This window comes from Cololabis saira, chromosome 5 (assembly GCF_033807715.1).
Source record: "Cololabis saira isolate AMF1-May2022 chromosome 5, fColSai1.1, whole genome shotgun sequence".
NCBI classification, from domain to species: Eukaryota; Metazoa; Chordata; class Actinopteri; order Beloniformes; family Belonidae; genus Cololabis; species Cololabis saira.
Genome location: NC_084591.1, coordinates 17,972,224 through 18,116,402, shown reverse-complemented (window position 1 = coordinate 18,116,402; position 144,179 = coordinate 17,972,224). Strand labels below are relative to the sequence as shown.

Below are 144,179 nucleotides of genomic sequence, written 5' to 3'. Positions count from 1 at the left end.
CTTAAGCTTTGTTGGCCTTAATTAGCCCCGCCCCTTCTTCTGATTGGTTGTTCCGATTTTCTGCTATAACTTTGGAATGGTTTGACATAGAGAGTCGTGGGTGGTGTCATCAGATTCTGTATGGAGTCCTTGACCTTCATTGGCCTGAATTAGCCCCGCCCCTTCTTCTAATTGGTTGTTCCTTTTTTCTGCTATAACTTTTGAATGGTTTGACATAGGAAGTCGTGGGTGGTATCGTTTCTCATATGCTTATGGGGGGTGGTGGCCGTGAGTGCGAGGGCCCGTTCATCGCTGCTTGCAGCTTTAATTATTATTATTATTTTTCTTCTGACAAAGTGATGGCCTTTTTGGCCCCCTTAACATGCCCAAAAAGTCACCAAATTTTGCACCCAAGTCAGGCCTGGCGAAAAATTTGATATTTCATGGTTTGCATTAATGGGCGTGGCAAAATGGCTCAACAGCGCCCCCTTGAAAACTTTGTGCCTCAAGCCCCACAATACGGTTTGACGTACATGCACGAAAATCGCTACACACCTGTATCATGGGACAACTTAAAGAAAAGTCTCTTGCCGTCATGCCCGAAACCGAACAGGAAGTCGGCCATTTTGAATTAATCGTGTCATTTTGGCGAAATTTATGCCATTCCTTCGGCAGTTAATTCAGCCCGAACCGTAACGTGCACCCAGGTGTATTATACATCAAAATGTGCGTCTCCCTCCTGCGACCACACGCATTACTTTTCTCTTTCGAAAGTGTTACCATGGCGACGCTAGACGCCAACAAGCGCACCCCCCCTTCATCTGATTGGTCCATATTTGATAGTTCCCCAAAAGGCACCAAATTTGGCATGCAAGCCAGGCCTGGCGATAAATTTGATATTTCATGGTTTGCATTAATGGGCGTGGCAAAATGGCTCAACAGCGCCCCCCGGAAAACTTTGTGCCTCAAGCCCCACAATACGGTTTGACGTACATGCACGAAAATCGCTACACACCTGTATCATGGCACAACTTAAAGAAAAGTCTCTTGGAGCCATGGCCGAAACCGAACAGGATGTCGGCCATTTTGAATAAATTGTGTCATTTTGGCGAAATTTATGCCATTACTTCGGCAGTTAATTCAGCCCGAACCGTAACGTGCACCCAGGTGTGTTATACATCAAAATGTGCGTCTACATCCTGCGACACCACGCATTACTTTTCTCTTTCAAAAGTGTTACCGTGGCGACGCTAGACGCCAAAAGGCGCGCCCCCCCTTCATGTGATTGGTCCATATTTGATAGTTCTCCAAAAGTCACCAAATTTTGCATGCAAGCCAGACTTGGCGATAAATTTGATATTTCATGGTTTGCATTAATGGGCGTGGCCTAACGGCTCAACAGCGCCCCCTAGAATACTTTTATCTGCCATAACTTTTGAATGGTTTGACATAGGAAGTCGTGGGTGGTGTCATGGAACATTGTACTGAGTTCTTAAGCTTCGTTGGCCTTAATTAGCCCCGCCCCTTCTTCTGATTGGTTGTCCCAATTTTCTGCTATAACTTTGGAATGGTTTGACATAGGGAGTCGTGGGTGCGGTCATCAGATTCTTTATGGAGTCGTTGACCTTCGTTGGCCTGAATTAGCCCCGCCCCTTCTTCTGATTGGTTGTCCCTTTTTTCTGCTATAACTTTTGAATGGTTTGACATAGGAAGTCGTGGGTGGTGTCATGGGACTCTGTAATGAGTCCTTAAGCTTCGTTGGCCTTAATTAGCCCCGCCCCTTCTTCTGATTGGTTATCCCGATTTTCTGCTATAACTTTGGAATGGTCTGACATAGAGAGTCGTGGGTGGTGTCATCACATTCTGTATGGAGTCCTTGACCTTCATTGGCCTGAATTAGCCCCGCCCCTTCTTCTGATTGGTTGTCCCTTTTTTCTGCTATAACTTTTGAATGGTTTGACATAGGAAGTCGTGGGTGGTGTCTTTTCTAATATGCTTATGGGGGGCGGTGGCCGTGAGTGCGAGGGCCCGTTCATCGCTGCTTGCAGCTTTAATTCAAAATTACTATTTCCATGTAGACTCGAAGGAAAATTGTTTAATTCGGAATAATTTAATTCGAAATAATTAATTGTGAATTAAAAAACATCATGTAACCGTGGCCAATGTGCTAGAATGCTTCCTGTACCTCTGTAGGAATTCTGAATTTGTTTGAACGCCTCACAAGTAGGCTACAAGGTTAGTTAGTTGTTAGTTAGATCCGAGTTGTTATCTACATTATTAAATACAGGGAAGCCGATGTTGAATTATTAAAAAGAAAATCTGAATAAAAATTTGAACCTTATTTTAGTATATCACCAAGCATGAATGTGCCTTGAAGCAAAGAAAGGTAACTTGTATGTTACTGCAGATATTACATTATCTGTTTAGGACATTAAGAAAGACAATTGATGAAAAATTATTAGGACCTTTCTCTGGATACTTGAGCACATTCCCATAATCCAAAAACATGCAAATTGGATTGATTAATGATTCTTATCACCAACCCCCCCACCCCCAACAAAAAAATTTCATATACATTTTCTTCTCTTCAGCTCCTTTTCATTTGTCAGCATACATCAGTTTTAGCATTTTAGGCCCGTAACAAAAGTAATTAACTAAAGGTTTTCCAAAATAAGCCAGTGCTCCTGTGGTTATATCAGCATTAATGACAGATCTTGAGTGCCACCTGGTGATCAAATATCAGCTGTGTCTCGCTGAGGTTTGCAGCCTTGCTCTTTACGCACTGAAATCCCTGCAAATTAGATGAGTCATTTAATTATGTTATGAAGCGTCGGAATAGTTTAAAGCAAGCGGAGGAATAGACTAAAGCAAATCTCTTCAAAACTTCCTTTGAGAAATATTGTTTTTAAACATTTCAATGATTTTTTCCTTAATTTATTGAAAGTAAATAAATGATCTGCCCATCTTTGATTTTTTTCATTCACTTCATTAATAGCACTTAATAAAACTGGTACCAACTGTTTTTTAATAAATCTCTGTCAATGAGAAAAAAACACGAATATATATGATATGAATATATATGAATAGTCAAAGTAAATGAGCATCGCATGAAACAGATTGAAGACGTATCAAACTCCATTAATAATGAGCAGAGGTGGACAGAGTACTCGACCCCAGTACTTGAGTAAGAGTACAAATACTACTGGTCAAAATTTACTCCGTTACAAGTAAAAGTAGCTCAGTCAAAATATTACTCGAGTAAGAGTAGAAAAGTACTTGCTTTTAAAGGTACTTAAGTATCCAAAAGTAAATGCTTTTAAATTTACTTTAAGTAAAAGTAAGAGTAAGAGTAAGAGTAAATTTCTTATTTTCCACATCAGTAAATTACTATATTTTAACTCTTGTTTCTGAGAATTAACTAGAGTTGTTGAAAGCAGAGAGGTAGTTCTGCTTCGGCAAACACAATAAACATTTGAAAATAAATGTCTGTGGTTTGTCTGTGCCCTCGTTTTTTACTCGGACGAACTCAAACATTGAGTTAAGATACGGCCAAGGATTTTGTGAAAGTCCCTGCTCCGAGTCCAGCTCATTATCAGATTCAGACGGCTCAGCGGATTGTCTTTCTTCTCCTAACGCGGCTCTGTCTGTTGACTTGTTGCGGCTCTGTCTTGACAAACGCAGGCTACTTTGGCGGTATCGTTTTGAGGAGGCTTGACGTATTTCCTCTTTACGTACATCCCAGTGGAGAGCGTGCACTGTGATAGGTCTCCTCCTTTGACAAAAACAGCTTGTGTCCAATAGGATTTTAGGGAAGAAGAAAAAAGAGCAGACCTGAAAGTAACGAGTACTTTTCAGCCTTCTTAGAAATTTACTCGAGTAAAAGTAAAAATATTTGTCTTGGAAATGTATTCAAGTAAGAGTAATAAGTACCAAAGAAATCTAATACTCAAGTAAAGTACAAATCCTCTGGATATGTACTTAAGTACAGTACTCAAGTAAATTTACTCCGTTACTGTCCACCACTGATAATGAGTAAGTACTGTATTTCGTCCTTTCAAATATTCTGTTGCTTGAATTCAGATCTAAAGTTCTTGAATAAGGGAGAAATGAGTTCCTGGGAGTGGGATTCAGTCATTGCTGTCCTTTGTCCACAACCTTTATAGAGAGAAATTGTAGGCACAGCCAAGGAGCAGAAGGGGGCCGGTTTGGTGTGCTCAGCATTAGTTAGCTGCTTTTTGATGATTATGTCGTCCTGTTGGCGTAATCAAGTTGCCATCTTCCACTTGCACTGCAGCAGTTCAAAGCTGAGTGTGAAGCACCCACGCTGAGAATCGCCACCGCAGACTCAGACACCGTGGCTCTCCGTTGAAATAGGGTAAAATTAACTCTCCAGGTTTGGGATGAGGTACTGATTCAAGTGGAGGAGTTTAAGTATCTTGAGTCATGTTTATGAGTGTAGGGATGAATGTAGTGGTGCGCCGTCAGCAGTAATGTGGACAAAGAAGGCTCTCCGTTTAGTAGTTGATCTACGTGCCAACCTTCATCCACGGTCATGAACTGCAGGAAGTCACTAAAAGAGTTTGGAGAGGCAAATAACTGAAATGGGTTCATTTCACTGGGTGGCTGGACTCTCCCCTGGGGATGGGGTGGGAAGTTCCACCATTGTAAGGACTCAGGGTAGTAGTTGAGGTAGTTTGGGCATCTAGGTAGGATCTATCCAGACTTTTTGGACATATCTAACCTGGTTGAAGACCCAGGGCAAACCTGTTACACACCCCCAGCTCGCTAGGGAAAAAAGGGGTTGCGAACATTCGACCCACAAACAAATCCTTAGTTAAAGTATTTATTTATAGGTACTATATGGACAACAAGGCAGTAAAATAGTGATAACTGAAAACAGGTTTGAACAAAACCAAAACCTCATAACACACATTTTCCTGTAAGACAACAAAACAACAAACTCCACATTCAGAACAAACAGGTTTACACAAACATTCTCTACACAGGCTCACACACAAAATCCAGAAAGAGGCAAGCTGAGTATGAGACACACACAGCAGACCTGAGTGTCCATCAGCCTGCTCCTTAAATAGGGCTGATGAGCCAGGCTGAGCTGAGGAGGAAGAGGAAGCGGCCAATCCCGGATCGGGGAGGGCACAGCCAACCGCAGGCAAGGAACAGCATAGCCGGGAAAAGGGGTGGAGCCATCTAGCCAGTCAGCTAATCATCCAGGAGAGATCACCCAGCTGAATTTCCATGTCCAGAGGCCGCGGGCCGTAACGAAACCCAAGACACACTGGAGAGGTTAAGCCTCTTGGGAAGACCTCGGTGTTCCTCCACAGGACCTGAAAGAGGTTTCTTATCTACCTGGGGACGCACCTGTCCGCCCCCCAAGTGGTATCCCAGATACTGTACCTCCCTCTGTCCAACCACACACTTCTTTGGGTTGGCCTTGAGCCCTGCCTGCCTCAGTGAACTGAGCACCGCACCCACTTGCCGCACATGCTCCGCCCAGCTGTCACTGTAGATGATGACGTCATCCAAGTAGGCGGCCGCATATGCAGCATGTGGGCGCAGCACTCTGTCCATGAGACGCTGAAACGTGGCAGGTGCCCCGAACAAGCCAAATGGAATTGTGCGAAATTGGTACAAACCTTACGGAGTGGAGAAAGCCGTAATCTCTTTAGACTCTGGAGACATGGGAATATGCCACTAGCCCTTGGTCAAATCCAGTGTTGTGAAAAAGGGAGCCGTGCCCAGACGATCCAGGAGCTCGTCGACCCGAGGCATCGGATATGCATTAAAAACGTGACACCTCATTCACCTTGTGATAGTCCACACAGAAGCATATAGACCCATCCTTCTTGCGCACAAGAACGATGGGACTGTACCAGCCACTGTGGGACTCTTTTATTACCCCCATTGCTAGCATGGGGTCCAATTCTTCCTTCACCACCTTACGTTTGTGTTCAGGCAGACGATAGGGACGTGAGCGCACAGTCACCCCCGGGCGTGTCACAATCTTATGCTCTATGACAGGGGTGTCCAAAGTCGGTCCTCAAGGGCCGGTGTCCTGCATGTTTTAGATGTGTCCCTTTTTTTTATCAAACCGTGATACAAGGAGCTTGGTCATCAACAGAACTATCCAGACTTTGATGACAAGGTGGTGACGACCATTAATTTGAATCAGGTGTGTTGATGCAGGGAAACAACTAAAACATGCAGGACTGCGGCCCTCGAGGAACGACTTTGGACACCCCTGCTCTATGAGGTTCGTGCGTCCTGTTAAGGGAGAAAACACATCAGCAAAACGCTGTTGCAACGTGGCCAGGTCTGCCCTCTGGGATGCGGAGAGCTAGTCTCCACAGGTGAGTGAGGCTGGATTCGCCGATTTTGGTACCTCAGGCTCCAACTCATCTCTCTCTCTTACCTGCGTCACCAGAGCAACCGGCACCGCCTCCCTCCATGCTTCAAGGAGATTGACGTGATATATCTGTGTCATCCCACCCCTGTCAGGACGCACAACCTCATAGTCAACGTCCTCCACTCGCCGTGTGACCACAGAGGGCCCTTGCCACTTGGCGAGAAATTTGGTGCTAGAAGTTGGCAGCAATACAAGCACTTTATCTCCCGGAGTGAAATTTCTCAGCCTGGCTCCTCTGTTGTACAGCCGTTGTTGCCGCTCCTGGGATGAGAGCAAATTCTCCCGTGACAACCTCCCCAGTGTATGGAGTTTTGCTCTCAGCTCCAAGTCGTGCTGAACCTCATTTTTACTGGGGCTTGGACCATCCTCCCAGTTTTCTTTAACCAGGTCCAAAACCCCATGTGATGTTCTGCCAAACAGCAGCTCAAAGGGGGAAAACCCTGTCGTGGCCTGGAGAACCTGGAGAACAGCAGTGGATCGAGCCATCTATCCCAATTTCGAGCGTCCTCGTGAATTAACTTACGGATCATGGCCTTAAGCGTCTGGTTAAAACGCTCACATAAACCATCCGTCCGGGGATGATAAACGGAGGTCCTAACCAACGTAATGCCCAGCAATCCATAAAGTTCCCTCAGTGTGCGTGACATAAACTGAGTGCCCTAGTCCGTCAGCATCTCTTTCAGGATCCCGATGCGGGACATGACCTGAAGCAGCGCCAGCACCACACTCGTTGCCGAGATGGTGCGCAGCGGCACTGCCTCTGGATAACGTGTTGCATAATTTGTCAGGACTAGTACAAAACGATATCCCTGTGCGCTCCGCTGAAATGGACCGATGAGGTCCATGGCTACCCGCTCAAATGGCACCTCCATTAATGGCAACGGCTTCAAAGGTGCTTTTGGCACAGCCGGAGGATTAACTAGCTTGCATTCGGGACAGGATGCGCACCAGCGGCGCACCTCCCCACAAATGCCCGAATAAAGTCGGTCCATTATGCGAGCCAGTGTCTTGTCGCACACCATGTGACCAGCCAGTGGATTGTAATGAGCCGCCTGGAAAACCATTTCCCTGCGGTTCTTTGGTACCAACAACTGGGTAATAATCCAGCCAGATTTAGTGTCATGGCTCACTCGATACAACCTGTCCCTATTCAATGTGAAATGGGGATATGTGAGCGCTGCATCAGGGCGCACCTTGTGACCATCAATTTGTATCACTTGGTTGAAAGCTGAGTATCGTCACAAGACTGCTTGAGTGGAAAATCTTTCATAGAGTGCAGCGGGACCCGCCGAGCCTCCACCGGAGCCTCCGCGGTGCCCTCTTCCTCTCTGTCTGCAGCGTCGGCCAACCTCGCGTCACCACTGAGCACAGCGCACATATCCTATGTCCCTGGCTGCCGTCATTGCATCCCCACACACTGACTCATCAAATTTCCAAACCTCGGCCAATCGTGTCCCAAGATCAGGCTTTGGTTAATTACCGACTGCATACAACCGGTATCCACCAAGGCCGAGTGTATACCCCTATATCCTCCGGCCCCAGCTTGAGCGCCCGGAAATGGCAGCGGTAGTCCTCCGGGGACCACCCCAGATGATCCATCACCCCTCGCCGCAGGTGGCGCATGCTGCCGCTGGGAGGGCGAGAGCTGCCAGCTGGGCCTCCCCTGATAGGAGTGGCAGGAAGCGCACCGCCCATTCGGCCGCTGGCTAGTCGCATGCCTCTGCCGCCGCCTCGAAGGTGTCCAGAAACGCGAGGGGTTGTCTGCCTCCGTCATCTTCTCGAGCGCCACCCTCGCAAAAGGAGCAGGCGGGCAACCCCCCCGGCCTGCCTGCTGCTTTGCCAGCGCCTCCAGCGTTCCGGTCTGCCGCTCAGCCTGGCTCTGGAGCAGGGTCGCCATGTCCGACACCGTTTGCGCCAGGGACGCCATCATCCCCTCCGCCGAGTCCCCACGTTCCGCTGTCATTTTTGCCCCCACGTTGGGCGCCACTGTAGCCAACTCGTGCTACCGGGGTAACCAGACAGGGAAAAGAGGACATGGGTTTTTGTGGGAAAATTGTGGAACTTTATTTTCACCAAGATGTGAATCAGCAGTCAGCTCTGTGTAATTCCTCTCTTGTCTCCAGGGCCCGCACACTACTGAATTACACAGAGCATAATTAGGCACACCTGTGCACCATCAGCTGTTCCAGCCGCGTCACCTGTGCGTCACTCCCCCCTGCAGACCACGCCCCAATCCTGCAACCTGCCACAGTGCATAATTCTTCCTTTCTCAGTGTGTCATTGGGATCAAAATGACGTAAATACAAGTGTGCACTACTTCTCATGTGAAAAGCCTGAATGTCCAACTCAGTGCATGCCAGTCAGCAGTCCTGACCACGATTAGCTGTTTGGACCAAACCTGTGGCTACTAAACATCTTAGAGTCGCGAACAAGAAGACACACACACACACACACACACACACACACACACACACACACACACACACACACACACACACACACACACACACACACACACACACACACTCCCACTCCCATACCCACACACGTACACATAGCTATACATACACACACACACACACACACACACCTAGCCACACATACATATACACGTGTACACGCACACATACAGCCACTTATGTTATATACGTACACACACACACAAATACACACACACATAGCCACACAGACATGTACATACACACGCACGTATACATATACACACACACACACACACACATAGTCATATACATACACGCATACACACACATATTAATATACACTGGGTTGTTCACCTGTACGCTTGCTCTAGTTTTTCTACACTTGCGCTAGTTTTTGAAGTTAGTTAGTGGTAGCTTAGCTCAGACCGTATTCGGATCTCGAGATTTGGGTTGATCGCTGCTCGTGTTTTGGTCGGCTCCGTGTCGGTTTTGTGTTTTGTTTGTCGTTTTTGTTGCAGATTTCCAGTGCTTGAAGTGTGCCTCTGTGTGTTCCTGCTTCCTGGATTGGCAGTGGATGCCATCCCCCCCTCCACCATCCCCAACACCCCCCCAAAAAAAAAATCAAAAAAAAATCACTGGGTTTGTATGTGTATATGCATGGATGTGTATGTGTATGTATGCATATATATATGTATATATACTAAATACAGTAATAATGCACATATGTACGCCTCTGGTAAAAAAAAAAAAAAGACTTTCACAGTGTTGTGCTAGTTCATTCTTCTCATGAACTAGTTCTAGTTTTCACTTTGAACTAGTTCAAATTCAGTTCATTTCAATATTTTTAGGTGAGAAGTACGAATGAAACGCCCCCGTATCTTAAAACTGTTCACTGTATACCAGTGGTCTCTTTTTATTGAAGAACATGCGAAGAAAAATGAGGAAATAAAAAATTCTAACGTAGTGTCTTTAACCACTTTTTGCATTCATTGAAGTTAGCGGAGCAGCATTAGGGACATGGCAAAATTAAGTATGGTATAAAATGGTGGAAATCTATGTCAAGAGACTTCAAACTTATGTGTGTAAATGTTTAGTCATTTATACCACAACGTCAGAATTTTGTTGAATAGGGGGACTTTGATGGGAACACCAAAGGTACTTTAAGGTGATATTGACCATAAGGCCATAAGGCCTGACCAACCATTTTTATATTTACGGTGTTGGTGTCTTTCATAACTTTTGCATTTTTATAATTTTACAGTTTTGGGAGTGCATGAAGAGTCTTTTTTTTTGTTTTTTTTATCTGTATTCAAAAGATTGACAACTAGCCTTTGGATATGCAGGATTTGACCATACCTTTAATGATAGGATCACATCATTTGTGAATTTAATGCGGAGTTGGAAAGTTAGTCTTTTCTTTTCTTATTCCGTATATTAACATAGGGATATAAATTCTAGTAAACTCAATGAAAATCAGCCCACAAAACATAAATGCTTCATTCAAATTAAGGTAATTTTATTTCGTCATAAAAATGTTTTGATTATGAAAGTTATTTAAATCTAAAAGTGCCCAGCAATTAGTGATCATACATTCATCCCAACATTTATAGAAATAGCGATTCATTTAAAAAAAGAAAAAAATTAAACCCTTTAACCAACTCTCTCTGTCCATATAATCAAAGTCGCACAACAGTGTCTTTCAGGACTTTGCAGTGTAATTTCAATTAAATTAGTGCATTAGATGAAAGCCAAACTGAAGTATATTCAAATACTGTCAATATCAAAATACTGAACAAACAACCCCCCCCAAAAAAGATAAAAAATAAAAGAATAAACAAGTAACCCTTCCATGCAGCTTTGCAAAGTTCAATACAATGGGTGACAAATCAATAATCGCAACGATATTCATAAGAAATACAAACAACGGCTTATCTGAGTTCAGTTGTGGTCTTTCAGCTAAAAGAAAAATTCAAACCAATTCTTCCACTGAAGAATTGGTTATTAGTATTCATAGATAGACTTTTTTCTTCTCTTTTAGAAAATATAACACCCTAAGACAGCAACTCTTCGCAGTACAGTAAAAACAGAGCCATTACCATTATACAACTCAAAATATTGTATAGGCATATACAGATAATCAACAAAGTAACCAAAATGTCATCTCAGACTAAAGGAACATTAGAAATTTCCACATTCGATGAAAATGCTTACTTAGAAAGCAAACACGAGCAAATGTAAATGATTTGCCAATGATCACCTACAGCGGTCACATTTTCAGATATACATATCACTGCCAGTGCTATATGACATGTAAACGAGGTTGTTTCAAAAGTCTTGTTGAAGGCACCTTTCAAAGGTTCCAGCAACAAGTAGGCAGGTGAGTAGGCTCTGGAGTGTCATCATCTGGAGCAGTTTCACTCCCTTATCAGGTGAGGTATAACAGATAATTGGTCAAAGCTGAAGAGTGAACTTTGAGACCCTAACAAGACTCCAACCCTCAAGTCTTTAGCAATGAGATTCCTTTTCCTCAACAGGGAAGTAGCCATCCTTAGTGGGAGGAGATTTCTGTTGAAGGTGGTCCCCGTCGGCTGCAAAGATGGCCAGCAGTGTCTCTTGTTCTCGTTTCATCTTAGGCAGGTCAGTGGAAGGAGTGGTTAAGATAGTAAGGCGCTGCGAAAGGAAAATTAGTTTTTAAGTGAAATGATGTTTGACCAAATTTGACAAAAGGGTTCCAATGAGTAAGAGACTAAATGAATAAGAATAATGTATGTAGTATAACTGGCATCAAATAAATTGGAGTTCGGCAGTGTTCTACTGTACACCTGGACCAATATTTCTTTCAATATGCATCCATTAGGTTATATTATGAGGCAACAACACCTACAACCTATTGCTATGGAGATGATGCTACTTAGCAATGAAACTTGGTAAAACCTAGGTTAGTCAAACAAGTCTTGACATAAGGTGCTATGGTGCAATCTTTTGGATTCCTTAGCTCACCAACTTTTCACAAATGAGCAATTAATATATGTTATTATACTGAATTAAATTGTACTGGATTTGGATCAGTTTGAAATGAAGCAGATTGTTATAAACTGGAACAAATGGTATTTTCTCTAATTGGACTGAATTATTCTGTATTTAATCTAATTTTTATGAAATTTTTTCAACTTAAAGTGCAATTGAACTGAATGTTTCCCTGCTGAAATCTAAATAGCGTGTAATTACTTAGTAAATATCTTCACCATTAGACCACAAGAATCTCATAATTGCTCTCTGAACAGGTTAAAATGAGAGTAATGTACAGAAGTGGCCACTTTAAGTTGTGATTGTGCTATTTTTTTCTCTTTTTTTTAATCTAAAAACAATACAATTAACTGTAAGTACAATGGTAATATTAATGTCTGAGAAGAATATTATAGGTTATAATAGAGCAAACCGTTTGTATTTGATATGAAGTAAAAAGCTACTGCACATGTAAAATCAATAAGATGCTAAAACCTTTTGAAGTATTTATTTATTTGTTTGGTTATTTATTTCATGGTTTTTCTAACGCTAACAGACTTTTTCACATGTAGCTGATAAAGCAATCTGTCATTGGTAGAATTTAAAAAGACAGGTTTAATCATTAATCTGCCCTTCATTTGCTTTTTTTTTTACTTTGAGCATGAAAATTCAGAAAGGTCAAGTTTAAAGAAATATTGACGTCCACGTCAAAATTGATTCATATACTGTAGGACTCTATGTGTCAAATAGATCAGACAGGAAATGAGATAAGAGAGGAAGCTAAATCCAAAGTGACAGATGAGATGAAACAAACAATTTAAGCGTTATATTTTCAGGATTCATATATTCACATTTCCTGTTTATCAAGTTTATTCACAGTGCCACTCAAGCATTAACACTTTTAAGAGAGTGAGTATGGGCTTTGCTGCCTTTTTCTCTCCATAAAAGCAAATCAACTGATGTCTTTCTAAAAACAAAAATATAATGAATCCTTCAGCATTCATAAATTGGAACACTAAAAATGACATTTTTTATATCTTTCAACTCCATTAATCAATACATTTTTTGTTGCCGCTTGACAACAATGGCGCAAGGCGTGAGACTTACTTCTCTCAGTGTTCCTGGGGTGCTGCAGAGTTTCACGACCATCAGCAGAGGGATACAGAGCATGGAGGACAGAGCCAGAACCCAGCCAATGCCATCCCCCCACCATGGGTACACATACACCTTGTTGTACTTCAGCGGTGAGTACTTGATCAATGCAAAGACAAAGGTTCCCTAAGAGACAAAGGAGGATATATTTAGGCTCTGTATTACTGTAGTGTAGCTATTGTGATTGTGAGCCCAACTTTAAGAGGATGTAAAACATTGAGAAAAAAGTGTTTTTATGTGTTGAGTCGTTTCGAGAGTGAATTGCATTTTTTATGCTGAACAGCAGGGGTTGCTCTTTCTACAGATGAATGGTGTGAAACTCACAAAGCATGTTGCAGGGGTGAAGAACAGCCAGCAGTACTTCAGGAGAGACCTGGGACGATAGCCAATCATATCCTCGATGTTGTCATAGAAACGATCAGCCCCTGTGACCGAAGGAGAGGATGCACAAACAGTGAAGACCCGCAAGTACATACTAGCAAATGTTTACGTCACGATTTGCTGAGTTTAAACAGAAGTGATCAATAGAATAATTCACAGTTTTCATGAATAAAACATATTACTGCCGAATGAGTTTACAGTATTGAGTCAGGCTATAAAATAACATACTCTCTCGCTGGGTTGGAGGTAAAATTAGACTTTATACCTGGATCTAGTAGTCTCACTCACCATAAACCCAAGCGATGCCAATCGATTCAAAAAAGGCCACAAAAATCAAACACATCCCACTGCATGCATAGAAGTCGAAGAGCTGGAAAACGTACATGCCTCCCTGCAGGAACAAACAGGTGTGAGTTCACAAAAATGAAGGCAAAAAGGAACACACAAAGACTTTGAAGAGAAAAATGTTTTATTGGTTTCTCTTTCTGAGTGACTCTTGTGTTAACGGACTAGATATGTAACGATGAGATACTGCTGCTAATGAGTACACAAATCTACTCTTAGTAATATTCTCAGGGAACTTTCACTTCAAATGTTTGTCACTTTACCAAAAAGCTTATCAGCAGATTGCCTAAAGTATAAAAGATGATCAAAGTTTAGCTCAAGAATTAACTTAGACGTCCTATTTCACAGTTGTTACTACTTCAACCAGCCCCCCCCCCCCCCCCCCCCCCCCCCCCCCCCAAAATGTCAAAATGTCAAAATGTCATAATTTACTGCCTCCTGATTCAATATGCACTTTAGGAGTGTACGTTCTGCTTCTTTTGGATGTTTAGACAAACCTCCGTCAGCAGGATGAGCCCGATGAGGAAGGACACCACAGTCAATGCCAGGAGGAAAAGCTCCCTGCCGTTTTTACGGCGGAAGACAGAAGGATTCAAGTCCACCATGGCGGTCACCATGCTCTCCATGCCCACAAACTGACCAGGAAAGAGGCAATATGTGTAACATGTGTGTACACATTTGTGTCCGTTTAGACCAGGGGTCACCAATCCTGGTCCTCGAGGGCCGGTGTCCTGCATGTTTTAGAGTTTTCTCTGCTTTAACACACCTGATTCTAATTAATCATCGCCATCAGCTTGTCATTGAGGTCTGCACAATTCTCGTGAACAGGCAAGGCAGGCAACTGCTTGGGGCCCTGAGTTGTTGGGGGGCCCATGAGGCCCAAAAAAAAAAAAATGTATAATTACTTTTATTACAAAAGTGTTTCCTATCAGGAGTTTAGAGGACTAAAAAAGTATTGAAGGCTGTTTTTACTGTACAGATCTCAAAATGTGGTAACCGTAATGACCACATCTCCCTCCTTGGGATAAGGCAATTATCAATGACATCTCAGTAGCCAGTAAGAAACCTCCCTTAAGGGGCCCCATGTTGTCATTCCCATGATCACGGCCATCCACCTGTACGCAGTGTCAAAATAAAAAACTACACACAGTGTCGTGTGCACAGAATTTAACGTTCATTCTGGAAGTTTTAAATGGAGCCGATTCGGCTCAGCCGAAGGTGAAGAAAAATGAAGAGAAGTAGTTATCCATCCGACAGTGAAAAGAGGAAGAAAAAAAAGGAGGACAAAGACAGAAGAAAGCAAGACAGTGTTAAGTGGAGCAGATAACTACCGTTAAACAGCAAAACTAGCGTCAGACCAGTGTTAAGTTTATTCACGTTTTTGGTTAGTAGAGCAGAGTAGAGTAGAGCTGTTCTGTGTAGTGGAAACGCACCTTTAATGTTAAGCTATGAAAGCTATGACGACTGCGTTTACATGCAGTCAATAAATCTTTTAAAACCCGAATATTCAGTCATGTAAACGCCAAACGGAATATCCCCATCAAACGGAACATTCAATTGTTTTCTATTTTACAGGATATAGTGAGTATATAGCGGTCTTGTTTGGTTTATTTGTTTTATTTGTTTGTTTTGAGTTTTTCTCTTTTCATTAGTATTATTATATTAGATGATTTAATGTAAAGCTATAGACAACTAGATCCTGTCCTACATACTCCGGTTCAGTAGATGGCGGTATGCAATCCGCCAAAAAACGCAAAAAAGAAGACTTTGTTTTCTGCGCGTGCTCTGTTCGCAAGGAATCCTGGTCAAAATGTCATAAAGTTTTCGTTGGTGTCAGTTTATTATAACATAACGGCGATGAACGCTGGTTTGAGGGGCCCCCTAGAAATTTTTGCCTAGGGCCCCAACAGACCCTAGAATCGCCTCTGCTCTTAATGACACAGTCACTTTTATCACGGTGCAATGAAGCAGCGAACCATGTAAAACATACAGGACACCGGCCCTCGAGGACCAGGATTGGTGACCCCTGGTTTAGACCTTATCAATAAAGTTCAGAAAAAGGACAAAAAAAAGGACAAACTGTACTTATATGATCAGCATTAGTAACAAAAGGTTGTTTTATATCAGTATGACTGCTATTCTAATACTCCATTTGTGTATTCTCACCTGACTGGCTAGTCCCAGAAAGATAATCATGATGAAGAAGCAGCAGGCCCATAAAGGGGAAAAAGGCATCATGGAAACTGCACAAGGATATGCTATGAAGGCCAAACCAGGACCTGAGTCACACATAAATCACATCTGGAGTTAGGATTTGTAGTTCAAACTTAGTCATACATTTAAAGTATTAAACCACAGCAGCTCCTTAAAACTGAATATACTGTAATTCTTACATTTAGCCGAGATCTGTCTTTTCAAAAGTATGATTGAATACATTTCTTGAGTGTTGTGATCACAACAGTAAAATTTGTGCTGCTGATGTGCTTTTATCTTACTGAGCTCAAACAAACAAGTGGATAATACAGGAATGAATTGGGGGGAGACACAGACCGGATTGAGCCACCTCTGATATGGGCACGTTTTGCTCGTAGGACATGAAACCCAGGATGGAAAAGATGGCGAAGCCTGCAATAACACTGGTGGCACTGTTCAGAAAACACAGCCACAAACAATCCCTGGAAACAACACAGACAAGAGACATGATGATAATTCACGATTAAATTAAATTCAATTGTATTTATATAGTGTTTATTACAACAGAATTGTCTCTAGGTGCTTTCCAGAGACCCAGAACATGAGCCCTGGGCAATTATTACATAAACAAAGCATAAACACTGGGAGGTAAAAAGTTCCCTAGTATAGTGGGAGAAAAACCTTAAGCCAAACAGTGGCAAGGAAAAACTACCCTTTAGGAGGGAAGACACCTTGAACAGGACCTGGATCATAAGGGGGGACACTCGTGGCGAAAGTCAGCTGGGCAGAGCAGGTAAAGAGAGAACAGACAGAGAGAATGAAGAACTGAGAGAGGAGAGACACAAACACACTAGTCAACTGGTGCACTACAGGTATGACTGTATAAGCAGATGTAGACAGCCGACACTGAGGTGATCGGGGGGCAGGACTGCAGGGCAGCATGTCAACAGGTATCTACCAGACATCCACACAAGACAGGTGGAGGCAGGCAGTGGGATGATCAGAGGGGGGGACTGCAGGGCAGCATGCTGCTTCTGAGGCTCTGGCCTGCAAACATGCACAGAAGAGAAAAGGAGGGGCCGGACCAGCATAAAAAACTACAGGAACAATGGAGAACAATTATGCTGATGGGATACTTATAATTAAAAACTGAGAAAGCAAAGAGAAGGAGGGGTGACGGCACCGCTTAGTGGATGATGTTGGTGTCCCCCTTCAGTGTAGGTCTAGAGCAGCATATCTAGGATGAAGCTCTGTTTAAGACCAGCTACTCTCGTCTTGTTGTGTAGCTGCAGCTATGACTACTGGCCCTAACAGTCGTCTTAATCTGAATAACACACTAGAGTTTACACTAACTAGACTTTACTAAACACAAACGTTTCTTACATTTTGGCTGCATGTATTATAACTCAGCCTATATGTCTGACCCCACTTTATTGAATAATTATAGACCCAAGCTCTGGATTTTAGCAAAAGTTCTTGAAAGGCTAAAGACCGGGTTAAGGTCTACCTGAGCTTGAACAATATTTTATCTCCTTTTCAGTCAAGTTTTAGGAAGCAGCATGGTACAGCAACTGCTGCCATGAAGGTGATAAATGATATTGTGGAAGCCATGGATGCCAAGAAATACTGAGCTGTGCTTTTTATTCATCTTTCAAAGGTATTTGATACAGTCGATCAGAGTATTTTATGTCAGCGACTGTCTACCATTGGAATGTCAGACCATGCTGTTGACTGGTTCTCTAACTACATTCCCATAAAAATGCGTGAATTAGTTTTTCCCCATCACTGTGGGAGAGGATGTTCCTCACCTGTAGCAGTTGTTGTTGTATTTGTTGTAGCTTCCAAGAGCGGTGAGGCTACCCAAACAGATGGCATAAGAGAAGAAGATCTGAGATCCAGCTTCCACCCATACCTTACAAATAGGGGAAAATAAAAATAATGAAAATCTAAGTGTCAAGGTTGACATTCCCCCAGCCTCCAGTTTGCCTTCAGTTTCTGTCTTGCCCCGCCTGTGTCCCATCTGCCCTGATTGTGTCTGCACCTGTGTCTCGTCATGTCTCGTTATCCCCTCAGTATATCTTGTCTTGTCATTCCTTTGTGCTCTGTCGGTCCGTACTGTTCTCTCCTCCATGTCTCCTTGTAGTTTTTGTCTTGATCCTGGTTTTTGTGTTTTTTTATCCTGCTCTGCAGCGCCTTGTTTTTGCCTTTTTATGGATTAAATCCTTTTTGTTTTTGAGAACTCCTGACTCCAGCCTCCCTCTGTCTCCTGCACTTGGGTCCTAAAACAACCTAACCCTGACAGAACGGACCGACCAGGCGGACCCAGCGGGAGAGTACCTCACCATGTTGGACTTCCTCTGCCGTGAAGCGGCTAAAAACGTGCGTGAGTGTTGGGACCCCTTTTGGGGAACACGCCTGGCTCTGGGTGGGCCCAGGAGCCTGCAGATGCAACGGCGACGGCGCCAGCGCCAGCCCCAGCCTGTTCCGGCTCCAGCTCCTGCACCTGTCCCAATTCCTGTGGTGGTCTCGGATGCACCTCCCCACGTTCCTGTGGTGGTCCCGGACGCACCAGCCCCTCCTCCGGTGATGGTTTCGGACCCCCCTCAGCCGGCTCCGAGGACTCGTGTCCCCCCCCAGCCGGCTCCGAGGACTCGTGTCCCCCCCCAGCCGGCTCCGAGGACTTGTGTCCCCCCCCAGCCGGCTCCGAGGACTCGTGTCCCCCCCCAGCCAGCTCCGAGGACCCGTGTCCCCCCCCAGCCCGCCCTGGATGTGGACTCTGGGGACATCTGGGATCTGTCCCTTGAGGGGGGGCCGGCGCCCCTCGAGAGGAGGCCAGCGCCCCTCGAGGGGGGGCCAGCGCCACGGACCCGGGTACCCCCGCAGCCGGCGCCCAGGACCCGGGTACCCCCGCAGCCGGCGCCCAGGACCCGGGTACCCCCGCAGCCGGCGCCCAGGACCCGGGCTCCCCCGCAGCCAGCGCCTCGGACCCGGGCACCCCCGCAGCCATGTCACGTTCCTGAGCCATGTCCCGTTCCTGAGCCATGTCCCGTTCCTGAGCCATGTCACGTTCCTGAGCCATGTCACGTTCCTGAGCCATGTCACGTTCCTGAGCCATGTCACGTTCCCGTCACGCCAAGCCCCACACCAAGCCCCACGCCAAGACCGCCTAGCCCCACGCCAAGCCCCACGCCAAGCCCCACGCCAAGCCCCACGCCAAGCCCCACGCCGAGCCCCACGCCGAGCCCCACGCCGAGCCCCACGCAGCCCCACGCCGAGCCCCACGCAGCCCCACGCCGAGACCGCCAAGCCCCACGCCAAGACCGCCCAGCCCCACGCCAAGACCCACGCCGAGCCCCACGCCAAGACCGCCAAGCCCCACGCTGAGCCCCACGCTGAGCCCCACGCCAAGACCGCCAAGCCCCACGCCGAGACCCGCGCCAAGCCCCACGCCGAGACCCGCGTCAAGACCCAGGCCTAGGCCTCGTGGGCGGCCCCCGGAGCGTTCTCGCCGGTCTGGTCGGCCTCGTGGACGTCCCCCCGAGCGTTCTCGCCGGTCTGCCCGGCTTCGTGGGCGACCCCCGGAGCTGTCTCGCAGGTCTGCACAGTCCCCAGGACGGCCCCCGGAACGTTGGCCGTGTGTTGGCCTGGTGCGTTAGGTACCTTGTTGTTCATCATTCTCTTTAGATTTGACATAATTGCTGAGAATTAAGAACACATTGACTCTTATTTTAAACACAATTTGGCTTGTTTTGTTGTAAATTGAATTAGCAGACTGCACAACAGGCTTGGCGTTGGCCTCGAAGGCTCAGAGGGGAGAAAACCACGCCAACAGCCCAGTCAACATTCTGTCAGATGCAACTACCGAGGGACGTGTCAGATGCCCCAGGCCCTGGTCAGTGCTTTGATGGCCATTTCAGGCTATCACGGTAGAATCCAGGTCGTGCCTGTACTCGGACTGCTGCTGCTGTCAGCTTTTCTGTTTGAGCCATCTATGTGGACCAAAGCAGGGATGGAGGGCTGCGGTAGCTTGGGTGGAGCTCAACGAAAGCTAAATTGAACTACGTGTCTTATGACGAGGCAATATACCGCGACCATTAGGCGCATATAAACGTCTTATTTTTGTTTTCAAAATGTGCTGCATGCCGAATTACGCAGTGCACCGGATGTGTGTCAGGGCTCTCACCGCGGCTCCCTCGCGGGAGCGCTTTGAGAAACACAGTGGGTCCGGAAGAACAGCCGCCCGAGCGGCAGCCCACGCATCCCCGTGGGTGGGGGAGGGCGGTCTGCCCGGCGGTGGGCTCCATAGCGGGACACCTGGGGAGGATGGGGCAACTCGGCCTCGCTACAGAGAAGGAGATGCGGCTCCCGGGGGAGCTACGTCGCAGAGGCAGGCCCGAAGGCTGGAGGAAGCGCCCGACTGAGTGGCAGCCGACGCGTCCCCGCGGGCAGGGAGGTTGGCCTGCCCGGCGGCTGGCTCCGTCGTTTACTGTTGATGGATTGTAGATGCGTGGGCTAACGTGTCTGCTGGACTGGACTGTTGGGCTGGACTGTTGTTTGAGCTTTCACAAAAGCCGGCATCATTTCCGAGGGGCCGTACGGCACGGAAAGTGACTCTGACAGTGAAGAAAGTGGAACAGTTGTCAGGACTCAGCCCGTCGGGCTTCATCCGCAGCCCGATCGCGCTGATCGGGCCAGAGTAGCCAGAGAGCTGCGTGTCTGGCTCATGCTGACGCGCTGAGCAGTTCTCCCGGTCTCAGCGGGTCAGGCTCCGGATGAAGCCCGACGGCTGAGTCCTGACAACTGTTGCATACTTGATTTAGCGCAGCTGTTTAATTCAGAAACGGAGGATAAGGACTTTGATGGGTTCTCTACGGTTAGCATCACAGCTGTTTACATCCCCCCCAGTGCCAATACTAAGGAGTCACTGCAGACTCTATACCGTTCCATCAGTGACTTGCAAAGTAACCACCCGGAGGGTGTTGTTATTGTTGCTGGAGACTTCAACCAGGCCAACATGAGAACTGTCCTCCCTCATTTCCATCAATATGTGGACTTTGCTAAACGGGGAGAAAACACACTAGACCTAGCCTACAGCAACATCAAGCAGGCTTTCAAAGCAGCACCTCGGCTCCTCAGACCATGTCTCTGTAATGTTTGTTCCAGCATACAAGCCCCTGTTGATCAGAGGGGAGCCCACTGTTACCCCTTTTACACCAAGCTGGTTCCAGGGCTGGTTCTGGGCTAGAGCCAGACTGGCTCTCAAAACTGGTGCTACAGGAGAACCAAGTCTTTGCTGGGCCAGGGTAAGAACCACTTTACTTTGGGGGCTACGTGCTTACGTCAAGGGCTGGGGGCGGGGCTGGGGGCGGTGTTACTGAGCAACCAAAGCAGGAGTAAACACGGAAGAGCGCCATTTTTAAACAACGGAGCTTTGAAGACGGCCGTTAACTTAACATACTGTTAAAATCTAACGTTAACATGGATATAAAGCAGAAGCAGCAATGGTCACCTTGCTGGATCGCAAACTTTTGCTGTCCAAGAAAGGCTTGAGAAGCCAGCAGCATCACTTGGGGTGCGTCCCAATACTCCCCCTCGCCCTAGGCTCTGCGTTGATGTACGCGGCGACGCGTGCCGTACGCCGTAATTTCTTAACAGGCGTAGCTACAACTGATAGATTTCATCTATTACAGTTTTTCACAATTGTTTAAACACATTTATTGGAACATCAGACACAATGTGCACAACCTGAAACTCATGTTTCAGGTGGCTGAACCAATCCTGCTGAACTCCAAGCACATTTACTGCTCTAGACTCAAATTCCCATTCCATACCACACATTTCTCACAACACTACACACAATTCCCAATATCCTGCACACTCTTCCTGAATTTCCTCTCTTGCTGTTCACACAGAACACACAGTCAATCACATTTCTAAACTCCAAAGGCTGTTGTGCAATATGCAATCTGCCATTGAATTCATATTCATTGATGAAGCGGGGTTCAACCTTGTAAAAAGAAGGCGCCATGGGAGGAATATCATCGGCCAGCGTGCCATCACAGAGGTCCCTGGCCAACGTGGAGGGAACATAACAATGTGTGCTGCCATCAATCACCACAGCGTCCTCCATCACCATGCTACCCTTGGCCCCTACAACACTGCACTTCTTCTAGCATTCCTGGACCAGCTTTACAATATCATTGTCCAGCCAGACCAGATGGAGGACACAGAGGTGGTCAGGTTCCTTGTTATCGGGGACAATGTCAGTTTCCACCGGGCTGCTCTGGTCCATGAGTGGTTCAGGGTCCATCCAGAAGTTGATGTCCTATATCTCCCTCCATACTCTCCCTTCCTCAACCCAATTGAGGAGTTTTTCTCTGCCTGGAGATGGAAGGTATACGAGAGAAACCCTCAGACACGGATCCCACTGCTGCAGGCCACGGAGGACGCATGTGGCGATGTCACTGCTGAGGCCTGTCAAGGTGTAGGAGATTATTCCCCCACTGCTGGGCGAGGGAGAACATCGCCTGCGATGTGGATGAGGTCCTGTGGCCAGCCAGGGATGAAAGGCAGGATGCAGCCTAATACTTTTGTTCTGTTTCTATTTTCTGTCAAGTTTTCATCCACAGCTTGCTGTGATGTCCAGTGGACTGCACATTTTGAGTCCAAATACTGTAAAATATTATTTGTTGTTACAGTAAAGAATTGTGTGTTTTCTATTTGAATAGCCTATACATAAGAATACTATATGGTGATATACAACAGCTGAAGGTGTAACACTGAACATACAAATGCATGATTCTACTGAGGCATTCATATAGTGTTTTCCATTCATACTATAGTGTCTTCCATTCTGCACATCAGTGTTCAGTAGGTGCTCAGAAATGTCTACTCAAATGATGTATGTGTTTGGCATTTGAGAAGGAAATACCATTTAGTGAAGAGTTAACACTGTTTTGAGGGTAGAGTGTGCTTTTGCAAGAGAAGTGTAGGATTTTGCATTTTGTGTGTGAGTTTTGTAATTTGTGTTTAGAGTTTTGCGAAAGAGAGGTAGTCTATCAGGAAATGTGTTTAAACAATTGTGAAAAACTGTAAACCAACATTTATCTTCCTAAATGATTTTTTTCATCCAGCGTAATTCTCAACAGAGCTGTAGGTTTCTCCCCCGGGAAGACGGCGCAGGTTGAGCCAGCTGTGAGGAGCTGCTGTGCCCCGGGGCTGCCGGCTCTCGAGTCAAATTTCTTAACAGGCGTTATTTGGAAAAACTGTGCCCAGGTTGGGGATCTTAAAGGTTACTTTTACGCCTGAAAAAAATATTAAAACTTAATAAAGTGCCATATTAACAGCGCTACAGCAGGAATTAAAACAGCTTTTAACTGTCGGCTTCCTCATATGGTGTGACGATCGACGCAGAGCCTACGGCGTAGATTACGCGGCGACGGACGCCGTACGCCGTACCCTACGCCGTACCCTACGCCGTAGGCTCTGCGTCGATTTAACGCGGAACCATAAATCAGCTCCGGAGCCGGCAGTCAGACAGAAATTCCGAAATTTTCAGAGCAAATTTCTTAACAGGCGTTATTTGGATAAACTGAGCACAGGTTGGGGATCTTAACGGTTACTTTTACGCCTGAAAAAATATTAAAACTTAATAAAGTGCCATATTAACAGCGCTACAACTGAAACTAAAACAGCTTTTGGCTCTCAGCTTCCTGATCAGGGTAGGGATGAAAACGAGGGGGAATGGTGGTGACGTATACAGTAACGTGATGACGTGGCTCTCTGGCCAGCTGCTGGCCAGCACCAACTTGTGTAAAAGCAAACGGTTCTCAACCGGTTCTTACTTAGAACCAACCGCGAACCGGCTCTAGCACCAGCACTAGCACCAGCCCTGGAACCAGCTTGGTGTAAAAGGGGTATGTGAAGCAGGTTAGATTCTGGCCGGAGGGTCTGGCCAGAGTCTGGCCACTACAAGACTGTTTTCAATGCACAGACTGGGACATTTTTAAGACAGCAGCCACTTACAACCAAAACATAAATGTGGTTGAGTATGCCATGTTTGTATCAGGGTACATACAGAGGCTGCATAGAGGACGTCACCATCACCAGGAACATCACCACCAGGGCAAATCAAAAACCTTGGATCACTGCTGAGGTGCGGGCCACGCTGAAAGCACGGAATGCTGCTTTTAAATCTGGCGACCAGGTTTGAGGAACTGAACACAATAACAACAAGGAAATCTGAGCCCCAGCCAGGAGAACAGCCACTGTCCTTCCAAACTGCTAATGTCCGCAGAGCCCTGAAAAAGATCAACACACGGAAAGCAGCCGGGCCGGATGAGATACCTGGGGCCTACTCAGGGAATGCGCCGACTAGCTGGCCCGGGTTCTGACGGACATCTACAACACCTCCCTAAATCAGGCCACAGTCCCATCATGTCTCAAGACTGCCACCATCACACCAGTGCCCAAAAAATCCACAATAACCTGTATAAATGACTATCGCCCCATAGCTCACTCCGATCATGATGAAGTGTTTTGAGAAGCTCATAAAGCAACACATGGTCTCAAAACTACCCCCTTGCTTCGACCCACTACAGTTCGCCTATCGCCCGAACCGCTCCACAGAGGACGCCATCTCCTCTGCACTCCATCCAACACCTGGAATAGAGGAACACCTCTGTATGGATGCTGTTTGTTGATTACAGTTCAGCTTTTAACACAATAATCCCCCAGCATCTAGCAGATAAACTGGCAGCCCTTGATTTCAGCACCACACTATGCAACTGGATACTGGACTTTCTTTCTGAAAGGCCCCAGTTTGTTTGGGTGGGGAAGAACACCTCCTCAGTCATCACCCTGAGCACCGGCTCATCTCAGAGCTGCATCCTGACCCCACTGCTCTTCACTCTCATGACCCATGACTGTGTCCCCAGATCCACCACCAACCACATCATAAAATATGCGGATGACACGACCGTGTTGTGCCTCCTCCGCAACGACAACGTGCGGGCCTATAGAGAGGAAGTGGAGCGGCGTGTGAACTGGTGCAGCAGCAATAACCTTCTCCTGAATGTCGACAAAACCAAAGAACTCATTATTGACTTCAGAAAGAAGCAGCCCAAACACACTCCGCTGCATATGAACAACTCAGCAGTGGAGGTGGTGGAGAGCACAAAGTTCCTGGGAGTGCACATCACCAACTCCCTAACAGAAAACACAGGATCTCTGGTGAAGAGAGCACAGCAGCACATGCACTTCCTACGCAGGATGAAGAGATCCCGTCTCCCCCCTCCTATCCTCACCACCTTCTACAGGAGCATAATCGAGTCCATCATGACGAACTGTATCTCTGTGTGGTGCGGCAGCTGCACAGCAGCGGACTGGAAATGCCTCCGGAGAGTGGTAAGGACGGCAGAGAAGATCATCGGGACATCTCTGCCCTCCATCCAGGACATCGGAAACATGCGCTGTCTGACGAGAGCCAACGGCATCATCAGAGACTCCACACATCCACACCATGGACTGTTCACACTGCTCAACTCTGGCAGGAGATTCTGCAGTGCGAGATGCAGAACAGCCAGGTTTTGCAACCCCCAGGCCATAAGACTGTTGAACTCAAAATGAAAGGATTATAATAACCAATTATAATGACCAAACTGTTTTTTTTAAATGTAAGGCTGCATATTCTATTTATTTTCATATTTTTAAGCACTCAAGCACCTTTTTAAGTTAAGTAAAAATTTAGTTAGGACGTTTTTAAACTATCATTTAGTTTATCATTTGCTTTTCTGAGCAAGAGGCAACGAAATTTCGTTTCCCAGTGCAGTGTGTTACATGTGTCTTGAAAATGACAAATAAAAACTTGTATCGTATCGTATTAATGACGCTTGTTTTGATTTTTGATTATTCATTGGTGATTTAAAAAATGTTAGTACTTTGTAATAAAGACTTAAATAAAGCACAATCAAACTCAGTTTTGCTCTCGCTCTATTTTTAAATACGCACACTTGTATGCTTGTGTGTGTGTTGTTGTAAGGCGGCGCACCATTTGTGTGTGTAGACGGCGCCTTTTCATTCGGTGCGCCATGTGTGTGTGTTAAATACAGTAATGGCACACATAACTGAGCCTGTGCCTTTCCACACACACCGTATGGTCGCAAAAATACGGTATCAAAAACAGCCCTTCTAGTAATAAGCCTAAAATACCATAAATGTAGTCAACATCATCTTGTTTTAAGCAAAAATATCCTTTCCAACAGGATATGAAAAATATTCTTCACTAGAATTCTTAAAAATAGCAACATTCGGGCCGCTCAGTGGTGCAGTGGGTTAAGCAAGTGGCTCATATACTGAGGCTACAGTCCTCCTGCAGTGGTCGCAGGTTCGGATCCCGCCTTTTTTTGACACCTCCTGTGGACTACAAACCCTCCTTTGTTTCCTTTGTTTCAGTGAATAAAACTCGAGGCTGGTCGCAGACTGAGGCCTCAGAACTGGGCTTTAAAGTTGAAATTCACATAATCACATAGTCACAACCACATAGGACAGGGCCGAACATCGCCCATCAACATTTATAACTCTAGATGGACCTACTTATATTATATTCATTAAATGTTGGTGCTCAATTTGTGAGTGAAATTTTTTTTGATTCATTATCCATATAAATGAGCCAGATCATAAAAATCCCATCAGTGTGGATACATGCCCACATTATTCTGGATGTGTATGATCTATCTGCCTGGTGAGATGTCCTGAGGCAGTCCTGTAACATTGTGTGATCATTTTGCATTTTGTTAATCATTAATAGGTTGAAAACATGCAAAGTCATGGATTTACAGTTTGTCAATGTTATGGTATGTTGCCCAAATAAGATACCATACTTGTGGGTCAGACAGCCTTCCCACATCTGGGTAAAGGTAGAAGCGGATTCCCCCGGAGGCTCCTGGCAGGGTGATCGCTCTGATCAGCAGGACAACCATCATCACATACGGGAAGGTTGCTGTGAAGTAAACCACCTGTGTGGAAAGACATCGCATCTTCATCAGATACTCAGTTTTATAACAATTCCTTCTTCCGTGTTTTGTTCCAATGGGACTTATGTATTGCTAGACACTGTTTGTGATAATTAAAACTCCAGATTTTTCTACTCTGGTTTGATATAAAATCTATATTAAATACCAAACTTTGCTAATTAAGTTTATACAAATTATGTCAATCTTTATGATTTATTTCCAAATAAATTACTACATGGCTTCTGTATTGGAAGAAAATTACTCATTACTCTTGCTGCAGGAGGGATGGTTTCACCTTTCCAGTGGATTTGACTCCTTTCCAGATGCAGAAGTAGCAGAGGACCCATGCAATTGCCACACAAATAACAAGATCCCAGTTCAGAGAGCCAATCTGGTGGATACCTGAAGAAATTCTCAGCACTTTGCGCCTAGAGTACACACACATGCATACACACACACACACACACACACACACACACACACACACACACACACACACACACACACACAGAGACACACACACAGACACACACACACACACACACACACACACACACACACACACACACACACACACTGGTCTGGTCTCTGAAATCATTAAATGTCACATTCATTGGACTGGCTTTCAAAAACATCCTGGAATTGAAATTCAAATCACTTGGATATTTGGTGAGGTGCTGTTTTTTACATATAGAACATAAACCAAAGAAAAAGGCACTTACTCCCAGAACTCAATAACAGAAGAGGTGACGTTCTCATGGTGATTGATGGAGCTATTTCCCCTCTGAAATTCCATACAGGAATCTTGAATGAAGAACAGACAAAAGGACATTCAACCTCTTGAAGAAATCCAAGGTTTCCCTGAGGTTTCCAAGTTACACTTGGGAAAAGAGAAGCAATGCAACCTCTAAAACAGAAAAGTTAGGCAGTGCAAAAACACTGACATAGAACAGTGAATGAATAAACGAAGATGGGAAAAGTGAAAATTAGCACGCAGCAATTGTTGTGATATTCAGATTCAATAGCGACCCTAAAACAGTACACATTAGCCACAGGGCTGTTTAGTGGTTTCACCACATTCAGTACACCAGGTGATGTTCTGTTTTGATATCAACTACTGTACTTTAGCATTCTGAGGTTTGGCTATACTTACATTTGTGAGCAACAAGGTCCTAAGATCCTCATTCTCTGACGTAATTATAATTACTTTTCATAGCATTTAATAGTTTCTGACATATAGTTAACTGATATGCTTATCTGTGTTAGGGTAACAGTCTTTATTCAGGCATGAATGTATTTGTAAATGTGACAACCTGGCTTAAAGGTAGCTTGAAAGGCCTGTACAGTATACACAAGAGCCACGTCCATGTGAAAGTGTTTGTGCTGCCCCAAATTCAGTCTTAGGCATTAAATTACTAAATGCCATCATTAAAAGAAGACAAATAAGTCCTTGTCTACATGTCACAGGGTTCTTGAAACAACATTAAAGGAGCATGAGGCTCCTTTTAAGAAATGAGACTCTCTAGCGCCACCCTTCGACGGCCGTCGGGGGTACTGCAGCCAACAGCGAAGCCGGCACGGGACAACGGGGTGAACGTGCATGCAGCGTCATGTGACGTCACATCCGCAGGACAGCGCGGGAAATTCGGACTCCGAATTGCAGCACATTTTGCAGCACACAGCCTGTTCAAGGCAACGGAGAGATACGGTAGAGGGCTCATTCTTTTTGGTTTGGAACGCTTCATCTGACATTATTACTAGAAAACTTAAAACGTATAGGCCTACAAATTTTTTTCATAAATCCTGCCTCAATCCTGCCTCAAGCTCCTTTAAAAAGCCAATCTGGGATTTTGTGCTGAGAATCATGTCACTGCGACGGTTGAAATGCATTAAAAATGTGCAGATTTTGCAAAATGCTTGGAACAACAAACCTGTGTCTAATGTTATTGAACTGAAAATTTTTACTTGTGTTCCACGTGTTGTTGCAGGATGCCCAGGGCAGATCCATGGTGAAGGAATTGGACAGATAGAAGAGAGCCCACGCTAACACCACGATGTAGTAAATGTTCAACAGACCAATAATCACTTGGGTGGCATAACCCAATCCTGGCCCATAAAAGAAAAGAAAAAACAAATTATAATACTGTCAGTACGCCTGTGGAAATTAGTTATTTTGTTGGTTGGGCTTTGTGTGTGGTGTGTGTGATGGGGTCACCTTAACGTCTCTCTCCCTGACCTAACACTCACCTGGAAATCAGTAACAGTGGCAAGCTGGCCTTTTATTAGTTACTATTCAGCAGCTTCCTAAAAACTAACAAATAAGACAAACTTTGTTGATATTTTAGCTTCAGATGTAACTGATAAAAACTGCTGAATGTGATGAAAATTGTATCTGAAACTGTATCAACACCTGATTCCACCTTGGCAATAATAATGATAATCAGCAGCATTTAAATTTCTTTGCAGCGCCACTAAGACAAGTTAGTGTCATGATTTTAACCTAAAATATTTATTGGCTGGGCTACTTAATGTATTTATCTATCCATTCATCAATTTAAAATGTACATGTTCTTCTCCCCACCCCATCGGGCGCCCCGGCTGTCCAGAGGGGGCAGTGTATAGCAGCAAAGATGGGCTGCAACATAAATCAGGTGTAAAGCCGTATGGTTTAAAAGGTGTTTCACTTTTGTTTGTTCAGAACTGCATGAGGACCAGAATGTAATTAGATCATTTGGAGACCATCATGCTGTGGGCAAAGGAGAAGAGCTCTTCCACAACGTGTCCTCTAAAGTGTTATGCAAAACTGCAGTGAAAAACAAACCTTTTTTTGTACTTGTTTTTAACCCTCCGGGACACCTAGGCGCATTTTACGCGCTTTTCACTTTTCATTTTTTGATAATTTTGGCTGAGTTCATCCATATGGCATGAATTTTGGTGAGATTGTGTATTTTTATATGATCTATATATTTCCAGCTCAGCTCCTACAGTAAGTCTAAAATACACTCTGTAAAATACAATTGTTACACTCTGACCCCTTAGCGCAAAAAACGCGCCATTGAAACCCATTCAAACTTCAATTTTTGATCTCGCTTCCATTAAAGCATAATAAATGCATTTTATTATATTTAGGTGTCAATCTGGTCTTTTGCCTTGGAATTGATCATATTTACTACTCTGAACCAGATTACCTCATTTTTACCATATTTGGCATATGGAGAAAAAACATGCTATTTCCACTGGATGGCACCGTCACAATTCACCCCTCCCCCTCCCTTCATGTGTGTGTGTGTGTGTGTGTATGTGTGCATGTACAGTTAGTATATGTGTGTGTGTGTATGTGTATGTGTTTGTGTGTGTGTGTGTGTTTGTGTGTGTGTGGTGTGTGTGTGTGTGTGTGACCTTATGACATTATGAGCAAAGGCTGTCAAGTGCCACTGTTTTCATTCATTCACATGGTTTTTGTGCAGAAGTTTAAAGCCCCTCTAAGATTATTTTGTATAAATGCACACCACACACACCTACACAAGAGGTCCATAAACACAAATAAATCCAAACATGGGGCATTTTGAATCACATGAAAGGTGCAGCCATAGACAAACTCCTGCTTTTTGTTGAGTCGTTTACACAGCTGCGACTGCAGCCAAAGTTTATAAAAATGCAACCTGTGGAACTAGTAATTTCTTATTTGGCAAGATGGAGAGAGCCTATTGAGTGCACAAAGCTTTGGACATAGTGATGGAGTCTGATTCTGATCGCGGGCAAGAGGAATCTGACACAGAGAACACAGATACTACAGACGAGGAACCGGTGTCTGAATCGTCTTCTGAGAGCTTGGATGTGTCCTCTGACAGTGAGGAAGATGAGACTTCCAGAAGTGGGGAAATTCAGTAGCAGTGAAATTTGCTTTCATCCTTTGGACCACCGTGGATCCCTCATGGCAACGGGGGAAAGGTTAGCAGAGGAGGCTGTTCATTGAGGAGCTGGGGAAGACTCTTGTGGCTCCACAAATGGCAAGGAGACGCCACCTCCCCGCACACCAGCTGCTGCGGCCTTGGTGTTGGTGCTGAACTCAAAGGAGACCCAGGTCTAAGCTCAAGTGCAAGCCCATCCCCACACACCACCCAGAGGAGGAGGCAGTGTGTTTTGAGCACCAGCAACAAACAAGTCTGCTCCACCTGCAGAAAGTGTGACAGTCCCATCTGCATGGAGCACCACCAAATTGTTTGCAGCTCCTGCCTCACCTAAACTGACTCACACACACGCGCACACACACACCGACGCACATACACACACCGACGCACATACACAGACGCACACACACACACACGCACACACATACATACACACACACGCGTGCACACACACACACACACACACGCACACACACACACACGCACACACATACACACAGAGTCTCTTTCTTTCTCTCTGACACAATTTTGTTGCTGTTATTGAATGTTATTGAATGTTATTTAGTCAGTTTTGATGTTCCTGGCTCACTGTTCCTGGTTCATTGTTCATTGTTTCACTTCTGGGTAAAAAAGTATGTGTTATTTGAAATGCATGAAAAATAATAGTGCATGAAGATCAATGTTGCTGCTCTGTGTTTCCTGTGTTGTTCATCTAAAAACATGGCATCATGGCAAAAACCTGGCATTTAAAGGGTTAAATCTTTAAAAAATCATGAATATTTGATATCAATTATTAGGTCAGATGTAGGTGAAAGAAATTAGCTCAATTAAAGTAGAATATAATATAAATGTATAATATGTTTTATAGCTACCTTATGAAAAGCGCGGTTTTTGCGCGAAGGGGTCTAAGTGTGAGTATTTGACACTGCACAAAAAATAATAATGCATGAAAATCAATGTTGCTACTCATCATTGACATATCCCAGGCTGTAATAACCCAAAACAAAAAAATCTACTTTGCATGTAGTATATTGAAAATAATTCAATTTTTCTGTTTTTTTCATCTAAAAACATGGTGGCATCGTGACAAAAACCTGGCATTTAAAGGGTTAAATCTTTAAAAAATCATGAATATTTGATATCAATACTTAGGTCAGATATTGGTGAAAGAAATTAGCTCAATTAAAGTAGAATATAATATTAATGTATAATATGTTTTATAGCTACCTTATGAAAAGCGCGTTTTTTGCGCAAAGGGGTCTAAGTGTAACTATTTGACACTGCACAAAAAATAATAATGCATGAAAATCAATGTTGCTACTCATCATTGACATATCCCAGGCTGTAATAACCCAAAACAAAAAAATCTACTTTGCATGTAGTATATTGAAAATAATTCAATTTTTCTGTTTTTTTCATCTAAAAACATGGTGGCATCGTGACAAAAACCTGGCATTTAAAGGGTTAAATCTTTAAAAAATCATGAATATTTGATATCAATACTTAGGTCAGATATTGGTGAAAGAAATTAGCTCAATTAAAGTAGAATATAATATAAATGTATAATATGTTTTATAGCTACCTTATGAAAAGCGCGGTTTTTGCGCGAAGGGGTCTAAGTGTGAGTATTTGACACTGCACAAAAAATAATAATGCATGAAAATCAATGTTGCTACTCATCATTGACATATCCCAGGCTGTAATAACCCAAAACAAAAAAATCTACTTTGCATGTAGTATATTGAAAATAATTCAATTTTTCTGTTTTTTTCATCTAAAAACATGGTGGCATCGTGACAAAAACCTGGCATTTAAAGGGTTAAATCTTTAAAAAATCATGAATATTTGATATCAATACTTAGGTCAGATATTGGTGAAAGAAATTAGCTCAATTAAAGTAGAATATAATATTAATGTATAATATGTTTTATAGCTACCTTATGAAAAGCGCGTTTTTTGCGCGAAGGGGTCTAAGTGTAACTATTTGACACTGCACAAAAAATAATAATGCATGAAAATCAATGTTGCTACTCATCATTGACATATCCCAGGCTGTAATAACCCAAAACAAAAAAATCTACTTTGCATGTAGTATATTGAAAATAATTCAATTTTTCTGTTTTTTTCATCTAAAAACATGGTGGCATCGTGACAAAAACCTGGCATTTAAAGGGTTAAATCTTTAAAAAATCATGAATATTTGATATCAATACTTAGGTCAGATATTGGTGAAAGAAATTAGCTCAATTAAAGTAGAATATAATATTAATGTATAATATGTTTTATAGCTACCTTATGAAAAGCGCGTTTTCTGCGCGAAGGGGTCAAAGTGTAACTATTTGACACTGCACAAAAAATAATAATGCATGAAAATCAATGTTGCTACTCATCATTGACATATCCCAGGCTGTAATAACCCAAAACAAAAAAATCTACTTTGCATGTAGTATATTGAAAATAATTCAATTTTTCAGTTTTTTTCATCTAAAAACATGGTGGCATCGTGACAAAAACCTGGCATTTAAAGGGTTAAATCTTTAAAAAATCATGAATATTTGATATCAATACTTAGGTCAGATATTGGTGAAAGAAATTAGCTCAATTAAAGTAGAATATAATATTAATGTATAATATGTTTTATAGCTACCTTATGAAAAGCGCGTTTTCTGCGCGAAGGGGTCAAAGTGTAACTATTTGACACTGCACAAAAAATAATAATGCATGAAAATCAATGTTGCTACTCATCATTGACATATCCCAGGCTGTAATAACCCAAAACAAAAAAATCTACTTTGCATGTAGTATATTGAAAATAATTCAATTTTTCAGTTTTTTTCATCTAAAAACATGGTGGCATCGTGACAAAAACCTGGCATTTAAAGGGTTAAATCTTTAAAAAATCATGAATATTTGATATCAATACTTAGGTCAGATATTGGTGAAAGAAATTAGCTCAATTAAAGTAGAATATAATATTAATGTATAATATGTTTTATAGCTACCTTATGAAAAGCGCGTTTTCTGCGCGAAGGGGTCAGAGTGTAACAATTATTAAAGGTGTCCCGGAGGGTTAAGTATATACCATGCCAGTGTATGTTTTAAAACTGTGGTGTTGTAGTGTCACATTCTAGTTAGTCTGAAGCATTTCATCTTGGTGGGATTTTATTAGGTTTGGAGACAGGACCAGTCTGTTGCAAACGCCTAGGCTGCTATTTGATCCTGAACTTTCACCTTATGTCTAAGTTTACATGTTTAAGTTTACAGATGCTTTTATGAAAGAAAAATACTAAACCAACATTATACCCAAATATCCCTTCACGAGTTCTGCAATACAACATACCCCATATGACTTTTACACCATTGCATTTATATTGTAACATTTTTCACGCAATTATGTAAAACTTATGGAAACAATTTCATCTTTGTAACTTTTTCAAATCATTCGATGATCCTTCTTTGGAAGGCGAGATTACCTTCAAACAACGGACAGACTTTCCTCCAGCAGGTGATACTTCCCTCGCTGGTGTACTGACCCAAAGCAGTCTCCAGAAAGAAGAGGGGGATCCCACAAGTAAACAAGAAGATGAGGTATGGAATAAAAAAGGCCCCTGTGCAGATTATAGGAATAGTTTACGAAGATGCTCAACATCCTGATACTCTGCTCACTTTATAACTCAGGCATGCAAAAAAGCACTCACCTCCTCCGTTCTTATAACAGAGGTAAGGGAAACGCCAGACGTTTCCCAGGCCAATAATATTTCCAGCCATTGACAATATAAATTCAAGCTTGTTGCCCCACTGATCCCTGTCTGTGATTTTCTCCTCTGTACTGGGCAAAACGTCCAGAGGCCGGGTGTCCCCGTTGGAGGGCTCCACCTTGGACACGTTCTCCATATCTCCCACGTGACCTAAGAGTGACAAGAAAAAGAGAACAAGAAAAACAGCTGCTTCTTGCTGTGAGACGGCTGCACTACCAGCTGCACTAGCTGCGCCACCGTGCCCCCTGTGGATGACACACTTTGAAATGAAACAGGTTGCAAGTCTGTCATAAAAAAAAAAAGACAAAACCTGTCTATAGATTCAAACCAAATGTAAAGTATTCGTTAGACCCTAAGGGCCTTGTTCTTATGGCGCTGAACAAGTTCAGTGAAATTGGCATTGCAGCTCTCATGTGCAAAGAAAAGGAAGAAAAAAACAACAGCAACAATACAATAAAATACAATTAAATACTTTAAAATACAATAAAATATTATATTCTGAAATGGAATGAAAATGTGCATGCGAGTGCTCTTGTGTGGCTTATTTTTCTGTTATTGTCTCCAGAACATTTCTCTGCTTTGGATGGGGTCGTAATTGCTTGAGTTTACGTGATCACGTTTGTAGTCGGTCAAACCGTCAACAAGACCCCGTTTTTGGGGCCAGTATTTCTGAAAGAATTTTCCTCTGTGGAGGAAACAGACAGCTCACTGACTGCGCTCACTCCTGTCAGGTTGCATTAACAGGCTTTCCCCCTGCCCCAAACGCATTGTGGTCATTGCTGCTCAAGTACAAATGATTGCCCACCAGTCTGCGAGAAATGTATGAATACTAACTGTCTTATATTAGTGCACCCAGTCCTTCTTCCTTTTTTCAATGTTTCCATACATCCGCATCAATAAACAAGTTAAATGTTGTGCAGGCTGGTCTTTTAGGATCGGAGTATCTGCAGGTTATCTGTGGCTCAAGAAACAGCACATGGGATGGAAATCCCATTTCGTCCTATGTCTTGTGTGAAGCTACCTTTAGGAATGCTGTTGACAGAGTGGAGACGTCAGGCACAAGTGTGACTTTTTATGTGCGTTGGAAATCGGACCCGTTCTAGTGGCCAAAATCTCCAGCACTGGAACCAAATTGTGACTGAAGTAAAAATAGAGCTCTGTTTTTCGGATGGCACTTGGTGGGAATGAAGCCCCTCTCCTTTGTTCTTGCAAATGACAGTCCCCACAGTTTTAAAATAGTCAATTAATTTATAAACCTATTTTCAAGTTTTTTTCAATTCATTTGTTTTGTACTGCTAAACAAGTGTCACATTTTAAATAAGAATTAAAAAATGCAGATTATCAGTTTTAAAATCAACATCTGTGTTTTCTAAAGAGATCATTTCGGAGAGCCAACTGATTAAACACAAACTACACCTCATATCCATGCTTGTCTTTCATCACCTAGGATGACAAGACAGTTGAGAATCAACTTACAAAGTGTTTGCTCTGCTTTTTGATTACAGAAAAGAAATGTTATCATTGTAAAACAAAAGATAAACTTTGTTTTACAGACATGAAGCCTTTGAATATTTGCTTTATGTACATAAAATATTAGATTTACGACCAAATGAAGAAGCATGCAATTGTTTTGTTTTCTTTGTATATAAACACTTAACCTTTACGCTCTACTTTAAAGCTGCTGGAAAACAATCACATGAAACTGAAAATGACTGTGAATTTTTCTAGTATTTCTCACAAACACATTTTTTTTCTCTGATTGAAAAAAGGAAGATAATCATAAATGTCACTCACCTTTTATAATTCTGTCAAATTGCAACTTTATGACCAGACTGGGGCGTCATATAATGGCTCGAACCCAACACAGGTTTCACTATACAATATGCACAAAGGGGTGGAGATCCACGAAATTAAAAACTTTGGTGCAGCGCACGGGCGGGGCTTCAGGGTGGACTGGGGGGGTTGCTACTCCCCGGCCCTGGGCCCAATGGGGCCCGAGCCGCAGGCCCCGCCGCCTCGCGAGATTCTTTTTTTTTGTGTGGCACCACTTGGTTCATATTGTCTGATAGGGAACACTCTGTTAAACCATCTGATGTACGCAGACGATTTGGCCATTATGTCCCCCAGCACTGTAGGGTTCCAGCAGCTGTTGTATATATGCTCTGAGTATGGGGTTGAGTTTGATATACAGTACAATGCAAAAAAGAGTGTTGTATTGATATGTAGGACCAAAGAGGATCAGATGCTGCACTTTCCAATGTTTTACCTGTCAGGGCAATCCCTTTGTGTATGTAACTGTACAAAATATCTTGGGCACATAATCACTGACAAGATGGAAGATGATGCTGACCTGTACAGGCAGAGACGAATGTTATATGTCCAAGCAAACATGTTAGTCAGGAAATTCCATTACTGTTCTGATGATGTTAAAGTGAGCTTGTTTCGTGCTTACTGCACCCCTATGTATGCAGCCCCATTATGGGTCAACTACAAAAAGGAGACCCTGCGCAAACTTCAGGTAGCATATAATGACTGTCTGAGGATACTGCTGAAAAAGCCCAGGAGTAGCAGTGCTAGTAAACTCTTCTGTGACTCAGGCCTAAGCACTTTACAGGCTCTCTTGAGGGACCTGATGTTTAGGTTTATGTCTAGACTTGATGAGTCTCAAAACTGTATTATAATGAAGCTCACAAGCCCCAGGTGCAGTTCTGTCAGATATCAATCATATCTATGGAAACATTGGTATCGGTGCCTTTTAAGACTCTCATGAATAAGAGTATGTTTTTATGTGTTTATGTAGTTGTTTATTTTTTATGTTGTATGTCTTGATATTGGGTCTAGAGCCCGTAATAAAGTTTATATATATTAGATATAAAGCATTGTATAATATGTTGTGCTGAGATTTTCACACTCACAGTTAACATTAAAACAAAAATTGCAAGTGAATCTCCAAATGTATTTTGGGTAAAATCGTTCACAACGTCAACGTCATACGTCATCATGGATCACTTGTCAACAGAACACAGTAATCCTACAGCCTAAACATGAGCGGGAGTTAGAAACACAAATGTGGAGCGATAAAACGCAAAGAAAAAGAAAAAAGGGAGCAAGAAAAAGCCAAATCACCCAAGCTAGACGTATATTTTGTTTGTCTTAATCCTCCTCCTGTGGGAGATAAAGCTGACGTTGTTTAGCAGTGCTTCATCCCCGGGCCCCCGGGCGAGTTCGTAGAGCGCAAGGCTTGCCGAGTAGCATCAAGTAGTGGTGAGTAGGCCACAAAACTACTGTCATTAGTTGAAGTGGATGTCAGATGGTGATTTCAGAGTGATCTGGTGGCTATCCGTGGGGCTGAACTCCTACAAATGCGTTGAATTTGTCTGAAATGTATTTGTTTTATTAGGCTATGTTTTTGTTGTTTTTGTGGTTTGTTGGACTTTGTTGTTGTGTAAAGTTAATCCAACCTCTTACAGTACAGTATAAACCTGGTTATGTCTCAGCCAATGAGAGGGCTGGTTGTTAGTTTGTAGGGACCTGGATGTGTTGTCATTGGTCACTGTTGCTAAGGACGTTGAAGTAAACAGTTAACAGAAAGTCACTCTCTCTATCTCATTATTTTAAGATAGTTAAGCTTAGAGTAACGTAACATGGTGTCAGAATGAAACTAAAAGCACCTTGAGAAGCGATGAGCCTCCATAAGTGAAGTGATCCGGATGAACGGGAGACGATGTTAGTGCTATTTAACTGGCTCTAGGCTGCAAAGGGCCCGTTCATATCCCCGCCCCCCGGCCCGGCTCTGAACTCTCCTATATTGGCCTCTCGGCACTCCTCCCTGGAGACAATCTACGCCCCCCCACACACACACAAACACACTCCCTGCATCACACCCAAGGTCTGTGCTTCCTCAGTGGCTGGTTGCATAACCCCTTGTCATATTCATTCTCCTTCTCAGAAAATGCCAGAAATTAATGGGAAAAGCCACGTTGGAGTAATAGAACTCCACAGTTGTGAATCGTAAGCATGCACATGTGTGAACTAATGTGGAATGATTCTTAAACTGGTAAATATACAAAAACATATCACCTACAAACCCTGATGTTCAGAACTCAAGCATGGGATGAATTCTCGTATTTAAATTGCTTTTTCTAAGTGACGGTAATTAAAATTTCACTCCATCTTCATGACGCCCCGGCTCTAAACACATCCTTAGTTCAGTCCCCAGAAAACACTCTTTATTCCTTATATCAAATTTGCTCCTCAGACCCAGTTGCCCATTCAGAACATTTTCCCACCACAGGAGTCCAGAGTGAACTGGTTGTTTTAAGGTCTCAACCCAGAGGATTTTTTAAAGAGATGGGGGCAAGGCAAAGATGTGCTTCTTTTCCTTTTTTAAATTGTTCCAGATGAGATTCTTTTCTTCAAAACAAAGAGATTAGTCCAGGTTTATGAGCCGAAAAAAAAGGGAAGTACATGGGACAAGTTAAGAGCAGCAAATATACCACGTATACACATGAATAGTAAATAAAACAAAATGGGGAAAGTGCCCAGTGCATCATAGGAGTTCCCCCAGCAACTCAAGTCTAGCAGCATAATTAAAGGGATGGCTCAGGCTCATTTGGGCCCTCTCTAACTACAAGCTTTATTGAAAAGGAAAGCTTTAAGCCTAATCTTAAAAGCAGAGAGTGAGTATATGTGTCCTGAAGTCAAAAACAGGGAGCTGGATTCACAAATGAGGAGCCTCACACCTACGGTAAATTTTGAAACATCAATTAACCTACTATGCATGTTTTTGGACTGTGGGAGGAAGCTGGAGCACCCAGAGGGAACCCACGCAAGCACGGGGTGAACATGCAAACTCTACACAGAAAGACTCCTGCGGAGCCAGGGAGTTGAACCGGGAACCTTCTTGCTGTGAGGCAAACTGCTAACCACTAAGCCACCGTGCTGCCCAATTGACAACCATTTACCAAACAAATAATTTATAGCAAAACGTAATGGGTTACAAAGAAAAAAACAAGAGAAAAGACGTTACTCCAATAGTAGCCATTTTATTGGATCCCATAAATAATGGTTTAGGGTTCACACGAATTCCAGCATGTGCAATCTATGTTGAGAGAATATTGTAATTTGGCATTTGGATCTGCTCAGCTTCTTCATACCAAAAAGGCTCCTACAGTCAGGCTGTTCATATTTCTATTAAAATCACAATGTTGCCTTTCTTTCATGTTTTAGCTTTTGTGGATAAAATCTACAGATATGCACACATCTGTCGCAAACCACCCTCTCAATAACAAAGAAAAATGCCCAATGGTCAGGGAAATAATTTGAAAAATTTGCAGATCAACTATATATATATATATATATATATATATATATATATATATATATATATATATATATATATATATATATATATATATATATATATATATATATATATTCTGAATCTAAGCGAACGACGCAAACACAGTTCAAACAGCAGGTGTATCCGCCCCTTTAATCTGATTGGTTTATGAGTAAGTCGTGTTTTATCCACTGCTCTGCGTCCCCCACGTGGGGTGCGCTCTTATGATTGGCTGAAACAAAGGAAGACATCTGATTGGTTGCAGATCCTTCCGTGTTAAAAAAAACGTATTTGTGGATCGAGTCACGTCATGGGAGTCTCAAAAGTCACACGCAAATCCAGCGCAGCTCACAGACAAAAAACTTTTGTAAATCAGGTTATAGTTGTGTGTGCATCAAAAATACATTTGTATATATTATCCTACGCACGTGTGAATTGTTCTGTGCATTTGTGAAACTTGTCCTGTGCATTTGTGAAACTTGTCCTGTGCATTTGTGAAACTTGTCCTGTGCATTTGTGAAACGGTGTGTGCATTTGCGAATTATGAGACTGTTCTAGCTCCATAGGAGTGGGACATCTGCTGCAAATCTACACAAGAAAAACAAACAATGGGCACACAGCTCTTTGGAATCTGAAAGAGAGAAACAAGAAAAACAGAAAGAGGCAGAGACAAAAGCAACAAACTAATGGCATGACCAATGGGATCATGTTATACCTGCTGCTGTGCAGCAGGTTTTTTGCGACTTTAGCTTGCTAGCAAAATGCTTAATGCATTTTGCTCATAATCTTTTCAGACATTTTTTTTTCCTTTCGCGATTTTTTTTCAGGGAGGTTCTTGGCATGCACCCCCTTTGCAGGGGGTGTTTCCTTTATTTGGCTAGTGAAAGGCTGAATTGCCCTTGAGATGTTTTGCACAATCGTGATATGGGCATGCCAGTACTGGCCTACCCATAACGACAACATATGACATGGGTAGGTGCCTGAGTCTGCAGCCATGGTTGGGGCCACGGCACGCTTGCTGAGAAAGGATGACACTCAGAAAGAGGAGGGGGAAAAAAGACACCTTGTAAAGACACAGTATGACGTTGCAAAATATGACAGGTTTCTTAGAAGTATAGGGATCTTTTTTTATTTTCACATTATCTGTCTAAGAACTAAGAAGAGACATGCTTTCTTTTAACCAAGTATTAAAGTCTCCAAATAACCAAATACATTGGTCAAGTGTTTCCTGTTTGTACTTGAGTCCACGTTGATGACACACCTATTTTCAGCTGCCTTTGAATAAAGCTCTGACTTTGCAGTTCCAAAACCTAATTATATTTTAACTATTGATTTTATTTATTGTTTGTATTTTTCTTTTTTGTTTACATTTAAAATCATGCTTTTTATTCATGTTTTAAAGTCTTTGTAAAGCACTTTGAATCACCTTGTTGTATGCATACAAACTTACCTTGTCTTGCCTTTCAATATAATCTGTCGTGAAAAAATGTCATCTATACCTCAGCATCTAGACTTAGCATGAGGACAGCTCGCTTTAATTTGTGAGACATTAAAGTTGAACAACAAGTGGGAGCATGTTGTGTTTTGGATCCTGCAGAAGTTCATTTTCGCAGATCAAATCTGGATCGGTGGACACTTTAAAGAAAGTACAGCTCAGTCAGAGAAAGTTATGCTTTTCAGGTTAGAGGCAGCCTCCCTCGCTCCTGTTTTTACTGGAAATGCATACACATGAAAGCAAAATAACACTTTGCTTTCCATTTGTGGAGAATTTTAATATTAGGAGCAGCACTCCATGAAAAGGAATGAGCTGCAGCTCAGCTTGTCCTGATCACAGCTCTCTGCCTGATGTGTCAGACACAATCAAGACAAAAACACATTTGATTTAAGCTAACCAGAGAGGCAACGAGTTATGCTCAGCATGGGTTATTTTTAATTGGTCTTTGTCAACTAATCTTTATTTGCTGCAGCAGTTTCATCAGTTTAATTTAAGCCATTTTTTCAAGAATGTGAGTTGTATATTCGCCACATGGTGAAAAGGCTAAGGAATGATCAAATAACCTGCTGAGATTTGGTTAAACTGGTCTATAAAAGCTCTCCTTTAATTTGTCCATTTAATGCAAGAAAGAGCCCTCTGGTGTTTATTTTGAAAATACTTATAATAAATGCTAAGGTGGATTAAAAACACCACTGATACTAACATGTCTCATTGATGCATATAACAGACACACTTGAAGGAACATTTGAGAGTTAAAACAGCACTAGGTACACCTGACCAGCTCCACTCCGTCAGATCCTAAGCCCCGGCCCCGGGTCCCTGGTCCTGGCGGGAGAGGGAGGCGCTCCTCTTTCATACTGCACCACGACATCCAGCTGGAGAGCAGATTTGCGCCCCTCATCTTCCCTCCTGTTGGCGAGGAACCTCAGTCCTCTCCTTCTCCACCCTCACCGCCGTCCCTGGGGTCCCACGGCTCACCGTCACCTCAGTTTTCTCCAGCGCCCACACTTGAGCGCCCCTTCCACTCCGCTGCCCGCCAGGCTGCCCGTCCCTCCCCAGCCACTCCACCGTCCCTGGAGAGGTCTCCCCCATCGACACCTCTCAGTCCAGAGACCCTCCCAGGTAAGCTGAGCCAGCAGCCTTTACCTCCCCGTCCACTCTTCTCTCCAACTACACTAATAGTTGGATATTCAATAATCACAAATGTCCACTTCTTTAAGTCAAAAGTCAAAGTCAAAGTCGCTTTATTGTCAATACTGTATGTCAAGACATACAGAGATCGAGAGGGACGTTTCCCACCTCCCACGGTGAACATGTAAACATATAAACATATAAACATATAGACATATAAACATAAAAAGTGCGCAGGCGCAGGCACAGCAGATGGACAGACATTTTTAAAAAGTTTAAGATAAAAAGATAGAATAAATACAACACGACACAACATGTAACGCTGCCACACACTGCTATCCTGGGTCCACTGCCCCTGTCATACTGAGAAAACTCCCGACGCTCCTTCAATCCCTCCCGACCTCCATAAAACGAGTGATAGTCCATGTGGGAACTTGTGACATCTCTCGCAGAACTGACAAAACATGATTTTAATGACCTCTTAAATCTTTTAACCAGCTGTGGAATGTCTGTTTTTATCTGTTTACAGTCCATCTGCTCCACCCTCAACATCAACTTCATTGACAATTTTAATCTGTTCTGGAATCGCTCCCACCTCTTTAAAGCCGACGGCGTCCATCCAAACAGGCACGGTAGCAACCTGCTAGCAGATAACATGCAACACACCGTCCAGACTGCAACACCTGCACGACTATTTACCTGTCCGCCCCCGTCAATACCACCAAGCCTACCCACCCTTTTCCTCCCATAGCTCCACTGCCACCTCACAGCTCGCTCCTGCACTCCAACCACCCCCCCCCCCCCCCCCCCCCCTCGGCCCGCCAGTCATTACAACTACAACCTTTCATCTTTCACATCCACACCATCATCAGACACAGGCGACCCTGTCCTCACAACGCAAGACACATAGATCTGGTCAATCTCCGTCCACTTCCCCGGTCCTCACAGCTACTCACAGAGCAACATCATCTTAAACCGGCCCTGCTCAACATCCGCTCACTCAACAATAAAAGCCTCATTCTCAACGAATTTATAACAGACAATAACTTTGATTTCCTCTGCCTTACTGAAACCTGGCACAAACCCCTGGACTATTTTTCACTAAACCAGACCACACCCCCCTGCTTCACATATATCGAGAAAGCTCGCCCTGAGGGGCGGGGAGGAGGCGTTGCAGCTGTTACAGGCCTAAACACAGGCCCGAGGTGTATGTTAACAGAAGATCAGTCCTGTATTTTACAGGGGAAAATATAGACAGGAGAATTACGTTGCGTTCTTCAAGCAGGCTGCAAGCTGTCTTTATTCACAGAATCTTAATTTTCAGTTACTTTCTCTTTTTTCTCTCTTTACATTCAATCATCATGTCACACAATCAATAATCACATATTCCCAACAATCATGTTCACAATTCACAATAAACTGTTACTATAGGATTATAGCTTCACATTTGGTATTTTTTTCCCCAAATTTTCCCCAAAATACTTGATATAATATATGAAATACATTTTTACTGTATGTGCTCCAAAACTCACGTTTGTAATAGTACTGTTACTTTTAATCAGTCTCTTAGTTTACTTTCTCATTAAATACTGTTATACTGTTTTAAACCTGTAATGTTAAATTTTTTTTTACAGTCTTATTCGCATATCCAGAACGTTTTTAATAAAATAAAAAATAAATTATAAATGTTATTTATATTTTTTATATATTTATATATAAATATATTTATATTTTAAATATATATTTATTTATTTATATTATAAATAAATGAATTAGTCAAAATAATTGTTCTGAAATACCGTGAAATATCTCTAAACATATGTACAATGACACACCAAAGCGTATGCTAACTGTGAATGGTAAAACACGTCATACACTGTACACCTCCTAAATCTCAAAATCAGTGGCGGCTGGTGATAAAAAATTTTGGGGGGGCGCACTGGCGAGTGGGGATTACCAAATCTCTTTTCCATGGAGAGCATGGCCAGTGCACTCACGGTCACTTGCTCCTTAATCAGCTTCTTTACCCCCGGCGAACGCCTCTGGAAATTATTATTTTGTATTGAAACAACCATGGATGAAGAATGACAGAAAACACGCTGATTGGCCACGGGCGCAGAGAGCTGTGCCCGGAGGAGAATCTTTGAGTAACCAATTAGAGACCATGCATGGAAGAAAAGTGGCCAATGCCAACCTCCTGTCTCTACCACTCAGAACCATGGATGTATTATAGAACTGGATGGAAGACCAAAAATGGCTGCCCATTCATTTCAATGCATTTTGCTCAGCCAGCGCATGTGCCGAAAAAATTTCTGACTTCCGGGTTTACTTCCGCGTTATGCGGCCCATAGAGCATGCGCAGTTGAGTCACCTCCCATGATGCTCTGGGGCCTCCCATCATGCCCCGGGGCAATGATGCGAGTATTAATATAATATGTATTAATAAAATATATTAATTCATGTATATTATTACATGTATAGTATTACATATATTATTAATGTATTAATATAATATAATTACATAATATATATTAATATAATACATCCGTGGAATGCACGGACACGGCTGTGACGTCAGCCGTGACGTCACGCCCAGAAAGAGACTTTTCTTTGACTTTTCTGGCCGTTATTAAACATTTTTGACGGATATAAAGTCCATGACTTAAAAATATAGAATACAAAGATTAGTAATTGACGGTGATTTCAGCTGGAGGTGTCCTGTGAACAGTTTTAGAGGCTTCTCTTTTACTATTGCGGTCTATGGGAAAAAAGCTTTCTGGGCCCCATGGGATTTTTTGTTGCAGTACCGCGGCTGGCCACTGGAAAAAATCGGCGTGCCTGCTGAGCGCGAGATTCGGGGGCTGCTCAGAACCAAGCACCGGACCTGGGGCGACAGAGCATTCTCCATAGCTGCCCCCTCTGGAACTCTCTCCCCGCTCACATCCGCAACTGCACAGACTTACCTACCTTCAAATCGCATCTCAAAACTCACCTCTTCAGAACAGCTTTTAATGTTTAATTTGTTTCTTATCCTTTATCTTATCTTTTATCTCTTATCTTTTTTATCCTGTAGTTTTTAATTTAGTTTTTCTTGCTCTCGATGTTTTATCTTTGTGTCTGTGAAGCATCTTTGGCCGCGTTCAGACTGCAGGCAAATCTGATTCATATCTGATTCCTTCTCATATCCGATTTTCAGGGCTGACTGTCCACACTGTTTTTACCAAGTGTCCAAATCGCATCTGGCTCTGTTCAGACTGGGCCACATCATTGACTGATCTGACGGGTTGCCGTAGCAACGACGTCGGAGCGGAGGCGTCACCCAGCGTGTGACGTCATGTCAAAACCGATCTGAGTGTTTGGAGCTGTTCAGACTGAGACGCATCTGCCCAAATGCGATGTGGAACTACCTCCCGGAGGTGGTTTCGATCTGGTTTGCAAAAATCGGATCTCATGCGGTTTGGGACTGTTCAGACTTCAAAAGAGTCATCCAGTTTCAATCTGGATGGGCTAAAAATCGGATATTGGCTGGCAGTCAGAACGCGGCCTTTGAGATCTTTTATAAGCACTCTATAAATAAAATCCTCTAACCCTTAATGCAACAGCTCTACTGCAAAATAAAACTGCTACTTTTAGCCTCTGACAAAACTAAAACATTTAATTTCACTTAAGTGACAATGAAAACAGGGTCCTTAGCCACACAAAAATAATTGTAGTTTTGTAGATGTAACCAAAGTGTATAAAAAGGACTGTTTGTGCAGGCATCTCTGCCCAGTCAGCTACTGAATCTCAGGTAAACTCCTGTCAACAGATGCAAGAAGAGCTGCGGTAGATACCTGTTTGAATTAAACTTAACTGTCACCAAGAGGTAAATGTTACAGAAAAAATGCTAAAGACATTTTGATAATGAAAATCAGATGCAGATTTTGCAAATTATTATAAAAGAAACACTGTTTCTAAAAGGGTCAGTGTGAGAAACAGGATTATCATCACACCGTGTTCACACTGAGCGCACTGACAAGATGTATTTCATTTGAAAAAAATCTCCGTCTAACTAGCTGGGCCAAAATTTGAAAACAAGGTTAATTAGAGTATGTCATTATAATGGAGGTGAAAAAAAGAAAAGGGCAATATATTATTTGCATATTACTGCGAGCACTTGGCACTGATTGTTGGATTTTTATATTTGCACAAACATGTTCTTGCCATGTTGATTCACCATAGTTCAACCTCAGTATGCAAATTACTCAGATATGGATTAAAGCAAGATTGAAACAAGATTTTTGTTTGCAGCCCAAAGACATAATTCTAACCCCTAACCCTTAATGCAACAGCTCTACTTCAAAATAAAACTATAACTTTTAGCCTCTGACAAAACAAAAACTTGTAATTTCACTTCAGTGACAACGAGAACAGGGTCCTTAGACACACCAAAATAATTGTAGTTTTGTAGATGTAACTAAAGTATATAAAAAGGACTGTTTGTGCAGGCATCTCTGTCCAGTCAGCTACTGAATCTCAGGTAAACTCCTGTCAACAGATGCAAGAAGAGCTGCAGTAGATACCTGTTTGAATTAAACTTAACTGTCACCAAGAGGCATATGTTACAGAAAAAATGCTAAAGACATTTGGATAATGAAAATCAGATGCAGATTTAGCAAATTATTATAAAAGAAACACTGTTTCTAAAAGTATCAGTGTGAGTAACAGGGTTATCATCACACCGTGTGCACACTGAGCGCACTGACAAGATGTATTTCATTTGCAAAAAATCTCTGTCTAACTAGCTTGGCCAAAATTTGAAAACAAGGTTCATATGAGTAAATCATTATAATGGAGGTGAAAAAAAGAAAAAGGCTATGTATTATTTGCATATAACTGCAAGCACTTGACACTAATTGTTGGATTTATACATTTGCACCTGTGTTGTGCAAGTTCATACTTCTCATGAACTAGTTCAAAGTTCAGTTCACATAGTTTAACCTCAGTATGCAAATTACTCATATGTATGGATTAAAGCAAGATTGAAACACTGTTTGTGCACGCATCTCTGCCCAGTCAGCTACTGAATCTCAGGTAAACTCCTGTCAACAGATGCAAGAGGAGGAGAATTAATGACCTCTGCTTCCGCAGAACTGGATCTGTAGCCGTGGATGCTGGTTTCCGTTTGTTTGCAGGGACCCAACTCACACCATCACTATTGTGAAATGACATTTCTGAGTCCGGTCAGAAGCTTAAAATAACTATTTATTTGGACGTAGCTCCATTGTCCCACATGCCAACATTCATTGCATTTTTATTGTAAACACATGTTCTGTTCAAACTCAAAACTGCTCCAGTTCCCACCATTTGGGTCCCTAATGAAAGTTTACACTCCTTAATATCTAATAGACCTGCGCTTGTTATAACCCTGGAATATTCCTATAAAAAGTCTAATATTCTTCGTGAAAGGGATACTCTGGATGATCACTCCACCTGTGTCAAAAAAAAAACAACCGTGTTATTTTATTGTTTCATGGGCATCATTTTCTTCTTTAATATTATATCTATTTTATATCAATTTTATGTTACACTGAAAATAATACTTATTTTTAATTCATTAAGATGTCCCTGTTTACTCTGTAATTATTAAACAAAAACTTTTTCTTGTTAAAGCATACATACATCAGCAGCTCCACAAAGCGGATGTTTTTATTCAGTGCTGCGATGGCTCTCATTTCTTCCTCCGTGAGTGAAAAATCAAATATCTAGAAGAAAACAAAATTAGCTATAGCTTCAAATAATAAGATTTCATGATGATAATTTTTTTTTTTTTTTTAAATCAGATTTCCAGTCCCATGACACAGGATCGCTGTAGCCCCGCACAACACGCATGCAATATACCTGGCTTCTTTGGATAACTACCTGGAAGTTGTGTTTGATCCTCTCATGGTTGAAGCTTTTAGGAATCACTACGACTCCTCTCTGCACATTGAAGCGAAGAGCCACTTGAGCACTACTCTTATTGTACTTCTTCCCTATGGATACCAGCAGCTCATCCTCCAGCATCGGAGGACACTTTAAGTTCACCCTGAAATGAGAGGCTTAGTTAATACAAATGTTAACGCAGAGACTTTTGCTACATTTTATGTCTCTTTCCTCTACTTACTTCTGTTAATGAACAATAATTTGCCATGGCAACAGCTCCTTTTACATCCAAATGCCCTTATATGGTAACGTTTCAATAATAATTTAAATCATACTGATGTCAAACACTTTTTTTTCCCTTAAAGACCACACAAAAGAGGAAATAAAGCGCTCTAAAATTATCTTTAAACATTTCGTAGCCACACTGAGAAGTGCACATCTGTTAAAAGCAACGTACCAAGAAGCATCTCTGGAAGAGCCAAGTGGGCAATAGCCAACAATCACAATCTCATTCTGATGACAGAACTCCAGAAGCTTGGGCTGTGTTAAATATGGATGGCATTCCACCTATCAGGTAAGAAAGGGGGGGGCATACATCAAGAAAAATTGTTCTGAGCCTACAAACTGGGATAAAGCTGGATTTATATAATCAAACACCTCTTTTTTCAAATAGATTTTAAATGAAAGATAGTGTCATTGCGTATTTTGCAGCAAGAAGGCTTTCCCTCAATAAGTTCAGCTACATAATGCATATTAAAAGCCACTTCACACTGTAAGATAACATACATGCTGTACTATGCTCCTTGTTATGCCTGCATGGGTGTGAAACAGGGAGGGGCAATTCCTCAAGGGCCACTGTCCTGCATGTTTTAGTGTTTCCCTGTATCAACAAATGACTGTGTCATTCACAGACTTGTGCAGACTTGAATAGCACGGAAACATCTAAAATATGCAGGACAGCAGCCTCCGTGGCCTGAAATTGCCCATCCCTGGTCTAAGCAAGGCACGGGAAGGCAAGGCAAGTTTATCTATATGGCACAATTCAACAAAAGGGTGATTCACAGTACTTAACAAAGACAGTATGCACATAAAACGCATGAGTTTCAGTAGCCCTAATGCATTCTGGGAGTTTGTTCCATAGGTGAGGAGCATAAAAGCAGAAAGCTGCCTCACCTTGTTTGTTTCTAAATCTGGGTACAAAAAGTAGGCGTGATCCTGACTTGAGGCTTACCATTCCGAGATTTCTAAAGCAACAACAGGGTTTTAAAATCTATTCTGTCACAGACAGGAAGCCAGTGTAAAGATCTAAGAACTGGAGTTATATGGTCCACTCTCTTGGTCTTAGTGAGGACTTGGGCAGCAGCGTTTTGAACTAACTGCAGCTGTAGGCTGACTACTACTAATAATAATAACTTGCATTTATATAGCACATTTCAAGGAACCCAACGTTGCTTTACAATGGTCCTTTATTATTCATTCCAAAATTTTCAGAATTTTCATAATTTGAGCAAGTGGGAGAATATGCATGTTGAACAACAGAGCCCCCAGAATTGAACCTTGAGGAACTCCACATGTTATTTTTGTTAGCTCCGATTTGTAGTTACCTAAAGGGATAAAATAGTCCCTGTCTTTTAGATAAGACTTTAACCAGGCAAGTGCTGTGCCAGAAAGCGGTCGAGTGGGTGGTCACCTGGTTGGACACAGGTTTGTGTTTGAGGCCGGGTTTGTTCAGCAGCATCTCCAGCTGCCTGCGGTTGAAGTTGGAGACTCCCAGGGACTTAACCAGCCCTGCATCTTTGCAAGCCTCTAAAGCCTGTGGAGAAGAAAAGGTTTGCTCGAAGGTTACCGTAGTTCAAAGCGACATCAAGCCATCACTCCCTTCTTGGAAGTTAGGAATATCACTGTGTGTGTGACTTTAGTACGGTTCATTCATTCATTTGATATATTAATATATTCCAGGGTTAAGTTCAGCTTTGTTGCAATAGAATGTTTTATTTTTTTTTTTTGTCCTTGCAATAGGCTCCTGTGCTTACTTTTAGTGAACTGGAATTAACACAACACCCTCTCAATGTTGCAAAAGCAAAGGACGTGATGTTTTTCGGCAGAACAAAGCATCCGATCTATTAGCAAAAAGAAGTCCCAGGTATTTAGGAAGGAAAACTCAAAATACCTGGCTGTTCACATCTCCCAGGACCTCTCCTAGTCCTGTCATACTAACCCTGGTGAAGAGACCCCACCAGCACCTCTACCATCTAAGAAGAAGAAGAATCAGAAACTTCATCTGACTCGAGGGGCTCAAGCTTTTTTACACCTGCACTATAGAGAACATTGTAACTATGTCCAGCACCCTTAGATGGGGTATGCCACCAAGCGACACCACCTAGCTTTCATAAGAGTGGTTTGCTCTACTTGATGACTGTCAGTCTATATTGGAATATTATCTTGGGTTATTTCAGTCTGCAAAGAAATGTCTTTTCAACTTGACAAATTAAATAAATGTCTGGTGCCAAATTCCACACATACCAGTGTAGCATTCCCTTGAACCTCTGTGAAATTTTTAAGGCTTGAGCTGTTTCACGCAGTGAATAAGTCACTTTTATATGGCTCTTGTTGTGATTAGGTGTTAAGACTCTGCTGTCAGCCAAGCTCCCCTTCAGCATTACTTCCTGGTTCTCAAAACTCAGAGTACTCATTAGTACACCACACAACCTCACTTCCTCATAAAACTTTGCATTAAAGAAAGAGATTAATGAATGAAAAAAAAATTAAGAGAACTCACCTCCCATGTTGCACAGAGGTCTGTGTGGTGGTAGATGTATTTTCCGTCCTTATCCTTAGGATAAAATTCCTCTCCAGGCTACAATGCAAGCACAATTCAACATTTTCCATCAACAAATTACCCTTAAATCATATTTTTGAAATTATCTTGTCATTGTGATACTAAATAAGGATGTCCTGACTACTATTGTTAATGTAAAAATTCATACAAACCTGGGACCAAAAACCTAGAGACATGGTACCATGGGACCAACATTATAAAATGTTCAAGAATTAATATAGTCTAACTGCTTTAGGATGAAACTGATGGCAGATTGGACAGAATCGGATTTTCATCTTTCTTTTTTCATTCCACAGATGTTCACACTCTGTATGTTCTATCTTTTTAAGGCAGATGGATTTTGTCTCAATAAATATGGAGCACAGCTGTTCACCTCAAACATTTTATTATTTCGTGAATCAGACACAATGGCGGGTCTAAACTATTTTACATGGGGATGGGGTGGCGTGGGACATCAGCGCAGTATGAGGAGATTCTATAGAAACTTCTTTTTGCTGCTCCTTGGAGGGTTTTGAGGAACATCTTTAAATCAGGTTGCACTGGAGCACCCCTACAGAGGAGTATTGGGTCCACTAAAGAATAAAATTCATATGTACCGGGTCCAGGCGCTAAGATTACCAGCAGTGACTATGGGAGAACACCGTAAAATCACTGTGCTGTTCACTGAAGTGTAAAAAGCCCTTCTTTGGAAAAGTTGACTCCTTGGAATATCTTCATGAATGTTGACAGGTCTCCAAAACAATGCAAACTTTTTCAATGATATCAATGTCCTGCTGTCTGTAATATGTGTTGATAGTGAGTGTTTAATCATCGTGGGAGACTTTAACAACCATGTTGACAACCCCCAAGAGAGGGGCTAAAGAACTATGTGGTGTGCTAAAAGGTTTTGGTTTGACTCAACATGTGAAACAGGCAATGCAAAAAAAAAAAGAGGCATATTTTGGACTTCATCATCAGTAAGGGTCTTAACATTTCTAAAGTTTTTGTGGCTGATGTGACCCTGACTGACCACTTTTGTTTTCTTTGAAAGCACCATTTCTATCCACTCAAGTCACCAAAAACAAGTAAATAAACAACTTTTTTAAGGATAACTCAAGTGAAACCTTGAACCAAGTCTACTCTTCCACCTCCACTTGGTCCTGTAACTCAGTAAGCAAACAACTAGATATCTTCCACGCTAACATTTCAGATACCATTGATTCCATTGCTTAGTAATGTATGAATAATGTTTTACTAATGATGAATTCATGATCAATTAAGCATTTTACTGATGCTTAAAGGAGCTTGAAGCCGGATTGTGGCAAGATTTATGAAAAAAATCTGTATACATTTTAAGTTTTCTAGTAATAATGTCAGATGAAGCGTTCCAAACCCAAAAGAATGAGCCCTCTAGTGTATCTCTCCTTTAAAGGAGCTTGAGGCTCCTTTTAAGAAATGGAACTCTCTAGCGCCACCCTTCACCACAACGGCCGTTGGGGGTACTGCAGTCAACAATGAAGCCGGCACGGGAGAACGGGGAGAACGTGCATGCAGCGTCATGTGACGTCACATCCGCAGCCCAGCGCGGGAAATTCAGGACCGAATTGCAGCACATTTTGCAGCACACAGCCTGTTCAAGGCAAAGGAGAGATACACTAGAGGGCTCATTCTTTTGGGTTTGGAACGCTTCATCTGACATTATTACTAGAAAACTTAAAATGTATACGGATTTTTTTCATAAATCTTGCCACAATCTGGCCTCAAGCTCCTTTAACTAATGCTTAATAGTGTATAGTTGTAAGGGTTATAACTGTGTTTATTAATGCTTAGTAATGTATGAATAACGCTTTACTAATGATGAATTCATGATCAATTAAGCATTTACTGATGCTTAACTAATGCTTCACTAAAGCTTAATAGTGTGTGGTTATTATAAAGTATTACCTTACATTCTCACTCAAAACTGCTTCACTTCATGTCATTTTGGACTTTAATGAAGTTTATATTTCTCACCATCTAGTATTGGACCTAAGGTTGATTCTCTACTCTAGAATGTTACTTTAAATCAGCTATCTACGGTATGCGTGTGGTCTTTAGGTACCTTGAAAGCCATGGGCAGCTCAACAATGTAGAGATCCACATAGTCTAGTTTCAAAGTTTTCAGTGTCCTCTCCAAGGCTGGTCTCACCAGTTCAGGTGGATGGAAGGTGTTCCAGAGCTGAGGACGACAACACAGTACCAATTAGAAAGCCTTTGAGGCAGCTTGAAGTGAAACAGAGCAAATGTGTCTGCTTCAGGGAGCACTCATCAAGAGAACTAATAAAAGTTCAAAGTCCATTAAGTCATAAAATCTATCAGATTACCTTTCCACAGTAAAAGATGTCTTCTCTTTTAACAGTTCCATCAGCTATCTTCTCTCGAATGGCTTGGCCCACTTCATGCTCATTGAAATACACCAGTGCGCCATCGAAGTGCCTGTAACCCACATCTATGGCCAGCTTGACACACTCAAGGGCTGTGCCTTTAGGTGTCTAGATCCATAGAAAATGTAAATATAATTTCACTACATTTACCCCACCATGTTACATTCATCTTTGCATGCTAATTTAAGGGATTTGCAACAATATATGAATGCTAACCTTTCTATAAGCACAATCTCCTTGCTTAAGCAGGCATAACAGGTAATAAATGAGCTGTAAATGTCATCCACGTGGAGTTGTTTGCAAAGGGGTTGCATATTAACCCAATGCTAATATTTTCCCACATGGATTTGATGCAGGATTACACTAGCTGTACTTGTGTATACCGATGAACTGACAGTGGGCCAGTGAGTACGCCACCTATTTACCACGTCAGTTCCACATACACATGTTAAATGGGCAAGTCTATGTTTGAAAGTGACAAAACAGAAACTTTTTGTTACTCACAGTTCGAGGGTCTCCATAAGTGCCCAATCCCAGGAGTGGAATACTGTTACCATCACTAAGATGGATCCTGTGGCTCTCTGCAGTCAGACTCATTTGTGCGCAACGGTTTGTACAGTAACTGAACTGCTCTGAAGCCAGCGTAAAAGCTGAAAGAGCTTGACCATGAACATTGAACTCTCATGGCGCTTTGTCAACAAACACTCCAGTTAGACTCAAGCTGAGTCCAAACAGCTCAACAATATCGAAGCACAACAAACAGTATCTGAACAATCAGGCACTGTATACTCATAAACAAACGAACTGAAAAAACTAAAGTTAGACATTTCAAGCAGAGCTGTTTTTTTTTTATTATAAAGACTAGATGCATGGGGTCCCTGTAGCCACAAGAGGGCCATCAAGCCATGAAGTCCAGATTAAATGAAGTGTTTTCAAAAATAGCCACATAAATAAACAGATTTAAGAGCTCCAATGTACAACGCTTGAATAATGCCTCAATTATGTGTCATTCACTCCAATTTCATTTCACAACAAAAGCTATCTCAAAGCACTTTCCAAAGAAAACAAGGTAAATACAGTTTAATTAAGGACAGACCAGCTATTCATTTCATTTTTCATTTTATTCTTTATTTCATTCAAAAAACAAAACAATTTAATACAAACACAAATACAAATGTTCCTAACTTATGAATGAAAAGGGAGCAGAAAGAAGAAGAATCTTATCTGATCTGCCCCTTTCACAAATAACATAAATTAATAATAATTAAAAAAAACAAAAAACTAAGTGAATAAAAACAACTAAAATTAAATTAAATTATGTAAACCTGGATCTTAGCTTTGGTTAGAGTTTGTTCACATTGTTCACAAAGGTGAACAATGTTAAAGACATAAAGACATATCCATACATGAGGGGTGGAGAGGTAACAGGAAGACCCCCAGCAGTCTGAGCCTGTAGCAGCACAATTAAAGGCACCTGAGTCAGCCTCAGCCATGAGCTTTATAAAAAATATATATTTTAAGCCTAATCTTAGGGCACAGAGGGTGTCCTGGATGCTGAACATTAACTGGGAGCTGGCTCCACAAGAGAAGAGCCTGATAACTGAAGACCATTCTACTTTTGAAAGGCCATGGAACCACAAGTTAATTGAAGTTTGAGTGTAAATAAGTGCTCCGTTGGGATAATGTGATAAAGTATGAGGTTAAATATAAGAGGCCCTTCAGGACTTTATATCTGGGAAGAAGAATTAAAAAATTATATTCTGAATTTAAGAGGAAGCCAATAAAGATAAGCCAAGTTTGCAGAAATATGATATAGCTCATGTTAATCCTAATCAGAGCTCTCACTGCATCACTGTGGTTCAGCTTGAGGTTTACCGGAGTAAATTTAGGACATCCTATTAATAAGGACTTGCATTACTGCAGCCTTGTGGTAAGAAAAGCATCAGCGAGTTTTCCTACATCAATCTGAAATAAGATTGTCCATATCTTTATAGTTCTACAAAGTTGGAAATAGGGTCCCAAGGTGTCTCCTCCCAGATGGACATGCCCAAAAGACCCCACCAGAAAAGGCATCCTTGCCACATCCCCGAGACATTTCATCTGGCTCCTCTCGATGCAGAGGAGCAGTGGCTCTACTGGTAAATCGATAAATTCAAAATTGTGTTACTCCTGTATAAACTCCTAAACGGACTAGCTCCTCTTGTAATAAATAAAATATTGTTTTCAGTATGAATTGAGAATGATTAATAGAAAAATAAAAACGAGAGAAAGAACAATCCCTACAGAAAGCTGCAGGACTCCAGAGGGAGTTAAATTGAGATTCCGTTTTTGTCATACCTAGTTTGATTAAACAGGGTTTTTCCCTCCTTGTTTATTTAAAGAATCACAGTTCAGATTGACTCTTCAATTTCATTATGAGCAGATTAAAATCAGGATCAGAATTAGAATCAGCTTTATTGGCCAAGTTTAAACATGCCAGACAGGGAATTTGACTCTGGTTATTTCGCTCACTGAACCCAGGTTTAAATAGTTGCAAACAGAAAATAGACAAATGGCTCTTATTAACATATATACAATTTAAAAAAGTGAAAGGTGCAGCAGTATGAGGTAGACATGGTTATTGAAAGGTGCATTGTTACAGCATATGATTGTGGTTATTATTGCACAGTGATTACTCTGAGACTCTATGAGAGTTCATCAGAGCAACAGCTTGAGGGAAGAAACTGTTGGTTTTGGCGTACAGTGCTCTGTAGCGCCGTTCAGAGGGGAGGAGTTCAAACAGTGTCCTGGGTGTGAAGATGAGCAGCTCTTCTCAACCAGAAGAAGCAACCCAGTCTCACAGGAAAACGTGGTAGAGGCTACGTTGGTCCACATTGCAAACGTTTTCCTGTGAGACTGGGTTGCAACAAGTCTGAGTCAGGGCTGCCCCGAACCAAATTGGGGCCCCAAGCGAAATGTTATTTGGGGGCCCCCCCGCCCTCAAACCTCTCCCAATCCCAAATGTATCATTGCTACAAAATGACCGTATAACAACATGCAATTTAACTTGACAACCCGTCAATAATAACAATATATCAACCTGAAATAATAAATAAATATTAAATAAAAAACTTAAAACTGAAATAAACAAGTCATAAATTGTGATCAATTACTCATCAAAAGAAAGTTACCTCCGCCACCTCAATCCCCCCAAAAAACTGAAAGCAGGTCAGGTCGGAAATCACACGCACGTGTGCCTTTTACAGAGGCACATGTATCTCATTAAATAAGTCAAACTTCTTAACAATATGGATTGATATAAAACTATAGCCAATTTATTAGGCTATATATCGTCTAAGGTTTGTAGCTTATATACGACCAACTAGTCATTTTACAACTCTTTTTCAACAGAGGTGAATGCATAGGGCGTTAAAAAGGCGTTCAATAAATGTTCATCAGGGCTGCTGGAAAAACAAAAATCTCCAGTCTTGACAGAGACTGGAAACAGATTCATATCTGAGCGGCAGCTCAGGTGTTTGGGATACAAAGTTTTATTTCAACAACATACCCACCTTCCAGTGAAGCACGAATTTCCTCGCGTTTTCCCTTTTTTCTTCTCTTGCTCGCTCCTGATTTGTGACGTCTTTTGGATGAAAAGTTGAAATCTCTGCAAGAGCCTGCCTGCACGCGCAGCCTTCTGATTGGTCAGATTTCGGGTGCTGTCAATCATTGCACGGCCAGATTACTCAGACCATTCAGATCTCTTTTCTCCCCTCCTCCTCATGGTAGCGCATATGCGCACACATTACGCAAATGCGTTGCCGAGCAAATGCGTCCCGTTGCGCAAAACGTGGCCCCCGTTGGAAGATGAGGCCCCACGCACAGCGCGTGTTCTGCCTTTAGGGAGGGGCGGCACATCAGCCGTTGAACAAATTCATCCTTGTTGATATAGAGACTTGGAATGTCAGATGGGGTTAGGGTTATGGGGATCAGCTTGAAGCTTTCGAACCCCCCCACCCCAGCACTATAGTGTTACAGAACGTGGGGGACATAACGGCCCCGGCTTCAAGAGAAATGGAGCTCGGAGACAAATGTGATGTGTATTTTGTCCTCAGTCTTATCACAGCAAGCGATGTCTCTGCGCCTCTGCAGCGAGCGCATGCGGGCACTTGCGTGCGTCAGGGAGGATGAGTATTTTGCTTTTACGCACTACAGGGATTTCTTTACAGCGGGTAATACAACGATACTGCGGGTGCGGGAATATGCTCTCTCTCGCACATGGTTACCTGTGTGGTAATTAACTGAAACGGTGAAAAATGGATGGTTTCTTGGGAAAACAACAGGAATCTGCTGGGAATGAAGCTGAGAGCGAGCAAGGGGAGGACAGGTCCGCGGCACGCCACCAGACTCACCTGGACACGTGCCCCGTTTGCCACCTTAACTTTCACAGTCGAGAGCCACAACTTCTGCCTTGTCTGCACTCCTTTTGTAAGAAATGCTTGCCTCCATCCTCAAGGAACCTGGCCACGACACAGCAGTCCAGCTCGGGGCTGGAGAGCGCGACCAGAACACGTGAGTCCCTTTGTCTACAAAGTGAGCGGATCCAGTCTTATAAATCTAACTGACAAGTTGTTGTCCCGTTGGTTTTAGTCAATGTGATCCGCTGCCCGGTGTGCAGACAGGAGTGTATGGCGGTGGATGTGATGGATAATGTCTTTGCAAAGGACTCAGCTGAGGCTCCCAGCAGCAGCGTGGAGAGAACAGTCCAGGTCGGTGACAAGGTGCATCACCATCGTCTGCTGCAGGGTTGGTACTAGTCACATCAGGGAAAACAAATAGATGTGCACCCTGACAATTTTCTCTTCTATGTATCCAGGGCTGCTTCTAGTTTATACGGGAGAGCCTCTTCCAGCCTGTCACCTGTTTTGTATAAAACCACAACACAATGAGGGAATTAAAATCCTTTCAAGATGATTCATGGGGATGCATTAATATGTTAAACTTTAAGAAGAAAAACAGCCAGATTTCCCAATCGAAACTTCAAGTTGAGCAAGCAGAATAACCTTACTGGCTAACATGAATTATGTTGAGGCTGGCTGAGTTTTCTCACTACTGCACATGAAGGCCATTTGAGGAAGAAAGAGATGATGCAGACCAGAAGGGTACATTTCTAAAACAATAATTAAAAGATAAATAGTTTCTGACTGTATCAGCACAATGGTGGTTCATTTGGAAAGTTTGTCTGAACATGCAGCTTTAGAAACCTCTCTAAAATCTCTGTTACATAATGAGAAAATCAATGTATAAATAAAAAAATGCTGCTTTGCTATACAGTATATTCCAAAGAGATAAACACTAAAAGTCACTCTAAACGTCTAATATTATGATTATTTTATATTTGACATGCCAATTCTTTCAAATACAACTTGTTGCTCAGATATATTTTCCCATAAAGCAAAACATAGCTCAGTATCAGTTTTTTTCTGGTATTTCAGAGCCTTTGATCTCATTTACCTGCAGATTTGTATGACTTGTGACGACAACGCAGAAGCTGCTGGGTTTTGTGTTGACTGTGCTGAGTACCTGTGTGCCATCTGCGTGGAGGCCCACCGAAGAGTCAAATTCACCAAAGACCACATCATTAGACAGATTACAGGTATACTATTGTTGTTTCCTTAGCTCACACGTCTCATCTGAAATGCCTTTGCTGTGTCCCTGACAAAGGAAAGCAATATTTTAAAATGAAGAGATTAATGAAAATCCAGTTGATGAGCTTTTTGCTGTTTTGCAGAGGTCCACGGTGTTTCTGCGCAGACGTCAATGTTGTGCAACATCCACAGACAGGAGCCCCTGAAACTCTTCTGTGAGACCTGTGACCTTCTTACATGTCGCGACTGCCAGCTCAGCGAGCACAAAGACCACAAGTACTGTTGAATTTAACCACAATCAGTGCGTTTACATGAGAAGTTTAATTACTCTTTAATTCAGAATTAAAATTAAATCCAATTAAACACCTAATTCCGAATGAAAATGGCCATTCCAAATTAAACTTAATTCCGAAGTAGTGGCTGGTTTATTCTGATTTTAAATCCGATTTGAATAATTCCACAATCATGTATACATTCATTCCGCTTTAAATTAATTCCGGTCTTTCTGCACTGCTCGTTCCCTCGCCTGTTATTTAATAAATAGCTTGGAGGACCTGGAAATAATTAAAAGAACAGATGGCAGGAAACATAAAAATTGTGAGCTTTTCCAAGTTGTAGCGGCTAACTTTGTTTTTTTTCCCGGTAGACGTAATTTCTGGTCCGCCCCCCTATCCAATCAGAACCCTTCCCAACTCCCAGACCTTAAGCGGAATTGGATAAAGCAAACGTGTTTTCCATGTAAACCTTAATTCGGAATTACTATTTCCATGTAAATTCGAAGGAAAAATAGTTTAATTCGGAATAATTTAATTCGGAATAATTAATTCCGAATTAAGAAACATCATGTAACCGTGGCCAATGTGCTAAAATGCTTCCTGTACCTCTGTAGGAATTCTGAATTTGTTTGAACGCCTCACAAGTACAAGGATTTGTTAGTTAGATCCGAGTTGCTATCTACATTATTAAATACAGGGAAGCAGATGTTGAATTATTAAACAGAAAATCTGAATAAAAATTTGAACCTTATTTTAGTATATCACCAAGCATGAATGCGTCTTGAAGCAAAAAAAAGGTAACTTGTATGTTACTACAGATATTACATTTCTGAACGTATCTGTTTAGGACAAGACGGCAACATTATTAGGACCTTTCTGTGGATACTTGAGCACATTCCCATAATCCAAAAACAGATCTTGAGTGCCACCTGGTGATCAAATATCAGCTGTGTCTCGCTGAGGTTTGCAGCCTTGCTCTTTACGCACTGAAATCCTTGCAAATTGGAAGAGTCATTTAATTATGTTATGAAGCGTCGGAATAGTTTAAAGCAAGCGGAGGAATAGACTAAAGCAAATCTCTTCAAAACTTCCTTTGAGAAATATTGTTTTTAAACATTTCAATGATTTTTTTCCTTAATTTATTGAAAGTAAATAAATTGTCTGCCCATCTTTGATTTTTTTCGTTCACTTCGTTATTAGCACTTAATAAAACTGGTACCAACTGTTTTTTAATAAATCTCTGTCAATGAGAAAAAAACACGAATATATTTGATATGAATATATATGAAAATATATATGAAAAGTCAAAGTAAATGAGCATCGCATGCCCCCCCCCTCCTCCCTACACACACACACACACACACACACACACACACACACACACACACACACACACACACACACACACACACACACACACACACACACACACACACACACACACACACACACACACACACACACACACATTCTGTCTGAACTTTTTCAGACTCTGAGTTAAAACACATCCATAGATGTTTGTTGGTCTTGTGTCGTGCTCCTGTGATGGACCGGTGACCTGTCCAGGCTGTAACCTCCTCTCACCCCTCATATTAATTGTGTAATACTTATAGCTACCAATTCATTGAGGATGCTTTCAACAACCACAAACAGCACATGGAGACCATGACGCATCAGCTGCAGGAGAAAAAGAAACAGATTGAAGACGTATCAAACTCCATTAATAATGAGTAAGTACTGTATTTCGTCCTTTCAAATATTCTGTTGCTTGAATTCAGATCTAAAGTTCTTGAATAAGGGAGAAATGAGTTCCTGTATGAGTTTTGTCCACATCTTTGGTGATAAGTGGGAGTGGTTTTCAGTGGGAGTGGGATTCAGTCAGGGCTGTCCTTTGTCCACAACTTTTATAGAGAGAAATTGTAGGCATAGCCAAGGAGCAGAAGGGGACCGGTTTGGTGTGCTCAGCATTAGGTAGCTGCTTATTGATGATTATGTGGTCCTGTTGGCGTAATCAAGTTGCCATCTTCCACTTGCACTGCAGCAGTTCAAAGCTGAGTGTGAAGCACCCACGCTGAGAATCGCCACCGCAGACTCAGACACCGTGGCTCTCCGTTGAAATAGGGTAAAATTAACTCTCCAGGTTTGGGATGAGGTGCTGATTCAAGTGGAGGAGTTTAAGTATCTTGAGTCATGTTTATGAGTGTAGGGATGAATGTAGTGGTGCGCCGTGTGCAGTAAAGTGGACAAAGAAGGCAAGGCTCTCCGTTTAGTAGTTGATCTACGTGCCTTCATCCATGGTCATAAACTGCAGGAAGTCACTAAAACAGAGTTTGGAGATGCAAATAACTGAAATGGGTTCATTTCACTGGGTGGCTGGACTCTCCCCTGGGGATGGGGTGGGAAGTTCCACCATTGTAGGACTCAGGGTAGTAGTTGAGGTAGTTTGGGCATCTAGGTAGGATCTATCCAGACTTTTTGGACATATCTAACCTGGTTGAAGACCCAGGGCAAACCTGTTACACACTCCCAGCTCGCTTGGGAAAAAAGGGGTTGCGAACATTAGACCCACAAACAAATCCTTAGTTAAAGTATTTATTTATAGGTACTATATGGACAACAAGGCAGTAAAATAGTGATAAATGAAAACAGGTTTGAACAAAACCAAAACCTCATAACCCAAATATTCCTGTAAGACAACAAAACAAAAAGGATAACGAAAACCAAAAGGTAAACCAAAGACCACAAGTGGAGATTTAACAAACTCCACATTCAGAACAAACAGGTTTACACAAACAGGTTCTCCACAGGCTCACACACAAAACCCAGAAAGAGGCAAGCTGAGTATGAGACACACACAGCAGCCCTGAGTGTCCATCAGCCTGCTCCTTAAATAGGGCTGATGAGCCAGGCTGAGCTGAGGAGGAAGAGGAAGCGGCCAATCCCGGATCGGGGAGGGCACAACCAACCGCAGGCAAGGAACAGCATAGCCGGGAACAGGGGTGGAGCCATCTAGCTGAATTTCCATGTCCAGAGGCTGCGGGCCGTAACAAAACCCAAGACACACTGGAGAGGTTAAGCCTCTTGGGTAGACCTCGTGTTCCTCCACAGGACCTGAAAGAGGTTTCTATGGAGAGGGAAGTCTGGGCTTCCATGGTTAGGATACTGCCCCAAGACCCGAACTCAAATAAGTGAAGGTTGATGGATGGATGGATGGATGGATGGATGGATGGATACATGGAAGGAAATCCCACTTTTTTCTTCAAATTAGAATGATATGTAAAAAATGTATTGTTTAAAACCGTATTCTATCTGACACTTCAAAACAATTCATGCTCAATCCAGCAAGAATGAATTTGTTCAATGGCTGGTGAATGATAGTTGTAATGTATGCTTCACAGACTTCTCCTGGTTGAGAAGAACTGCTCATCTGTTCATAATGAAATTGAGAAGTCCATCTGCAGTGCAATTCTTGAGATAAAGAAGAATGGGAAAGTCCTGTTTAATCAGCTCGAGGTATGACAAAAACAACATATTACACAACAGCTTTACTGCCACTTTCTATTGGGTTGTTTGTTTGTTTCTTTCCAGATCCAGATGACCCCTCAGGTCATCTGGATCTGGATTTTTTTATCAGTTCCCAGAGTCAGAACCAGACATGGAGAACCTGCATTCAGCTTCTATGCTCCACATGTCTGGAACAAACTCCCAGAAAGCCTCAGATAAGCTGAAACACTCCTGTTCACAACACCTGTTCTCAGCTGCATTTAAATAAAGCTCTAAATCTGCGATTCCAAAACTTAATCATATTTTAACTACGGATTTTTATTTATTGTTCTTATTTCTTTATTTTTTTCTTTCAATTTTAAATCATGTTTTTTATTTATATTTTAACGTAGTTGTAAAGCACTTTGAATCACCTTGTTGTTCAACTGTGCTCTAGAAATAAACTTGCCTTGCCTCAATGTATACTGCAAACAAAACTTCAGAATATAATTTCCGTCAAGGATAAAAACATACATATTACCCATTTAAATTACTTAAGAATGTGGCACTTGACTTTTAAAAGTCCAGGCTGATGGAGCTGTTAATTTTTTTTCATTTTTCAGACTGTAGCAAAGGATCACGAGAGAGTCTTGAGAAAACAGCAGGAGGACACTGGATATCTATCCAGACACCTGGATTATGTTATCAGCTTCATCAAGTGGGCGGCTGCCAGGGACGGAGGCATGGCGCTGCTACACTGTAAACGTTTGGTGAGGCCGGTCTGGTCATTACTCTGCTCAACAGTATCCAATTGCAGTTTAGTTTATTTTATTTGGAACTGTGGAGTAATGCTCTGGTCTCTCTTGTACATGATGAAATGGGAACATAAGCCTTTCATTTGCACACGAGTGACACCTCATGACATCATTAATAACATCCTTTTGTTTCAGATTTTTTTTCAGATTAAAAACCTCCTGCAAGCCAAGCCAAAAATTATGGTACAAAGTGCCGTACGCTTCCAGTGTCGAGGCTCGTACTGGGCCTCGGATGTCGATCTGGGTAAGAAACGAGCAAATGATCTCACCTTTATCTGTGAGAATGGATTCTTTATTTTGTCTGCTGTAAATGCTTCAAATAATATGACACCTCATTGAAATTTTACTGTTGAGTATTATTGAGAGTTATGACCAGAGGGTTGGTGATACCTCAGGTGCGGGACATGAAGTTAAGCTCAGCTCAATGACGGCTGAGAGCGTAACCAACACTTCAAGTACATTGCGCTGCTTTGGTAGAGGTTGAGCTTAAAGGGGACCTATTATGAAAAACACGTTTTTTCTTGTTTTAACATATATAAAGTGGTCTCCCCTCACCCTGCCAGCAGAGGGGAGACAAAATCCCATGAATTTCTGCAAGGTCTTTGACCCCCGCCCTACAGAATCCCCTAGTGTCACGTGATTTTTAGAATCTGCCGATTAGAATCTGCTCCCGTCGTGAGTCACGACAGGAGCAGATTTCCAGAGGTTCAGCCTCCGCTGCTGAAACCACGCCCACAACCAGCTCTCTCCGCCGGCTCGACTGCCGCCATTGTTTACAAGCGGTGGCTGTTTGAACAGCGAGGGAGAGTAGAAATGAGATTTTGCATCGACATTTACCCTCATAAAAGGATCAGTTCCCACAGCACGGACCCGGCAACTGCACACGAGTCAGCGGTAAGTTCCTTTTTTTTAATGTTATTTATATTTGTATGATCTTTGCATGGGCTAAGTATTTAGCTTAGCTCGGAGCTCCGGGGCCGCTCACGGACCTTTTTTTTTTTTTTTCTTCTGTTCATTTCAGATCTTCCAAGCCAAAGGCTGATTTATGGTTCCGCGTTACACCAACGCAGAGCGACTACGGCGTAGGCTCCGTGGCGCCTGGAGCGGAGAAGGAGACGCTGCTCCCGTGGAGCTGCTCCGCAGAGGCGGGCCCGAAGACCCGTCTCTGCCTGAAGACCGGGCGGTGGTTCCTCCGGGAGGAACCGCTGCCCGAGCGGGAGCCGAGCGTCGGCTGCCGCTCGGGCAGCGGGCTCCGTCGTTTACTGTTGAAGGAGCGCGGCCAGAGAACTGCAGGCTCTGCCCGTCGCAGTTGCAGTTTTCCTTGACTCATTGATCAGGCTCGGATGAATGAAGAAACGGAGGATGGGGATTTCTATGGGTTTGATTAATGTAATAACTTAAATAAAGCACAATCAAACTAGGTTTTGCTCCCGCTCTATTTTTAAATACCACACTTGTATGCTTGTGTGTGTGTGTGTGTGTGTGTGTGTGTGTGTGTGTGTGTGTGTGTGTGTGTGTGTGTGTGTGTGTGTGTGTGTGTGTGTGTGTGTGGTTGTAAGTCTTCCTGTGGGAAGACGAGTTGACTAAAGGCTGATTTACGGTTCTGCGTTTCACCAACGCAGAGCCTGCGGCGTAGGGTACGCGTCGATTTAACGCAGAACCGTAAATCAGGCTTTAAGATCCGTGTAACTGAATGCCAGGCTTATGCTCCTCCCCTGCTACACATCATTCAGGGAGCCAATCAGCACAGAGCCTCATTATCATACCCCCCCTTCCCTAAGAATGAGGCACAGAAAAAGTGGTTAGAAGCGGTAAAACTATAGACATGGCTCACAGGCTGAATTTTTGATGTATGTAGAAAAAACAAGCTTTAGATTGTTTTTAAGACATTCAAGGCCTTTTTAAAATATACATTAAATGCCATAATATGCCCCCTTTAAGGTTTGCTGATAACTTATTTATGTCAAGCTGTATTGTTTATTTTTTGGACTGAATAAAAATTCCAAACATGGTTCACCGTTGATGGATTTCCATTACACGTTTTTGCAAAACAAAAGCGAAACTTTGAACTTGCGACAAATGTAGGTGCAGCATTACTGTAATGTAGTAATGCGTAATGATTAAGTACTGTTATACATTTATATAATGTATATATTTATATACATTATTTATATGATACAAGATCATATAAATGAGGCCAAAACACATCTGGAAACCAGATTTTGATTACTTTAGATTGACTGGCGACATCACTTTTGCAGTAAACTGTATTGTCGACGTGTCTGAAAAACCACCTTGTGAAAGCATTAAAAAGGTTTTTTTGAAATATTTATCCGTTTTTTTTAGATGACAGCGTTTCCATTGAAGTTTTTATTGCAATGTTTTGTGCAAATCGTGGGTGGGAGGGTGTAATAGGGGTAATAATACATTTCCAAATATAAAGTAGATTACTGAATACTTTCTCATGATCATTACTTGTAGATCCTGATTTAATTAGTTTTCCTTTGTACAGTACAACTCCTAGTGAGCTTTTTCCTGCATTCATGTTCCCCCAGGCTCGTTAGTGGTGGAGAGTGTACCAGGCCACCGGCTGGGGGGGTTTCCAGGTATGCCTCCTCAGCTCAGTATCCCAGGTCAGGACTCCTCAGAGTCACGCTGCAGCTTTGTCCTGGAAGCTCCTCGTAACACCCTGGCTCAGCTCCAGATGCAGGTGGACAGCCTAAACTCCCAGACTCACCGGCAGCCCCAGTCACCCCCTCCACCGTGGACGTGGTATCAGAGTGTCCCACTGCAGCCAACGGTCCCAGGAGCCCGGCAGGGACCCTTTTCCTGTCACAGGTCCATGGTGCCTCCATCCAGTCATGTCAGCTCAACCAGCAGCTTACCCAACCCAGGATTGTATCCTCAAGTAGGTTTGTGTGTGTGTGTGTGTGTGTGTGTGTGTGTGTGTGTGTGTGTGTGTGTGTGTGTGTGTGTGTGTGTGTGTGTGTGTGTGTGTGTGTGTGTGTGTGTGTGTGTGTGTGTGTGTGTGTGTGAGTGAGTGAGAGAGAGAGAGAGAAAATGTGTGCATGTGTCTGTTTGACAGACAAGTTGTCTTAACAAGCACCGACAGCAGACGGCCTTGTCCTAAATAGAGCTGACAGTCTTCACATCCTGAGCAATTCCTGTCTTTCCCTGTCAGATTAGATTTTATTCTCACTTTTGACTTGAAATCATAAAGAAAGACAGCTAAATCTGGAGTTTGGCCCCATTGACAAAGAGGATCCAACATATCTCGTCATTTAGGTTGTTTAGTCTATCTCACAGCGTGTTTTGGTTTCCACGATGAAGAAAAGGATCACCAACAGAACAATGCTGGCCTGTGAAGTGCACACGCACACACACACACTCAGACACACACACACACACACACACACACACACAAACACACACAAACACACACACACACGCTCGCACACATGGGTTGCGTCATGCTGATGTGAACAAGCTGTAACAGCTGCAAAAGATCGTCATCAGAGACAAATACTGATACTTGGAGCTTTACGACAGACCCTGTATATATCAACCCTTTCAGATGTTTTTCATAGCATACTGTCTTGTTGTCACGCGTCTCAAAATTATATTCTGTTTTTCTTTATCAACTTGGTGCACTCAGTTTAAGGAACATTATGGGGAAAACCACTACTGAAGTCATTTTACAGTTTTTATACTTTTAAGTTTAATAATATGCATTGACCCATTATACCCATTTGCTGCTTCCGGCTACTTTCCTGTGTTTCACTTGCTTTGTTGTTTTTGTGTTGCTTACTATAGTCTGAACTATTTTCATTCTGGTGATCCACTATTTGGGATGCTGTCATTATTTGACTTTGCTGGATTGGAGGCCTGTAGATATATAAAAATAAATCTGCCATTCGTCTGTTGTTTACCTTGAGAGTGGGTTTAGAAAGATAGATGATACCAGTGTTTGCCTTTTCCAGAAGTTATTGGTGCTAACCAATTCACACAGTCTCTGGAATAAGGAAAGAAAACATCCAGCCACCCATCTTTCTGTCCACTAGATCTTGTGGGCCACAAGCCTGAGCAAAGATCCACAGACTTCCCTCTCTCCTACCACCTCATCCAGCGCAACTAGGGAGACACCGAGCAGTTTCCAAGCCAACGGAGGAATAACATTCCTCAGTCTCCATTACTGTTGAAGTGAAGGAACAGTGATGACTGCAAATTGGTCTACTCCCTATGACTGAGCTCCTCATCCTTCCCCTAAGAGTTCATCCTGCCAGGGTCACTACCCCCAAAATTGTGACCATAACGAGCAAGACCCCAACATAGTTAAACTCCAACTGTTAAGCAGACAGCTCAGGACCTTATCATCTGCAAAAAGCAAAGAATTGAACCCCCATCCCCAGTTGTGCCCAGTAATTCTGTCCATTAGATCAGTGGTCTTCAACCCTGGTCCTCAGGACCCACTAGACTGCATGTTTTAGATGTTGTCTTGCATCGACACACCTGATTCTAATTAATCAGCTTGTCATCTAGGTCTGAACAAGTCTGTTAATGACAGTCATTGGTATCAGGGTGTGCTGAAAGAGGGAAACATCTAAAACAGGTGGTACAGGGGGTTCTGAGGACCAGGGTTGAAGACCACTGCATTGAATTATTAACAGAAATGGCGATAAAGTACAGTCCTGGTGCAGTTCAACACACTCCAGAAGATCTGACATCTGATTTGGCTTTAATTAACTCCTAAAAATCTCGTAACGTTTCCTTGAGATTACATAATATTATTTGGTTGAGAATGGTGGTTGGAGGGTTGTTTTCATCTGAAAGATTAAAAGTATTGCCTCCATGGGGCATCAGCCCAAACAATAAGCACCACAGAAATCATCCCAAGTTTCCAGATATTGATAAGAATGGTAGATTTAAGTGACTGAACCTCAACCTGAGTCATTTTATATTCTTCCGTCATTCTAGCATCTCGTGAAAAGGGTGGCCAGCAGTTTCAGCCAACAAACCACATCTTCAGACGTATCTTCCTCCTCGTCTTTGTGCACCCCCTTTCTGCCCGTGAGTCGTGGTGTCGGATTGCCTCAGGCACTGCAGATGGTAAGTATCTCCCTCTGTTGACCACATTGAAAGATACTGCAGCTGAACACTGTTATTTGATATTTACCAAATGATCTGCAATGCTTTGCTCAGAATGAGTTCACATGCATGAACAAGAAGAATAGTTCAGATGATTCAGTATGCACGGTGAGACCAATCTATCCTCTGGGCCACCAGCCTTCTCCACCAAGTCGAAGAGGTAAATATCAGACATTAGTGTGAATATATTTAAAAAAAAAGGTGAATGATTTATATTTATTTTTATGCTCTTTATAAAGTAACACACTAAAATATTTTACTTTCTCCCAAGTGCAAGCACGGCAGAATCCACCGGAATATGCTTTTGTACCCAGGGAGGAAAAACCGGGGTAGGGTAACAGCTGTGCACACATTCGTACAGAGACACACAGAATCTCTCTTTCTTGAAAGGAATTTGCTGTAATTGGCCTTTGTTTTCTCCCCAGGACGTCTTCCTGGAATTCTTCCGAAATGCATCATGATAGCGGAACAGTGAGGTCTGTGGTCAAGAAGAGGCGGAGGTCATCTCCAGAACCCATCCTTGTCATAAAAGACGAGCCAGTTGATGGCAGAAGTTATATAAGTGAACAGTAAATCATATTTATACTGTAGTTCAATCAGCCCTCCACACATACAGTTCATCCCCATGCCAAATGTAGATATGTTTTTTCTTTTAGCAATAGGTTTCTTAGCTCCAATCCAACCTGTTAACAAAAAACTGAAAGTGTTAAAAATCCTAGTCAGATATTTGTACAGTATTTGCAAAACATTTTTTGTAACTTTTTAAAATAGATAATAAAGAAATAAATGTGATTGGTCATTGGTCATCAATATGGTATAATAAGTCATGGAAAATTAATAAGAAGTCTATCATGTGGGAAAATTGGGTGAGAGCAGGAGTAATGCTAATGGAAGACCTGTTCGATGGGAAACTCCCTTTGAACAGCTGGTGTCGAAATATGACATACCTAGGAAGGATTTCTGTAAATGTATGCAAATTAGGAGTTGTATAACAACAGCAGATAGGAAGAAACATGTTTTGCGCCTGTCACTGATATTCAGTGAGTTGTGGCGATCGAGCTGGAAGCTTAAAGGAGGGACATCCAGGTTTTATAATAAGTTTAGAGAATATCAACTACCAAACAATGAGGGTGTCAAACTGACTTGGGAAAAAGATATGGGAACAACTATTCAAGGAGAAAGCTGGAGGAAGATAATACAACCGTGGTATTCCACAGCCCGGGACATGCAAACACGCCTAATTATTTTCAGAATAATAAATAGAAATTATTGGACATGTAGACTGGTTGGGCAAATTCCCATGAACCCTCGATCACCCTGTGGAGGGTATAGAGCTGGTCCAGTGTTCCACGACCGGGACGAAAACCGCATTGTTCCTCCTGAATCCGAGGTTCAACTATCGGCCGTATTCTCCTCTCCAGTACCCTGGCGTAGACTTTCCCGGGGAGGCTGAGAAGTGTGATCCCCCTATAGTTGGAACACACTCTCGGGTCCCCCATTTTAAAAAGAAGGACCCCCACCCCGGTTTGCCACTCCAGCGGTACTGTCCCCTTCCTCCATGCAATGTCGCAGAGGCGTGTCAACCAAGACAGCCCTACGACATCCAGAGATTTGAGGTACTCGGGGCGAATCTCATCCACCCCCGGTGCCCTGCCACTGAGGAGCTTACGAACCACCTCAGTGACCTCGGCTTGGGTGATGGATGAGCACATCCCCGAGTCCACACTCTCTGCTTCCTCAATGGAAGGCATGTCAGTCGGATTGAGGAGATCCTCGAAGTATTCCTTCCCCCGTCCAACGATGTCCACAGTCGAGGTCAACAGTTCCCCACCAGTACACAGCAAACGGTGCCGGCAGAGTACTGCTTCCCCATTCTGATGCGCCGAACGGTCCGCCAGAATTTCCTCGAGGCCGACCGAAAGTCTTCTTCCATGGCCTCACCGAACTCCTCCCAGACCCGAGTTTTTGCCTCCAGGACTGCCCGAGCCGCGGCTTGCTTGGCCTGCCGGTACCCATGTACTGCGTCAGGAGTCCCACAGGCTAACATAGCCTGGTAGGACTCCTTCTTCAGTCTGACGGCATCCTTTACTTCCGGTGTCCACCACCGGGTTCTAGGATTGCCGCCACGACAGGCACCGGAGACCTTGCATGGCAGAGAACATGGTCCACTCGGACTCGGTGTCCCCCGCCTCCCCTGGGATCTGAGAGAAGTTCTCTCGGAGGTGAGAGTTGAAGACGTCCCTGACAGAGGGCTCAGCCAGACGTTCCCAACAGACCCTCACAATCCGTTTGGGTCTGCCCGGTCTGTCCAACTTCCTTCTCCGCCAGCGCATCCAACTCACCACAAGTTGGTGATCAGTTGACAGCTCAGCCCCTCCTCACCCGAGTGTCTATGACATACGGCCGAAAGGACAGATAAAACGACAACAAAGTCAATCATTGACCTCCGGCCTAGGGTGTCCTGGTGGCACGTGCACTGATGGACACCCTTATGCTTGAACATGGTGTTCGTTATGGACAAACCGTGACTAGCACAGAAGTCCAACAACAAGGTGGGCCCACCTTCCCGTAGGCCCACTACCCGCAGGAAGGTCCATGAGAGGCTGGTGCCATGTGGGCTGGGTAGCAGTCGTGGCGGGGTGCCTCGACGACCCAATCCCTGGACCTAAATTTTCGCAGTAGGGACATGGAATGTCACCTCGCTGGGGGGGAAGGAGCCGGAGCTTGTGCGGGAGGTTGAGAGATACCAGCTAGCGATAGTCGGGCTCACCTCCACACATAGCTTGGGCTCTGGAACCCAGCTCCTCGAGAAGGGCTGGACCATCCACTACTCTGGAGTTGCCCAGGGTGAGAGGCGGCAAGCTGGTGTGGGCTTGTTTATAGCCCCCAGCTCAGTCGCAATGTGTTGGAGTTTACCCCGGTGAACGAGAGGGTCGTTTCCCTGTGCATTCGGGTCGGGAAAAGGTCTCTCACTGTTGTTTTTGCCTACGGGCCGAATGCAGTGCGGAGTACCCTCCCTCTGCTCAGCACCATAGTGCCAGCACTCTTTCCAACTTCACCCTTACTCAGTGCAGTGAAATTAAAGAAGTAGTACAGCAGCTGAGCTCTGCCACCTGCTCTCTTGATCTTATGCCCACTAAACTGTTCAAAGATGTTTTTAACTGTATTGGTGATGATGTACTCAAAATTGTAAATACCTCTTTACAGTCTGGAATCTTCCCCTCAGGTCTCAAACATGCTATTATAACACCATTGATAAAAAAGAGTAACCTTGATCCATTCGCTGTTGAGAACTACAGGCCCATTTCAAACCTTCCATTCCTGGGGAAAATTCTGGATAAGGTTGTCTACCAGCAATTACACAGGTAGCTGTCATATAATAGCCTGTTTGATGCCTACCAGTCTGGTTTTAGAAAAAACCACAGTACAGAAACTGCCCTCGTCAGAGTTATCAGTGATCTGAAGATTAACACAGACAACCACAAAGTCTCTATTCTGTTACTTAGTGCAGCTTTTGATACTGTGGACTATGTAATTCTACTTCAGCGCCTTGAACAGTGTTTGGGCCTCAGAGGCACAGTTCTTAACTGGTTTTCATTATATCTAAGTGGTAGATCTTTCTCTGTTTCGGTCGGCAGCTATGAATCTGATAATGTCGGCATTTAATATGGAGTCCCACAAGGGTCAATTCTAGGTCCCCCACTTTTCAATTTGTATATGTTACCACTTGGGTCCATCATTTGGCATCATAATATTCAATATCATTCTTATGCTGATGACACACAACTATATGTATCTGTTACTGCCAATCATTTGAGCCCAGTCAATGACCTCATTCAATGCATTACTATCAAGTATTGGATGGCAACAAACTTTTTACAGCTGAATGAAGAAAAAACAGAGATTCTTTTAGTTGATCCAAGTGCTCTGAGGCAACATATTCTCCCTTTATTAACTCCTTTGTCAGTAAAACCGTGTGAACTTGTCAAAAACCTGGGTGCTATGTTAGATGCTGATCTTAACTTCCAGAAACACATAGCTAAGCTAAGCTAGCTAATGTCTCCAGGACTGCCTTCTATCATCTTAGAAATATATCTAAAGTAAGAAGCTTTCTGTCACAAGCAGACTCTGAAAAGTTGGTTCATGCTTTTATCTCCAGTAGATTAGATTATTGCAATGCACTTTTTGCAGGACTAACAAAGCAAGTGTTACATAAACTCCAGCTTATTAAAAATGTTGCAGCCAGAATTCTAACAAAAACCAGGAGGTATGAACACATCACTCCTGTTTTATCCTCTCTCCACTGGCTCCCTGTTAAACAAAGAGTAGATTTTAAAGTACTTCTTATTGTCTTTAAATCTATGAATGGCTTAGCTCCCTCCTATATGGTTGACATGCTCACTGAATACATACCGGACAGATCCCTTAGATCATCAAATAAGAATCTTCTCATCATACCTAGAATTCACACTAGATCTGCTCATTGTGCTTTCAGTCACTACTACACTCTCTGGAATTCCTTGCCGCAGGAACTAAGGTCTGCTCCATCAGTGCCCACTTTCAAAAGCAGACTAAAAAGATACCTTTTTACACAGGCGTTTGAGTAAACTCTACATGGTTGGCTGAGTGATCGCACTTTTGTTAAAATTGAATTATTGTTATTGTTGTTTTTCTCTTGACATACTTTTGTCTGTTTCTGTTATTGTAAACCTGTAATTTTGTTTGTTTGTTTGTTTATGTATTTGAGCACATGGTGTCCATGCTCATCATGTGAAATGTGCTTTATAAATAAATTTGCCTTGCCTTGCCTTAACAATATATTGGGAACAGAACTCACAGAGGATCCAGCACTATGTACAGTCAGTCCGGAAAGTATTCAGAACGCTTCACCTTTCCCACATTCTTTTATGTTACAGCCCTATTGATAATAGGAATAAATTCATTTTTTTCCCAGAATTCTACACAAAACACCCCATAATGACAACATGAAAGAAGTTTTGATGCGACTTTTGTAAATTTATTAAAAATAAAAATAACAAGAAATCATATGAGCATAAGTATTCATAACGTTTGCTTAATACTTTGTAGAGGCTCCTCTGGCAGCAATTACAGCCTCAAGTCTTTCTGAATAGGTTGCTACAAGTTTGGCACACCTATTCTTGGGCAGTTTTTCCCATTCTTCCTTACAGACCCTCTCAAGCTCCATCAGGTTGGATGGGGAGCATCGGTGTACAGCCATTTTCAGATCTCTCCAGAGATGTTCGATGGGATTCAGGTCCGGGCTCTTGCTGGGCCACTCAAGGACATTGACATGGTTGTTCTGAAGCCACTCCTTTGATATTTTGGCTGTGTGCTTTGGGTCGTTGTCCTGCTGAAAGATGAAGCGTCGTCCTAGTCTGAGGTCAACAGCACTCTGGATCAGGTTTTCATCCAAGATGTCTCTGTACATGGCTGCATTCATCTTTCCCTCAATCCTGACTAGTCGCCCAGGTCCTGCTGATGAAAAACACCCCCACAGCATGATGCTGCCACCACCATGCTTCACTGTAAGGATGGTGTTCTCCAGGTGATGAGCGGTGCCTGGTCTCCTCCAAACACGACGCGTGGAATTCATGCCAAATAGTTCAATCTTTGTCTCATCAGATCAGAGGATTTTTTTCTCATGGTCTGAGAGTCCTCCAGGTGCCTTTTGGCAAACTCCAGTCGGGCTGCCATGTGCTTTTTAGTAAGGAGGGGTTTGCGCCTGGCCACTCTACCATACAAGCCTGATTGGTGGATTGCTGCAGAGATGGTTGTCCTTCTTGAAGTTTCTCCTCTCTCCACAGAGGAAGGCTGGAGTTCTGACAGAGTGACCGTCGGGTCCTTGGTCACCTCTCTGACTAAGGCCCTTCTCCCCCGATTGCTCAGCTTAGGCGGGCGGCCAGCTCTAGGGAGATTCCTGGTGGTTCCAAACTTCTTCCATTTAAGGATGATGCAGGCCACAGTGCTCACTGGGACCTTCAAAGCAGCAGAAATGTTTCTGTACCCTTCCCCAGATTTGTGCCTCGAAACAATCCTGTTTCGGAGGTCTGAAGACAATTCTTTTGACTTCATGTTTGGTTTGTGTTGCAACATGCACTGCCAACTGTGAGAGCTTATATAGACAGGTGTGTGTCTTTCCAAATCAAGTCCAATCAACTGAATTCACCACAGGTGGACTCCGATTAAGCTGTAGAAACAACTTGAGAGAGATCAGTGGAAACAGAATGAACCAGAGCTCAATTTTGAGCTTCATGGCAAACGTTCTGAATACTTATGCACAGGTGATATTTATAGTTTTTTATTTTTTATAAATTTACAAAAATCATAACAAAACTTCTTTCATGTTGTCATTATGGGGTATTTTGTGTAGAATTCTGAGAAAAAAAATGAATTTATTCCTATTATCAATAGGGCTGTAACATACAGTAAAAGAATGTGGGAAAAGTGAAGCGTTCTGAATACTTTACGGACTGACTGTATATTAGGCATAATACCAACAGAAGCTAACTTGTCTGCACATAAGTGTTCTTGGGTGAAACTAGCCCTTCTAACAGGAAGCAGGATAGTACTTAGGCATTGGAAGTCAAGAAAAAAGAAGGTCAGTTTTAAGGAATGGAGAGATGAGTTGGCTAAAATACCTTTGTTTGAGCAGCTTATTCACAGAGTTAACAACAAAAGACTAAAAGTGTGTTCAGAAAAGTCTGGGACCCCTATCTGGAAATGATGATTGGAGAGGTTAGCCATGATAATTGAAATCTGTGTGTCATATCCCTGATGTATGCGTATTATCATATAATGCGCAGTAGATGAATGCGAAGTGAAATGTATGAGGAAATGTGGTGTTGCATATGGTGTCAAGAGGAATGTGCATGTTCTCTATTTTCTGTTGGTTTTCTGTTTTGTTTGGTTTCTTTGTCTTTTCTTTTCTCGTTGTGTTCACAGTTTGGTTTTGTATTGCTGTAAACGGTCATATTATGGACATGTGAATTGCTTGATCAAGTGATGGAAAATCAATAAAAAAAGTTTAATCACAAAAAAATAAAATAAATAAATGTAATGTGCATAATTCTTCCTTTCTCAGTTTGTCATTGGGATCAAAATGACGTAAATACAAGTGTGCACTACTTCTCATGTGAAAAGCCCGAATGCCCAACTCAGTGCATGTCAGTCAGCAGTCCTGACCACGATTAGGACCAAACCCACTTGGGACCACAAACCCATTTGGACCAAACCTGTGCCTACTAAACATCTTAGAGTCGAGAACAAGACTTATTCAACTTCCGCATCACTTTTTTTAGCTACACAGTCAAGATAAAAGGCACATACAGTATCATTCATCAATCCTCTTTGTCATATTAATGAAAGCTATAGAAAGGGAAAACTTTCCCATTCTGATATTTGCATGTAACATTATGTAATTGGCTCTTCCTCTTCTTCAGAAATGCTTTCAGATTCAATTTTCTTGCCAGCTTTATTTCATTTTTTTCAGATGCACAAACTCTGGCATGTAAGTCCTCCCCCAGTGAGTTACGAGTCCATGCAATTCGACTAACAATGTCTTCTCACGGCCGAGCTCTCTGCGTGATCCTTTTCCTCCTAAAGAAATGTTTCCAAGTATAGGACTTAACATTGTAATTGCAGTCTGTCATCTGGTGTAGTCCCTGTACAACCTCTTCTTAAGAAAGCTGGTCTCGACCATTCCGTGTTAGCTTATTGTAAGACAATTTGTACGTTTCGGTTCCTTTAAAAAATATTTAGAGAAGATTGCATTCCATCAACTACAATCATTTATGAATGAAAATGACAAACTAGAGATCTTTCAATATGGTTTTAAGGCCCTCCATAATACCGAATCAGCATTAATAAGGGTCCTTAATGATATCTTTTAGGCACGTGATTCTGGTGACCATGTTGTGTTGGTTTTGCTTGACCGAACACTGTATTACATGTCTGTAATACAGTGGACCACAAGATTTTAATGCCTAAATCAACTACTAGGCATTTGTGACACTGCACTCAGTTGGTTTAGTTTTTATCTGGCCGACAGGTCCTTCTGTGTAAGGATTTCAGGCTCAGAATCATGCTGCGCCCCTCAGTCATGTGGTGTGCCACAGGGCTCAGTTCTCGGAACACTGCTTTTTTCCCCTGTACCTGTTGCCTCTGGGCTCTATCCATAAGAGGCATATAATTGCATTCCACTGCTATGCTGATAATTGGCAGATTTGACTTTCCCTTAAAGCAGAAGGACAGCTTACCAATTAAACCACTCTTGGATTGTTTGGAGGATATTAAAAATTGGTCCTCTGGATTACTATAATGGACTTAAAGTTGGAGTAAATCACTCCTCGCTCTCTTTCTGCAGCTGTTTCAGAATGCTGCTGCATGACTCTTAACTGGTACTCCTAAAAGAGATGACATAATCCTGTCCTGGCTTGTCTCCACTGGCTGCCTTTGTTTTAGAAAGTTCATTTAAAATGTTTAAATGATCTTGCCCCGCCTTACCTCTAAGCTTCTTCACCCCTGCTCACCTTCTCAGTCAATGAGGTCGGCTGACATGCTGCTCCTGCAGGTACCTAGATCTAGGAGGAAGCTCAGAGGGGACAGGGCTTTCTCTATTGCTGCTCCCCAACTACGGAAGATCCTAACCTTGCACATTCGAGAAGCCCTGTCTCTGTCCACTTTTAAAACCCATTTTCATTCTTTTGCTTTCAAACTCAGCAAGACTTAGTTTCTTTTATTTGATCACTAGGTGTTTTAATCTTTCTTATTGTGTTGAATTTAAATTGTTTTCAGGTCATGTTTTTATATATGTCTTATACTTTTTTTAGATCTCTGATAGTATTCACCCATGTGCAGCACTTTATTTCCTCTGTGGTTGTTTTAAGTGCTTTATAAATAAAGTTGGTATGGTATTTCATGCAAACTACTGTCAAGAGATGAGCATTTAAATTATGTACATGCTGGACCAAAATACCGTACTTGTGGTTCACTGTGGAATGACAGTATGGCTGTTTTTGGGTTGTTTTTACATTTTGGATGTGTGAGGTTTTTCTGCGAAAAGCATTCTGCACTGATAGGCTCTAAAGTTCATCCTGAAACCCAGTAAAAAGGGTGACGGCAATATTGAGGAGGATTATCTCTGGTGAACAAAAATGAGTCAATGGCTTTTTTTCTTTGCTTTTTTATGATCTTTAAAGCTTTTACAACACCAGAGATCTAATACAATGTTTGTATCAAAAAGCATTGTTTTCTGCTTCATATTTAGCTTATAAAACACCAGTCAGTTTATTCCACTCAACCTCAAAAGTATCAGTGTATTCCTCACAAACTGATAACTAACAATACCGTACATTTCCTTAAAGTATTAACAAATATTATGATCCACTTCACACTCAACAATTACTTTAATAAGTACACCTTGCTAGCACTGAGTTGGACCTCCTTTTGCCTTAGTAGCAAGGCCTAATTTTTCAGATTTCTGCTCAGAAATCATATACCTAATTTAAAATGAGAATATTTCAGCAACCACAAAGTGTACTTTAATACATGGTGCATCAAAATAAAGGACAGGACAAGTGAGGATAATGTTCAGGTATAATATATTACCAGGCCTGAGTAAATGGAGATGGAATACACACACACAAAAAAACAACCAAAAAACAAAACAAAAAAGCAACCAGATTTAACTTTACAAAATGTGCCAAATCAGTATATCCTATCAGGTCCGTTACTGTAAATGGAGACATGGCCCTAGGAGACAATTCACCTATACTTCTCCCAGGAATCACACTAATAAAAAAGCAGCTGGTGCTGATAAAGTTCCCATCACCTGAGGCTGCTGACAGTTTGCCAGAATACGATGGTGCATGGTGTCAGTCATCCACGTTATAGTGACTCTCAAAGGCTTAAATCGAGGCAACAGGACAGGGGTAGACAATCCTGGTCCTCTAGGTCCCCTGCCCTTCTATCAACACCTTTTATTCTAATTACTGGTCATCATCAGCATGTCATCAGTCTCTGCACAAGTCTGTCAATAACACAGTCATTGTACCAGGTTGCTTTGAAACAGGGAAACATCTAAAACGGGCAGGACAGGGTTTGCCTACTCCTGCATCATGACTTCCTTTTCTTTTTTTATGGAGACATTTTCGGCTTGCATCCAGAGGGTGTTCTCAGTTTGAACATAGAAAGCATCCTCAGTTCGAACAGCAAATACCTTCCGGGTGAATGGTGTAACATATTCAAGGACAAAAGAGGAAATCCAGTTGCCTTGTTTCAATCCTTTGAGGGGTTTGCCAGAATCTTCCCTGGGCGAGCGAAAGTCACCATCCAGGGCTTCACTGAGTTCCTCCCAAATCTATGCTTTTGACTCAGCAACCACTGAGGCTGGCGCCCACTCGGCCTGCTGTATGTGATATCGATAACATATATATATATATATATATATATTATAACATTTTTCTTAGAAACCGTTTTTATTTTGGCTTTGTGTTTTGAAATGTTCTCTATTTTCAGAAATGTTTTGCATGTTGTTTTCATGGCTGTACTTCTGTGGTTGTGTTTTATGTAATGTTATTATGTCCTCCATTAGCCTATTAATTATCTCATTAATCATTATTAATCGTAAACTATCACTAAGCTGGCCTTACGCTCACTTCTACCATGCATGTGGGTTTGTATTTTCATCACTAAAACAACAAACACAACACAGCCAGTTCTCCTGGCCAAGAGTGGGAGGGGATTTCTCCAAAACAAACAAAATTATGGTTAGGAATATTGCAAAACATGACTGGAACAAGGCTGTGAACCATAAATATAGCTCCAAACATGTTAAAACCACCTTTCCACACAAATGAGAATCCCTTTACGAGATAAATGCTATGAATTAATGAAATAGCCAATAAAGAAAGTTCAACCCGTGTAACTGCCAGATGCAGTTATCTGCAGTTATACTTGATGTGCATGTTATCAGTTGATGTTTATTACCTACAAATGACTTGTGAAGTGTGATAGACTGCTGCTGCTTGTATTTTGCAGAAAGCTGAGTTCAGATTTTTAAAATCCCGTCTCCCCCTCAATCAGTCTGGAACCACAACTGACCTGAGACGAAAGGTTCACAGGATTAGTGTCACATGGAATCACTATAACTGTACTTTTAATTGTGTCAAATATTCAGTATTTGTCAGTAAAACAGAATTTGTGAATCAGGAACTTTCTTTGCACTAATCTTGGAGGCCTACGTGTAACACATACATGTGTAGCGCTGGATCACATTACCTGATTTTTACTCGAAATGACTTAAAATTAAACTCTTACATAACACCTAGTTTAATATAAACAACCTTTCGGGAACAATGTTGACGTGATATTTCAGAAACAGAAGATGTTTGACTTCAACGCCCAAGCTTGAAGTTTTATTTCACATTATCTCTCCCTTTCTAAATACCGTAGGTATGTGCTAATGACACGCTAACTTTAGAGCGACCGGCGAATCCGTCCGCTTTGAGGAAACGTCCGGAGACTAAGCCGAGTTTGCAACATTAAAGGCCTGCAGAGTTGGTCAGACATGCAGCTCCTCTTTGAGAGCTGAGTCTGCCTCACTGAGGTATTGTTTACAAAATAGTTGGTGAAAAACCCTTCGGTACTTTTAAGCACTTTGCGGTTGGTTTTTAACTCCATCTTCCTTCCATGCCAGACTGACACAGAAGCTGATATAACCGGGTAAAAAGTTATTCAACGGTTTGAACTAAAGCTGAAGAAGACCCTGTTCCAGAAATCAAACGGGAGCTGCCACCTGCTGTTGATTAAACCTTCCTTACAGTTAATGATACATTCACATTAAAGCATTTTCATTTCAAAGTGTAAAGGTTTTTATTAATGCTTAATACCCACACTGCTCCAACAAGTTTGAACGATTTACAGGAAAAACTTCGATCTACTGACCACCCTGTTTCAGCGCACAATGTTTATGTGGACGGACAAATCCGCAAAGATTTGGAAATCAGGAGGAATTTCTATTTTTAATCGAACTGCAAGTATCTTGATACACAAAAAGCTTTTAAAAGAACAATCTCCAGCAAAGGATATTTTCAGTGCAGTTTTCTTCCTGTTTTCACCTGTGGGAGCATGACTGTGTTGTCTGTTCATGCATCACACATGGTCATATAAAACGTGGTGTTGTGTAATCTGAATGGTGCCCCCTTATTTTATTTAATTTTCTAAAGATTTTGTAGCGCTAGTGGTCATTTAAATAGAATAAGAGGACAAAAAGAGGAGAAAAGACAAACAGTAGCAGGTCACAGGCCTGGGGTCAATCCCAGGTCAGCTGTTCCTGGACTGTAGCTTCTACAGTATATTTCTAATATTTCTTTGATTTTTAGCTCTTTGGTCTGGTATCAAAATCAATAATCTAATGATATGATTCATTTTAATTTGTTTTGTAATTCATTTTTATTTACAAAATCAAAATCCTCGTATTGCTGTTAAGGTAACTCATTTATGGTATTACGAATGTCCTCACTCTCAAGAACCAAAATATTTAATTGCAGTTATCAAAGGGGATCATGGGAATAAAAGCTATGTAACAACTTCAGGTTATGATTATTACATTTGTCCTGGGAAATGTAACTCCATACCAAGTGTTTTGATGCCTTACTTAGAGTCTTTGCTGCCTAATGGAGCAAGAACGGTTATTTCTTCTTTAACAGATTACACCTACATTTGTGCAGAAGTATTTGTGGGTTCATGGTGGCCCGCAGGGGGTCTTCAGTCTGTCTATCAGGTCTCGTTAACAGCCTTCTGTAGACTGACACAGATGTGGCAAGACAAGCTCTGTTGAGCTTCAAAGAAGCTGGCCTGAAATCCCCTCACCCTGAACAAACGCAAAATCAACACTGTTTGAATCCAAACCTACTGCCACCTCTGCTTGGGGTCCAAACCTACTGCTGTCTTTGGGGCTGCGAGACGTCTGACGTTGCGTTCATACGTTCCCTGAGACACAGCCTGCCGAGGCCAGACTTTGATCTGGCACCAGTCTGGCTCTCATTTTGAACATTTTGCATTCTTTAAATTACATTTTATCTCTTCTAAGAGATTAGAATAAGATAAGATTAAAGGCTGCTCAGCAGTAAAAGGGTAGTCTTTGTGACAGCTGTTACAGTTCAGAGGGATTTGTAACATCTTTGACCGATAGATGTCTGCAGGAAACTTACATACTTAAATACAACATTAACAGTATATTAATCAGATTTTTGGAACCATGAAAAGCTTTTTTTCTTAAAGCATCATAAAGGAGTTGTTTAATACCAGTTTTTATTTAATCTGAAGGGATGTTTTTTGGAAATACCATCATGCTCCCCCAGTCTTGGGTCCTTGCTATCAACAAAACCCCCACAAAGTATTGTCCCGATCGTGTCTTGTGGCATCCTTGTTACACACATCAACATTAAAACTAGCTCACAGAGTTACAGTGGATATCAGGACAGAGGAGACCAGGACGCTCAAGATCGGATGCGCTGAGCTAAAATTGCAAAAGTTTGATTGTGGATTTTTCAAGTCAGAGTAACTTTTAAAAGTGTATAACCTTACTTTTCAAAGTATGCCTTTTTATTATTTTGTTCTAAAAAATGATTTCGTTTAACTGTGAGACAATGGTTTATGTTAATTTTGCTAAGGAACTAATAGAAACAATCGCAAAATCAGGTTTACGGTTTTAAATTGTATTTAATTACATGACAGTAAATCATCTGTAGTGGGGCTTAGTCTTAGGGAGTTGACTCGCTACTGCCCCCCTGGTGGATGTGTTACTTAACAACCATACAATTGTAAATGATGCACAGAGGTATGCGTGAAGGTAACAATATTTGGAACCGACAGATGTACGAATGTACAAAAATGGAGCATACAGTGTTTCTTCTTAAATGCCATGTTAGTCTTTCATGAAATGATGGTTGGCATTAAGGCCAGAAAACTCCTCTTTGGCCTCATGTGTCTGTAGCACATTGTCTAAAGAAGGCTTCAGAGGCAGTTTTGTGAGTCTGTCGTATATTCATGTTCTTGTTGGAAAGAAAAGTCTTTTTCCCAGCAATCTTTCCAGAAACCGTCCACTTTAGTCTTCTTTTGGTTGTGTTTTAATGAACATTTAACATCTGCCTCCCCTGGGCTTTTTGTAGTTCCTTGTGCATTGCACGGTCTGACCTTGGACAAAATTTGCGGCAACATCCCCTCTTGTGAAAATAAGCCAGTGTCCTGACTGATTTGTACTTGTGAAGACCAGCAAAATATTGAACTCCAAATCATTAGAAAGTGGTTTTACAATCCTTTACAGTTTTGAAATCCTTTTTTCCTGAAAAGAATCCCTTCTCAAAGATCACTGCTTGTGTCTTTCCCTCTTGGCATTATGTTAACACACACCTAAATTCTCCAGACCAGTAAATTATCAAAACATCAGCTTTTACACAGTTATGCACACCTGCAGATGATCAGTGAATCCAGGGTGGATGGCTGTACCTTTCTGCAGCTTGCCTTATTAAATCCTGCAGAAGCACCAATGGTACAGAATGCAGCAGCATGTCGGTTTTTCAATAAACCTAAAGGGGCTCATGTTACTCCATTGATTATTAACCTGCTCTGACTACCAGTAGCAGCTCAGATCAAATGTAAAACCCTTCCACTGTCCTACAGAGTGAAATCGGCTTAAAGCAATCTATGTGTTCTGATGGTGTTTTCTGCTTGCACCTTGTCATTTCCTTTGTCCTTTGAAAAATTGCTCTGCTTTTTTTGGCTTGATTGTATTCTTCTTTTTGTAATTCGCTTTGGATAAAATCATCTGCTAAATCAAATGTAATGCATACTGTGTAATGTAATGTAATGGAAGCATTAAAAGGGTATCGTGCCCATATGATTTTTTTTTCTTTTTGGCTCAATATTTTTTAAATAAATTATGGTATGGCTCAAAACATGTGTTGTTTCTCTCATTTCTCTCAAATCCCACCACAAGCAGTTGATTTAGAGTATCTTTTTACATACGAAGAATATATTTATAATAAAGAGCATGCTCACTAAAGTGAGTTCTGTGGCGTGGCATTGTCGGTGAAGGTAATTACAGTTGCAAGAATGCACAGATAAAAAGGGGAGCTGCAATTTTGTCTGGATTTTTTTACACCTTCACCCATCATGGACGCGTTTTATGTTGGTTTTATGAGAAAAACTGAATCTTTGGTCCAAACGCTTAAAAAAGTCAAGTTGAAATGGGAAGATGAAAGAGCCTGTGATCCATACTTCAGTCCCAACTCAGCAGCGCTGTGTTAACAATATGACCATGGAGCGGTATGAGGAAATGACTGCAGAGAAAGTGACACATGATATAATGCATTTCAACAGGCCGGAACATACAAAACACTAATATGGCCTACAAAAACGTGGTCATGTAGAAATATCGTCAACAGAGTGTAATTATCAAGTATAAAAACACAGACTGTGGTGGGCTGAGGAACAGGGAGGGAAAGAGACACATTCATTTATAACTGTCACAGACTTGCGGGCTTCTCTGTTTGCCTGCGGTGTCATGATATCAAGTCCTCCGTGATGTTTCTTGACTGGCTAGACTGGTGGTGGAGACATATGGCTCTGATTAGAGGATCATTTAACCTCTCTCTGTCACCGTGCCCAGAGGCGGTAGACTGATTGAATTCGCAGAGGGCTTTAGTTGGTACCAAATATTTATAATGCAGTCTAGCAATTATTTCTGTACTTCTTGCCAAGTCTGGCAGACGTGTGTGTGTGTGTGTGTGTGTGTGAGTTTGGCTTGTTCATACCCAGACCCATCTCATAGACTTGGACCACTTTGGATGACGGTGTGCACATGGCATCAGAGCTACAGAAGCTCTAATTCATTAACGTTAATGGAGAACAATAAGCTCAGTTGTGGGCCTGCGGGGGCCTGTGATACGGCTGTGCCAGGGGCACAGCTTTGTGCACTCCATTAAAGGAAGTTCTGGAGTTGGAACAACCCTAGGTCTAATATAAAATGGAAAAGAGTGTAATCGTTCATTAGGGCCAACCTGGTGTGAATCAAAGTGATTCTGATTTAGAACAGAAGACGTGTTTACAGCAAAAAGGCAACTGATGATAGCACAGGAGGGCAGTGGCTTCACATCAATATAAATGGGTATTTTAAGCTTCTGACATGACTTCAAAAATGTACTTGCACTCAAGTGATAATGTGGATGTGGTCCCTGCAGACAAACCAGTGCAGTTTCAACTTTGTATGTGTACAAAAAGTGTACAAATAGGACTGCTTGCACAGATATCTTCTCAGGGCTGCACACATCGACTACTGATGTAGTGTCATAGATGCAAAAAGAGGACTCTTCATGGTCTCTGTTTCCATATAACTGGATCAGTATCCCACTTATATATTTATGACAGAATAGGCAAGTTTAACAAGTATTTTCATCCATCGATAGTACTTTCTAACCACGCTGCCTCCTTTACTTACAATGGCCCGGTTTCCCAGATCAGTTAAGTAGTTCTTAACAGCGAAAGACTTCTTTCAAACCATTTTAAGGAGCCTGTGAAAGAAGTCTTTTGCTGTTAAGAACTACTTAACTGATCTGGGAAACCGGGCCAATAATTGCCATTTTGCTGGAAGCACACAAAAGTGCTTCAATTTATGCCATTTTGGTCCCTAACAAAAGTGTACAACCTTTAATATGCAATACTAGCTATTTTAGCTTTGAAATGTCCCTTTAAAGTGAAATAAACCGGAGGATAAACGTGAAAAAGAAGCAGTAATTTGTAAACAATGGTAACAAACCCTTTTTTTTAATCCAACTCTAAATGTAAAAACTCCCACAACTTTTCAAGGCTTACTGCGTGGACACAGCCACAACACATTTCTTTCCAAAAAAAAACTCCCCCAAAGCAGCTCCAGATGTTGAGTAATCATTACAATCATTTAGCTGCAGAAAATCCTCCATTGCCATTGATGGGAAGACAGTTTCCATGTGCGCGTGGATACTTCACAGGACTGTGGCCTGAAGACACGCGCAGGAGGTGGAGGATCAAACCCCCCGCAGGCATCATTTCACGTCTTTTTGCCTATACTTTCCAAATAACGCATAAAACATGCCATGTATGTGAAACATTATGTGAAAAATAATTTAAAAAAAATAAGTCCACGATTGGCCCTTTATTTTGAATGAATTGACCCCCCCACCCCACCCTCCAGAAAAGGAGAAAAAGCAGCATTGATAAGCATGGAGTGGGTGTCTGCGGCCCCAGCCCGCCCCTCACGGTGGGTGCCACGATCACGCTGCAGCTGCGACTCCCAGCTCCATCACTTCCACCTCTTTTCCGCAGAGTCAGTCCTTCTGCTCCGCAGCAGCGATCACTCCCGTCTCCCCACGGACATCCAGCAGCGCAGCACGGACGCCTTTCTCCTTCTGCTTCAATGGCCATCCGGGTGTTGGTGCTCTGCGCTCTGGTCGGAGCTCTCCTTGGTCAGGGTAAGACACCTTTCTACAGGAACGTGGGCTTGCTTTCAGTGAGGACGGGCGAGCCAGGGCGGAACATGATATTGATGTCTGATACTGAGGGAGGGAGGGTGGGTGGGTACTATATAGTTTGGAAACTTTTTGAAATCACTGTTGTCAATGTTTGAGAGAGAATCAAGCAAGTTAAACAAGCCAGAAACAAGATGAAGTGATGACTTGCCTGAGGACTTGTTGGGACATGAAAGCGGCTGAGGCAGCCGGGGTGAGTCACTGTGCAACAGGTCTGCTTGGAAATAAAGCAGACTTGACCTCTGCTGGTATTTCATGGTGTAAAACTTAAATAAATCCTAGTTTCTGCTTTAGCTTCCCCGTTACTTTTTTTATCAGATTATCATTTTTCCTCTTTTTCTTGCATTTCACCAGAGCTCACAACATACCACAGGGAGATGATATAGTAGGAAGTGTCACAGAAAGAAATGTATTGCTCTGACAAAATCCAGATACACATTTACATAACAGCAAAGCTCTGCACCTCCGTTTACACTACACTGAATTCAATTTGATTTAAAGGGGTAAAAAGGGGCGTGGCATCACAAAAAAGGGTCATGTCAGCATGCAACGCGAGAGTTTTCCCTGCCTGCGTCGTCTTCCCTTTTCGTGCCCCCAAGTCAAAGGCCAAGTGTTGCGGTATGCGACGACATTACGTCAGTAAGAAAGAGCAGTCTCCTGCCAGGGCAGGACGGTCTAGACAGACAGGTGTGATTTAACCCGCAGCGGGGCCGCCGAGGTGCAGGATGAGCCATGTCCTTAAGCTCGTGGGGCTGCGGCCACACACGGGGGAATTTTCACAGCCTGCAGGGTGTACTTTCATGTGAACCGCCCTCTTTGTGGGGGGCTGTGTCATGGATAGTCTTTCTAAGGTTCAGATAGGTATCAGCTTGGCCAGAGCAGTTCCAGCAAGATCCCAGCAAATGAGCCAGTGAAGGACATCTCCGTAGGGTTTATTGACCTGTTTAAACCCTTGAGACAGAAAACAGACAGGAATCTTCAAGTGCAGCAAGTAAAGAGATGCACTCGACTTGTGTGATGCCTGGCCTGGGCCAGCTACTCTGTCTGGGCGGAGCTCCACTAGTGGGCTCATTAGGCTTTGTTTACATGAGGCGTCTAGACGCAGGCCAGCCACGTGCTGCTCCGCTGAGACAGAACGACCCTCACGATCAGCAGCCTTCGGATCCAAAATGGAAATGAACCCTTGCCAGACAGACAATGCATCATAGAGACAGACAGCCGCGCAGGGCAGACAGTGTCCGAGCCAGAGAGCAAGGCTCCGTCTGGTTTGCGTCTTCTGATAAAACACTAGTGGCAGGCAGTTTTAAAGCACTCCTGGAGTTTCTGTTTGTGTTCGCAGAGGCACAGACTGTCAACGATTGGAAGGATATCTAGCGCGATAAAACAACAATCTCTGTTCCAAAACAGTTGGCATGCTTTGTTCATCGTGGATTACAACGGAACACAATAACTTTCAAAAGTCACAAACCCATATTTTATCCACAATAAGACGTAGGAAACATATCGAGTGCTGAAAGTGAGATATTTTGCCATTTCTCAAAAATGTTCGACTCATTTTAGATTTGATTGCGGCAACCTGTCTTGAAAAAAGTTGGGACATGGTCAACAAAAGTCTGTAAAAGTTCATTCTACTAAAACAAGTCAACTGGAAAGACTTTGCAGATGTTCAACAATCTGTGAAAACTGCTTCTACAAGTTGTGAAACAAGACTTTGAATATAATTTCTCCTATAATAAATAATCTTACCAAAAGATTGAGAGGCTCTGGAGAAGTCGAGGGACAAGGCCGAAGATCAACACTGAATGGATGTAATCTTTGGTTTCTTGGGTGGCGCTGAATTCTAAAACACAGATGATTATGTAATAAAATCCCAGCATGAGCTGAGGAGCGCTTCCAGCAATCTAAGAATACAGTTCATCTTGACATCCACAAATGCAGGCTATCGCTTTATCGTTCAACGAAGACGCCATGTGTGAATGCGATCCAGAAATTCTGCTTTCTTCTTGATTTAAAATGGACTAAAGCAAAGAGGAAAACCGTCCTGTGGACACATCCATCAACATTTTTAAGTTGTTTTCAAAAACCAAGGATGCTACGTTTTCCAGACTGTAGAGGAAAAGAATCCTACGATGCCTATGGGAAGCGCAGCTTTCACTCCTGGAGAGGAACATCAGGATCAAAGAGCAAAGCTTTTAGATCAACAGCTGAACCCTTGTTTCGGTCCCGTGATGTTGGCAACCTGTTTAGGATGCGTCCCCGACTTTCCTACGGAGAGCAGCTTTGCACCTTTCATCAAGACAAAACTAAACTGCAGACTACATTTATTACAAAAGGCATGGCATTGGAGTAAAAGAGTTTGAACTGCAGTGAGTTGACTTAAACTGAGCCAAACTTTATGTATTTGAGAAGATACACAAGAAAGTGAAAAAAGGGCCTAATTATGCATGAACTGAGAAACTGTTGGGCAGAAGCTGTGGTCGAACTCTCCAAAGACCGCCACTAATGGACTGGTGTGTTGTGTTTGTTGCCGAGCAACAACTGTGATGATGATGTCACATGAGGCATCGGTGGGTAACACAGGTGAACTTTGTTAGTAGACACCAAGATGAGAAACTTGCATCTTTTGAAAGATCAGTCTGCATCTTTTCCCTCCAGTTTGCCAACATATATAGACTGATGTTAAAATAAGTCTTTACCCAACTTTCTTTGGGGACATTTTGATGCCGTTGGTTTCAAAATTCCCCCTTTTTTTCTTTTTTCTTGAGACCGTACATTTTCCTGATTTGTGACATTTGATATATTTTCTATGTTCTGCTGTGGACAGAATATAGGTTTATGAGATTTGCAAACCACTGAATTCTGTTTTTATTGACATTTCTTTAGAGCGTTTTGCTACTTTTTCGAAGTCTGGGTTGTACTTAGCAGAAAGCTGCTGGCTGCAGGAAGCTCCAGGACAGCGAGCAGTGTGAATCTCCCACAACTGTCGATGTCATGACGGAAGATACAGACTGCACCTACAGAGAGATAGAAATGACAATTAGTTGTTTAGCATGATCTTCAAAGTTATTCCTCTATAAGCATTCAATAATAATGAGATGAAACTGAAGATTTTTTCTCAGACAATTAGTTGGAGACTCGCTGTATTTGACTTTTTGGTCATTAACACCCCACTTTTTGCTTCCCAAATATTTTTTCTCTTGATAGTTTCATTGGAATATCCTTCTCTCTGTGGCCGGAGCCACTTAAAGACGCCTTCTCAGTAGGCCCATCTGAAAAGCTTTTAAAATGCCATTTCATTTCATCCAGCTGCAATAAGCTTTATTGGCCAGACGATGTGCCGGGCTACCAGAAATCCGTCGTGAGTCAGCTAATGTGGCGTCCAGTAATAAATCCTCCATCCGTACTCACTCCATTGTGCCAGGTTAATCAACCTTCAGGCAGCAGCTGTGGTCACACAGTTGTAATTCTGGGCTTTGATTTCATCCAGCCTTCTGTAAAGAACGACACACATTTAACTCTGATCAAATCTTAGTCATTGTTTTATACTCTTACGTCGTGATGAGGTAGGAAGTTGGACTGCAGAGCTTGTTTTATGGAAAATTCCAGGCACTTATGTCAAATTAACTGTTCCTAACCGCACCACTTTCACTTTGTTTGCTGCAAAGTTTATCAGGACAGAGATTGTGAATGATAATGGCTATTCCTGCTTGTCCCTCACTGTGACTGTTTTGATTTAATGGTTATTATAGAATTCCTCCCTACTGGGGGAAAGCAGCAGCTTTGTAAAAATGAAGACTGCTATTCCAGACACTTGTCCTCCCAATCTAATCTAACTTATTATCTAAACTTGCTCACTCCTGCCAGACTTCCCACAGCAGACGCTGTGTCTCAAACAAAAGGATTTCAGTGCATTTCACAATCGCTGTTCCCAATAATTCAGAGAATTTGTCTTTCTAACCAGAACCAACTCGTGTTCCGTTGTCATGGATTGACAAAATTTATTTAACTGGGAGTTTGTATTGTCTTTATTTTTATTTATTTCTGTTTTTCTTAGAGGGGATTTATGAGAGTCAAGCACAATGATGCTGGTTGAAGCCACAGGCTTAAAAAAAAGAAAAAGAAATTCTGACAAAACTATTTCACTTTTGGCAAATCACACAAACCTCAGGCAAGTAAATGTACTTGATAGGATTTCGACAGCTGATTGTTTACAGAGTTGAGGCATTCCACACTCTCTAAATCACATGGATAAACAGCCAGATCGCCGAGAAGCTGGTTGTGCTCCAGCTGTAAAAGCCTCTCTTGTGTCTGCAACAACATATTCGTCATCCATTCTCTTTAGCTAAAAAATAAATAAATACAAATTCTGAAATTTGGCTCACAACCTACTCTGGTCTCTGTTCCAGAGGCGGTCTTGGTCGCACCTCATCTTGTTTCTGTTCTCATGGCGGTCTTGACCGCTCCCCAACCTGTCCCTGTTCCAGAGGAGGTCCTGGACGGACCCCAGACTGTTCCCGTTCCTTGCCTCTGCCTCAAGCGTCGACCCTGTTCCTGATCTGGCTTCTACCTTAGTTCCTGATCCTGTCCCTAATTCTGTCCCCGACTCGGACCCTGAGTTGATCCCTGATCCTGTCCCTGATCATGTTCCCGACCCGACCTCTGACTTAGTCCCTGATCCTATCCTTAATCCTGTTCCCGACCCGGCCACTTACTCAGACCCTGATCCTGTCCCTAATCCTGTTCCCGACTCGGCCTCTTACTCAGTCCCTGATCCTGTCCCTGATCATGTTCCCGACCCGACCTCTTACTCAGTCCCTGATCCTATCCCTAATCCTGTTCCCGACTCGGCCTCTTACTCAGTCCCTGATCCTGTTCCTGACCTCTGCTGGTCCTGCTCCCACTCAAGCCAAGATGCTGCCCCCCTGAACCGTCTACCAGCCCCAGCCTGGTGCCGAGGCTGGCCTCCTGATCTCTGTCTGTGTGTCGGCGGGTCACTGAGGAAGGGAAACCCAAGGGGGAAGCCCAAAGAAGCAATGGGAAAAACACTGTAATTATTCAACGGCATACTACACTGCAGCTACCTTTTTCCCACCTTTGACAATCCCTGTTGCTCATGTGTGCTCATCCATTCCTTTTCCCACGATCTTTGGCTTTTTTTTTTTTTTTTTGGGTTGTAAAGAAATTATTGCAGAAAAGCTCTCAATGCTTGTTTTCCTCTGTTGGGCATTATTCAACGCCTGTCATGGCTATGTTTGATTTTGTGAATGTTTTGCTGACAAAACATGGCTTAGAGATGAGACAGGGGACCATTTTGCCACCAGATTGATTGTGTATGTTGTGTATGTCATGTCATCAGTCATGTAGTCTGAACAGCACAATGACTTCAAGACCAACAGTGAGTCATGTAGTTTTAACAGCAGATGAATCTGCCAACACTGAAAGTCATGTATTCTGAAAATAGCTGAAATACACTTATTGATTTGGCTCTGTGACTATCCTTAATGTCACTATATACTTTATGTGACTATATACTTTATGTGACTACAACCTTTATGTGAATATATACTTTAATAGGGTAAAAAAACGGGGTCAGTGGCCTATCAGTTTTAAACCCCCAAATCTAAATCTGCATGTACACACAGGACAGTATTGCTCAAGGAAAACATATATGCCCATCTTTCAATGAGCTGTGTGAAAAGGGCTGTAAATGCCCTGCTGTTCCACCTTGGTCTTGTTAACATACCAAACTGGGATTTGCGTACAAGCGTGCATTGACAGCTTTATTCAGTTATTGCAGTCACACAGACGTGGCCTCAGGTTCCTGTAGCTGATACATTTTGCAATGTTTCAATGCTGGAGGAGGGAACTTCAAGGTGTCTGCTTTCCAGGTTTGAATAGCTAGAGCCCCAAGTCAAGTGGCAAAGTCTGAAATGTGGCCTGAAACTCTGTGTTTTTGTTTTATGTTGCAATTTTTACAGTCCTGTTACGCCTTACCACAATGCCAAGTCACACAGCCCCCCCACTCCCCCGTAATGGCACTTATGCAGCTTCACGGTTACACCATTCAGGAGTAGAAAAAAGGCCCCTACTAGGTTGCAACAATCTGGCTGTGTGAGTAGAGCCACAGCTATGCTGAGCAATGTCACAATGTACATCTTGTGTGGAATGCTGGCTTGATTTCTGAATTTACACCCTGGCTCATGAATATGTTGGCTTTAGCTTGATTTATATGAATAGCACAAGGGTGGCATGATGGTGACCCTTTGGAATGTCAGTATTGCACAATCTTAGTGTAAAAAACAGCAAACATAAGACAGAATATTGACCCAGCCTCGCCTTTGAAATTGCTGGATGTCAGGAACATGTGTTTAGTACAGATCTCTACATCTACATGCGAGGTCTTCACAGCTACTGCAGTTATTGTTACATGCTATTTGAACAAAATGATTTCTCTTGCACTGCACATTAGGATTTTTTAGACATGTTACAAAGCCCACCTTGGGATTGTTTTCCATATCCGCAGGACCAGACCAGATGTCGGTAGCCGACTGCTGTAAAGACGGCCAAAGGCACGGAAATCATAACAGAGACTGCGCATCCATTCCTCTTATTTCTGAATCAAACACGTGCAGGTAAGCAGGCGAATCTTTGTTCACATCCGTAGGCTTTAAGAGGAACTATTCAAATGCTCAATTTTGGCCTTTCTAGGTTTGTAAGTCATTCCAAGTGGCACCCACTGTTGCAAACTTCCACTTTGGATCATGACTACAGAAGCTCTCGTCGTATTGGACCATAGAGACTTGGTCTTCAACGTGCATGAGGGAAATGTCTACAGGTCCTTATTATGATATTGTTTTACCATATTTTCATAAATCTCTGAACACATTATTCACTTCATGTGAGAGCAGGAAACACTAATAGTGATGGGATAATAACAGGCCTGTTGGTAACTGTAGAAGGTGTTCTGCCGCAGGTTCGGGGCCCCTAAGCCCAAAAGCCCTGCTCCTGTGAACGCTGATGGCAAACACATTTACCATCGCCACCGTGAGTTATCCCAAATTTGTCTAAATTATAGTGTGAGGGGAGGAAAGGGAAAGGGCAGGGATTTGTGGGGGAGCAGGGGGTATTCGGGGATGGAAAAGGGTGAGGGGAGTTAAGAAGAAGGTCTGTTTCTAAACCCAGGAAATAGCTTAGAGGTGAAACACTACATAGAGGGGAGCAAGGAGAGAGGCAAAAACAGGAAATCTGAATGATTGCTTCAGACACCAAAGGAAAAAAAAAAGAAAAACAAGAGAAAAAGAACAGGGAGTAGAGAAAAGAAAAACAGGAGCAGGACTGTGGCCATAAAAGGCTCTGCAGAGGAGGTGTGTGTCATGACGTAAACTGGAGATGTACTGTAGTTTACGTGGAAAGAAACTTCTGGTAAGAGCTGATAAAGAGAAGGGAGGTGAGGGGGTGGCGTTTTATGATTTCTCTCTCGTAAAACTGGGGTGAGTCAGATCCAGACCAGCCAGGAGCTCTGAAGTCAATGGACGACAACGAGGCCAAACTTTGGACAATAAAAGGAAATCTTATCTGAAATTAAACATATATCAACTGCTTTTTTGATTATGGTGCTTTTCTTCAATATTGTTTTTAATATTTGAACAATTTCTGCAGAAATTCTGCTGCAATACCCCTTTATCAACAGATTACTCACTTTATGTGTGTAGCAATATTTTGCAACCAATCCTCTGTGATGTCTGAAGAAACATCCCAGTGATTCTGCTCTGCTGATACCACTGGCAGCTGTTAGTCACTCGAGTTATAGCCAACCTTTCTCCCTTCTGATAGGACTGATAGGATGCTTACAGTAAAAGAGTGTTTTGTTTTAGTCATATCCGTCTTGACGTTATTTCAACAACAACAAAAAAAAAAACAGTCCCACTGTGACTGAGGAGACGTGGTTGTGGACAGATGCTGAGCTTGGGGCCGAAACATCGGTTTAACTTGGGTCAAAACAACAGAGTGCCGGCCCCAGGGAGCGCCGCTCGGCCCGGTTTAAAGCCAAGGATGGTAACGTTGCAAAACACAATCAACTTCCAGTCCCTCTGAACTCACACAGGGCTTACCCAACCCACTCATCCGCACATTTCTAGTGTGACTTGAGCTCCTATCAGCTTTGCCCCAGGCTGATTTTAATTGGCTGCACTTCAAGGCAGAGTTGCTTTGCCACAGGGAGATTATTGACAGAGCTGAGAGTAAATCCACCGCCTGGCTGTTTTGTTTTTGATTTCTTGATGTATTTGCTTTTCCTGCAACAGGATAGTGCAAGAGCAGTGCTGCGTAACAGTGCTGGAAGACAACATGTGCACAACTGGTATCAACGTGGCAAAAGACCAAGGAGCCTGCGATTCTTTGTTCACCAGCACCTGTGAGACCAAGACAACGAAGGTGTGTCCACGAACACACGCACGTGCACACGTGCACATTGGGAAGACGAGACAAAGCAGAGACTGATATCTCCCTCTGTATTTGCTCAACCTCTGTGCAGTCCATCACTTTTCTGGCGAAACCAGTGGTTGATGAGATCACTGGTGTATATCTTCTTGTTTTCCGTGTAGATGTGCAGGATGAGGCATGTCACTCCTGAGAGGATCTGAGGTTGTTGCTGTCAGATCATAAGTTCAGCTCTGAGTGCAGAATATTTAAAAAGTAGTCAGACTTTCTACGTTTTGATTGCCTCTCAACCAAGCCCTCTACTCTCCCTTTGTTTTCACCACATTCTGCACATCAGCACATCACGAAGACAAAAGCTTTCAAAGGGAGACGCTGCAAGTCGGTACGTTCTCTTTCAAGGCTGAGCTGATTGCCAGCGGGGCAACATGCCTTTTCACGACCAACTGCAACGTGCAGGTGATTACCCGCACTGTAGGAAAAGTAAAGTGAACAAAAGATTATACCGCATCCCTTTAAGCAGCAATAGAAGCATGCAAAAACAATGGATATAATATTGGGTCTCAACAAGGAGTATTTAGTATCTCAGTATTTAGATCTCTTTTCCCACATGAGGTACAAAAGACAAGTTGATCCAGCAGTTTGTTCTCTTGTCCAGGCACAGCTCTTAATAATCACAGTAGTCTTACAACATTCTATGACTGTACGGTTCACATTAGCATGCCAAGCTGAAAAAAAAGAGCAGATGAATATATCGCTTTTCTACATGGTGAAGTGTGCTGAGCAGTTACTTGGTACAATTAGATTTTTAAAATGCAACTTAGACCAGTTGAAATCGCTCTGAGTCAAACCTTTCATAATTGGACTTATTGAAACTTAGCATGTACTGTAGATGTTCAAGTGGACTGAAACTGGCCAGCACAGTCTGTGCACGCTCCACAGTTCCCGGCGGGGGCTTTAACTGAAGTACGGGAAGAAGCCGATGCAGAACATCAAAGAAACAAAGCAAAACTAAAGCATACAGAATGTTGGCAATGAACAAAAAGAAGTTTTGGCATTGCTCTGATATGTTTATGGCTTTTCTACGCAGACAAAACAACTTCTAACTAGCTGAAAGCGGAATTATCGCTTGTGATGAAATCATGACATACTTTGGTTGATAAAACAATTCCCTTTGCATACGTGACCACTCGTTGGCTTAGTTGATATTAAGCCATAGCTCGACTGACCTGTGCATGAGACTACTGTAACAGTGTAGTTGTTATCAGCCTCAAAAGAACCTCAACATGATAGACTTGAAGACAGCATCTCCACCATGACTACTGTTTGTGAGCTCCAAACAAAACTGTGTAAGTTCACACAGAGTTACAGTTTCTGTCACGCAAGAGCATGAAAATGCCATGAAGGTTCATATCAAGCCTAGAGCATACTGCAGTTAACGTGTTACAACGGCCGTGGTGGAGAGATCAGAAGCTGCTTGAACACTTTTTAAACATTTTTACATTTGGCTCTGACTGTGGGAGAAATAAAACCACTTGGTGCTGCAGCCACTGCGATAATCCTGCGGAACACCACAGAGGAAGAACGTTTGCACAGTACTGGTATTAAGCTAATGACACAGATTGTGAGATAAAACTTGAAAAAGAGACCTAGTGAAACGGCATCAGCTGTGGAACTGGTTTCAGGATTCGTGATTGCTGGACTTCATGTTTCTGGGTTTCAACCAGGTAGAATTTACACTGGCCTGAAATGTTTTCCTTTCATGAAGTTGCCAAAACCCTTAAAGTTTCCTGGACACAGGCCATCACACAAACGGACTAATTAACCACTGTTGCCACACAGTGCCCCCCCCCCCCCCCCCCCCCCCCCCCCCCCCCCCCCTCCACACACACACACACACACACACACATGCTGCACCCATCTCCTTCCTGATAGACTGCCATAATTATTGACTGAGTGCACATCAGCTGGAGGGGATGACGTCTCCCATCTCCCATGTCTTGACATATTCCTTATTAACTTCCTGGCCTGAGTAGCTGTATTCCAGGCAGTTGGAGAGGTTTCTTCTTCTTCTGTTCTGTGTGATGAACTTTCCATTGGTTTTGTGTAGATGTGCTGTGACTGTTGTCTCCTGGGGAAAGCGGCCCGAGATCTGGGAATCCCCTGCGACCACGGCCTGTCTGTGGGCTACCAGTGCAGCCTGGTGTCGAGGGCCTGCTGCGTGGATGGATCTACAGATAACCACACCGGGCTGACTGACTGTGAGTAGTACAAAAAAAGAGAAACATTTGAACCATGGACGGGGTCCAAACACAAGGCTGCGCTGCCCCCTGCTGGCTATAACCTCCACAAGTTAAGTGCAGAGGGATTAAATTGAACATGGTTATTTAGTTTTTTATGAATTTGCAAATACAGATGCTGACAGAGGCAGTTAAATCCTGGTGGCTGTGGAATTCTTACAGGTTAACTGTGTTGCTAATAGTTTTATCAGCAATGCAGGAGGTTTCTGTTTGATTAAAAATGAATCCCTGCCCTCTATCATCTCGCCATCTAAAAACACTGCTTTAGCAGTTTTAGAGCAAACTGGTGCTGGAATTAACGTAAAAAATATAGGGTGCACATTGAATAAACAGTGTACACTTTATATACTAAATATCACCTGTCAGATGAGATTAATTTATACACATCTTAGTTTTTGTCACTTTGTCTCTGAAAGTATCTCATGGTTAAACTGTTAATATGCATGTTTATGAATAAGAAAACTTTTTTATTTCCTCTTTTAACACAGCACTCAACAACGCCAACCCCAGAAGTGGAGATAAATCATTCCTAAATGATCAATGCCAAGGTACAGAGTAATAATGAAACTATTATAATTGTTTACACTGAACTGCTTTGATGTAGAAAATGTCAATAATATATATTTTTTTACTGCTTAGGGAAGTGTGCACATCTGTGTCAGGGGAATGACACCTGCGGCTGTTTCAAAGGCTATAAACTCCATCCAGACAGAAAGAGCTGTGACGGTAAGTGGCATTTGAAATGTTGATATTTCAGTTTCAGGCCTGTGCATAGATTTTATGAATCTATTGCACATAATAATATAAATCCCAGACATAGACACTTTTCTTCATAGCATCAGTCACAGTATGCATTAGTGCACGGCAGGCTGATGCTTCTGCTTCGTCCTCGCTCAGATATCAATGAATGTCTGATCGGAGCTAGCAACTGTCGGGGCGGAGAGCGCTGCATCAACACAAAAGGCTCCTTCCGCTGTCAGAGAGAGGTCAGCTGTGGGACTGGCTACGAACTCACCGACAGCAACAACTGCAAAGGTTCGTGATGCTTCCCTCTTCGGTGTAGCCACACGCTAAGCTGGTCTTCATTTGCGTGATGTGTTCGGAGACATTTCTTGCGTGACTTCTTCCAGATATCGATGAGTGTGAGGCCGGCATCCACAACTGTGGCCCACAGTTCGAGTGCCAAAATACGCAGGGGTCATTTCGTTGTGTCCCAAAGGTGAAGTGTGGGGACGGCTTCATTCAGGACGCCCTTGGAAACTGCATCGGTAAGGTCTTCAGCAAGACATTTGCGACATAAAAGAATCCCGAGACTTCACAAGACTTTGGTGCAGACAGCCATCCAATGTTTTATACACGCCAGGAAAAAAGATATGACCACATGTGGTCATAGTGGACATGGTGGTGGTTGTGCTACTTCTTTTTCCTTTTACAGCTATTTGAAATGTACAATTATTAAGAGATTATGATTGCTTGTTTCGCTGATTAACTTGCACAATAATCAAGTAAAAACTAGTCTTGTTCTATTATTAGATGGGGAGGAGCATGAACTGTGATCGGTGACCAAAATAAATGATGATAATATGATATAATATAATATAATATAATAAAATAAATAAAACAACGTATCACAAAGCAGTTTTAAGTGAAAAAGAAATATGCATTTGCAGCAAAATGGCAGGAAATGTAATTGCTTAGGGCAACTGACCTGTCCCAAAATGCATTGCTATTTCCAGCCAACATTAATAATTCCACTGAAGTGATAGTGTCGATGGGATCCCTACAGAAAAACCAAGGTTGATTTAACTTAAGAGGTGTGCTAACAGTTTATAAAAAGGACTGTTTGTACAGGCATCTCCGTCCAAGTCTGTCAGGCGACAAGTTGTACCGATTTTGTGGAAGATTGTGTCTGTAGACAGCAAAGGGAGGAGTGGAACTATGGACTCTTCCGTTAATGGAAAATAGAAAAAATACTTGTCGATAACGCCATTGTGGTTACTACTTTTTAAATGAATACACCACATTTTAAAGTTTGTCAAGTTTCAGTGTCACATAAATTGCCAAAGACCCCGACCCTTTCTTCTAGTCCTGGTTTTGTATTAAAAATCTATCCAACGTACACAATAAAATATTTTGTCATGTTACGCTGAAAAGGACAGGAGGGGCATGGTTGGATGTGAAATATATAGGAAGGTTTTTTATTAAATTTGTAGTCTTCTCGTGTTGGGTGGTTTAATTCTGCATGTTTGTGACGTGAGGACAAAGAACACTTAGTTAGAAATAAAGACAACTTCTCTCAATTAAAGTTTTTCTTATTGGAGATTCAAAGTAAACTTACACACGGGCCTTCTCTGTTCGGCAAACGACCTCCCAGAAAAAGACCACATCAAGAATGTGCATCATAGTTTTCTACTGACAGAAATGAAAATATTTAGATAAATGATTACAATATAATTGGCTAAACTGATGGGGAGGAACCGTGGTTTAGACTTAGCCCTCCCTTGGTTGGAGCCTCGATCGGTTATCGGATTATCTTGTCTGCCAAAAACCGCAGCGTAATTTAACGATGTCATCGGCGCCTCTGTTTCCAGATATCAACGAATGTATTATCCAGACTAATCCATGCCCCCGAGGGTCGCTGTGCATCAACAGCGCGGGCTCCTTTTCCTGTCAGAAAAATTCTGTGAACTGCGGTCGGGGATACCACCTTAATGAAGATGGGACACGCTGCATTGGTATGATGAACAAACATGGCAAACATCACTCCGTTCCTGCTCAGGTTCTGGTCCCGGTGGCCTCACCTGTTTGTGCTCCTCTTCTCAGACATTGACGAGTGTAAGGGTTCGGAAGAAGTGTGTTCAGGTCACGGCTGCGTCAACCAGTTGGGCTCGTACCGCTGCGAGTGTTCATCTGGATTCAACTTCAACAGTATCACTCGGACTTGTGAAGGTAAACAGTGGATACATCTCCTTTTGTGTTCGTTTATAAAGCTCAATCCGTATGTTTTCAACCCGTAGAGGAAAACAAAAAAAAAATCCCAAAACCTTCAGGCTTTCAGCCTCTTTCTCTTGCTCTGTTTTAGATATTAATGAATGCAGACACTACCCTGGCCGCCTGTGCGCCCATAAGTGTGAGAACACCCTTGGGTCCTACAAGTGTAGCTGCACCAACGGCTTCATGCTGTCCGGTGACGACAGGAATTGTGACGGTGAGAAACGTGTCTGCTGTGCATCAGGAGAATCTACGATGCTCTCCAGTGGTCTACAACCATCCTGTCCCCTTTACTTGCAGATCTGAACGAGTGTGAGAGCAATCCCTGCAGTCAAGAGTGCGCCAACGTGTACGGCTCCTACCAGTGTTACTGTCGCCGTGGCTACCAGCTCAGTGACATAGATGGAATCACTTGTGAAGGTGAAATGGTTCAGTTATCATAAGATATGTGAATATGTTCATAAAGAGTTCACCTTCGTTCTGTGTTTGCTGCAGATGGAGGTAAGAAAAAGTACAACACCTACTGGAATTAACTGGATTTTCTCTGATAATTGGCCATAAAATTTGACCTGAGCATCATCAAAGTCCCAATAATTTAATCTAATTTCATAATTTAATTTAAGTGATTGAGGAAAAAGTAAGTGAATCAGTGGATTTATTACAATCGACAAAAGCTCAGCTATTTTGACTGGTAAAAGACAAATATCTTAGGTCTACCATCGCATAAGAAGCATCCGTTGTTGTGATCAATGCCATGCAGAAAGGAGATTTCTAAAGATATGCTGTCAAGATTTGCTGATCTAATCCTGTAAAAAGTAATGTAAGCGTTTTTAGGCATCCAACCGTCCACACTCACACAAATTGTGTAATTGGAGACAATTAAGTACTGTGGTTACGCTTCCAAGGAATGGAAATCCAGCCGAGGTTACTCCAAAGGCAACAATGCAGGATGAGGATAAAGAACCCAGAGATGTTTGGAACGATCTAGCAAACATTTCCGTTTGTAAGTCTATCCTACAGAAGTCTTCAAACATTCAGGGGACTGTACCGCAGAGAAAACTGCTGCTCTCCATTCATAAAATAAAATGAAATAATAGTAAAAACATCTCTGCATGCCTGTAGTTTGACAGATTTAGTGTTGCCTAAATGCGGCACGAGCTCTAACAAACCATTGCCTTTGCAAAAGGTGCAGCTTAAAGGCAGGGTAAGCAATTCTATGCAATTTTCCTCAAACATATTTAGTCACATTTGTTGAGTATATCCTCAACCCCACAACCATAAGAAACATTTCTCCATCCAGTCAAATAAGGGGGATGGTTCCTTGGTGCGCTTGTGTATATTGGGGGAGAGGGAGAGGCTTGGGTGAGCTCATGATGGGAACATACAGTGCCTTGCAAATGTATTCATCCCTCTTCGCTTTTTACTTATTTTGTTTCATTACAGCCTTGAGTTCAATATTTTTTTAATCAGAATTTTATGTGATGGATCAGAACACAATAGTCTAAGTTGGTGAAGTGAAATGAGAAAAATATATATATAATAAAAAACTGAAAATTGGCTTAAGGCTTTTCTCCCACTATGGGAGTTTTTACCTGCCATTGTTTATGTAATAATTGCTCGGGGGTTTATGTTTATGTTTATGTTTATGTTCATGTTCTGGATCTCTGGAAAGCGTCTAGAAACAACACCTGTTGTATTAGACGCTATATAAATAAAATTGAAATTGAAATTGAAAATTGGCATGTGCATATGTATTCACCTCCTTTGTTATGAAGCCCATAAAAACTTCTGATGCAACTTCAGAAGTCACATAGTGAAATGATGTCCACCTGTGTGCAGTCTGAGGGTGCTTTCACTCCTGTCCCGTTTGGAGCAGTTGTTCCAAAACAGGGAGCGTTTCCCCCTAAAGATCGGTTCGTTTGGTATATCTGAACACAGCAATCGCGCTTGGATGCGGGACAAAACAAGCGAGCCAAGATGGTCTAGGAGAGGTGGTCTCGACACAGCAACCGACACAACTCACTCATAACTGTGGTTCAACCTTTGTTTTTCCCGGGGTAACGGAAGAGGAAACTCTTTCCGCGTTCATTTCTGACCAATGATAGAACAGTTGGTTCGCGCATGGCATTTGTTAACAGCTTTGAACCGCTACAGACGGTTGCCTTGTGAACAAAAACGCCACAAACAAAAAATTAAACAACTGTATTGATTTAGCCCCTGAATCAGAATAAAACAAACCGGCCACAGGTCTGAAAGCACCCTAAGCGTAATATGCCCTGTCAGCACATATACAACCCTTTTTTTGAAAGGTTCCACAGGCTGCAACACCTAAGGAAGAGGCACTACTAACCAAACACTGCCATGAAGACCAAGGAACCCTCCAAACCAGTGAGGGACAACGTTGTTGAGTACAAGTCAGGGTTAGGTTATAAAAAACATCCAAATCTTTGATGATCCCCAGGAGCACCATCAAATATATCATAACCAAGTGGAAAGAACATGGCACAACAGCAAACCTGCCAAGAGGCGGCCTCCCACCAAAACTCATGGACCGGGCAAGGAGGGCATTAAAGGGGACCTATTATGGCATTTAATGTATATTTTAAACAGGCCTTGAATGTCTTAAAAACAATCTAAAGCTTGTTTTTTCTACATAAAACAGAAATTCAGCCTGTGGGCCATGTCTCTGGTTTTACCGCTTCTAACCTCATTGTCTGTGAGTGATCCTGAGAGGCGGGGAGGCTATGATAATGAGGCTCTGTGCTGATTGGCTGCTTGAATGACGTGTAGCAGGGGAGGGAGCCTCGCTCCAGTCCGGCCAGAGCAGCCGGCTGTATGTCCCATGCCAGGGAGCTTCTGCGACAAAATAAATTCCATTGCTTTATTTTTTTGTATTGGACTGTCCTAACTGGCCGCGAGTTTAACGGTTTCAGTGTGGACAGAGAGCATCCGATGTCACGCAGCTCGACGGATCTTAAAGCCTGTTAAATCGACGCGTAGCCTACGCCGTAGGCTCTGCGTTGGTGAAACGCAGAACCATAAATCAGCCTTCAGTCACCTCGTCTTCACACAGGAAGATTTAATTTAATTCTAAACAGGTACACCACAGTTCTTTACTACAATTCCTCAAGACAAATTAATCATGTTAACTGTAAAGAAATCACAACACTGAATTTTCACAAATGACAACTTTATTGTTAAAAAATAACATAAGTTGTATATAAATAACATGTATGCACTATTGCTGGCTCAAGGAAGGACCGTGCGTTTTCTGAAGGTGTCGTTGAACAGCTTCAGGTGCTTGGAAGATCTGAAACCATAGACAGAAAAAAATGTATTACTATTAGAGCTGGTAATGCTGGAGCCACCGGGGCCCGGGGCCCCTCACCGGTCTGTCCGTGAGCTGCTCACGGACAGACCGGTGAGGGGCCCCGGTGTGTGGCCTCCGGTGCTCCGGAGCTAAGCTAAATACTTAACCCATGCAAAGATCGTACTCATAGACAAATATAAATTACATAAAAAAATAACGTCACTTACCGCTGACTCGTGTGCAGTTGCCGGGTCCGTACTGTGGATACTGATCCTTTTATGAGGGTAAATGTCGATGCAAAAACTGTCCCTCGCTGTGGAAACAGTCACCGCTTCTAAACAATGGCTGAAGCTCCAGCTGGCAGAGTTAGTTGTGGGCGTGGTTTCAGCAGCGGAGGCCGAACCTCTGCGCCTATGGTGACGTCACCATAGGCGCAGAATCTGAACGGCCCGTAGAAACCCCATGACACTGGAAGATTCAGCGAGGCGGGGGGTACCGACCTTGCAGATTTTCATGGGATTTCATCTTCCCTGTGCTGGCAGGGTGAGGGGAGACCACTTTATATATGTTAAAACAAGAAAAAACGTGTTTTTCATAATAGGTCCCCTTTAATCAGAGACAGCACAGAGACCTAAGGTAATCCTGGAGCAGCTGCAGAGGTCCACAGCAAAGACTGGAGTATCTGTACATAAGACGGCAATAAGCTGTGCGCTCCATAGAGTTGGGCTTTATGGCAGAGTGGCCAGAAGAAAGCCATTACTTTTAGTAAAAAACTAAGTGGCACGTTCTGAGTTTGCAAAAAGGCACGTGGGAGACTCCCAAAATGTATGGAAGAAGGTGCTCTGGTCTGAGGAGACTAAAATGTAACTTTTCGGCCATTTAGGAAAACACTGTTTGGCGTAAACCTAACACCTCAGATCAACCAAAGAACCCCATCCCCACAGTGAAACGTGGTGGTGGCAGCATCATGCTGTGGGGGAGTTTTTCAGCAGCTGGGACTGGGAAACTGGTCAGCTTTAAGGGAAAGATGGATGGTGCTAAATAAAGGGATATTCTTGAGCAAAACCTGTTCCACTCTGTGTGTTATTTGAGGCTAGGATGGAGGTTCACCTTCCAGCAGGACAATGACCCCAAACACACTGCTAAAGCAACACTTGAGTGTTTTTCAGGGGAAACGTGTAAATGTGTTGGAATGGCCTAGTCAAAGCCCAGACCTCAGTCCAATAGAAAATCTCTGGTCAGACTTACAGATTGCTGTTCATAAGCGCAACCCATGCAACTTGAAGGAGTTGGAGCAATTTTGAAAGGAGGAATGGGCAAAATGTCCCAGTGGTAAGATGTGGCCAGCTCATAGAGACTTACCCAAAGCAACTTGCAGCTGTGATTGCTGCAAAAGGTGGATCTTCAAAGTGTTGACTTTAGGGGGGTTAATACATATGCACATGCCAATTTTCAGTTTTTGAAACAGTTTTTTGACAGTTACAGAGCCATTCATGCCCTACAAATGTGTCTGAAGCAGTTCTGGAAAGAAAGACAGCCAGAACTTCCTGCCGAATGTTCTGCAGGTCTGATCCAGAGCTACTGAAAGCACTTAATCATCTTTTTACTCCAGGGGGTTCACTTACTTTTTCTTCACAGGATCTTCAGGGAAATTGAATATTAGATATTAGGCTTGTTTTTCTGTTTTACATTGTGTATATGTATTATTTGTACATAGCTGAAGAATAGATTGCACTTATGGCCAAATAATGCAGAAAAGCAGTTCACTTCCAGAGGGTCCACATACGTTTTTTTGCCATTGAACTTATTTCAGCAAATTAAATGCGATCTATATCTGAACTTGCTCTCTGCTCTAACGTGTTCGGTTTCTGTGATCTTTCCAGATATTGATGAATGTGCCCTCCCCACTGGAGGTCACATTTGCTCCTATCGCTGTCACAACACTCCCGGCAGCTTCCACTGCTCCTGTCCCGTTGAAGGTTACACCTTGGCCGGGAATGGGCGCAGCTGCCAGGGTGAGATGCTCTTACTGTGACTTTACCCATGTTTGCTGCAGAATTATTGTTAATATTTTTGTAAAATAGATGAATATTAAAAAGAAGAAAAGAAAGAAAAACAAACATTTTCTTCTCTGTCCTGCCAACCCAGATATTGATGAATGTATCATCGGGAGACACACATGTTCAGAGAACGAGAGCTGCTTTAACATACAGGGGGGATTCAGATGTCTGTCTTTCGACTGTCCAGAGAACTACCGACGTGCCGGCGAGACGTAAGTGGCTGATCTCAAACATGAACGCAAAACTTGTTCAGTTAAACGCTCACAGAGAAATTCCACATTAACTGAGTGGCAGCTCAATCAGTCATTATTCATATTATTTAAATCCAACGTCTGCATGTCCAGTATGCTCAGCGCTCAAATAACTTTAGTATAGATCTGGCTGTAGCATGTTCTCCTGTTTTAGATTGACCGGAAGCACATGGAGATTTGTTTTCAGTTTGGGTTTCGCTACAGTCCCAGATGAATGTGTACCCACACCCTTGTGTGGCAGCACCAGTAGCAGAACTTCTTGCATGTTCCCTTAGAGGGCACCATAACTGACATTGTGCTGCTAAAGGAGATGTTTCTTCCACCGCATGCCATGCACGGCAAGTGAAATTTACACCCAGTCTCTCTTTCTCTGTCTGTCTGTGGCTCTTTTGTTCCATGTCGTCCTGTCCTGCCCCCATCCCCTACTCTTCTCTTTTTGCAGTCGATGCGAACGCTTGCTTTGCAATGACTCTGTCGACTGCCTGACCATGCCCCTGAGAATAACCTTCTACTACCTCACCTTCCCCACCAACATCCCCGTCTTCACCAACATCTTCCGCATGGGCCCCTCCCACACCGCGCCTGGCGACGACATCCAGATCGCTATCACCGCCGGCAACGAGGGCGGTTTCTTCAAATCAGAGCAGATGCCCAATGGCGGTGTTTTGTCGGTGGCAAAGCTCATCAACACGCCACAGGACTTTGAACTGTCTGTGGAGCTGACCCTGCGGCGCTATAACAGCGTCAGCATATACCTGGCTAAAGTGCTCGTGTTTGTTACCCAGGAGCAGCCCAGAGTATCTTATAATCCCTTACTAGAATAAACAACAGAGTTTTTCAGGGCTAAACGTGCGACTACACTGTTAAAAAGCGTGTACAGTAACTGCAGATTATCGTGGAGGGAAAAATTCAATTGGTCAATGAGTAAAATCCAATTTAGGCATGGTAAACATCAGCCTGCCACAGTCTACATGATTGCTGCATACTGTAAAGGTACATCCTTTTAGATATTACTTTGGTGAACTATTTTGGTGTACTGTATTTCAAACAAATTTGTGACTTTTAAATGAAACTGGGCAACTTTGAACATTTATTCACATTATCCATGTCTATCTGTAACACAACAATTCAAACTAATCTTTTTCTGAAGCTGTGTCTAACAATTATTTTTGCAGATTCATTTTAACAAAATACAATAACTCATGAAAATAAAAAAAAGCACAGTTTTTGTTCCAAAAGCATTTCACACAGTCTTTTTGGCATTAAACTTAAGTGTTGTGCTATAGCTGTTTAAATTAAGTGCAGCTGAATGTACTTTTTTATCTTTAGTTTCTATTTTTTTGAAGGTGAAGCATTGTCAAAGCTGATACTGTAGGTGGCGTCCTAGGTCAGGCTAAATCACAAAAATGTGTCTACAAGCGAGTGTAATTTTTATGACGGTTGCATGATAAAGCCTGACATTTTTCTGCAGTATTTTATGGTTTATGTGTTGGATGAACGCTTTTCTATTAAAACTTAAATAGAAATAACACATGTTCAAGTCAAATCCAGTTCCTGATTATGGTGCATTGTGGGGTTTTAATCAAATGCAGCGAGGGGAGCAGTTAGGATGTGACGCCAAGTCTGAAGAGTTCCCTCACATAGTTTTATATTACTTGTATTCCAATAGAATAGAAAAAAAGTATTTATTGCACATGTGTGAACTTAAAAGTACACTTTGTCATCTGATTAGAAAAAAAAAGGTCAAAACGCTTTTAGTACCCATAAGAAAAGTAGACAGCAGCTATATTCATTAGTAATCAATATAAATGAGTATAACCTTAATGCATTACAATGAAACAGAAGTCAGAGTTTTCTACTTATAAATTAAAATCTCAAGTTATGCACATTAGCATGCACCAAAAATGTCACCACTTATAAAGTCAATAAAGTAATTCCATACTTCCAGCCTGCAGTTATAAACCTCATGTATCACAGCTTCCTTTTCCCGAATGTCAGTTACCCTGCACCACATCAACATCTTTCTGCAGCTGTTATTTTCTTGCACATCTCTTTAGCTTCCATTACATTTGGAATAAATGTGAAATGCACAGATTTCCACTGCATACTGCGGGTGTAAACCCCAAAGCAGACAGATAATCCAAATGAAGGCTGAGTAAGTGACGTGCGATGGGATGCAGTGGCGAAGGAGGAAGAAATGTGCACCAGCCGGGAAAAGTATAAATAGTTTGACATGCTGTGAGACTGCTGCCCGAAGGCTGCGGCTTTTAATAACTGTAAATTCAGATGTCCTAGGTTCCTCCTGTCCTGAGCTGTCAGGCCAGTAAAGATGCACTTGGTTCCTAGCAGGGATATCCTTTAAATAAGAGCATAGTGGTGCGCAGGAGTTTTTTCCTCCCCTTTGACATTGAGTTATGGGGCTCTGGGCTCTGGCTGGTGGTCTGAACAATTTGTGGTACGGCAACATCACCGCGCACAAAATGAATGATGCCCTGCAGTGTTTGTGTTGGGGCGTTATCAATGTGCCGACTATAAATAATAATTACCAAAAAAATATAAGGCCCAGTGCTTGACCAGAGCACTTTCATCCAAAAAGTCTGTTTTTCTTTCTGGTCTGAAAGTATTGGGGTTTTTATCCTGGGCCGGGCCATGCGAGGCATGGAGAGAAGATGAAGAGGCGCATGTGCCCTCGTAGCTCTGCATAGTTCACTCATTCTGTAAGGCATGTTTGCATGTGTGAGTGCACATATTTACAAATGGATATTTAAAAAAAGTGCATGTAGATAGAATTTAGACGCAGTTTCACATGGTGTTGTAACCTCAACTGCTTCCCGTTTGCATGTGAGGAATTAGGGTTGGGGATGGGGGGGTGGGGCAGTCACTCTGGTTCATTGTCTTCTCGTAAATTCCCTCTTTACCCCAACAGCTTTTGCTTCATCCTCTAGAGCCCCACTCGGGTCTTTCTGCTGCTTGGGCAGCAGTATTATAAACTAGAAGAACATTTTGTGGGTTTGGCTGAAGCCAAAGCAAAACTTGGACCCACCCGCTAATTGCTAATTACAAGCCCCTACCCAGTGGCGGCTTGACTTTTTGTCAGGGGCTTCTCCCCTCGCTGTCCATGAAAGGAGCCCTGCAACCCAAGCTGGGCCCTTGGCTTCGAGCAACAGTAGATAGGTCCCATGAGGAGCACCGGTGATCCACAGCCCACGTCTCACATGTGGCTGTATGGCTGCCATGCACATTAACTGGACCTATATATGGCAACTTGGATGTTTTCATAACCCAATATAGCCGTGTACTGACTCGTCTCCTCTGTGCAAGGGTGAGCACAAGCCCGCTGGATTTCATATTTAAGGCTTTTATTTGTTTCCAGAGTTCCTCATTGTTTTTAGGACAAAGTACTGATTTATGATGTTGATAATGCCTTAGAAAAGAACCTCTCTCAAAGTCTTATGTTGCAGACAGGAAGTGAAAAGTGATGCTCCAGGTGGCGTTGGTTTTAGGAGCCAGACAAGGCCCTCCACTCTCTCCGACCTGTCACTGATTAGTCTGTGGAATAAACAAAGCCCTAAATAATAGGATGAGAGCTGCCCTGGGGAGAGGCTGGGGAGTTGTCTAGTCATGTTGCTCACAATTTAGGAGTCTTTTAGAACACTCCCTTGCCACATAAATCCTCCTCAAGAGATTATCTGATGTGAAGCTGGGGATGCTCCACAAATCCAAATATTTTCCTGAGCAGGTTGTGGATCATTCTTTTTGAGTGTAGTAATTCATTTCCCACACAGCTTGAAGCAGAGCATCAGAAGACCATCAATGGCAGCACGAGTCTCCACAAGTTATGAAGTTTGGCTGTGGCATGTGCGCCGGCCAGTGTTGATTTATTGTTCTCCGAAACGAGATAGATTTTGAAAATTTTTGAAGCTGAGTGTTTTTTCCAGCACTCTTGGTGTCTTGTTCAGACAGCGCTCGTGCAGCAGCCATAGGTGGGCCCCAATGAGTCCTTGATTATGGAGTGAGTTGAACCCAAGGACGCCCTGTCACTGTGAGATGCAATGACCAAAGGCGACCGACTGTAAACTTTCAGCAGACATTACATAAAGGGCCATGTGTGTATTTGTGACCATCTCATTTTTGTTGAAGCGTGTGTTGTATTGTCTTCTGTAGAGCGGCGAGGCTTGAGCGCTCTGACACTGTTCGCTGCATAAAATCCTGTAAACCCAATGACATCGCCTGTGTTCTGGACCCCACACTGTCAGTGTCCCACACCTTCATTTCTTTGCCCACCTTCAGAGAATTCACAAGGCCAGAGGGTGAGTCCATCCTTTATTGGGTAGTCATACAAACACTGAAATTGTGAGATGTGGATTACAAACAAGTGTTTCTTTGTATTTCTACAGTCATTTTGCTATTTTAAGCCACAGCATGCCGGCGCTATAGCTTTGATGGTAGATCATTTTCACCCTGTTATGAATTACAGTAAATTTCCAGTATCTAACTATTTCATGATAATTATATTTATCACTCAATTATAAATAAACAGTTAATACATTTGGATAAAGCATCACAATGGAGTTTTTTACAACTAAAAATGCCAGTTTGAATATCATTTGAAGACAATATTAAATTGCCTTTAGGATGCGTCGTTTACCTCTCATAGTCTTCTGGTCCTATTACGAGCAAAAATCCTGGTCATCTTTTGCGACAATTGCATATTGTTTTACAGGGCTGTGTTGTGCATCGATAACAAGGAAAAAGCCTCTATGAGCTACAGTGGCAGAGGAGATTAAGAGTCTCAAGAAAGTAATGACAGAAGACTTTTTTCAAAAAGCAACATACAGAACCAGAATTAATGTGAGACGGTCTCTTAAAAGCAACTTGACCTCCAGGCTTTTAGGGGGACCCACTGAGCTAAAAATGGTAAAAGGTTTGTTTGTGCTGCCAGGAAATAACCAGGAGCTATGTCCATTAAAAGCACCAACCATCTAACTTCCGGGTTGAGGCCATCGACTGCATAAAACAATGGAGGAAGGATTAGGTCAAGCGACTCATTGGTTTCTGAAGAGCAGTTGTGAAGCCTGTTATTCTTAGTGCAGAGCGCAGCCATGTTGCTCAAGAAGCTGATAGGAACACGCCCACATACGTCAATCAAAGTTAGCTTTGGCTCCCAGCTCCTTCAGCCAAACCCTGCCAAAGAATCTGCAATATCTGCCCAAAGTTAGATGGTTGGTGCTTGGTTGAGTCCCATGTGGAACTAAGATTGGTTGACATTCCTCAACAGGCCGCTAGAGGCTTGCAGTAAAAGTAGTAAAGTAGTAAAAGAAATAAACATACATGGTTAAAAAAAAAAAACATCTTGGTTCCAATCGTTTGGTTTCACATCCATGACAACTCTGAGGGGGGTGAAGGTTTGTGTACCACAACAGGAGCATTTATATAAAGCATTAAAATGATTTCTAATAGGCTATGACTGATTGACGGTTAGCTCAGCCAATGGCTAGCTCCTATTACTTCCTCATCCATAATCGCCGCGCTGAGTGACGCAACCAGCTGTTCGTTTAACCCCAGCATCGAGTTAACGCGTTACATGGCATGTTCTGTTGCAAACGTCTGCCAGCAGCTCTTGAGGAACATGGCTGTGCCCCGTACGAAGAAAAGGAGGCTTCAAAACCGCTCTTCAGAAACCAATTGGTCATATGACCTTCATGTGTGTGCTTCATCCTTTGTTTATGGTCATAATAGTCCTGTAGGTAAATGTAATTTGCCAACATATACTGTACAGTTTTTTTTAACTGTATAACACTTAGACTCTGTTTAGACTGAAGGCAAAAGTGTCTCAAATCTGACTTTGATGCGACTTTTATGTCGACATCGACATTTGTCAAAATTATGCGCCGGCACAGTTAAAAACTTGACTAGGCCTTCAAAATGGAGAACAGTGATGGAGCAAGTCAGAGAGTGAGGTGTTAGATTTCATTAATATATGGGGAGATACTTCAATTCAGGCAAAACCAGAAGGATCGTACCGTAACCGCTCTGTTTTTGAAAAACTGTCAAAGGAAGTGGAACAATGAGGACAAAGAAGAACGTGACTGCAGTGCCGAAGGAAGGTGAAAAGCCTGAAAGCTAAATTTAAAGAAGTGAATTAATGTTACAGCTGCCATTACACAAACATTTTGAAAGAAAAGTGAAAATGCTTACTTCCTCCATAACCTCCGAGAACTTTAGTGCAATGGCGTGCTGCGTCGAACATCTTTGTTAGCATTAAAACTTGCAGTGTGAATGGGGTCTTATATTTGTATTCAATTTTGCATGGTTGATAATAAATCCTCTGCTAACATCAGTAGCCTAGTTTGTGCAAAATGATATGCATATCCTGGACAAATTCTAGTTTGAAAATCAGAAATTAAATTGCTAAGAAAGCAAGAAAAGAGACACATTCTTCCGGGCCCTTTCCCCTGATGTGATGCAGGATTGAATTGAATTTAATTCAATTCAATTGTATTTACATGACATCTATTACAACCCAAGTTGTCTTTAGGCGTTCTCCAGAGACCCAGAACAAAGCTATGTACAAAAAGGCGAGTGTTGTATTTATCTGATACTTGTACTTTGCTATTATCATGTGCATAAATATTATAACTTAAGGTAAAATTGATTGGGCATTGCTTTACAATTGAATCTATGTTGGCTTTTCCATTTTAAGAGTTAGAAGTAGTTTTAATATGATTATATTGAAGGTGAATTTTTTTTCCACTTTTGTGGTGCCACCTGGAGGCCACAGCGCCCGTAGCATTTGCCTATATTGCCCAATGGGCCAGCCGGCTCTGTATACACGGCAATAAGAGACTGAAACTTTTCCTTTTTATAGCAATATTACTGCATTTTTTAGGCACCCAAATTTCCTGTATGTGTACTTTTAGGCCCAAAATTTTTTTATTTTAGGCTTAATTTTGTGACAGTCTTTGGAGAAGATAATAAAAATAAATCCTATGTTAATGTCATTGATTTTCCTTTTTTGCCTTTTTTGTTAAAATCTATATCTGTTAATCTTTAAATGCTGCTCCTCGCAGATGTTAGAACCCATGACTACCAAGGTTACCATGAAAAAGACCAGCTTGGCTGGGCCTCACAGAGCGTAAATGCCATGCTGGTTGAACATAAGTAACCACAGAAATCATTTGCAGGCAGTAACAGCTGACAAGCATCTATTGGCCAGCGTGGAGCGCATGTTTCAGGCACGCTCATGCTCAACGTCACAGGGAGTTAAGCCCTTGTCATTTCTTATAAACTCCAAATTTGGGTGTATAGGGCTCGAGGCCCTTTTGAGTACAACAGTACTGAAAAGCCTCAACCTTTCTATGACCCACTCAGACTATAATATACACATAACCTTCCGTCTCCCGTTTTATTGTCCAGCACAAGTTTGGCAAATCAATCCCAAGGTCTTTATGAGGGTTTAGACTCCAAGTTTTTTTTTCCCTCTCTACCTAATTGTTATCTTCCAACAGAGATTGTTTTCCTGAGAACGACAGTGCCGGCTTTTGGGTCCTATCACTTAGGAAGTTATGACGTCAAGTTTGACATCCTGGAGGGCAACGTTGAGAGTGCTTTCGACATCATCAAGCGAGTAGAGAACGGGATGTATGTGGGTGAGTACATTTTGACGGTAGCAGCTTTATCATGCAGCACAGGCTACCCCTATAGCCTCTGTGACTGGAAATTGCTTTTACCTTTGAAAGAAAGGTACATAATATCTTATATCCCAAATATCAAATCTGGTTATGACTGGCCTCCAGAAATTTGACCAATCAAAACTCACTTGAGTCAAATTTGTTCATTTTCACAAGGATATTTTCCTTGTGGTTCTCTTTTTTTGTTGTTCTGAAATAATTATAATTTTAGGAGTTCTGTTGGGTGCAAGGCTACTCCACAGGTAAGAGAGAGAGATTTTAGACATTTACATTTAGAAATTAGACATCCTAAAATTCTTGCATGGACAATTCAAGTGACTGCAGCCATGCAAAAGAGCCCTGGAGAGTTCCAAGCCCCAGCATAAGACATCTGGTGTTGTGTAACACAACATGTCTTTGGGTAGATGGCATTCCCATCCTTTAGTCTGATGCAGACCCTGAGGCTGCTCTACACTTGTGGGAGAGCTGAACGGAGGCCGGGGCTTAAAAGAGGATGAGTGTGCACTCAAGCTGACGTCAATACATTGTTGGGTCAGTCAAAGTGTTTTTGTTTTGCTTGTGTGTAGGGATGCAGGATGGGGTAATAAAGGGACAGCGTCTACTGTTTTTTTTTCTGTTTTCTTCTCCTAAAGATGGATGAAGTGATAGCCTGTCAGTATGCACATCTGTCTTTACAAAATTGAAGGCCATAAGGGGGGGGCAAGAGCGTGTGGCTGGCCTTGGTTAAGGCTGCATTGTGGGCACATGCAAGTGTTCGTCTCTTGAACAGTTGCAGAAACAGATGTGTGCTTATCAAACACAAATTCATGCAAAGACATGGCAGAAAAATGCATATCGACAGTAACAATTCACATAAATCATTGCAGAAGCTGTTATAATTATAATGTTCTGCATTATAATGGCATGCTTTTGTTGGAATGCACAATGCTGTAATCCTGCATGAGTGAAAAGCATTTTTTTTTAGTTATGTATCTTCTACTGTGTGTGCATGTGTACAAAGAGGATTTAAGTTAAATTACCTGTTTACAGCAGTGCTCATTGGCAAGTGCAATCTGTGTGTGCAAAGGAAGGAAAGAGGATAAAATTGCAGAGAGAGAAAGACAAAGTGAGAGGCTGTAAGTCAATGAGAGGAAGGGAGACGAAATATGTGCAGAAGTAATCCCGGGCGCTGCGCTTCATGTGGTTGAATGTATTGTTCCATTTCCCCATGCTAGGCCCTAGTGTCTCGCCGAGCATTAGAGCACTTAAATTGACGACCACATGAAAGGCCTGTTTGTGAGGAGCCACTTCTCTCCCAAACCCATCAGACGCTTATTGGATGCAGCTTTTGCATGTTCACACCAGTTGCTCATCACATATCCAAACTCAGGCCCTGCACTCTGAAGCCTTTGGTCATCGGCGGCTTGCTTGTGAACTGTGGTATTCACAGTGGGATGGAGACGCTCTTGCTTTTATTTGGGAGCTTGAGCTGCTGGTGCTTTGGCCCGCAGATGCTGCTGTTGCGCAACCATTGTACGAAGCCCGCTGACGTGTCACATGGGGGAGTTTAGTTTCCAGTATCTCCAGTGTCTCCAGCAGTGGTGTTGCAGCTTGGTGGGATGTGAAGAGTGGCAGACACCGAGGCTCCAGTAATGAACAAGTGTGTGAAATCAAAGTACTTTTGGTCATTATTCTTGGCCACTTGTTGCGTTATTGATAGTGACAAAAGAGGTAATTAACAATCCTCAGAATCCAGTGCTAAATTGCAAAAGTTGTTCTTTTCCGTTCCCCTCCCTCTCTATTTTAAAGCCAGTTGACTGTACACAGGCACGCTGTGCATGCGTAGATCTCCACCGACACACACATACAGCACTGGCTGACTGCACACCACAGTGTAAGAACTACACCACTCTTTCCTAGTCCTTGGTCATCCATCACTGCCGTAACCAGCACTGTCACATCTGGATGACAAGTCTGACAGTCTTACGTGTCTGTGTAAACAAAACCATCCCTCAGCACTCGGAAAACATGATCAGAACACATACTCACACACTTGCAGGTTGCCCTGACAACCTCAGTAGCACAGCAGCGGCCGCACAAAACCCCTTTCAGGTAGGCAGTCATCAGATCCACAGAGGTGATATTTATTATCTTTGCAACAGCAGCTGAGAAGTAACATGACGTGGAAACACCAATGCAGAAAGTTATTCCTGCTACAGCAGCAGTCTAATTTAAATCAGGGAGCAGTTGTATGAATGGAAGTGATAATGGATGATTGATTTTGGCTATGTTCGCACTAGCAGCCGAAATCCAAAAATCAGGATATTGAGATTTTATCTAGATAGGTCTGAACAGCCAAAAGCCAATTGAAATGAGATTTTTTGAAACTGGATTCTGTGGCAGTTCAATGCCACAAAGTAAAATTTGAGAATCATAGTCCAACATCTGAGAACCAAAACCCAGACTCTGTAACCAAGAAATTCAAATTCTCTGACCGAGAGTGGAATCATCTTTGTCGTTCACTCTTCTTTTCCCCCCATCATTTCAAAAAAACCATATCCCTTTTTCCAACCATCTTTCTTTGGTTGCGGTAGGCTATGCCTTTTTGTAATTCCCATTCTCAAATAAGTCTCACATCAGTGCCGCATCAGTCTATAGCGGATAAACAGGACATAGATTTAGTACCTCCCTGGCTACTGAAGGACTCGGCGCTCGTCAAAGTCAGAGCGCCAAAGACTTGTATTTCTTGAACGACATTAGCAATATCTCATCCCCATAGATGTCGACACAAGGCGCTGAGTCAATCAGTAGCCAATAAACTACTAGAGCTTGGTTATGTCCCCCGTTCATTGATGTGGTGCCGATTCAACACTCTTTTTAGAAAGAGAGGGTGCAACTAAGAAAAAACGGCTTGAAAACTGAGATGTTTAAGAACTGATGGCGAGAAAAGAAAAGTGTAACTAAGAAAGACAATTGCACCGTTGTTACAGATTTGGATTTCCTGGTTAGGGATTTTGAATTTTGATTTGGCATTGATTTGACCCCATAGGATTCAAACCAAATATGGAGATCAGATTTGCATAAATGTGTCTTAATCTGAAAGGGCTGTTAGCTCAAGTAAGAATCCACATTGTCTTTGTGTCATTCACAACATAAACAAGGACGATGTCTACCACAGTGACGGAAGTGACAAGGGGTTTGGGGATTCCTTTGCTTGGCTGTCGATTAGCTAACCCAGGATCACCATAGGCTAGACCTCGCTGCGCTGCTTGAAATAAATAAGTATAATAAATAAGTACACAGTGTACTCCATCTCTGGTGACAAGCTGTAACTTGTAGAAACATTTTCACTGCAGATCCTCATAATCATTTGCACACACTGGATCTGATCACTAGCAATATCTGATGTAAACTGTCAATCTGGCAGATCTGATACTGATCAGAGGTGCCAAAAAATCGGATTCAGGCTCCAATATGAACATAACCTTGGCAGTCCACGAGATGATACTGGCTAATCCGGTGTCTGATAAAATGTTGGTTTTATTTTCAGCTGGACAGGCTGATTTAGCTTTTTTGTTTTCACACATTGAGTTCTTCTTGGTCTGTCACCCAAGTATTTCTCCAGCTTCGCTTTTAAGCTATTTAAGATAGCTGCTGACAGCTTTTTTATTGGTTGAATTAGAAGTAATCGTTCTCCTGTTGCGCTGTGTAAATTGTGAGGCTGTGAGAAGTTATTTGCCCCCCAGGAGTTCCCCTGCTGACTGTGTGCATAGGCAATGTACAGTTCAATCAGTAGAGAGTGGTGTAATTAAAAAGTCAAGACATGTTTTGTCATCCTTGAATGTTTCTCAAATGACTCCTCTGCATGAGTAACTATTTGCTGTAAGACGATTTCTAAAACCATTAATCATTCCTTTATCATTTTATTTTATTATTTTTCGTGGGAAAAACCCTTTTTGTCATGGAGTTGCTACGTTTTTCTCACCGGAAGAGAACACACAACAGTGTCTTTTTTCATCATTTGTACCCTTCTTTCAGAGAAACTGTGAATTCAGGACACCTCGGCTCTATTCCATTCATCTTTCAAATGCAGGTGGAAATATGCCTCTGCGGTTAACATCATTGCCCAAGAATAAATATAGTCTGCACTGGCACTGGAATGGTGATGGCAGCAGTTTGGAAGTATAAAAGAGGAGGAAGTGGCCGGTTTGCCTCTGTGCAGGTAGCAGTGGTCGTCTGCGCGGGGAGTCGACAGGGACCGGTGGAATGTGAGCCTTCAGTGTGAGACATTACAGCTCCTGAGCGGAGCTGGGGGATCCAGCTGCGTTGGTGAGAAGCTGAGAACAGCCGTGTAGATAAGCTGACAACTAGCTCATCCTGTTTGAGTGACTGTCATTTGGATGAATCATGACAAGGCAGCAAGAACCCACCAGAGAGCGCCAAGCCCATGAAAAGAAATCCTCGCCTGTAGATATGTACGACTAATCAAAACAGGGTCTTCTCCACCCAGCAACTCTGCTGTCAAACATGCAACACTCCCCTTGGGTGGTCCACCTCAATCAAATGATGAAAAGATAATGATGCAGAGATGTCATCCTCACACAGACTTACCACATACACAGTGTGGACAAAAAGTACAAATTACTCGACTTGATGAAAGGTGTCCTAATAATTCACCACAATACACTTACCTCCCTTAGTTTGGTCATCTGTTAGAATTTTTATTCATCGTTGCTTGAAAGATTGGTTTTAAGAAAATGTCTCTTTAGCTGCATTCACTCACGTTTGAAATGTAAAAGCTTGTCATCGTGTTGTAAGCTTGACTCCATTTGTGATGTCAGATTACAGTGTTACAAAGAGTTCTGACTGGAATTGTAAAGAAAAACTTTTTTTCATCTCATATCCTTTCCATTTAGTCTTCATTCAAGTCTATTTTATGCCTCCCGGCTATGGCTTTGTAAGGTTACTTGTAATGCATTGCAAAGGTTGTGGTGAAGATAATGGTGCATGTTATGTCATCTCAGCTGCTCTGGCCCACAACTGCTAAAAAAGAAAGTCCAAGAAAAGAACAAACCGATGTCCCTGAGGCTACTTTTCAATGATGTCACTACCCTGTGAGTGGCACTGTCCGACAATGAGCCACGGGCCGTTTAGGAGATCAGTAACGGTGACTCACTGCTAATTGACCTTAAAATATCGAGCCACATTTGCTGGACTTATGGAACCAGGCTGTGCATGGATCCAAACCCCTCTTTGGAGTGGTCACAGTTGTGTTTGGACAGCTTAACCTCACTGGTCATCCGTGCACCAGCGAGAAGGTTACAAACACAAAAATCCAGTCCCTGAGAGGCTTGTGTACTCCATCTCTATACCGTTGGCCATGTTGTAGTGCCAAGCAGTTTGAAAGGATTATATGTCAGCCACAATAACTGTTTTCAAAACTAAAATGGGTTGTTTTACTAATCGTGTAAAAAGGAAGCTAGTTAGGAATTCCTTTGGCATGGTTTCTAGCTTTGTGTAGTGTTCACGCGGTAGAAAAAGAAATGTTCACGTAGAAACATTGTCATGTGTGCAGATGCACCTCATGTACATCGGTGAAAGTTGCAAAACATGTCGCTGTAATGATGCTAAAACAAGGCCCATCAGCATCCTCTTAGGAAGTCTGTGCACCACCTGGAGTCTCTCCAACAGTTCTGCCGCAGTGAGTACGCATTGCGCCACAACTAGTGTGTTATTAACAATACTGTGGTGAGGCCAATGCATACTTCTCATTTGTCTCTGGTGTAAAACCCGTTCATTTAAAATTTTGTCATGCACTTTCTCGCTGAGTTGTAGAAACCAGAAAAACCCAGAAATTGCACTGTTTACATGTTACCCTTCAATACTGCAGTGCTTGTGGCCATGAAGGATGACAAATGCCTACTAGCATTTGCCTCACTTTGTTTTGTGGGCGTGTCTCTGCCACTTGCATGCATGTAATTAAGGCTAATTCGTAATTAAGGGGATGCTTTATGGCGCAGCAAAGGGACATATTGCACAGATGTTTGTTAACTGGTGGCTTTTCCAGCCAGCTGGGGTCACCTTTGCTTGCTGTGGCAGATACCTCAGTGAGCTGGAAGCAGGCCACAAACCTCCTTGGGGTTACAACAGGAACTCCTGCCAGACCTGACATGACTTTGCAACCAAGTCACAGGGTAAATGATCAGATATTGGGTTTCGAGAACCTCCACATGTTTACTTGTGTGATTCTCAGGTGGTAAGTTTGCCACTCGAGGTCAACCTGTTATGTTGCTGTTGGCCTTTTGCCTGTCCTGTAACTTGGGTGAAATGTTAAAGATGAGTATGCGGTTGTGGTTTCCCCTCAGGTTCACTGTGAGTACGCAGAGGCCCAGCTGTTAGGTGATGCTTTTCTGATTTTAATGGGAAGCTTACAGAATCACAGAGTCATTATCTTGAGATTTTACAGGCTTCTAAGAGGTCACGTACAGTTACTTTAGTATCAAAACTCGCAAGTGGGTACATGAGTCGGTTTTACGATAACATAATCGCTCTTTTTTATTCTTCAAGGCTGTATGTAGAAAAAAATTGAAATAAAATGGAGTTGCAGTTCTACAAAACACTGCAGTAACTTTGCAAACGTAAAGCTTCATTATCAGACTATTGGATGTGAAATTCCAAAAATGAAGCTGAAGAGAACCGAATGGTCTCAAGATTTAGATTCGATATTCTCTGCCACAAGCTCAGAGGAAATTTGGAGCTGTTATGGAGTACTATAACAGACTTTTTGTTCCTGAGAGAACACTTATGACTCTAATTAGACCACAAAACAAATTTACAAAACAGTAATCGGCCTCAGACACATTCCGCTGCCCTCTTTGGAAGGCCTTTCTGAATTATGAAGTACATCTAATGTGTTTTTCCAAATGCTCGAAATATTATTTGTTTATGTGGTAAGATTATTTAGGTTCTTTTCATAGAAAAAGTCAGCTGGAGTTTAAGAGGGAAATGCAGTTGTTTTGTCCTCATTAGACGTAAGCCACACTTGCTGTTAGCCGCAATTAAAAGAAACATTTGAACGACAATTAATGAACATTTAGACCACACTAAGTGTTTGCGTTGTTCAACTCAGCTGGTTTATGCCTGATAATCATTTTTGAATTCAAAATTCATTATTTTCCCATGCCATTTACGGTACATTTTCTTTTTTGTTTATGTTCCCAATACTGCAGATGTTGTGTTGAAATAAAAACTTCTTTCTGATGGTAGTGATGGTTTGGAAATAATAAAATCTAGTCACATGCCTTTCTGTTGCGTCACCATGCAACGGATTTCCAAAACACCAAAACAAGAGGGCAACCCTGGTAGGAGCGGGCCCCATTTCTCACTCTTCCAAGCGCCTATCGCCACAATCTGCGGGAATCTCTTGTTTACTTACATATCGAACTTAGAGAAGCTTGAGAAAGCAGAATAAAGTGACAGGGAGAGGAGAGGCACCAGTTTCAGTTCCTTGAGCTCGTCCCTCCCAGAGTTAAGGATGTATTCCTGGAGGAATGCCTCCACGGCTATATTGCGTGACTGCTCCCCTCCATCAAACACATGGGACTCATTTACCCTCGCGGGCCACAGTGATGGTACCACAAACACCAGGCCCCCTCAGGAAGAGAAGAAAGGAAGAAAAAAGGAGAAAGAGTGGGTGGAAGATCTGCCATTGTCCCAAAGGAGCCGATGGATGGCGTATAATCCTGCGTATAATCCTGCTTTGAATGACAACCAAATGTGTCTGACTTATTTGTTGCAAGTAGTACAGAGAAGGGCCCCATAACTCAGACTGATCGAGACACTGATCCCTCATCATGTTTATACACGCTGAGTTCAGCTCTTGAGTCATCCTGCTGATGTCTTGAACGCTTTACTGACTCAGATATGAGTAAGAGAAACCCAAGTAAATGTGTAAAAGGAAGATGGTGGTTAAAGGTGCATTAGAAAGATAGGATAGTAGTCGCACATCCTGGCTGAACTCTGGTAGTAACTGTTCAAACAGGCCAGAGCTGAAATGTCACCAACTGTCTGCAGAGAAAGGTCTGCTGACAGGCTGTGTAAACACTGGCATTTTTTCCCCCCCTGTAATCGCGTGTTCTCTTAAAAAGAGCACCCGGTGAATTCCATGGAAATTCAGTAATGCTCTGTTGCACCGTGTTTATTCTTCCATCTGTTTAACCGCGACTTTAATATGCCTCTGATTTAAGAGGTTTGTCTCGGGCAATTATTCAAGTTCATTAACATACTCATCAAATGCAGCAGCAGAAAGAGTGGCAACACCTGAAAAAGGACTGTTTGAGGCGGTTTGATCTCAGAATGAACTCGTTTTCCTTATTTTAGACCTTAAAAATGACCAGCTTCTGAATGGTAGGCCTATGTCTTTCCATTACCTCTGATACATCCTGGACAGACAGACAAACAACCAAGCACTCATATCTATGGCCAGTTTTAATTAGTAAATTAAAGGTCATTTATAAGTATGAAAGTTCACCCTTTTTACTTCTATTGTTTTACGTACCAGGGGCCTCATTTATAAAGCTTGCGTGTGCACAAAACAGGGCTTGAAAGATGCGCACGCCACCTTTTACGCAAAAAAAACTAACGGGAAAATGTGCGTATCTTTACGCCAACCCTGACCCTAGCGCACGAACATTTTGAAGATATGGGGAACTGGCGACGCAGGCGGTGAGGTGGTGAAATGAAGCCAAATTCATGTCATACTTTTAATGTCATCACATATCAGAGTAAAGCCGTAAAGTGTGTAAAGCCTAAATTATGGTTCTGCGTTAAAACGACACAGAGCCTACGCCGTAGAGGACGCGGCGACGCGCACCTACGCCGTAGGCTCTGCGTTGGTGTAACGTGGAACCATAAATCAGCCTTAAAGGTTTCACGCACGCACGTAAAACTCATTATATATATAAAAACAATCTGTGTCCCTTTAGGGGCTCCGTACCTCTTGGCCTCCACCTTTAAATCACACCACTTCTTTTTTTTCTGCAACAGATCTGTCCGTGGCACTCACAGCGTTTAGCGCAGCAACGACGTGCTGCCACTCACTCGCTTTATTTTATACTATTTATATACTATTCATACTTTTACTGTGACCACCAAATAATGTCGTTTTCCTGGCCTCCACCTCATCCACAACATCTAGATCTCAGTCTCCGTGAAATTTAGTGGCACGGTTGCCTGGCTCGACATGTCTCATTCATCCTGATGCACAGCAGAAACAGGCTGCAGGAAGCCGCTGCGCATGCTCAGCAGGCTCATTTATATGCAAATACAGTCATGGAGTACTTTGCATTGCCCATTCATGGTATGAAGTGGGCATGTAGAGGGGGGGGGCTGTGATTTATAAAGCGAACATTGCGTGCAAGTGTGCGTGCACACGGTTTTATAAATCCAGATTTTTTTGTGTGCACGCCATTTTTGGCTTTTGGGCGCACGTGCACTTTTAGTGTGGATCCTACGCACTCTTTTATAAATGAGGCCCCAGGACAGTATAAAAATTATCTGATCCTCATCAGGTCTTAAAGTTAGAAAAAATTAAACTAGAGAAGTGCAATCCCCTGCAGATCCAGGTTAGTCACACAGATCTGTGACTGGACTTTGAATCAAACTCTAAGGATCCTAGCACCAAGGCCATCAATGTGTCTTGGAAATGCAATTTGTTTACCAAAGCTTAGGTTTTATTTACCATTCCTTATATGTCCTATAAATTAAAACATATCCGAAACAAACTGCCAGCTTTGAGCGGCTGCTCAGGCCGTTGCCACTTTATCCCAGCTGTGCCGTCGGATTCAGAGTTTACATCCTGCCAATCTGGAAGTCTAACTGATCCTCATTTCTGTCCATGGACACACGGCTCAGAAACACATTGTTTTGAGCAGTGAGGTGACAATGATTCTTTCTGCAGGCATCACTTTGTTTCTTAAAAAACTTTGCTCACTCCTTTTGCTCTGTCTGAAACCGATGCAGCCAACAGTAAAACCATACTTCATTCCACACATAAGAATAACTATGTTCAAATGAAATTAATGAAGTAACATTTTTGATAAAACAACAGTCTATCTTTGCATTTTACAAAGTACAACTTTTTTGTTGAAACAAAGACATGAGACCACATTATAGTCATGTTGCCATAGATAATATTTCCTTTCAATGTCTATATTTGTAGCTAGAGAAAATAGTCTCCTGTCGTACTAGTCGCGTTTCCATTACCCCTTGAGGGCGCAAAACCCAAATATCAAAAAATAAAACCTGCGATAGAAACGGCTCTAATTCGAAGAAACTCCCAAATATCGCAAACAAGCGTTTTCCCCTTTCAAGAGATGGTTTTCAGGTGATTCAATAATCCAGTTTATCACAGAAATGTAATAGAAACGCTTCTTGCACATTTCCATGTATCTGCAAGTGCTGGATGTGACGTAGCCCCTCAATCTAAAGTCACCAAAATCTAGCTTCCAGCTGTTTTTGGTCTCATTAATACAATGTACGGTAGTTGTGCTATAACTGTACTTATTCCGCATGCATTGCGTGATAGATTTGCCTTTGAATCATCATCCGCTGCCTTCCTCATAACTCAACAGCAGTGCCACTACATAGCGGCAATCACAATCATTTGTCGAAGCCACTCTATATGCAACATGGGTAACATGGACATTCTTAGGTAAGAAAGTATTCCCAAGGTAAATAGTTATCTGCTTAAAGCAATGAAATTCCATCAACACAGCCTATGCATCAGCCCCAATTCGGGTCAACGCCCCCCAAGTTGTGATTTAGTTAAAAAAGAAAGTCTCTGTAGCCATAACCAGATCCAATTACAGCAGAGTGAATGTAGATGAATGCCAAACACGGTTCTTACGGGGGCACACAGAGAAAAGAAGATTTGGGGAGCATGGGCTAACAGGCCCAGGGTTTTTAAATCATGATCTGAGTTAAATGACAGCTGTGGTGCTTGATCAATATGAACAGAAAAAAAAACTGGATCATACGGGCCTTTTATATTTATTGTCTTGTCACAGTATTTTACCAAGGCCTGGACTTTGACTGGGCCTTTGCAGAACCTTGGTTCTTTTCTGTTGAGCTATTCTATTGTAGACTGACTGTCGCTCTTGGGATCATTGTTCTGTTGCATGATGTCCCAAAGCCAAGTCACAAGCCATCCACCATCAAGTGGGACAGGTGCTATCAGTGGTGGGATTGCTGAGACTGTGTATCAAGAAAAATATAAAACACATTTTTATCTTGAATTTGACTCTACAAAGGACACTTTGACAAATCTAGCAGTTTGTTGAGATGCAACGTTGCAAATCTATAATTTGCTGCCGTACTTATTTTATAAAGAAGTGCGATTCTTCTGGCAAACCTAGAAACCACGCTGTTCTAAAATGTTACCTGTTGTACTGTGATGAACATCAGCTTTTAACCTACTAACATTTAACCAGCTGACTGAAGTGTGCAGAGTCTTACATATTATCACCCTCTTAAAATAATGACCATAGTCATATTAGTCTCAACATTTTCAGAAAACTGAAAAACTAAACCAAATATTTGGTAAAAAATTTTTTGTTTTCTGAAAACATTGATTCAAAAAATGTCTGAAGCCGTTATTTTAAGAGGGTGATGATTTAGCTCTGTATTGTGATTATTTGTACTCACATCTTAATTTTTTGTCATCATATATAACGAGCCTTTGCAGCTTCATAAACTTCAATTCAGTTCAATTCAGTTTGTCTTTGTCTCCTTCAGGTGTTGTCCGCCAGGTAAAACCCTTGATTGGTCCAATGGTAACGGTACTGAAACTGTCCATGCGCAACCTGACAACTCAGGGCGACTCCGGCCAGAACATCATCAACGTTCACGTCTTTGTGTCCGAATTTTGGTTCTAAGAAGCTGATGAGCGATTTTACTACACATGTGAGGGGCATCTGTTTGTTAACACTGTACATATAAATCAGTGTCAAAGTTTGTTACTGTTTGATTAGTTTGTTAATGTTATTACATCTGACTGTTGCCGAGGTCAAGGCTGCCTGCCTCTGAAGAAGTTCAGCTTCAAGTGGACATATATGGAGAAACTTAATTATCGTTATACTGTCATTATAAAAGCATCTCAGACATCCACACCTTTTAATATTTGAAAGTGCATGCATATGGAGATGTCATTAAAGGTTATGATGATTAAGTTGAACAATACGCCTTTTCATGACATTATAAGCCTTTATTTCCAAAATGTTCCCTTTTTCTTTCATGCTGTGTGCATTTTGTGTATGTGTGTATTTTTTCAATAAAATAAACATTATTTTAGTTACTTCATTTGATTTTTTTAAATATTTTATCACATGGCCTTTGGAGGACTAATATTAAAATTTTAGTATACCTCTATCTCTTGGCTTGAATTTAAGCGTGAGTAGACAGCACAGCTGGAGCGTATGTAATGAAAAACACAATTATGGTATAAAATTGCCTTTTGGGAGACTTTTGTCACCACAATTCAAGTGCAGTTCTGCCTCAGTATCATTATTTTCTTTAGTCTTTCTCCGCCGCTGCTATTAGATAAGAATGTTAGTTGAGTTTGTACTGAAAAGTATTTTAAAACCCCTACAAAATATGATCTGTTATAATCTTCTCATCAGTTCATCAATAATAATCAAATGTTGGATTACAACGTTGTTCCAACCTCACACTATAACTCCAGGTGTCCGGTACCACTGGCAAGGATGAACCAATCAGAGAACAGTACGTAAATGGCGTCAACACCTTCTTAATGAAATAAAGCACTAATCATTATACAGCATAAATGATAGATGTGGTAAATCTCAAAGTGCATTACAGCTGACAGACACAAGGTGTTGCCTCCAACTCCATGTATCTCTCCTAGTGTGGTTGTGATCCTTTTACAAATGATTTCACAAGTCAGTAGAAATCAGGTTGTTTATTGCTATTCTTAATAGTTGCAATCACGAGATCACAAGGCTTTGAATGTTATCAATTATAATATTGCATTTTAAATGATTCTTGATGGAAAGAGAAGTTCTTGCTAGATAAATGCAGTGCAGCGGTTTAGGTGATCGTAGCAACAGAGATTGGACTTGCTGCACTCACGCTGGTAATCAGCATCTCCTTTTTAAAGCCTTAGCAGCTGGGACCAAAAGGAAATGGGAACCCAAGTGCTGCCACCAGTCTATCTGCATCTGTACCTGAATTCTGAAACGATTATGATAAATTAGCCTGTTTGAATAAATGTATTGCTTTATTGTGTGCTGTTGGAGAAGGAACCCTCGGTAGCTGAGCTCTGACTTTTAGACTGACATTCAAAGTTGGTGGTGTCAAACGGATAGCTGCTACTTTAGCTACTTGGCAATTCCGGTAAACTTGACTTCTGAGTTTTTTTATTAAAGACCTAACGGAGCATAACCATCCTTATTTTGATGATGATTTGGCTTTTTGAGAAAAACGGAGCTCTGCCACACCACCCTTTCCCTAAATGACCTAAGCTTGGCAGCTATGACTGTGGGCCAACTGGCTGAGGTGTGTGGCCGGTCACAGGTGATTGTGAACCTGAGATAAGCCAACTTACATGTAGTAGTCGAACAGCCGATTGTCTAAGGCCCACAGTTGCCCGTGACCACCCTCAACCTGGATTAAGTGCCTCTTACGAGGGGGTGACTGAGCAACCTGAGGCTCCCAGTGGACTCAGGCAGAACTTGTTTCAGGTGTGGTTTTTGGTATCAACATCTGAAATTAGGATGTTTGGACAGATTTTATCAAAATGAATATACAGTCATATTATTTAGCACCATATATTAGTATAAAATGTCTAAAATAAGTAACTTGTGGTAACTAAGCTAAGGTGAGCAGGTTCCAGCTACTGGTGAGTGAATACTTATGCAAAGATATATGTTTCCCTTGAAACAACAATCCTGTATATTTTTACTGTGTGGTGTACTGTGGTCATGAAAAAACAAAGAGGAATTTTGCAATTCCTCGACAGGAAACTTGGTTTTGATAGTTCAGACATGTCAATATTAGTGAACAAACAAAGACATATGAACAGAACTATCTCAGCTACCAGTCTTTTGTTCAGGGCGGTTGGTGGAATGTCAGTCTCCAAGGTGACGTTTAGAACATTTTGTTTGTTTTTGCACCCAACGATATCTGTCGAGGGCTGGTTAAGACATATAACAGTTTGTCCTCCAAATGCCCTCAGATGAGTTGAAAACAAAGAAGCTTCTGCTATGTGTTTTCATGGAAGCACAGTCATTGTGGGCTCCACTTGAGTTGTTTTGTCAGTTGGGTAGAGAGGGGAGTAAGATTTTCAGCATAATTCTGTTTGGAGAAGTTAACAGAAGGAAACAAGGTGGCAGAAGAATTGAAAAACCATGCACAGGTGCTAGAAAATCATATGCAAAAATTATTACCCCCTTATTCATTTATTTATAAAGTTGTCTGATTGTAGCGGATGTTAGTGCAGGCAAATATAGATGAATAGATCATAACTTTTTTTTTCATATCTCTATTATTTATTTAACAAAAATGGTTCCAATAAAATAATATGGGCTCCAGTAGCCTAAAAATCCACATTTTCCAGCAATAAGACTTTGTGTTTCTGTATGACTTTATCAGTCTTTCTCATTGTTGTTGGGGAATTTGGTGCATTGCTCCTTTTATTTCGCTAGATACACATGGCAGCGTTGCGGCAGAGCTCGTCGGAGGGTGTGTCCAACGCTTCTGGCCGACACTGTCGTCATGGCCTGGGGTTATCTGTTTCCCATAGGCCAATCGGCCTACCCTCATTTTTGGGTGCATTTTGTTCATCAAACATGTTAGCGGAAATGTCAATTTCAAGGTTGAAGCGGGTAATACATTTTCCTCTGTTGTCCTGAGGTGTGCGTTTAAAGTGACTCAATTTTTAATTTTGACAGGCTTCTTGTACGACGTCGTTGGCTAGGCTCTAGCTGTGTAGCTGCATTTTGATTGGCTGATGCATGCGCTGAAGCGGGAAAGGTTGAAAATTCCCAACTTTTGATGGAGGCAATGCTAGCAACACAACATATACAACTGAACCGATCATTTTGGCTAACGGATGATGTCACCGCAATCAAAGATCCTGGAGAAGGACGCAGCCAATGCACGCAATGCAGCCATGTGAATCCAACATTATTGCTTCTGTCAGATGTGTGGGAATTTGTTTATGCACAGCTCTCTGAAGGTCCTTCGCCATATTTCAGTTGGATTAATACTGTCTTTGTGCTTTTCGTCAAACATTTAATTGTTCGACCTTCATCAAACTCCTGAGAAGATTGGCAACTGTCTTAGATGTTTTCATTTTATTTATCATTGTATCTAGTTGAACTCCAAATTATTTGGAAATTGTTATTTTTTTTTTTTTTTAACCTAAATCTAAATCGATGTGCAGTACCCATTACTTCTCAGTGAACAATGCTTATATCCTTCCCCTTTGGCTTTGTTGCACCCATCTGGATGCTGCAGACTAGTAAACTGTCAAAATGTCTGCTTTTGTAGTGGTCTGGACATTTGTTGTTGATCTATTCATCAAGGGTTGATGATTAGCCGCACTTGGCTAGAACTTATCCTTTGAAGTCAAATAAAGCCAGATTCATTTAGATAGCACAGTAAAAGAAACAACAAACAAAACATCATTACCATTATTACCAAAGTGCTGTAGAGGCAAATAGAAGCAATATTAAAATGAACATCAAAACACAAAAAGGTAAATAAACAGATATCGATTTTTTTTTTCTTTTAGTTTTAACTTATATTTTTAAGGCAGTAAGAGTTGTCTACATAGTTTATTTATTCATTTATTGGCTTAGTTTTTGTTAAATAAATAATTGCACAATAACAAAAATGCATAGTCTTGTAAAATCTTTGAACACACACTCATTTTGTAGATGATTATAAATTTAAAATTACATTTATCAGTGAAGCGGAAGGTTTCTTTCCATCAAACATGGAGGAATATGAACCAACAGATTGAACTGGACGTATGTTAGTAATGGTCTAACCATGAAAATGCAATCCAATCATCACGGACAGGCAGGGCCTTAGACTCCCAACGCTTCAAAGACGGTGAAGGAGGGGTTGCAAAAATCCGCATCTGAAGTCGTCCGCTGTGATGGATTTGAGGGCTTTACTGAAGGGGAGACATCCTCCTCAGAGGAAATACAGGCCAGCAGGTCAACCTTGTGGTTGACATGAGAAGAGGGAATAAATGTGGTGCATCTGTGAACATATGTGTTTGTGTGTGTGCTAACTCCACAGCCCTAAAACCATACTTTCACCAAATGTTATATGTTTTCTTAAGCAATTTTCTAACCTTGACAAAAGAATGAGTAACCTAATATATTCAAAATGTAAAAAAGAAAGAGAGAAAATATGTTTACTGGTGCAGAGATGAGGTGGACATTGTTTTTCATGTAGTTTATGGGGAATTATTTTTCCAATATATTAACATTTGTCTTGGCCTTTTGTATCTTCAGCTGCTATCAGAAGAAAGGAAAAATGCCGCTGTGCTTCCTTTTAAAATAATACAAACACTGTAGTGTATTTGGATAGAGTTATACATACGTTGCAGAATCAGTGTAATTTTTCATTTTTCAAATGGAAGGAAAATAATCACTACTTTGTACAAACACATTTTTTAAAACTTAATGTGTCAATCATATTATGAGAAACATTTCCAAATTGTGGTTGAAAAAATTGAGAAAAAAAAGAGCTACATTAACTTTTTGGCTTGTTTTGGCCATACTGTGCAATAAAATCCAGTGAAAACACAATGGATGGATGTAAACAGGCGAACATGAACAACAGACAGTCATCTAGTCAGACTGTGTGGGAGGACGTTACCCAGAAAAGGCCTGGCTGGATCTGAAGCACCACAGCAAGAAAGACTGGGGCTGCAGTCCCCAAGCAGCATTACCAAACCACATACATGTGTGGGGACAAATGAGCAAACATCTTCTGCCAGATCCTTCGTCCAAAGCCAAGAGTTAGCTGCGTACACTGGAGGCCTCTGGTATGACTAAACCGAGTGGGCTTGATGAGTCGACGTAATGGCAGCAGAGCAGACCGGTGTGTGCCTGAGCTGTTTGTTTGTGCACTCTACTGTGGCACAATGGTGGTCGGACCTCTCTATACAAGTGGTCACAGTGGTGTCTGGCCCAGAGGAGGAAGGGTATGGGGCTGAAGGGAGTCTAGCCCAGGGGCTGGTGAGGCCGAGCCCAGACAGAGACCAGAGGACCTCAAGAGGCACGTGCTTGGCCGACTCCTGCACTCACCCAGTCCCTCTTTTTCCTGGCCTCCAACCCTGGTTCCCACCACAACACATGTTGTAGGATGTAAAGCATGTTCTTTTAATACATTAAGGGTTATTTATTTTTTTCCTCTATTATGCAAACCGCTCTCCGTCATTGCTGTAAACACAAAAGGTTTTTGTTAGAAGGGCAACGTCACCTCACTATGGTTTTATCCTGCTCGCCTTCAGATTGGAGCTCACGCTCGTGAATACAGTAGGTCCTTGTAGACATTTTAAATGTGAGAAAAGTGTGTGTGTTGCACTGCTATCCATTATCTTTAAACTGGAATAAACTGAAATCAAGTGTAATCAGTGTCCTCTGCAGATAAGCACTTGAGATGTTACATGAATGTGCTGAGTGATATTTCTGAGGAGTCCAATAGATGGCAGACACATACAGCACAAAATTTCACAGACAGTTTAAACAATGATCCCTGCACATCTGTCACCTTTATATATTAAATAGGTAATAATAATGATGATGATGATGATGATGATGATGATGACCTTTTAGGCTGAACAAAACTAAATGAATATCAGTGAAACTGATGCACATCATCTTTAAATACATTCTGTTGGATCCGGATATTGATTTCAACCTGTAAATGTTACAGAAATGTCAGCTGGGAATTTCACCCACAATAGAAAAGGGATATTGGCATTACAGCGCTATTTCATCATCCGCTCTGTAGAATCCTTGTGACATGGGACTCCTGTTACTGCCTCCCCTCGAATCAGTCGAATCTTTTGAAGTTTAGTGAGAAAGACAGTTCACCAGTTATAAAGTAGGCTCCACCTTGACCCGAAGAATAATACAAAGCCTACAAGTGTGCCCCTCCATAACTTACAGGTTTTAAATACAACCATTTACAACCGCTACCGAACCCTAACCGTTGCCAGAGTACACAGTGGATCAATCACATCAGGGAGTTTAAACTGAGGCTGTTCTCATGAAAATTCATTGTGCAGTCTCTCTGTTGTTACAAGCAGCTCAGAAAACGCTGTGACGTCCAAAGTGCTTCAGTGAATGAATATCACGGAGAAAGGGAGACAAGTCCCACCACATATGACCCCGGTGCGATTGTCTCCTAAAATAGTCATGACCTTAAAGATATCTTTTCACATAAAGTGGATGATGTTGATGTGGCATTTAGTTGTTACGTAGCTGAATGAATATTATCCCTGATTTTCAGGAGTATTTTCAAAAAAGCTGCATCCATGTTAGATTTAAATCATCCATGACAACAGAATGTTATTTTCCAGTTTGTCCTTTCAAATGCAGAACAATATGGATTTCAAAGGATTTGTAAAACCCAGATTATGTATATTACTGAGCACATTTGCCTGCACTTTGAAACAATGTTGTAGTTATTAGCTTCTGCCTCCCAACATTATGGCAATATACTCACAACACTGACCATAATCACAAATGCCTTTCTGATAAAAAATATATTTTTGAGTTCGCTCATCTTGCCAAGCTGCTGTTTTATCTGAGGTTCAGGACAATATTGACTCAACTGTCCCCTCTCCGTGAACACAACTCACCATTTCAGGTGCCTCATGGAAGAGGGAGAAGATGATAAAAAAAAAGGTCCTTAGGTCCGAAGATTTTTGGCAGTTATTGATAGTTTGATAGCAAGTAAAAAAACGTTTCAGGAACCAAGGTGCATGTATTTCTTTACTGAAACCTGCTTGTCTTTGTCCCTTTTAAAAAAAAAAAAGTTTGAGGCCTTTGATAATTTCTCAGATATGAAGAACTGATTTGAAAATGACATGAGCCTGCCAAGGTATTAAGACATTACAGGTGCACTCACTTGATTAACTGATAATCAGCAATGGTCAGCGCCTACAAAAGTAGAAGTTTGGACATTTTTGTGCTCAAGAAGATTCATGGAATGTGTTAACACAATGTCAAGTAGGAAAGACATCAGCAATGATTAAAGTTTGTTGTTAGTTAATCTCAGAAGGATTATAGACCAATTTCCAAACAATCCGGCTGACAGAGTGGCATTACTACCTTCAGATCAGGAAATCAGTACTTATATTCTGTTCCAGGAATTGTAAGACAATGTTTATCTTACGTCAAGATAGTGTCTTCTTAGACGTAGCTTTCTTATTTATTAAAAAAAAAAAGATATTCTAGCACTGGCGTGACAGCACCTGTGTCCAGCTGGACTCTCAGCAGTCTGACCAGCACTTATCCAACTGTACTTTTGTGCTTGTGTTGTTCTCTCATATGTTAGTCGCTTTGGATAAAAGCATCTGCTACTACTACTACTACTACTACTACTGTAGTAGTAGTAGTAGTAGTAGTAGTAGTAGTAGTAGTAGTAGTAGTAGTAGTTTACATGTAATATTAACAATCAGAAGTCTTTTGAATCAGATTTTCTGTATGTAGAAGGGTATATATTTGAGGAATTCTACTGAGCTTTTTCTCCTAAAACAGTTTTTTAACCATGTTTCTATGGTTTGGATGCTGTTTTGATTATGGAATTCTGTTGGTAATTCTAGCACTTTTTAACATTCGTTATGAAGCGTTGCCATGACAATAGTAAGTTGTTTTTTGTGGGAGCAGCTGATTCAGCTTTCCAAAAACCAGCTCCTGACCAAAATAAGACCCCAAATGCAGACAAGTGGAAGATGATCAGTAAAGTATATAGAGCAGGAGGAGCATGCAGAGCAGGACAGAAGAGGTTTTAATCATGCTTTCACACTGATCCTCAAATGGACAGGCGTGTAGAGCTGCTGTGGAGGAAGCAGGAGTATCAGGCTTTTGACTTGACAGCAGAAGAACACTCCAGCACCTCAGTACATGGATTTTGATTGATGCAAACAGACAAGAGCAGCAAATGTTGGACAGGATTGTTTGTGGTACTTCGCAACAGATGGTGTAATGCTGTGAAGAAGCACCTCTGCATCCCAGATGTTGAACTGCTGGCTGTACGTTTCTGTATATGCTGTCTACTGAAAGTTCAACTGCATTTACCTGCCTATCCGGCACAGGACATTGTCAGCACAGTTGTTGCCAGACAACAAGCACAATCCTCAAATCCGTTTGTTCATGATGACCTCTGGAGATTTCAACCAAAACGCTTTGTGCTCCATATCATCATCTCCAATTATTTGTGAAATTACTTTATAGCTCACTTTTACTTTTTTGCATAAATCTGTAAATAATTTACATTCTTACAACATTATTAGGGCCCGAGCACTGAGCATCTGTAGGAATTTTTTTTTTCTCGTTATTTTTATTTTTCCGACTAAATGAGGGCCTTTTTGCCCCCCTAAACCTGCCCCAAAAGTCACCAAATTTTGCACGCAAGCCAGGCCTGGCGAAAAATTTGATATTTAATCGTTTGCATTAATGGGCGTGGCCTAATGGCTCAACAGCACCCCCTAGAAAACTTCGTGCCTCAAGCCCCACAATACGGTTTGACGTACATGCACAAAAATAGGACATTGTGACATGATACAGGTACACACCTGTATCATGTCACAACTTCAAGAAAAGTCTCTTGGTGCAATGGCCGAAACCGAACAGGAAGTCGGCCATTTAGAATTAATTGTGTAATTTTGGCGCAAGTTATGCCACTTCTTCGGCCGTTAATACGGCCCGAACCGCAACGTGCACCCAGTATACAGTAACTGTCATCAGACTCAGTTTTGAGTACTTGACCTTCATTGGCAAGAATTAGCCCCGCCCCTTTTTCTGATTGGTCGATATTTGATAGATCCTATTTTCTGCCATAACTTTTGAATGGTATGACATACATAGTTGTGGGTGGTGTCATCGGACTGGGTTTTGACTCCTTCACCTTAATTGGTGCAAATTAGCCCTGCCTCTTCATCTGATTGGTCGATATCTGATAGTTCCTACTTTCTGCCATATCTTTTGAATGGTTTGATATGGAGAGTCGTGGTTGGTGTCATCCGCTAAATGTGGGCCCGTTCATCGCTGCTTGCAGCTTATGGCCCGAGCACTTACAGTGCGAAGGCCCTATTGTATCTGTAGGAATTTTTCTTTCTTTCTTTCTTTCTTTCTTTCTTTCTTTCTTTCTTTCTTTCTTTCTTTCTTTCTTTCTTTCTTTCTTTCTTTCTTTCTTTCTTTCAGGAAGTCGGCCATTTTGAATTAATTGTGTCATTTTGGCGCAATTTATGCCATTCCTTTGGCAGTTAATACAGCCCGAACCGTAACGTGCACCCAGGTGTGTTATACATCAAAATGTGCATCTCCATCCTGCAACGACGCGCATAACTTTTCTCAGTCAAAAGCGTTACCGTAGCGACGATAGATGCCAAAAAGCGCGCCCCCACTTCATCTGGTTGGTCCATATTTGATAGTTCCTACTTTATGCCATAACCTTTGAATGGTGTGATATAAAGAGACGTGGGTGGTGTCATCTGACTCGGTATTGAGTACTTGACCTTCATTGGCATGAATTAGCCCCGCCTCTTCTTCTGATTGGTCGATATGTGATAGTTCTTATTTTCTGCCATAACGTTTGAATGGTTTGACATAAAGAGTCGTGGGCTCGGTTTTGAGTCCTTGAACATAATTGGTGCAAATTAGCCCCGCCGCTTCTTTTGATTGGTCAATATTTGATAGTCCCTATTCTCTGCCATAACTTTTGAATGGTGTGACATAAAGACTCGTGGGTGGTGTCATGGGACATGGTTTTGAGTCCTTGAACATAATTGCTGCAAATTAGCCCCGCCCCTTCATCTGATTGGTCGATATCTGATAGTTCCTACTTTCTTCCATAACTTTTGAATGGTTTGATATAGTGGGTGGTGTCATCTGCTAAATGTCCAGGCCTGAAGACATCTACAAGCAAGTCATACCAGCGCTTCCACTGCAGCACGCCTGAACGTGCACAAGGGTGCGAGGGCCCGTTCATTGCTGCTTGCAGCTTTAATTTAGTTTATTATTGAACTGAATGAAGTGCTCGTGCTTCACGCTCTCAAATTTCTCCAGATTCCATGAACTATTTCATGATTTTTTATATTAAAAGGAATTCAGGGAACATTTTACCAATTTGTTGACAAACTGGAGAACGTCTTCCCATGTTTACTCCTCAAAGAGTCAGACATTTATGAATATGTATTTTGTACCAAAACACAACATTAAACTGGTGATTCGGCTTGTTTAAAATGATATATGTAAATGTAAAAATGTCAAAGTTTGTGTCAAAGTGAAATAAATACAAGAATACAAATCTGAAATATTTTGGATGAATACTGTCTCCAAAGAAACATAATTTAGTACAAATTCAAAAAAGTTACATTGAAATATATGTCAGAATATTATTGTTTTTTTTAAATGTTTTTGCAACTGCAGAAGGTTGGGTAAATCAGTCAAAAGGTCACGCAGGGAAGAGCTGGTAAATGGTTAGCTTCCACGATATAAAACCCTGCAGAGCAAATCTATCAATGTAATGACACTCTATCAAAAGAAGACTGTTCTCCATTTGTCTGGTGTCCTCATAGTCACCCATACCGTGTCGTGTTGTGTTTCCTCTTATGTCTGGATAAATTAAGTAGATCAAGCTTCCTTGGTTTCTTTATGTTCAGACAGACCACACTGGTTCTATAACAACAAAACTTGTGCATATAGTAAAACTATACATTTATCACGCAGTCGTGACTCGTGGTGCGGTGGGAAAAAGAGATGCTACAGTACAAAATATCTTAGATTTAAAATGTCGTTAGGCTGGAGGAGAAGCCACTGAGTAAATGATCTTAAGATTCTCCCATCTATACTGAGGCCAGGGTTATTCTGTTTCCCCTCACCCTCCTTCCTTTCTTCATCCTTTGTTGTGGTCACTGGGACAATCGGTTACAGCCCAACGGAATGGAAACCATTCATTCAGTCCCCCCGCTACAGCAAACTATTAGACTGAGTATCCGGTTACTAGGTCTGGGGGGAAAGGCATCTTTTAGGGGATTTTACTTCTTCAAAATACTTGAGCGTAATCCCAGCAAACAGAAAAAGTATCACACAGATTGTTCATTGGGTGGACAACCAACAGATTAGCTCTTTAGTTTATTCAAAGATCACTTCCAGTCACTGCTGCGTTTACGTCACTTCTGATATAATGTTTTCAGCAACTGTTCTACAGAGGCCTTTGTGCATTGAGATTTTAGGTCAGGGTGGAATTAGACTCATTTCCAATCCAAATCTATCAAAGAAATGGCAGAAGCCAAACAAAATACTGATGGTGAGTTGGATAAACAATTCCCCCCGGAAACCCAATACAACTCGTTCCTGTGACTTGGTCTGTGTGTCTCACTGAGGCAACAATGGTGATTTCTGTTTGAGTCTTGTGGGTTCCAACCCCAGACCCGGTCTCCCAGTCGGAGCGACAGAAATGGAGGGTCGCGGTGACCACGGATGCTTTGTTTTCCACAGTGCCGGCTCATTGCTGTCCCGCCCGCAACGGGACCATCTGCCTTCTCAATTAATAGCCATGTTTGTGCTCCACATTTGTTTGTGCTCACAGATGACTTTTGTAATAAAACTCAGACTTTCTGGTATTTCACAGATTCCTGGGCGATGACGTTGCTCTTTGCTTTTTGGGTTTGTGGCTATTTCCTGTGGAAAATGTAGCTCGCAGAGACTACTGTAGCCATTTTCTGGTGTGTCTGTGGGATGAAGTGAAGAACAGAGTGAGTCTTTCTTATGTTCTGGCTACCATAATTAGGAGCAGACCCCCTGTGTACTGAGGATCGCACAAGATGAGGAAATGTTTGTGAAATTACAAGGGGAGCATCACCTTTGAGAGCAGCACAGGAAACCGTGATGAACATAGATGGCTCAATTGTTCTGTCATATCACTGCAATTATTCATTCAAAATTAGAAAAGGTGTGGCAGTAATTTCTTTTTTTTCTGCAACATCTGGATGTGCTTATTGGGTAGAAACATCCAAAAATAGGTAACACAAAGAAAATGAGCAAAAATACTTGACATACAATCACACATGTGTAAAAAAAAATGTTTATATCCTTGAAGAAATAATTTTCCCAAATAAAAAAAAAAATGAATTGATTGTCTTCACCCAATGGTTGGACATATGACATATGAACCTGCAAAACAACAACAACAAAAACAAATCTAACTGTTTGAAACAGATTTTCAATCTACGTTGCTTGGTCTGCTTTTACACTGAGTAAACTGAAAAAATAAATTACATCCTCTTTAAAATACTCAGGTTTTATGTGATAAGACTATATAAAAAAATCAGAAGGTCTTAAAATTGGAACATTACAAGTTGTAATGTTCCAATTTTAAGACCTTCTGATTTGTTCATCTGAGGCTTTAGAGCTTGAGGTTGTTGTAATTTACAACAACCTCAAGCTCTAAAGCAGGGGTATTCAACTAGATCCGGCCGGGGGCCACATCTGCAAAAGGACTGTATGGAGAGGGCCGCACAATTTGAAAATGTGGGGGTTTTCAAAATGTATTTTGCACTCAAAGACGAAGACTTATGTAAATATAATACATTTGTATTATACATTTGAATATATCTAGTTTACATATGAATTATGTATTAATTGTCTCCAGATTTAGTAATTGTGAATTTTAAATATAATATTCAGATAAAGAAATATTATTTTGAATGCAAGTTCATTTTGAAACCATGCATTGTGCAAACTTAATGAAGTTGATATTGACCTACTTTTAATAAAACACGCCATAATGACAAAGCACCACTTTCCACCAAGATTTCCTTATTTGAATATTATATTAAGCATTGAGCACAACCATTTTAGTCCATAGTAGCCAGTTATAAAAATATTATTAAAAAAAAAAAAAAAAAAAGCTTTTTTTTTCAACAAACACCCCCTTTTTTTAAATATGACCAGGGGCCACATAAAAGCTCCTGGCGGGCTGCATGTGGCCCGCGGGCCGCCAATTGAATATCCCTGCTCTAAAGCCTCAGATGAACAACAAAACTATTTATATTACAGGGTATTTATATAACAAAAAATAAAACCAAAATTTATATGCAGTATATAAAAAAAGTAGCTTAATTGGTTTATGTTAACACACATCGCATGCATCCAGTCCAGAAATCAAAGTGTTCACATTTGCTGATTGATTTTGAAAATATGCGTGGGTTCTCTCCGGGTACTCCGGCTTCCTCCCACAGTCCAAAAACATGCATATAAGGTTAAGTGGGGATTCTAAATTGCCCGTAGGTGTGAGCGTGAGTGTGCATGGTTTGTGTGTATATATATGTGGCCCTGTGATGGACTGGTGACCTGTCCAGGGTGTAACCCCTGCCTCTCACCTGAAATGAGCTGGGATAGGCTCCAGCAGACCCCCGTGACCCTGCAAAGGATAAAGCTTGTATAGATAATGGATGGAATGGATTTTGAAAATATATAAAATGTTTAAGTTTAATAATTAATTACACTATGTAATATGTTACTTGTAGGACTTACATACTTTAATGACCTTGTGAGGACCAGACTATATTTCTATTACGTCCTGATGCATGAACATTAGATTTAAAAGCAGTGGTACTTGGTATGATTATTTTATGTGGATGTATATTTTTAGTAACACCTGACTTGTTTGATTAAAATATCTCAGCATTCATTTCAGCAATTGGTATGAGTTGTTTAGTTTTCAAAACAGGACTTTTGATGGGTCCCCAAACCTTAATTTTGGACGCCTGATTGTAAATCCAGTGTGAGAGTATTTTGTGTTCATATGTATATATTTTTTTCTTAGACATATTGTTGCAAAGCCGGTGTGAGACATTTTTTAATCTTCAATTGTTCACCTGTTTGGCTATATGTAGGCACCTAAATACAACAAACATATAAGGTTTATAAAAAAATTGTTGGATTTGAATACACCCTTGAAAATATTCTATGTTCCTCTTGCAAAGTTTGTATCATTTTACACACACGTGGTTTCCAGAGATGTAAACTGGCCATGCTTTGCTGTAAATACGGGGCTGCATCACTCTGCCAACATTCTGGATTTTCACTGACCACGTTATAAAATAGAGATTTAAAACCTTTTTTCTGTAAATTCAAAATGGATATGTATCACATCCACGTACTTCTTGTCCTGCATTTGGGATCTCCTCCTCTGCCATGGACCCAGCACAGAGATAATACACTTTCTGAGCACTTTGATTGTACGAAAAAAGGGCTTCTGCTACTACAGTACACTTGCCAAGGTCCATCCAGCCTGTATAGCCCTCACCAGGGTCAGTATTTGAACATCCTGCGTCAGAATTGGAGCCAAAGCCCATTGTGCTGGAGCCAGTATCTACCAATAGTAGTATCCATCATCAAGTCCATTAATCTGCAGAGGGGCCGCCAGGTTGGGTCTTCACCCCAGACCCTGCAGGCATCCTGCCAGGTCCAGTCTTGGGCTTTGCTCACACCTCCGTGGTCCTAGTTGTTCTACCGCTGCTGGATACTGCAAAGGGAGCCGCCCCCCCAGGGACTGGAGGTCTGAGTCAACTCTGACTCAGAGCCTGGTCGGTGTTCTTTCTCCACTTTCAGGATCCCGGCTTTGCCTGTCACGACTCTTGCCTGGATGATCCCATGCGAACCACTAGAACCCAAAGGGCATTCTGGTGTGATCCTGTCAGCCTCTCCCAACAGTCGGCTCTCCCTCATTGCAGGTTCCCTGAACTGTTTTACCCATATGCCTGGCCTTGTGGTCTGCCCTCTGAATTATTTTAACTGTCTGTTCAGGTTTTTGTACTACCTGTGAGTTCTGCGCTTGGGTTCTCCTCTCACAATTGAGCATGAAACTGAGTGAGAAGTGAGAAGGCCCAGTTTGAATGCATTGTGGACTCTGAGATGATGTTGGGTTTCATCTGCCTCTGCTAATCGCCCATGGTAATTTTAACCACACAATCTCAAGTGTGCAGTTATGCTAAAGGGAGATGAAGCATTGTAGTTAACACAAGGATTTGTCACAAAAGCCTTTTACCAAAACCAGCTGACAAGTAGTCGTATGGATCAGGGCTCATAGCTGTGGCTTTTTGACCACTTCCTCAAGAACTTCATGGATGTTGCTTTAAATCTTCTTTCCACACTTTTGAATGGTGCATGGCACCATTTGGCTTGAGGAATTAAAACCATAAACTGATTTCTCTCCAGTAATGTCCATTCCTCCAGCCACACAGAAAGCAAGTCAACATCCAAAAGCACAGTAAACTGTGCTTTTGGTTGGTGTGTGTGTGTGTGCGCCGACTTTTCTGAGGTTTCATGAAATCCTCTTATTTTGATATCTGAACATTTTGACAAAAAGTTGGGCTTCAAACCATTTCTTTAATGGCCTGTAGACAGATGTGGAATGATGTGTTGTGTTGTCTCCATATTATATGTTTGATACTCACAGGATTATATATATATATATATACAGTATATATATGTATAAAAGATACATATAAAATATATACATACATATATATATATATACATATATACATATGTATATCTTTTTTTTTTCTCGTATAAACCTGCATCATCCTTAAATTAGGAGCATCAAACACCAAACCAAGCCAAAAAATGTACATATTTCTGGTCGGTTATGAAATTACCATCTGGGGAATCGACTTTCATCTGCAAATGTAGTAAATCCTTCCACTGGTGGATCTGCAGTCACATAAACACTGAATGTCTGATGGGGTTTTATAATTGTGTTTTTTATACTGTACGATACAATCAAACATAAGCCTGCTTGGGTGCAGTGCCATTAATGGTAGAAAGAGTATGTGAGCAGTAAACATGAGAAGGGCTGCTCCATCAACAGGAATTCCACTTTCTGCTGCTGCTGTGAAACATGGCTCACTTAATTGTACAGTGGTCACCCACTAGGTCTAAATAGGGTTCAAGACCACACAGAATGATACAGGCCCACTGTAGGAAACTCACACAGGATGAAACTGTGAGCTGTATTCACAGATTGTTTTGCTTTAGGGTAATCCATCTGCGTAACGTCTCAAAATACAACATTCTCCTTTTATATCTTTGTCCTTAGTAAACCCAGCAACAATAGAATGTCATCTCATGCGCTACGAATTAAAAGTGTTTGCTGTGTTTTGAAAACAGGCATTAAGGGGCTTCTTTTGCTGCTTCAATTTCTCCATAATACTATTTTCAAAACATTCATATTCTTTGATTGAATAATTGGATAGGTGTGACTGTGACACAGGAATAGCCTTCTGATCTTAAATGATTCATGATTAAGGCCAAATGTCAAATAAGGCTGCATAAATGATCTGTATTCTGGATAAGTGATGATAAGTACATTTATAGTTTAATAAACTTGACTGTGTGAAGAAAACTGGACAAACCCTCTGTGGCATGACTTAAGAGTTGGTTTTAATCCTGTTTTTCAGGGCTCTGGACAGCACCATGTTGGTAGCAGTATATGACACTCAGCTCTGTTTGATCCAAAAATGGGCAACTGGCCAGAAAGAGCAACCCTGGCACCTGACGTTTGTTGTCATGAGCGGCCTAATTAGGGCCCAAGCACTGATAGTGCAAAAGCCCTATTGTATCTGTAGGAATTGTTCTCTTTTTTTTTTCAACGAAATGAGGGCCTTTTTTCCCCCCTAAACGTGCCCCAAAAGTCACCAAAATTTGGACGCAAGCCAGGCCTGGCACAAAATTTGCTATTTAATAGTTTGCATTAATGGACGTGGCCTAATGGCTCAACAGCACCCCCTAGAAAACTTTGTGCCTCAAGCCCCACAATACGGTTTGACATACATGCACGAAAATCGGTACACATCTGAATCATGTTGCAACTTAAAGAAAAGTCTCTTGGCGCCATGGCCGAAACCGAACAGGAAGTCGGCCATTTTGAATTAATCGTGTAATTTTGGCGCAACTTTTGCCATTTCTTCGGCCGTTTCTTCGCCCGAACCGTAACGTGCACCCAGGTGGGTTATACATCAAAATGTGCGTCTCATTCCTGCGACGATGGGCATTACTTTTCTCAGTCAAAAGGGATAGATGATAGACGCCGAAAAGCGCGCCCCCCCTTCATCTGATTGGTCCATATTTGATAGTTCCTACTTTCTGCCATAACTTTTGAATGGTTTGACATAAAGACTCGTGGGTGGTGTCATCGGACTCGGTTTTGAAGAGAAGACCGGCGCTCTTAAGCAGCTGACACCAGATGAGTACAGGTTAGGACGATGAGGAATTAAGGCACCACCAGCTACCACGCCCACCAGGAATGGGTCTAAACCAGGGGTGGGCAACCCTGGTCCTCGAGGGCCACTGTCCTGCATGTCTAGACACACACAAATACACAGGTAGAGCACTTGGAAAACTCCAACCCACAAACTGTAAACCTTAGGCACTTGAATACTAGGATCCTCTAACATTTATGTAAAAATGTGCCACGAATTTTACACTATTGGTCTTTAAATTCAATTCAGTTCAACTTTATTTATATAGCTTCTTATTACAATACAAATTGACTCTGGGCGCTTTTCAGAGATCCAGAGCATGACCCCTGAGCAAATATTAAAGGAAATACGGCAACAAAAAAAAACTCCCCAAGCGGGAGAAAAACCTTTTAAGCCAAATAGTGACAAGAAAAACTCCCCTTTAAGAGGGAAGAGGTAGGACCCGGCTCATAAATGGGGAGCCTCCTGCTGAAGGCCGGTTAAGGGAGAAAAGAGAAAAGAGAAGGAAGACAGGACAGAGAGGAGTAAACACATGTACCGTCAATATTACATAAGATATTTAGTACATAGTTTAGTACTATCCATTATTCAACTTGATCTCACAAAAATCCGTGAAACGCCCACGAGGCTCTCACCACTATTTTCCGTGGTATCAACACGGAAAGTGGTATAATTCCGTGTTAGCATCACGTATATTGTACCATGCAAAGTCAATGGGATCTGTTGCCGTGATATATACACGGAATATGACATTATTATTATGTGTGTATATACATATATATATATATATATATATATATATATATATATATATATATATATATATATATATATATATATGGGGGGGATCACTTCAAATACAGCAATGGTACTGTATGTCATTCTGACCCAGGATGTATTTGTTAGGTAAAATAAGGTATATTCTAGCCCAAAACACAATGTATGACTGTAATTAGGAAGAGCATCAATACATTGAAAGAT

At 42.1% G+C, this 144,179-nt stretch overlaps 4 protein-coding genes across 5 annotated transcripts; 2 read left to right on the top strand and 2 right to left on the bottom strand.

Moving 5' to 3' along the window:
• Positions 1-10,900: 10,900 nt before the first annotated feature.
• Positions 10,901-34,813, bottom strand: LOC133443839 (sodium- and chloride-dependent GABA transporter 2-like). Its single transcript, XM_061721120.1, has 14 exons — positions 34,543-34,813; positions 34,318-34,452; positions 28,899-29,039; positions 27,656-27,737; positions 27,229-27,361; positions 26,802-26,936; positions 17,730-17,833; positions 16,279-16,403; positions 15,895-16,007; positions 14,226-14,363; positions 13,672-13,774; positions 13,327-13,427; positions 12,958-13,128; positions 10,901-11,514 (listed from the first exon to the last, which is right to left on the bottom strand). Exons 1-14 carry the CDS (start codon positions 34,736-34,738, stop codon positions 11,350-11,352), a joined length of 1,842 nt encoding a protein of 613 aa, XP_061577104.1. The 5' UTR covers positions 34,739-34,813; the 3' UTR covers positions 10,901-11,349.
• Positions 34,814-47,800: 12,987 nt separating this feature from the next.
• LOC133443837 (aldo-keto reductase family 1 member D1-like) lies at positions 47,801-54,400 on the bottom strand. The gene is made up of 9 exons (XM_061721118.1): positions 54,219-54,400; positions 53,655-53,822; positions 53,393-53,509; positions 51,253-51,330; positions 50,164-50,286; positions 48,931-49,040; positions 48,471-48,636; positions 48,231-48,313; positions 47,801-48,041 (listed from the first exon to the last, which is right to left on the bottom strand). The coding sequence occupies exons 1-9, from the start codon at positions 54,309-54,311 to the stop codon at positions 47,999-48,001; spliced, it is 981 nt and encodes a 326-aa protein (XP_061577102.1). The 5' UTR covers positions 54,312-54,400; the 3' UTR covers positions 47,801-47,998.
• A 3,336-nt stretch (positions 54,401-57,736) lies between these two features.
• Positions 57,737-70,008, top strand: LOC133443838 (transcription intermediary factor 1-alpha-like). The gene is made up of 13 exons (XM_061721119.1): positions 57,737-58,265; positions 58,344-58,462; positions 59,214-59,349; positions 59,485-59,617; positions 61,230-61,346; positions 63,015-63,129; positions 63,723-63,869; positions 64,050-64,158; positions 66,470-66,822; positions 68,889-69,020; positions 69,114-69,219; positions 69,331-69,388; positions 69,485-70,008. Exons 1-13 carry the CDS (start codon positions 58,010-58,012, stop codon positions 69,630-69,632), a joined length of 1,929 nt encoding a protein of 642 aa, XP_061577103.1. The 5' UTR covers positions 57,737-58,009; the 3' UTR covers positions 69,633-70,008.
• Positions 70,009-86,384: 16,376 nt separating this feature from the next.
• fbln1 (fibulin 1) lies at positions 86,385-126,001 on the top strand. Of its 2 annotated transcripts, XM_061721116.1 has the most exons (17): positions 86,385-86,587; positions 93,168-93,276; positions 94,948-95,077; positions 97,191-97,341; positions 97,869-97,928; positions 98,020-98,106; positions 98,278-98,415; positions 98,511-98,648; positions 99,972-100,115; positions 100,204-100,329; positions 100,463-100,588; positions 100,672-100,791; positions 105,565-105,696; positions 105,830-105,953; positions 110,157-110,302; positions 113,501-113,641; positions 125,456-126,001. In XM_061721116.1, exons 1-17 carry the CDS (start codon positions 86,533-86,535, stop codon positions 125,593-125,595), a joined length of 2,067 nt encoding a protein of 688 aa, XP_061577100.1. In that variant the 5' UTR covers positions 86,385-86,532; the 3' UTR covers positions 125,596-126,001. The 2 variants fall into 2 exon arrangements, with proteins under 2 accessions (XP_061577100.1, XP_061577101.1); XM_061721117.1 differs by lacking the exons at positions 110,157-110,302; positions 113,501-113,641; positions 125,456-126,001 and adding an exon at positions 106,435-108,023.
• Positions 126,002-144,179: the final 18,178 nt, after the last annotated feature.

What these genes read in the sequence shown, in the direction of transcription:
- LOC133443838 (XM_061721119.1), top strand. Translation starts at nt 58,010, where the DNA reads ATGGATGGTTTCTTGGGAAAACAACAGGAATCTGCTGGGAATGAAGCT. An exon ending in TGCTACACTGTAAACGTTTG is followed by an intron (nt 63,870 to 64,049) that starts GTGAGGCCGGTC and finishes CTTTTGTTTCAG; the next exon opens with ATTTTTTTTCAGATTAAAAA. An exon ending in CCCAGGGAGGAAAAACCGGG is followed by an intron (nt 69,389 to 69,484) that starts GTAGGGTAACAG and finishes TTTTCTCCCCAG; the next exon opens with GACGTCTTCCTGGAATTCTT.
- LOC133443837 (XM_061721118.1), bottom strand. Translation starts at nt 54,311, where the DNA reads ATGAGTCTGACTGCAGAGAGCCACAGGATCCATCTTAGTGATGGTAAC. An exon ending in ACCTCTGTGCAACATGGGAG is followed by an intron (nt 50,287 to 51,252) that starts GTGAGTTCTCTT and finishes TCTTCTCCACAG; the next exon opens with GCTTTAGAGGCTTGCAAAGA. An exon ending in GGATCAAACACAACTTCCAG is followed by an intron (nt 48,314 to 48,470) that starts GTAGTTATCCAA and finishes GTTTTCTTCTAG; the next exon opens with ATATTTGATTTTTCACTCAC.
- fbln1 (XM_061721116.1), top strand. Translation starts at nt 86,533, where the DNA reads ATGGCCATCCGGGTGTTGGTGCTCTGCGCTCTGGTCGGAGCTCTCCTT. An exon ending in GAATGGGCGCAGCTGCCAGG is followed by an intron (nt 105,697 to 105,829) that starts GTGAGATGCTCT and finishes CTGCCAACCCAG; the next exon opens with ATATTGATGAATGTATCATC. An exon ending in TACCGACGTGCCGGCGAGAC is followed by an intron (nt 105,954 to 110,156) that starts GTAAGTGGCTGA and finishes TGTCTTCTGTAG; the next exon opens with AGCGGCGAGGCTTGAGCGCT.
- LOC133443839 (XM_061721120.1), bottom strand. Translation starts at nt 34,738, where the DNA reads ATGGAGAACGTGTCCAAGGTGGAGCCCTCCAACGGGGACACCCGGCCT. An exon ending in AGTCTGTCCGTTGTTTGAAG is followed by an intron (nt 29,040 to 34,317) that starts GTAATCTCGCCT and finishes TTTATGGGCCAG; the next exon opens with GATTGGGTTATGCCACCCAA. An exon ending in ATCAGAGGTGGCTCAATCCG is followed by an intron (nt 16,008 to 16,278) that starts GTCTGTGTCTCC and finishes TGTGTGACTCAG; the next exon opens with GTCCTGGTTTGGCCTTCATA.